General features: G+C 37.9%; 2 protein-coding genes and 2 pseudogenes across 5 annotated transcripts; 1 reads left to right on the top strand and 3 right to left on the bottom strand.

The window, feature by feature from the left end:
- Positions 1-59,807: 59,807 nt before the first annotated feature.
- On the bottom strand, positions 59,808-80,950 carry SNAPC1 (small nuclear RNA activating complex polypeptide 1). The gene is made up of 10 exons (XM_069465042.1): positions 80,787-80,950; positions 79,517-79,676; positions 78,796-78,936; positions 78,015-78,119; positions 76,829-76,987; positions 73,898-73,960; positions 73,038-73,100; positions 69,904-70,054; positions 61,081-61,179; positions 59,808-59,919 (listed from the first exon to the last, which is right to left on the bottom strand). Exons 1-10 carry the CDS (start codon positions 80,912-80,914, stop codon positions 59,885-59,887), a joined length of 1,104 nt encoding a protein of 367 aa, XP_069321143.1. The 5' UTR covers positions 80,915-80,950; the 3' UTR covers positions 59,808-59,884.
- Positions 65,193-65,830, top strand: LOC138380667 (high mobility group protein B1-like; annotated as a pseudogene).
- On the bottom strand, positions 75,345-76,384 carry LOC138380666 (stomatin-like protein 2, mitochondrial; annotated as a pseudogene).
- An 11,950-nt stretch (positions 80,951-92,900) lies between the features above and the next one.
- Positions 92,901-136,517, bottom strand: HIF1A (hypoxia inducible factor 1 subunit alpha). 4 transcript variants are annotated; one of them, XM_069465039.1, is made up of 15 exons: positions 136,161-136,517; positions 113,425-113,615; positions 112,802-112,947; positions 112,633-112,717; positions 108,432-108,544; positions 107,579-107,781; positions 103,962-104,068; positions 102,674-102,821; positions 100,029-100,249; positions 99,087-99,373; positions 98,239-98,361; positions 97,679-98,112; positions 95,384-95,492; positions 94,710-94,836; positions 92,901-94,220 (listed from the first exon to the last, which is right to left on the bottom strand). In XM_069465039.1, the coding sequence occupies exons 1-15, from the start codon at positions 136,193-136,195 to the stop codon at positions 94,069-94,071; spliced, it is 2,481 nt and encodes an 826-aa protein (XP_069321140.1). In that variant the 5' UTR covers positions 136,196-136,517; the 3' UTR covers positions 92,901-94,068. The 4 variants fall into 4 exon arrangements, with proteins under 4 accessions (XP_069321140.1, XP_069321138.1, XP_069321142.1 ...); XM_069465037.1 differs by lacking the exon at positions 136,161-136,517 and adding an exon at positions 134,073-134,304 and having other exon boundaries at positions 113,425-113,618; XM_069465038.1 differs by having other exon boundaries at positions 93,530-94,220; positions 113,425-113,618.
- Positions 136,518-144,179: the final 7,662 nt, after the last annotated feature.

Genomic DNA, 144,179 nt, shown 5'->3' with positions numbered 1-144,179 from the left:
GCCACAGCCACCCCAACCTTCAGCAGCCACCACCCTGATAAGTCAGCAGCCATCCCCATCTAGGCAAGATCCTCCACCAGCAAAAAGATTATGACTTGTTAAAAGCTCAGATAACCATTAGCATTTTTTATCAACAAAGAATTTTTTAATTAAGGTATATATATCATCTTTTGAGGCATAATGCTATTGCACGCTTAACAGACTACAGTACAGTGTAAACGTAACTTTGATATGCACTGGGAAACCAAGAAATTTGTGTGACATGTTTTATTGAAATATCCACTTTATTGGATGGTCTGAAACCAAATCCACAATATCTCCAAAGTATGACTGTAGGTACAAATAAGATCAATTAAGACACCTTAAAACATGATTCCATATTTTTTTCTAAATGTGTGCTTGCTTTGTAAGCCCCAGTGACTATATATTAAGCATTAATCTGGCTACATGTGCAAGGATCCTTCCATCCATAAATAATGCTAGGCAGGATCTACCTTCAGTGTTCCCAGAGGACCAAAGGAGAACTTTCAGCCAATACCTTATAACAACAATCATAAGAATAATAATAATAATACTAGTAATAGTCATCACTATCTCCTGTGTGCTTTACATAAATAAATTTAATCCTCATGAAAACACTCTGTGGGAAGAAGTTATCCCCCTTATCTTATAAATAAATAAACTGAGGTAAAGGGAAGGTCAGTTACCCACCCAAGATCATACAGCCAACTGAGTCAAGTTTAGAATGAGGTGTCTGCTTCAAGAGCCCATGATCTTATTCTCTTCTCCACTATCTCCTTGTGCCCATTTAAAATGAGGTATCTGGTTACACAATATTAGACAGAGAATGAATTTCTAATGATACTTTTAGAAGCAAAAGCACCTAAGAAGGAAAGAAAGCTGGGTGTGACCCAGTCAAATATCTCAGCAGAAATTATTTTGCTCAAAGCTTTCATGGGAGAAATCATTCCATTATGTTTATGGCCCTATGTCAAAGAAGACAATTTGGCTTTATTTCCTAAAGTCCTCTGGTTTTTAGTGGGTCCCAAGAGAAAGAAATCTGCTGGAGACTTTTCAATGTTGTATGAAGCCACCGATCACATTTATTGACTTCCTGCCTTGCAAACAGTGGGAAGAGTGACTTCATCCCCCAATCAGCTTTAACAGCTCTTGACACTGCATGAGAAAAGGCTTTTTGCACTGCAGAAAAGCAATTATTTTCTGTGGAAAAAAGAAAAAAAGATCTAGTCAACTTCTTAGGCATAATGAACCTACCTATTAATCTTGTCCTGCTACTCCTGCTAATTCTGGAAACAGGAAAGTAGTCACACCTTGTTCCACTCAGATGTAAAAACAGTGCACATCATCAAAAACAAAGAACGTTGGAACCTTGTCCTTCAACTGGTCAGGCTTTCATGCAAGCAACTATTTAGGCACCAATCAATGGAAAAGAGAAGCTGTTTACCACGTTAAACCTAGGTTATTATTTTTCATTGCAGAGCATCTAAATATCATTGACTGAAGCACAGAGCCCTTCAGTAACTACAGAATGCACTTCCTTAACTAGCTGAAAATCTATGTTTAAGAAAGGAAGGTGATAATAAATTGACTTTGGATCACTTCTAACAACCTTAACATTAATAGAGGAAGCCTAAAGAATTCTCTTTTTAATGTTTTTATAAGATTTATTGTTAATGAAACAGTTGCCAGGTAGCTCATCAGCCCAGATAACTAGCTATGGTTATACATTTCCTTGTAATAATTAGAGAAAATCTCCCTACTATTATTGAAAAAGAAGCTTCAGATTTCAACTTAAAGAAAAGATATGTACAGAAAGAGAAAGATACCTGGTGGATCTGTAGCTTGTAGAAGATACAATAGTTGTAGTGAAATCCAAAGAATACTCTGAAGATTTGGAAAAATAATGATATTAAAATTAAGTACAAATTACTTATCTCGGGTTTTTTTTTGTTTGTTTGTTTTTTGAGACAGGGCCTCCCTCTGTCACCCAGGCTGGAGTGCAGTGGCCTCATCACAGCTCACTGCAACCTTGAACTTCTGACTCAAGTGATCCTCCTTCCTCAGCCTCCCAAGTACCTGCGACTACAGGCATGTGCCACTGCACCTGGCTAATTTTTCTATTTTTAGTAGAGATGGGGTCTCACTCTTGCTCAGGTTGGTCTCAAACTCCTGGCCTCAAGTGACCTCTCACCTCAGCCTATCAAAGTACTAGGATTACAGGCATGAGCCACCATGCCCAGCCTTGTTTTTAATAATGCAATCCTACATTATTTTGCTTACCCTGTGTTAATCCTATTTTTATAATTCTGGGATAGCATATGGCACAATGTCTGCTATATAAAGATGATTTAATTAGATTTGTGCTATTAGAAGGACCACTTTGGCTACCATGTACAGAACCAATTGGAAGGAAGCAATACCAGAGTTCAGAACAGTTCAGAACAAAAACAGGGCAGAAGCTGTTGCAGTAATTCAACATGACGGCATACCAGAAGGATGAAAACAGAGATAAAGGGAAGAGATGAATTTCGAAAGGTGCTTAGGAAGGAACATGGTCAGGCATTTAGTCATGGATTGGATATGGGGCTGAGGAAGAGTAAGGAGTTAAGGTTTCTGGTTTAATGGATGGTACTGGTATATACTGAAAAAGGGTGTAAAGGGTTTGTGGAATAATATAATAAACAAATTTTGAAACTGTTGATCTTAAAGTACCTGTAAAATATCCAAGTACACATGGGACAAAAGTGACTGGATATGCATCGGCATCCCCAAGACCCAAGCAACAAATATTTGTTGATCTACCATCTATTGGATACTGGATTAGATGCTGGTGAATGGAACAATGAAAAATTTAGACATTCCCCAGCTGTTGCGGAACTTAGAGTTTAGGTGGAGAGAACGGCATTAAACAAGCAATCATCCAATTAAAAAATGGAAGCCCTAAAAATGAAGTGTTTCAAATGGGCAAGGGCCAATTATATCAAATGATGCTAAGAGATGGAGAGGATACTAATGGAGCTGTCTATTGGATTTGGTAGCATGGAAGTCACTATAATCTTGACAAGACCTGTCTCAATGGAATAGCAAAGACAGAAGCCAGATTAAAGTGAATTAAAAGAGAACCATACAGTGAGGAAGTGGAGACAGTGACCGTAGGACATCTACTCAAAAATTTTTGCGGAGAAGCAGAGCAGCAAAATGGAGGAGTGGCTAGAAAGGCACACAGGTCAAGGGAGAGTTATTTAAGATGGATGGTTGTAAAGCATGTTTGTATGTTATGGGGGATATTCCAGGAGAAAGAGATTATGCTAGAGACGGGGCACTTTGCATGAGCCAGGTCATAAGACCAGAAAAACAGATTAAAAGCATAAGTGTTATTCTTTGGGAAGGCAGTAATGGAAGGGAGCTCAAGTAGGGGGAGGGCCTCTAGGGTTTAAATAATGTTCTGTTACCTGATCTAGGTGTTGGTTAAATAAGTGTTTTCATTTTGTGAAGAGGTATCGAGAAATAAACTTATGTGTGCTGTTTCTGTGTATATACTATATGTTAATACAGAGTTTTTTAAAAGAATTAGAAAGGAAGAAATAAAAACCATTATTTTTTGCAAGTGATACAACTGCCTACTAAGAAAACCCTGAAAATTTTATAAACTATTATAAATAAAAGAAAATTTTGCAGCGTGGCTGGCTGCATATAAGAACAATATACAAGTCAATTGTACCACAACAAAAAATTAGAGGACAAAATTTTTAAAATACACCATTTACAATCAAAGCCAAAATCATAAAATATCTAGTATAAGAAATTTTAAAAATATATGTTCAACTTGTAAGCAGAAAATTGTGAAGTTTTACTGAAACATATTGAGGAAAAACTTAATAGAGCAATGCGTGTTAATGAATAGGGAGATTTTATTTTGTAATGATGTCATTTCTTCCCAAACGGATCTAGAGACTCAATAAAACTCCAATCAAAACCCCAACAGGGTTTTGTGGGACTTTACAAACTGATTCTAAAGTGCACGTGAAATAGTAAGGGCCCAAGAAAAGCCAATACATACCTAAAGGAGAGAAAAGAGTACTCTCCCACTATGCGTCAGGACTTACCATAAAGCTGGAAAGCTGTCTGTAAAGTATGGACACAGAGATGATCTGACCAGCAAGTCCAGAAACAGACCACCTTACATATGGAACTTTGTCACATCACTAAGGAGCCCCTATAATTCATCATACAAACGGGGGCACCACGGGGGAATTTTTTTTTTTTATTTTATCTTATTGTTATGGGGGATACAGAATTGCAGGTTACATACGTTGCCCATGTACCGCCTTTCCCCCCAAGTCAGAGCTCCAGGCGTGTCTGTTCCCCAGATAGTGCGTGTTGCACCCATCATGTAGGTATATATCCCTCCCTTCCCCACCCCCCCTTCCCGAGTCAGCACCTTCAAGCGTTACCATTCCCCAGACCAACAAACGGAAACCATCACTGAATGGGGCAAATGAGGATGCATACTCAGTGTATCTGAGACAGAGTTGGAAGAGTACAAGCAGAGGCAGCCTTCAGTGAGAACAAAGACACTTCATCCACAGACACAGGTGGGAAACAGAGGACAAATAAAGATATATAGTGAGGTGCTAGATTTCATGATGAGTATTCGGCCTGCCTTACTACTTCTATTTGCTCAATAAATTTTGAGGCAGTATCATCAGCCTCCGAATGAATCTGAAAGGAGCCTAGGGAGCCCGGGTCAGAGGAGACAGCGTAATTGCTCTAGCAAATAGGAAAATAAATATACTAAGGGACAGCAGGATGGCCAGGCAGTATCAAGGGGTAATTTTAGATTTATATCATGAATTTAGAGATCAATGAGCACAGTTATGCATGTATCTCCTGTAACAGTGAGCTGCTTAAATGATTATAATGTGAAATCTAAGCTAGTAAAAAGGAAAATAAGGACAGAAAGGTGATGGTGGACAATGAAAATGTGCTAGCCCGATAGATGAGGGGTCTGTAGAGCGAGAGAGGCTCAGCCAGGAGCATGGGATGGGAGTCAGAGAGCAGGCTCTGAAAACAAAGGTGTTAGAGATGCTGCCATTTATTGGTGATAAAAGGTCAAGGGATCATGGAACTTGGGGTTGAGAATATTATTTTTGGGGTCCTAGTCCATAGCAGTAAAGGGAAAGCTTAAAGTTGGTGTTGGATTCCTTGCTGATACGAAGGAAGGCAGGTGGAGGCTGAGAAAAGGATCAGGAATTCAAACTTCAAACACCCAGGTTTTGGCATGAACCTGGTTGAAATTTCTTGTTTTTCTTCTTGCTCAAGTCAAAGTCCTCAGGATTTGACAAGCCAGTGTGAAAGATCTGTGAGTTTGTTTCAAGCGTGACCATGTAGCCAGCAAGATTGATTTCACGGCCAGGTACAACTGCAAATCGGACTCATTATGCTTCAGTCACGTCCCTGCATTTGAGAGTCATGCAAATTAAAGCTGCCCACAGTGTCTCCTTTCACGCACGTGATGACAAGGCTACTTCTCAGCTCTCTTTAAATTGAGATTTCCGGATCAACGCTGGTATTTCCACAAATGCACGTTTACATAACTGAGCAAAAAAGAGCCAAGAAATAACCACCCTTGGCTGTGGCAGTTATTGAGATGAACATCTCTTCTTATCATTATACTGAGAATGTTCTGAAGACTTTATAATCACCTTCATTTCCGATTGAATTTAATCGCTGACTTCATGGAGATAAAAAGAAGAGGTAAATAGAAGCTACATCTCATTCCCTTTTCAAGTTTTTTTCCCCCTACACAAAATAATACTCTTATTTAAGCTATTTGATTTTCCTCGAACCCCTGAAGAATGATAAATAGATCGAGTGGTGTTCATACCCTCCTCCCCTGCGGTCTTGCCCACGCCTGGTATATTTGCAATGTGTGCTTATGTGCCTGGCGTGTTTTGCTGCCTGGTCACAAACACCCAGAGTAAGGCTCTTCTCACCAGTTTCCCACTGTCTAGTTACCTCCTCAGTAATTTCACTATGTTACTGCCGAACTACGTGCCTCAGTTCTCCTTCTGAGTGCTCGTGGTAGAGTAAACGCTCCCACCCAAACTGAAGATCAAGGAACCCACCCTTGTGGGAACCATGTGACCATGAGGCACCGAGCTTCCCAGGGAGAAAGGCGCGGGGCCAGCACTCCACTCTGGGCAGAAATGAGGATGCCCGGGAACTTCATGCCCAGGCGTTTCTGTCCCCAGCCTGGATCTGGGAGCCCAATACTCTTTAGCAGGGGCTGAGCAAGGAGAAAATGGGACTGACTTTTAAGTTCAAATTACCTAGGAAACTTTTAAACCCTCAGGGGCCCAGGTTACACCTCCATCCTAATGAATCAGAATTTCTGAGTATAAATCTCTGGCATGTATTTTTTGAAAGCTGTCAAAGAGATTCATATACACAGGTAAGGTCACAAACCATTGTCCTATTTTATAAGGTACCAGGAAGTGAGGCCCTCATACTTCACAAAAGGTCAGTGTTTCTGTCTGTCTCCCTCACTCCAGACCTGTGGGACCATGGGAGCATGCGTGTGACAACCTTCCCTCCCTAAGGTGCAGATGGGAATGCCAGCCTGATGTCAACCATCCCGCGCCATTCAGACAAAAGGCCGAGTGCTGTGCTCCTCTCGCCCCAGGTTTCCCCAGCTTCCTGGTAGGGAAAAAGACTCAAGAAAATCTACTGTCTCCCACCCTCCCTCCACAGTTAATACAGACATTTAATTGGCCCAGTTTTGAGGTGATGCATCAGGAGCAACAGAGAATCTGCTGAGTGGAAGAAAGGTAGGTCTGATGAAGAAAACCACCCCTGCCTGCCGGGAGCCAAGGAGAAAAGAGGGCTCACCTCAGCTCTGTTTGGATAACCAGTGGGTGAACTCTGAAAGTAAATGACCTGGTTTCTCCAGCTGTAGCAGAGGCACAAGATATTTCTGTTCCTAAGCAACAGACAGATGCCTTGATTTCCCATCCCGGCTCAGACTGGAATAATTCAATTCCCTGTTTCCTTTACAGCTCAACCCCTGCACTTCCGACCTACCTGCAGAACAGAAGCTTGCGATGTTGTGCCACCCCCTTCCCTGATGCTATCTCACACACACAGACAGTGATTTTTCTCAAAGACTCGGTCCTGTTCTTTTTGGGTACAAGGAAAGGAACATAATCTAGAACACCATCTGTCATCCTGAAATAGCCAATAGTGGCACTATTTTTACCCAGCAATTATCAAACAAATGGAGTCATTTGAAAGAGTCACAGCTGTTCCTCGGTGTTATCTCAGTACAATATGACACAGCGCATGCTGATTTTGTTTTCTGCTTTGTGTCGCATGTACACCAAGGCATTTCTCAACCTCCCATCAGAACACAAGTCAAAGTGTGTACTCCATAACTGAGTCACTCGGGCAAATTAAAAATCTCCCTCATTATCTTGATTACATGGTCAGGGTTTGGTTAAATGTGGTTCTCATTTAGAAATGGAATGCAATGAACTGCATATTTCAGAGTGGGTGCTAGGAAGCTTTTTAATCTCACAGAAGACAAGTTTTTCTCCTGGTTAAATGTGACCTGAAAGAAGTATCATGATTTATACGTATGTTAGCATTTTTAACGCAAAAGCAAAATTATGCAAAATGAATCCTACTTTCCCATTATCAAACTTCATCATAAAATCAGAAAAGTGCCTATTGAAATAAATGTCCCTAGTAAACTAAACACACACACACACACACACACATGCATGTGTATACACGTGCACACACACAGGCAACTCTATCAAACATGCCATTCTTTTTATCCACCTGCATGTGAAGCCCAGGTTAGACTTAGGTTTAGAGAATTTCCCAATCTAACGAAGCAGCGCTCACCTCTCACAGTGACCATGAAAATGCCAAAGACTTGTTTTTCCAGCTTCACTTGTGGCTGGGACAGAGAGACATGATCGACCACAGTTAGACGTGCCCACTCAAGAGTACAGACATCACCCAGCACTCCCTCTGGGAAGAGATGCTGCACAGAATTCAGAGTTCCTGCAGCAGTGGGGCTGGTGCAGACATGTACTGTCCAGTACCAATGTCGCCAGAGGTGCAAGAGGCTTTTAGTGCTCTGCGGTAACAGGAGACCCAGAACACCAGCTCCGCAGGCTGACCTGGGCTCTGTCCTGGCTTCACAGCTACAATGTGGCTCTCCAGTCCTCCCAGAGACCCTGGGGACCAGGCAGCATCCTTATAAACAACTCATTTGCTGTTTAAATCAAACAGCACTGGTTTTTATTGTTATAACCAAGAACCCTACATCAGAAAATATTTTTTAATGCTTTAATCACATGAATACCAATAATATACTTGGAGTTTTTGTTACCTTTCAAAATTTTCCAGCTCTTTTCCAATTCCTAAGTCACCAGTCTTTATTTCATGCACACTCAATCCACAAAAATGTCTCTAATTCTGAAAATTCCCCGATTCCTCACTTTCAATTAGAAATGTAACCAAAAGTAGGAAGATAAAAGTCATGGAAGGAAGATACAGGTTGACATGGCCACTTTCTCATAAGACTCTTCCCCAGGGAATCAAGAAGCATTATATCTACACACTAAAGCCACCACACTGACAGCAGGGGAGGCATAGGCAGACCTCATCATTTCTAAGCAATGCTTCCCAAACTTTAATCCTCTTATGCGTCTCACAAGGATTGTGTTAAAACGCAGACTGACTTAGTAGGTCTGAGATGCCACGGCTCTAACAAGCTCCCAAGTGATGCCCTGGCTACCATTCTGCAACTGCGCTTTGCATAGTAAGGTTTTCAGTACCCAGGTACTATTCCTAAGTCCCCTAAATAAAATTATCCCTGAACTGGAAAAACCCAGTGTGTCCTCTCTCCGTTCTCTGGAGCACATCTCCGCTACTTTCCCTTTAAATTTTATATTTAGAATAACCAGACTCTAAAGTGGCAATACATTCCATCTTTTGGCACATGTCTCACACCACATGGAAAATTTCTTCTGTGCAAAGTGTTAGAACATATAAAACAAATTAGATCTTGCTTCAGCGGTTCTGAAAATGTTAAATTTGATAAATCTAGCCTATTTAATACAAGGGCTGTTTAGACTTTCAGTTTGGATACTGTAAAGTAAATGGGTTTAGGGACCTCTACTATTTTACGGTGCCAAAGATTCTCATTTGGGTGGACTTTAATTTTTTTTTTCCAAATGTAAATTGAAAGTATAAAGACTTATCTTGAAAGCACTGTTATACAAAGAGGAAGTATTCTCTGTACCTCCCCTGATGTAAAAATGCATTTTGTATGTACAGTGGTCCCTCTGTATAAACGGGGATTGGTTCCAGGACACACCCCACCCCGCGTATACTAAAATCCAGGCATACTCGAGTCAGCGCTTTGGAACCTGCACATATCGAAAGTCAGCCCTCCATATATGCAGGTTTTGCATCCCAAGAATACTGTTTAGTTGAAAAAAATCCATGTGTAAGTGGACCCACGAAGTTCAAGCCCGTGTTATTTAAGGGTCAACTGTATTTCCTGCACTTACTGGAGTTTTCCACAGCAATGTCTTTGAAAGGACCTGTTTCTTGTAAATATGCACAAAATTGTCTTGCAAAATGCTGTGTAATTTTTAGAGTTCATATCCACCATCCTCCATAGAGCTGGTATACCACTTCAGCAGCTTTTACCCCAAATTTACCCCCCAGAATTGGCCATCATATTTTTCTGAGCATTAATCAATGCAGTTTCTGAAGGCATAATGTATCCTGCTTTACTCATAGCACTGACAATTCCTCACTAACCATGTCCAAAATTTCACAAAACATAAGAAAATTAAGAGAGGCCCAACAGTCCTTTTTTAATACTTCTATAAACAACTGCAGTCTATGGTTTCCAAGAAGGCCACAGGATAGGGAAAGGTATCAGCTTGCTTTCAGCTATCCTAACATGTAATTCTATTTTTTATTATATGCCAATGGATAGCTTGGATTAATGGTCAAAAATAGCAAATAGTTCATTAATTAGGGATATTGTAGCACTTCTCTTTGTGAATATTAATTCTTGCAGTGTTAGAAAAAGATTCTCTGCCCACTTGGCCCACCTTGTACTGTCCCCTACTCAGGTGAGAAAAAGATTTTTAGGAAAAAAAAATATATCAAAGTTAGGCAGTGAGTACACATTATTCACAAAAGAGATTGGCTTTCCAGTGTGTGTTGCGAAATATGTCAAGCTCCATGGCCGATGGGCTGGGGCAGAAAGTACAAAGGCAGGGAGGCCACGGCAGCCAGGGCCCTGGGGGAGAGAGGGTAGGAGAGAGGAGGAGAAGGAAGGAGAGAGGGTTGCTAAGAAGAAGCCAGGTAAACCCAGCATGACAGAAAGAGGCTTGAGATCAACCAGGAAAAATGCTTATCCACCCTCTGGACCCCACTTCATTCCTGACTGTGAACATGGTGGTTTCTCTTCAGATAATGGGATAAAACTATTAATATGAGCCTTTTCCTCGGTTTGGGGAAACAGTTACACTTTTTCAACCAAGGACTCTGCAAATTTGCAATAGCAAACATTAGGGCCCATCTGACATCACATACTTAAATTGCACGGGCTTTTGCAACTCACATGTTCTCTTTTCCCAGGAACGATCTATCTACAGCTAATATTTTAGTTGGCCCATTCTCAGTAAAACATTGATCTTTCCTTAATAAACAATTGCTTTCCATGAGAAAACCAAACAGATAAGGCTAATTAATTTGCTTATGGACACACTCTACCTATGAATATAATGTTTTAGTATGATTCTCTTCTATATTCTATTAAAAATCAGATCCTGTAAACTTAATTGCTTAACAGAAAAGATTAATGATGTATTTTCACCAAAATGTAAGCAATTTGTACAAAACTAAATTCAGTCTTTAGAGCTTGAACTATACATCCCAACAGACAAGAGCTAACCCCCTGCCCTGTAAGAGAAGAAAATAAGAGAAACTATGAGTGGCAATGGGGGCAGTTGAATCAAAATCTGTAATTTCCAAAGCTCAGAAGAGAGTAGAGAGAATTCCAAGAGCAATATGCTCTGGGTCTCAGAAACCCACCTCCTTGCTTCTCGGTTCCTCTTCTCAGTTACCACAGAAAATACTGAGCAGGAATTTTTTGCTCTTGAGAAGAAATAGGAAGGGACAGGGAAGACACAGGGAGGAGCTGAAGCTGCTGAGATCCAGTTAATTTCAGGTGAACTAGTGCAGGGAGATTTCTTACACAGGTTTCAAATAAGACTGATCTTCAAATTGACTATATTGAAATTCTTTTAATTTATATAAGACAGCTATAGGTACAAAGATGTATTATGTTAATAGGGAAAATTGTAAATAACCCAGATATCCAAAAATAAGGGAAGAGTTTATGATTATTTGTTGGGTTATTCATTATACATCAATGAATGCTATAAAACAATGCATCAAATGTTTATAATTTTCTTAATAATCAGGACATGGAAGTGCATACATAGTGTGATTACAACTACTAATAACAACTCTATTCACTGAACACTTTTCATATTTCAAATCCCTGCCACAGTATTTTTTGCAAGGGAGATACAATCATCCATACATTTTACAGATAAGAAAATGAGTCTTATTAGGCATCCACCCAAAAGAGCAAAACACATACTATAATAAAGACGTCTGCACCCGAATGTTTATGGCAGCACAATTCACTATTGCAAGGATGTAGAAACAACCCAAGTGTCCATCAATTCTTGAGTGGATTACTAAAATTTGGTATATGTATACAATGGAATATTACTCAATTATAAGAATCGACAGTGATCTAGCACCTCTTATATTTTACTAGATTGAGCTTGAGCCCGTTATCCGCAGTGAGGTATCACAAGATTGGAGGAATAGCATCCACATGTACTCGCTGTCAAATTGACACTAACTGATCAACACTATGGTGCTCACACGGTAGTAATATTCTCCAGGGATTAGGGGGTGGGGGGGGTAAACTCACAACTAATAGTCACAGACACAGTGAGCATTGCAGAGGGGAAGGGCATGCCTCTAAACCTTGCTTGGGTGAGGCAAAGACATAAAATGTAACCAGAATATGTGTTTATTGCAGCATTAATCACAATGGCTAAAATGTAGAATCAGCTTAAGTGTTTATCAAGGGACAAATGGATGGAGAAGACGTGGTATATATATACACAATGGAATATTATTTAGCCATGAAAAAGAAGGAAATTTTTTCATTTGCAGAAACATGGATGGATCCGGAGGACATTAAGTGAAATAAACCAGGCACAGAGAGACAAATATTGCATTTTCGTACTCACATATGGGACCTAAAAAAAACTGATCTCATGGAGATAGTGAATAGAATGTGGCTACTAGACATTGGTAAGGGTGGTGGGAAGGGGTAATGAAGAGGTGTTGGTGAAGGGGTAATTCTGTTAAATAGAAGGAAAAAGTTCTAGTGTTCAATAGTGCAATAGGGCAACTATAGTTAACAATAATTTATTATATTTCAGAATAGCTAGAAGTTTTCAAATGTTCCCAACATAAAGCAATGATAAATGTTTCAGGTGAATCATGTCCCAGTTACCCTGATTTGATCATTATATGTTATATGTTTGTATCAAATATAACATGTACTCCATGAATATGTACAATTATTATATATCAATAAAAAATTTAAAAAAAAAAGAAAATAAGTCTTAAAGAGGGCAATTTTACCAAGATTAAAAAAAATAAGGGTAAAAAATGGAACAATAAAATTAAATTGTAGGATCAAACAACTCCAGAGTCTCATTACACTAACAATGTTGCCTAAAAATTTCATACTGAAAAAAAAACTGAAAGAAAATGTGCCAAGATAGTAACACTTTATATAATGGCATTATACTACTTTTCTCTTATATATGTCAATAATGTGGTATTATGGTTTCTATAATTATTGTAAATTTATGTGGAAAAAGTTAAGGAATCCAGTTCTGACCATAACATAGTAATAGGGAGTAAATTTATCGTTCTGCCTTAAGAAACTATAACACTGGTAAAAATATATTAAAATGGTTTCAAGATACAGGAAAACAGTACAAAACAGTGATGTCTGAGAAAAATGAAAACAATGAAGAGACCTCTGCGAGTGCTCAGCTCACCGCCCACAGACAGGGCAGGGAAAGGAAGCCCAAACAGACGGAGCACAGACTTGCTGAGCTGAGTAGAAAGAGTGTGGAGTCTGGGGAAGCGACAGTGACTAGAATTTGAGGGGCAAAGTACTGAAGGGGAAAGGAATTCACAGACATTGCTCTGGACATCTGCAGAGGGTCTCATTTGAGTCTTTGAGTACTGTTCTGCACATTTATTTGAAGAAACTACCAAGACCAGGGAAAGCAACATCAGAAAGGTACAGTCAAAAGCAGCCTCAGAGCTCACAAAAAGCTGGGAATAATTTGTGTCCCCACTAGCCAGTGTGTAAGAAATGTTAATATACAGACCATAAAGTAGAGGTAGATTGCTTCAGTAGTGGGGCCAAATTAGCAGTACATGAAAGGTTGATATGTACCCACCTAACGAAGTTTGAAAGCAAGTCTCAACAAGATTAGACTATTATAAGATGACTTAACTGCCTTCCATTGCAAATTATTTGTTAAATCGTTTCCTACCTATTTCACCTTTTTATGCTGGTATAAGTAGTATTGTGTTTTAATTGTAAACAGTATTGTGTTTTAAGTTAATTGCCAGTACAAAAAAACAATTTTCTTGTATATTTTACCTTGCATTCTGTGAAATTATTAGATCCACTCATGAGCACTAGTAACTTTTATGTAGATTCCATTTCACAGTTCAGGGCATATGGGGCTTCTAGGTGTTGGGTACAGGGGCAACTCATGGAAGATGAACTAGCCAAATTCGCACAAACCACATGAGGAAATCAATCACTATGAGGGTGAATCTGCAAATAGAGAGCTTTACTTCTTCCTTTTTAATCTGTATGCGTTTTATTTCTTTTTCTCACCATACTGCATTGTACAATACATGAAGAAAATCCAGGGAGAATTTATACATAGAAATTGACAAGCTGATTCGAAAATTTATATGGAAATACAAGTGACCTAGATTACCAAAAACAGTGTTTAAAAAAAAAAGAACAAAGTGGGAGGACTTACACTGACTTTAACACTTATTATATATAAACTAAATGATCAAGGCAGTGTGGCATATATGATAAACATATAGATTAATGAAAGAGAAAAAAGACTCCAGAAATAATGCCACATATACACAGTCAATTTCCAACAAAAGAACCAAGGCAACTCAAGGGGAAAAGGATAATATTTTTCAACAAGTGTTGCTAAAACAATGAAATGTCCATGTGCAAAAATATGAACCTTGACCCTTAGTTCTCAAAATAAACAAAAATATAAAATACATCACAGCCCGAAATGTAAAAACCAAAACTACAAAATTCCTAGAAGATAACATAGGACAAAATCTAGACGACTTGGGCTTGGTGATGGCTTTTTAGATGCACCAAAAGCACAAGCCTTGGACATCATTAATATTTTCCGCTCTGTGAAAGACACTATCAAGAGAATGAGAAGACAAGCCATGGACTGGAAGGAAATATTTGCAAAACATATATGTGACAAAGAACTATTATGTAAAATATATGAAGAACTCTTAAAACTCAACAATAAAAAAGTACACAAACAATCCAATTGAAAAATGAGCTGAAGACTCTAACAAACTCCTCACCAAAGAAGATATACAAATGGGCCGGGCGCGGTGACTCACGCCTGTAATCCTAGCACTCTGGGAGGCCGAGGTGGGCGGATCGTTTGAGCTCAGGAGTTCGAGACCAGCCTGAGCAAGAGCGAGACCCCACCTCTACTAAAAATAGAAAGAAATTATATGGACAGCTAAAAATATATATAGAAAAATTAGCCGGGCATGGTGGTGCATGCCTGTAGTCCCAGCTACTCGGGAGGCTGAGACAGGAGGATCGCTTGAGCTCAGGAGTTTGAGGTTGCTGTGAGCTAGGCTGACGCCACGGCACTCCCTCTAGCCTGGGCAACAGAGTGAGACTCTGTCTCAAAAAAAAAAAAAAAAAAAAAAAAGAAGATATACAAATGGCAAATAATCATGTGAAAAGATGCTCCACATCATATGTCATCAGAGAAAGGTAAATTAAAAAAAGAAAAGAAAAAAAAACAAAAACGAGATATCACTACACACATACTAGAACGGCTAAAATCCACAACCCTGACAACACCAAATGCTGACAAGATTGTGGAGCATTAGGAATGCTCATTCATTTGCTGGTGGGAATGCAAAGTGGGATAGCCACTTTGGAGGACAGTTTGGTGGTTTCTTACAAAACTAAACATACCCTTACCGTGTGACCCAGCAACCATTCTTCTTAGTATTTACCCAAGGGAGTTGAAAAGTTATGTCCACACAAAAACCTGCACATGAATGTTCACAGCAGCTTTATTCATAATTGCCAAAATTTGGAAGGAATCAAGATTTCCTTCAATAGGCAAGTGGATAAATAAACGGTACAGATATCTATATCTATACAAATATCTATACAGATAAGTGAATATTTATTGTTCAGCATTAAAAAGAAATGAGCTATCAAGCCATGAATATACATGGAGGAAAGTTAAATGCATATTACTAAGTGAAAGAAGACAATCTAAAAAGGCTAGATGCTGTATGATTCCAACTAGATGACATTCTGGAAAAGACAATACTAGAGAGACAGTAAAAAAAAGCAGTGGTTTCCAGGGCTTGGTGAGGAGGGAGGGATGAATAAGCAGAGTACAGAGGATTTTTAGAGCAGTGAAACTACTCTGTATTATACTATAATGGAAGTACATGTCATTATACATTTGTCCAAACCCAGAGAACATACAACACCAAGAGTGAACCCTAATGTAAACTATGGACTTTGGATAATAAGGATGTGCCAATGTAGGTTCATCAGTTGTAACAAATGTACCACTCTGGGAGGGCATGTTGATAATGAGGAAGGCTGTGCATGTTTAGAGGCAGAGAAATCTCTGTACCTTCTGCTCAATTTTGCCGTGAACCTAAAACTGCTCTAAAATATAGTCTATTTTTTAAAAAGGACTAAACCATTGATGCACACAGAACAATGATGGACCTCTAAAGCATTATGTTAAGTGAAAGAAGTCACACACAAAAGACAACATATGATATGATTCCATCTATATGAAATTTTAGAAAAGGCAAGACTATAGTGATGAAAAGCAGATCACTAGTTTCCAGAGTCCAGGGGTTGGGGGAGGAAATTGACTGCACAGGGTCACAAGGAAACTTTTAGAGGTGAGAGAAATGATCTATACTATGAATGTGGTGGTGGCTATTGAACTGTATACATTTGTCAAAAATTATAGGATGTTGAACTTAAAATTGGTGAATTTCATCACATGTAAATTATACTTTAATAAAGCTATAAGAATATAACAATAAAGTACAGAAATACCTCATTTTATTACACTTCATTTGATTGTACTTTACAGATACTGTGGGGGTTTTTTCTTATTATGGGTACATAATATTAATAGTTGAATATATTTACAGTGTATATGTGATGTTTTAATACAAGGATACAATGTAAATTAATCAAATCAGGGTAATTGGAGTATATTTCTAATTGTTAGGAACATTCTAATTCCACTCTTTTAATTAAAGTATACCCTAACTTAGTGTTGATTATAGTCACTTTGTTGTGCTATCAAATATTGTTCATTCTATCCAACTATATTTCTGTACCCACTAACCATCCCCACTTTATCCCCAGGCCTCTGGTAACCATCATTCTACTCTGTCTCCATGAGATCAATTGTTTTTAATATTTAGCTCCCACATATGAGTGAAAACATGCAAGATTTGTCTTTCTGTGCTTGGCCTATTTCACCGAACATTATGTTCTCCAGTTCCATGCATGTTGTTACAAACAGCAGGATTTCCTTTTTTTGTGGATATATAATATTCCATTGTATATATGTCCACAATTTCTTTATCCATTCGTCCGTTCATGGACACTTAGGTTGCTTCCAAATCTTGGCTATTCTGAATAGTACTGCAATAAACATTGGGAGAGCAGATATCTTTTTGATATACTGAATTCCCTTCTTTTGGATATATATCAAGAAGTGGGATTGCTGGGTCAGGTGGTAGTTCTACTTTAAGTTTTTTGAGGAACCTCCATACTGTTCTCCATAGCAGTTACACTAATTTACATGTCCACCAACAGTGTACAAGGGTGCCCTTTCTCTACATCCTTGCCAGCATTCGTTATTGCCTGTCTTTTTGATAAAAGCCATTTTAACTGAGGTGAGATGATGTTTCATTGTAGTTTTGATTTGCATTTCTCTTATAACTAATGCTACACACTGCAATTACAGCAATACAGTACTCTGTATTTGTGTCCTTACTGTTACCAGTGAGTTTTATACCTTCAGATGATTTTTTTGTTATTCATTAATGTCCTTTTCTTTTATATTGAAGACCTCCTTCTAGCATTTCTTATACAACAGGTCTGGTGTCGATGAAATCCTTCAGCTTTTGTTTGTCTAGGAAAGTCTTTATTTCTCCTTCAGGTTTGAAGGATATTTTGGCAGGATATAATATTATAGGGTTAAGTTTTTTTCCTTCAGCACTTGACACATGCCATGCCACTCTCTTCTGCCCTGCAAGGTTTCCACTGAGAAGTCTGCAACCCCGCTTAGCAGAGCTCCTTCATATGGTATTTGTCTTTTTTCTTGCTTCCTTTAGGACCTTTTTTTATCCATGACTTTTGGAAGCTTGATTATTAAATGCCTTGAGGTAGTCTTGTTTGGGTTAAGTCTTCCTGGTGTTCTGTGACCTTCTTGTACCTGAATATTGATATCTTTCTGTAGACTTGGAAAGTTCTTTGTTATTACTTCTTTGAATAAACTTTCTACCCCAGTCTCTCTCTCTCCCTCCCTCCTCCTCAAGGTCAATAACTCTTAGATTTCCCTTCTGAGGCTACTTTCTAGATCTTGTAGGCATGCTTCATTCTTATTTTTTCTTTTCTCTTTTTTCTCTTCTGACTATGTATTTTCAAATAGCCTATCTTCAAGCTCACTAATTCTTTCCTCTGCTTGGTCAATTCTGCTGTTGAGACACTCTGATGCATTTCTCAGTTTGTCAACTGAATTCTTAATCACTAGAACTTCTGCTTTTTTTTATTATCTCAATCTTTTTGTTAAATTTCTGATAGGCTTCTGAATTTCTTCGCTGTGTTTTCCTGACATTCATTGAGCTTCCCCACAACAGCTATTTTGAACTCTTTGTCTGAAAGGTCACCCATCTCCGTCACTCCAGGGTTGGTCGCTGATACCTTACTTAGTTCATTTGGTGAGGTCACATTTTCCTGGGTGCTGTTGATGCTTGTGGATGTTTGTCAATGTCGGGGCATTGAAGATTTAGGTATTTATTTTCATTTCACAGCCTGGGCTTATTTGAACCTGTCCTTCTTGAAAAGGCTTTCCAGATATTCAAGGGAAATTGAGTGTTGTCGTCTAAGTCTTTGGTCACCACAGGCATATCAGCACTGGGGTGTCCCAAGGCCAATGATACTGTGACTCTTGCAGACTCCTGGTGGTATTGCCTTGGTAGACTTTGGTGAGATATGGCAGAATTCCCCAGATTACCAGGCAAAGTCTCTCACTCTCTTCCCTTATTGTCTGTACTGGGCTGTTAGAGTCGGAGGAGGAGTGAAGTGAGCACTCCCTTGTAGCCACCACAGCTAGGACTGTGTCAGGTCACACCCGAAGCCAGCCCAGTCTCACCCACCCAAAGCCTGTGGTGACAACTGCCTGGGGACCTTTGATGTTTATTCAAAGCCCAAGGGCTCTTTAGTCAGCAGGTGGTGAATCCTGCCAGGACTGCGTCCTTCCCTTCAGGGCAGCACGTCTCCTTCTGGCCCAGGGTGGGTCCAGAAATGCCCTCCAGGAACTAAGGTCTGGATTCAGGGACTTCCGGAGTCTGCTTGGTGTTTTATTTTACCGTGGCTGAGCTTGTACCCAAGTTTCAAAACGAAGTCATCTGAATTCTTCCCTTTCCTTTCCTTTCCTTTCCCCAAGTGGTAGAAGACTCTCCCTGAACTGTACTGCCTGGAGTTGGAGGAGGAATGACACAGTCATCGCCTTGGCCGTAGCTGCTGCTGTGTCACTGGTTCAGTCACATGCACCCCAATTCCACTGGCTCCAAGCCAGCACAGGCACAGAAATTGCCCAAGGACGGAAGCCTTTGTGGCCTGACTGCCTTACAAATTTATTCCAGGCCTCAGGCTACTTTTTGTCAGCTAGTAGTAGCCTAGTGAGAACTCAGGTTTCTACCACTGGGACGGAGGATTTCCCTCCGGCCAGGCTGGTCGAAATGCTCCCTATGGGGTGCCGGCAGGATTCTGCCCTGCACTGTGCTCCCCTGTGCCAGGCTGGCCCTGAGTTCTAATGCAAAGTCCCACAATCACTTCACTCTCCTTCCCCCAAGAACACAGATTGTCTCTCCGCTTGGCGTGCCGGTGCAGCTCAGCCAGGGGCATGGGGGAGGGGTGGCGTAAGCAGTGTAAGATTGTCTCTTCTACCCTCTTCAGCGTCTCTTGCCTTGTTAAACCAGGTATTGTGAACACTCATCTGATTTTTGGTTCTTCTGAAGGTGCCTCCTTGCGTGGATAGTTGTTGAATTTGGTATTTGTATAGAGGAATGGAGGGATAATAGCTGGAGGTTTCTATTTGACCGTCTTGCTCTGCTCCCTCCAGAAAAGCAATACTGTGATTTTTACAAATTGAAGGTTTGTGGCAACCCTGCATCAAGCAAGCCTGTCATTGTTACTTTTCCACCAGTATGTGCTCACTTCATGTCTGGGTCAGCATTTTTAGCAATAAACTATATTTTAATTAAGTTATGTACATTGTTTTTTAGATATTATACACTTAGACTACAGTACAGTAAAAACATTGTTTATACTATCATACACTTAATAGACTATAGTATCAACATTGTTTATACTGTCATATACTTAATACACTACAGTATAGTATAAACATAACTTCTATATGCACTGGGAAACTAAAAAATATGTGTGACTCACTTTATTGTGACATTTGCTTTGTTGCAATAGTCTGGAACTGAACCCCCAATATCTCCAAGGTATGGCAAGGAGAGTGGACTCGGCACCACCCCAAATTTATGGCACTGCGTTAGCCTGGGCTTCTTGTATTACCCCATGGAGTGGGAAAAGGAGCCTCAGTAACGATTGAGATTGGATTTTCCCTCTAATCAGGCAGTCAGTTCAATTTAATTTAGAAAAATAAAGGAATGTGACCCAAAAGAATTGTGATCTAAAATTAATACCTACTACATAATGCTCACTAAAATCCCCAAGAAAATGACGGGATCTCTCAGAGAATCTTTGAAAGAGCTTTGGGACATAACATTGACGTGTTCTTACTTTGCATACCCATTATCTAATATGCCAAGATGGTATTACATGGGCAATGAAATTTCTTGCACACATATTTTGTTTAAAGCTATTGGAAAGTCTTCCTTTGGCACATGCTGCAACATATCTCTTCAAATTACATTAATTCCAAAAAAAAAAAAAAAAAAGCCAAAGGCAGAAACAGTCCAAGGTGACCAATTCCAGCTTTGCTGGATACTGGGACGTAGCGAGGAAGCCGACATCTGGGGAAGTGCAGTTCTAAAGCATGGCCACAAGGTGGCAGGGCGACTCTGCACACCAGACACATCCTCACTGTGTCACTGTTCTGAAAGCTACTGTTCGTTAGGAGAATCCAGGAGACAGTTAATACAGAACAGTTGGAAAACCTGTTTCTAGAGGACTTTCCTGCTGAGTGACTGATTCCCATGTTAGGAGTGTACGGTTTGCTAGAGGTAGGTCTTCCATCAGTCTTAGTGAGGCCTGAGCAGCTTTCAGATACTGAGTTCCTGACTTGAAGATCAGCCTCCCATGCTCGGTGGAGGATCCCGTGGAATTCCATTAGGATCAACACCTGTGACGAGGCCTGGCCCCGTTCACCAGCACAAAGTTACCACCGTACAGGGGTCTAATTTGAAACCCCCTCATCTCCAGGTCTGATAGACTCTTTAAACAGGAAAAAAGGAAAGACAAGCTCAGTGTCAAACATTTCATCAAATGCAGGCTCAACTGCTTCAGTCAAATCACGTCCCTTGTTCCTGTCCGTAAGGGTTAGCGTACCTTCTGCAGGGGAGGTAGGGGAGATGGGAAAATCCACAGACAGAAACCAGAAAATTACCATGAATTCATGAGAGAAAATAAAAACCTAATTGGATATTAACTTGAGAACACACACACACACAAAAAATGTATTCAAAGAAGTTTAGAAAATCCTAACGAAAGAAATTAAAACAGACATAAATAAATGTATACATATGTTACCTGTGACTGAGTTCATGCTAACAAACTTGTTTCCCTGGCCTTCTCATCATTCTGTAAGTTGCCTTAACTCTATTGTTAAGTCTCTTTTTTCAAAAAGTGGTTGTGTGGGTTCTAGTGTCAGCAGTAAAAACTCTGGTTATTGTAAGAGATGACAAGGAAACAAATAGAATTGCTAAATCGCTCTAGGAAAAAAAATCAATAGGAGATGCAGCAGAGAGAAAAGTGAGGAGGGGACGGGGAAGGAACGTAGGGGAATGGCTAAAGGATTTGAGAAGGGACATATCTCATGTTGAATTTTAAGCTGTTTATGTTACTAAGATATAAATGTCTTCCATTCCTCTGAACCATCAACTGGTTTTCTACATATTAAAATGCCTTTCAAGAGAAAGGGTTGTGTTTATGCTAATTAAGAAAAACGGATTCCTTTCCTCATCTGGGCCATTGCAATGCAGACACAAGAGGAGCATCAGCACTGAAGTGGAAAAATCAAGAGACACTTAGATGCAGGAACAAACAAGTGAAAGAAACTATGAGAAATCAACCCCCAGGAATTCAATTTCTATGATTTGTAGGAAGGATGTGGGAGTAAAGGACTTGAGCTGATTTCTGCTTTACACAAGGATAAGCTGCTTCTAGCCCGGTGGTTCTCAAACCTGGAGGGCTCATCAAAGCACAGATTGCTGGGCTCCACCCACAGTTTCTCAGTCGGTGGGTCTGATACAAGCCTGGTCATTTACGTTGCTAGCAAGGTCCAGGTGATGCTAACGCTGCTGGGCTGGTAACCGCACTTTGTAAACCACTGTTCTAGACCAACAAAAGTAGGTCTTACTCACCTGGGACATGTGGTAAGTTGAGAAAGACAGGACAAATGTCTCTGAGCCAGGTAGAGGAATGTTTTGTTAGATTACCTATGGTTTGAAATTTATTTTTATAGAAAAGTTTTATGTTAGGTTTTGTTATCAATGCACCAAAATACAAATTGGTGTAATCCTTCTGAAGGGAAATTTGACTACATCAAAATAACAAATGAGTATATCCTTGACTCAGCAGTTCCACAGCTAGAAGTAAACAATAAGACAGTGTAAAAAGATAAATTCAAGAATATTCATAGCAGTATTCTTTGATCTTTTAAACCTAAATGACCATCAAAGGTGACTGATGAAATGAGTCAAAAAATTAATCACCTTTCATGAGACAACAGTCACAATGTACCATTTAGAGAAAAGGCAGGTAGGTCATTATAGTACATATTACTCTACTAGTTAGTACTACTCAGAGTGCCAGGCTATTAACTGTTTCTCTGCCATCTTTGCAGATCAGCACCCCTGCTTCCTTGGAAATGTCTTGCCATGGTAAGTAATGTAAGAATCTCTCTTAATTTAATATCTTCATATGCAAAATGGGGATAAAATCAGGATTGGCCAGGCATGGTGGCTCATGCCTTTAATAGCAGCACTTTGGGAGGCTGAGGCAGGGGATCGCTTGAGGCCAGGAGTTCAAGACCAGCCTGGGCAACATAGCAAGACTCCATTTCCACACAAAAAAATTTAAAAATTAGCCGGGCATGGTGGCTCATGCCTGCAGTCCCAGCTACTCAGGAGGCTGAGGCAGGAGGATGGCTTGAGCCCAGGAGTTGGAGGCTGCAGTGAACTATGATCTGGCCACTGCATTCTAACCTGAATGACAGAGCAAGAGCCTGTCTCAAAAAAAAAAAAAAAAGATCAGGATCAGGATTTATAAAAGGTAAATTTCTTTAAGGCTTTAATGAAACTAAAGCAAATGCTTTAAAAATAGAAAGATATTTCCAAACACATTCCCAGTTTTATGGGGATGCTAGGCTATCTGCCATCATATATTAATACTGCAAACACCATACAGCTTTTTCAAACAATAGGCAACTGGAATACAAATAATTTGAAGAGACAAAAAGAACAAAGCACCAAGTAATATTTATATGCCAATACAAGTGGATAGATGGGTGGGTGATTTACATCGAGTATGAATTCAGGACTTATGATCATGTGATATACAGAACAGATATGGATATACCCTTCCCACTAAAAATACACGGAAATTCTGGATAAAATATAACCAATAAACTAAATTTAATTCCAAAGGACAAATATCTCCCAGATTACAAAATTTAAAAAAAAAATCAAAACCAGAGCAATCTAGACTTAGGGGCTATGGGCCTATACAAGGAAGAACAGGATCTGAAGCTCCATCTCCAACTCCCTGCAAAAATAAAGCCCAGAACTTTAAAGAACCGTCTTATAAGTAAAAATGATATACAAAGTCAACTCACTAGCCCTGCTAAGTGCCCTGGACCTTGAGTTTAAAAAAAAAATAAATAAAAAATCACCCATGAGAAGCAGAAATCTTGAGCTTGCACAGGGTGAAGGGTCTAAATTTTTTTCTCCATGCAGTTTTTAAGACCCCCCAAGATGAATAGTTAATATAAAAAGTGATCCAGGGTCACTAAAATTCCTAGGGATCAGTAAACACAACATGAAAATCTCTGTCCTTAGGGACTCTTTCACAGCTCAGGGCTTATGAGAAACTCTCACAGAAAATGAACTAGCAAAATTAAATACCACGGAACATATGAGTAAACAAATCACCATGAGGGTGAGTCAACAGACCCCAAAACTCACCCCTCAAGAAGTGGAAACAACATAGTTGTGCTTTCCAATAATCTAGAAACCATAATGAAGGAATATGACACTATGGAAAAGGGACAGACTTCTTTTGAATAACCAAATAGAAATTTTATAAATGAAAACTATCACAGGAATGAAAAAGTATTGCTAGGTTAAATAGCAGAATAGATGTAACTTAAAAGAAACTACTGAAGTGAAAGACAAATCCAAAAAAAATTTATCAGAGAAAAGGTGGGAAGAAGGGAGGGAGGGGAGAGAGAGAACATGAATATGAGTCACAGAGCACCTAACAGACACGAAACACAGAGAGAAGCTTCAACATATGTCAGTCCAAAGAGGTCTAAGATGGAAAAAAGAAAGGGAACTCAGGAGAGCTAAATTGAAGATAAAAGAAAAAGAGAAATTCTTTTTAATTTCAAAATATTAAGGAGATACAAATGTTTTTGTTACATGGATACCCTGTATAATGCCTAAGTCAAGGCTTTTGGTGTGTCCATCACCAGAATAGTGTTCATTGTACTCAACAGGTAAGATTCCTCCCACACCTCACTTTCCCACCCTCCCCACTTCTTGATGTCCTTTGTCCTTTATATTTCTTTGTGCCTATGTGTGCCCGTTGTGTAGCTCCCACTTATTAGTGAGAATATATGGTGTTTGGTTTTCCATCTCTGAGATACTTCACTTAAGATAATGGTCTCTAGTCCCAACCAGTTGGCTGCAAATGACATTATTTCTTTCCTTTTTATGGCTGAGTGGTACTCCACAGTGTATATATACACCATTTTCTTTATTCACCCATGAATTGATGGGCACTTAGATTGGTTCCACATCTTTGCAATTGTGAATTGTGCTGCAATAAACATTCAGGTCTTTTGGATAAAATTATTTCTTTTCCTTTGGGTAGATACCCAGTAGTGGGATTGCTGGATCAAATGGTAGGTCTGCATTTATTTCTGAGGAATCTCCATACTGCTTTCCATAGAGGTTGTACTAATTTGCAGTCTCATCAACAGTGTATAAGAATTTCTATCTCTCTGCATCCATGCCATCATCTGTTGTTTTTTGACTTTATAATAATGGCCATTCTATGGGGTAAGGTGCTATCTCATTGTGGTTTTAATTGCATTTCCCTGATGATTAGTGATGTTGAGTCTTTTCTAGTGTCTTTGTAGGCAATTTCTCTATCTCCTTTTGAAAAGCTTCTGATCATGTCTTTTGCCCACTTTTTGATAGGATTGTTTATTTTTTTTCTTACTGATTTGTTTGACTTCTTTGTAGATTCTGGATATCAAAGATATTTTACAAAGAATATTATGAATATTTTCTCCCATTCCATAGGTTGTCTATTCACTTTGTTGATTATTTCCTTTGCTGTGCAGAAGATTTTTTTTATTTATTTATTTTATATTTCAGCATATTATGGGGGTACAAAAGTTTAAGTTACATTTATTTATTTTTGTTGTTGCTGTATTTGCCTTTGGGGTCTTAGTTATAAATTCTTTGCCCAGGCCAACATCTAGAAGAGTTTTTCTGACATTTTCTTCTAAAAATTTTTATGGTTTCATGCCTTACATTTAAGTATGTTATCCACCTTGAATTAATTTTTGTATATGGTGAGAGATAGCGGTCCTGTCATTCTTCTGCATGTGGCTCTCCAATTTTCCCAGCACCATTTATTGAATAGGTCTTCCTCTCCCCAGTGTATATTGTTGGCTGCTTTGTTGAAGATCAGTTGATTGTAGGTAGATGGTTTTATATCTGGGCTCTCTATTCTGTTCCCTTGGTCTATGTCTGTACTTTTACACCAATGCCATGCTGCTTTGGTTACTATAACCTTTTAGTATAATTTGAAGTCAGGTAATGTGATGCCTCTAGATTTGTTCTTTTTGCTTAGGATTGCTTTGGCTATTCGGGGTCTGTTTTGGTTCCAAATGAATCTTAGGATTATTTTTTCTAGGTCTGTGAAATGAGACATTAGTATTTTGATGGGGATTTTGTTGAATCTATAAATCACTTTGTGCAGTATGGACATTTTAGTGATGTTAATTCTGTCAATCCATGAGCAAGGGATGTTTTTCCATTTGTTTGTGTCATCTGCTATTTCTTTCATCAGTGTTTTAGAGTTCTCCTTGTATAAGTCTTTCACTTCCTTTGTTAAGTATATAACTAGGTATTTTATTTTCTTTGTAGCCATTGTGAATGGTGTTGAGTCCTGGATTTGACTCTCAGCTTGACTGATATTAGTATATAGAAATAATATTGATTTGTGTACAATGATTTTGTAGCCTGAGACTTTGCTGAATTTATTTGTCAATTCCAGGAGTCTTTCAGTGGAGTCCTTAGGGTTTTCTAGATATAAGATTAAATCATCAGCAAACAGGGATAGTTTTATCTCCTGCTTCCAGATTTGGATACCTTTTATTTCTTTCTCTTGTTTGATTGCTCTGGCTAGGACTTCCAATGCTATGTTGAATAGAACTGGTGACAGTGGGCACCCTTGTCTTGTTCCAGTTCTTAGGGAGAATGCTTTCAACTTTTCCCTATTCAGTGTGATGTTGACTGTCAGTTTGTCATATATGGTTTTTACAATTTTAAGGTATATTCCTTCTATGCCTAGTTTGTTAAGGGCTTTTATCATAAAAGGGTGCTGGATTTTATTGAATGCTTTTTCTGCATCTATTGAGATGATCGTGTGGTGTTTGTTTTTGTTTCTGTTTATGTGGTGAATCACATTTATTGATTTGCATATGTTGAACCATCTTCGTATCCCTGAGATGAAACCCATTTGATCATGATGAATTATCCTTTTGATATGCTGTTGAATTCTTTTCGCTAGTATTTTGTTGAGGATATTGGTCTGTGGGTTTCTTTCTTTTCTTTTCTTCTTTTTTTTTTGTTGTTGTTGTTGTTGTTGCTGTTGTTGTTGTGCCCTTTCCTGGTTTTGATATCAAGGTGATACTGGCTTCATAAAATGAGTTGGGGAGGATTCCCTCCTTCTTGATGTTATGGAATAGTTTCTGTAGGATAGGTACCAGCTTTTCTGGTGTTCAGCTGTGAATCCAACTGGTACAGAGATTTTTTTCCTACTCCTTCAATCTCACTGCTCATTATTGGTCTCTTCAGGATTTCTATTCCTGATGGAGTCTTGGGAGGTTGCGTGTTTCCAGGAATTTATCCATTTCCCATAGGTTTTCTACTGTGTTTGCATAGAAGTTTTTGTAGTATCCACAGATGATATTTTGTATTGTCATGGTGTCAGTTGCAATGTCTGCTTTTTCACTTCTGACTGAGCTTATTTGAATCCTTTCTCTTCTATTTCTGGTTTATCTGGCTAGCAGTCTATTGATTTTGTTTATCTTTTCAAAGAACCAAGTTTTTGTTTCATTGACCCTTTGTATTGGTTTTTTGGTTTCCATTTCATTTATTTGTGCTCTGAGCTTTGTTATTTCTTTACTTCTGCTGGTTTTGGGTTTGTTTTGTTTTCTTTTTCTAGTTCTTTGAGATGTGACAATAGATAGTTAATTTGTGATCTTTCTATCTTTTTGATGAAGGCATTTAAGGCTATGAGTTTTCCCCTCAGTATTACTTTTACTGTATCCCATGGATTCTGAAAGCTTGTGTCCTTTTTGCCCTTCAGTTCAAAGAATCTTTTGATTTCCATCTTAATTTCATCACTGACACAAAGATCGTTCAGTAGCAGGTTTTTAATTTCCATGACTGTGTAGAATTAAGTGTTTCTGTTGGAATTGATTTCTAGTTTTATTCCACTGTGATCTGAGAAGATACATGGTATGATTTCTACCTTTTTGAATTTGCTAAGACTTGTTTTGTGGCCTAAGATATGATCAATCTTGGAGAATGTCCCATGTACTGATGAGAAGAATGTATATTCAGTTGTTTTTTGATAGAATGTTTGTAAATGCCTGTAAGGTCCATTGGTTCTAGAGTCTTGTTTAAGTCCATTGTTTGATTATTCATTTTCTACTTTAATGATCTGTCCAGTTCTGTCAATGGGGTGTTGAACTCCCCAGCTATTAAGATGCTACTTTTTATTTCTTTGCTTAGATCTTCCGGAATTTGCTTTATTAATGTGGGAGCTCCTGTGTTAGATGCATACATATTTAGGACTGCTATGCCTTCTTGTTGAATTGCTCCCTTTACCACTATATAATGACCATATTTGTCTTTTTTTTTATCATTGTTGATTTAAAGTCTATTTTATCTGATATGAAAATGGCTACACCTGCTTCCTTTTGGTTTCCATTTGCATGGAATATTTTTTTCCATTCCTTTAACTTGAGTCTGTGTGTGTCCTTGTGGGTTAGATGTGTTTTCCTGGAGATAACAAATACTTTAGGTTATGTTTTTTCATCCATTCAGCCAGTCTATGTCTTTTAGTGAGTCATTCAGACTGTTCATGTTGAGTGTTAGTATTGATATGTGGAATGCTACCGTGTTCATCATATTGGGTGATACCTTATTATTTTGTTTTCCCTCTTGTGCTATTGTTTTATAAGAGCTATGAGCTTTAACTTTTGGGTGTTTTTACACTGGTTGGTATCTATTGTGCTGTTCCATGTATAATGCACTGAAAAAGAGAAATTCTTAAAATCAACCAGAGAGGAAGACAATTTACCTAAAAATAAATTACAAGTTATATTTCCAATCAATGATAGATGGCAAAAGACTAAAAAAAATAATACATTAACACGTCAACAGGACTTCCATGTCTGGACAAGATGGAATAGGTGCAGGAAAAAAAAAAGCTTTGAGAAAAGTCCACTCTCTCTAGCTTAGGGTGTCTCAACCTTGGCACTATTGACATTTGGGGCTGGATAATTCTTTGTTGTAGGGGTCTGTTCTCTGTATTATAGGATATTTAACAGCATCCCTGGCCTCTAGCCTCTGCTAAATGCCAGTAACAACCCTCCAGTTGTGACAACCAAAAATGTCTTAGACATTGCCAAATGTCATCTGGGGAAACAAAATTATCCCCAATTGAAAAACATTCTTTTCAGCCAAAGGACTTGGAAGAGGATAGCCCTGAAAGACAGAACCCTTTTGAATATACCCACCCTACTCTAAGCAAACACCATGAAAGAGCCACATCCCTTCGCATCCCTATCAGGCACCATGGAGACCAAGGTAAAGAGCCCTGATGACCAACCTTGCCCTGTACTACCAGAGCAGAGGCATCATGGCTTCCCCTCCTTGATGGTGCTGCAGAGACAGTGGGCTGCAGGCCTGTTAGCTATCCTTGTCCTGAACTAAGACAGTATCAGGACAGAGGCAGTGCCCCTCCCTGTCTTCAGTGGCACAGTGATCACAAAGGCCACATGGACTGTAGGGAGAAGCACTGTACTGTACTAAGTGAAGAACAGCAGAGCAACACTACCCTACCTCCTCTCAACTAGAGAGAGGGGACAGATCATGGAGAAGAGGGAACTGGATAAAGGAATCTTATAAACCTATGTATAAAGTCCTATGCACAACCTTAAATGGTCCATGCATGAAATCAACCTGAATCAACACAGGAAAGTTTTGAGGATGGAACTATGGCAAAAAATACTATACAGGTTTCAAATTAACCCACGGGTAACACACAATCAGGGAAGATCAAAATAGCACAGCAAAGGCTATGAAAACTAAACTGACATTCAAGCCATAGCCCATAAAAGAAGATGAGGACTTGAGTTTTGAATAAGCAGGTTGACTGCAAATGAGAAGCAGAGTCTCATTATATAATACTCAAAATTTCTAGAATACAATCCAAAATTATCCATCATACCAAGAACATGGAAAATTTTAAAGACAAGACAGTCTACAGACACCAACACCAAGTGACACAAATGCTGGAATTATATGACAAAGATTTTAAAGCAGTTATGTAAAAGTTCTCCAGCAAAAAATTATAAACACTCTTGAGGCAAATGGAAAAACCAGAGGTCTCAGAAAAATATTGAAGATATAAAGAACAAAATGGAAATCTTAGAACTGAAAAATATAGTAACTCAGACTTCTTTAAAACTCACTGGCTTGGCTAAATGGCAATATGGAAATGACAGAGGAAAGACTGGTTATCTTGAAAATATTATCAATAGAAATTGTCTAATCTGAACAGTAGAGAGAAAAAAGTAGGGGGAAGGTACGAACAGACGCTCAGGGAGCCGTGGGAAAATAACAACAAAAAAAAAATCCAACATTTGTGTCATCAGAATTCCAGAAGGAGAGGAGAAAGAATTCAGGACTGAAAGATAATTTGAAGAAATAATGGATGAAAATATACCAAATTTGGAGAAAGACATAAATCTAGAGACTCAAGAAGCTGAGTAAACTTCATACAGGAAGAACCCACAGAAATCCTTACCCAGACATACCATAATTAAATTCCTGAAAACTATAGACAATAAAAAAATCTTGAAAGCAGCCAGACAGAAATGATACATTATCTATAGTATGATAACAATTCAAATGACAGCGGCTTTCTCATCTAAAATCATGGCAGCCAGAGGAAGTGGCACATTTTTCAAGTGCTAAAATAAAGGAACTGTCAAGTCAGAATTCTACATCAGTGAAAGTGTCCTCCAGAAACAAAAGGGGAATCAAGACATTTTTAGATGAAGGAACACTAAGAAACTTGTCGCCAGCATTCCTACTCTCAAAGAATTGCTAGAGGAAGTTCTTCAGACAGAATGGAAATGATATGGGGAGAAATTTGTATCATCAGGAATGAAAGAAGAGTAACAAAGATGATAAATATCTGGGCAAACATAACAGAGTATTCTTCTTTTGAGTTCTTTAAAATATGTTTGACTTTTGAAAGCAAAAAAGTATTAGGCCAGGCACGGTGGCTCACGCATGTAATCCTAACACTCTGGGAGGCTGAGGCAGGAGAACCACTTGAGCTCAGGAGTTTGAGACCAGCCTGATCGAGAACAAGACCTCATCTCTACTTAAAAAGTAGAAAAATTAGCCAGGTGTGGTGGCACATGCCTGTAGTCACAGCTACTCCAGAGGCTGAGGCAGGAGGATCACTTGAGCCCAGGAGTTTGAGGTTGCAGTGAGTTATGATGACACCACTTCACTCTAGCCAGAGCAACAGAGCAAGACTCTGTCTCAAAAAAAAAAAAATTAAAAAAAAGTATGTGTATTAGCTTGCTAGGGCTACCATAACAAAGTATCATGAACTGGGTGGTTTAAACAACAGAAATTTATTTTTTCACAACTCTGGAGGCCATAAGTCCAAGCATGAAGGTGCCAGCAGGGTTGGGTTTCTCTGAAGCCTCCCTACTTGGCCTGCAGATGGCCAACTTCTCCCTGTGTCTTCACATGGTCCTCTCTGTGTCTCTCTGTGTCCAAATTTCCTCTTCTTATAATGAAAACTAGTCCATAACTACTGGATTAGGGCCCATCTCAATGACTTCATTTTAACTGAATTGTAATTGAATTGCCTCTTGAAAAACTGTATCTCTGAATTCAGTCACATTCTGAGGTACCGGGGATTAGTACTTCAACATATGAATTTTGGGGCATACAATTCAGCCCATAACAGAATGTGAATATAATATATAAGATAACTTAAAAATACAGGGTATGCCAGGCACAGCAGCTAACACCTGTAATCCTAACACTTTGGGAGGCCAGGGCAGGAGGATTGCTTGAGGTCAGGAGTTCGAGACCAGCCTAAGTAAGACCAAGATCCTTTCTCTACAAAAAATAGAAAAATTAGCCAGGCACAGTGGCATGTACCTGTAGTCCTAGCTATTCAGGAGGCCGAGGCAGGCGGATCACTCAAGCCCAGGAGTTTGGGGTTCCAGTGAGCTATGATGACACAACTGCACTCTAGCCTGGGTAACAGAGTGAGACCCTATCTCAAATAAATAAATAAATAAATACAGGGTGGAGGATAAAGGGACTCATATGGTGGTAAGAATTCTATATTCCATTGACATGGTAAAATATTGATTCTAAGTAGACTGTAAAAAGCATGTATAGTGTAATTCTTACTGCAAACATTTAAAAATACAAGATATAATAAATAAAACAGAATACCAAAAAAGTGTGAATAACCCAAAATGAAGTAGAGACAGGGAAATAGAATAACAAAAAAAAAAAAAAATCATGACCAATAGGTCTTGTCCCAGCAATGCACATTTTGTTGACGTTAGAATTTCTTTCTTTTTTTTTTTTTTTTTTGAGACAGAGTCTCACTCTGTTGCCCAGGCTAGAGTGAGTGCCGTGGCATCAGCCTAGCTCACAGCAACCTCAAACTCCTGAGCTCGAGCGATCCTCCTGTCGCAGCCTCCCGAGTAGCTGGGACTACAGGCATGCACCACCATGCCCGGCTAATTTTTTCTATATATATTTTTAGCTGTCCATATAATTTCTTTCTACTTTTAGTAGAGATGGGGTCTCGCTCTTGCTCAGGCTGGTCTCGAACTCCTGAGCTCAAACGATCCGCCCACCTCGGCCTCCCAGAGTGCTAGGATTACAGGCGTGAGCCACCGCGCCCGGCCGACGTTAGAATTTCTATCAACAACTCATTTCCAGTATAAAATGGCAGATTGAAGACACATTCACATCTCCATTCCTGCACCTCAGATTTCTTAAACAGATTTTTTTAAAGGTATAAGCCAATGTAGACAAAAAGAGCAAGGGAGAAACAAAGCAGATGAGAAAAATCAATACATTTTTGGAAGACAGGAAGGATACAGCTAAAACCTAAGTCACTTGTCTTTCCTCACTCAGCAAGGTACCCACTCAGGAGAGAGACCACCGCAAGCAGGCGGGGGCATGCTGCAGGATCCCAGGATGGCTCTGCAACTGTAGTCACCTGTTACCTCAGAAGGCGGAGAACAGGATAGGACTGAAAACACAAGAACTAGCCAAAAGGACGTATAGAGAGCTTAAGCCTCCACAAGACATAATTGCCACTAATGAAGCCAGAGAACTATTCCCTTCCTAAATGTTAGGGACCTAATTGTATTCTCCAAAATTCGTATGTTGAAGCCCTAACGCCCATTACCTCAGAATGCCCCTGAATTTGGAGATGGAGATTAAAGAGGTAACAAGATTAAATGAGGTCATTAGGGTGGGACCCTAATCCAACAGGACCGTTGGCCTTACATGAAGAGTAACACCAGAGCTTTCTCTCTCTCCACCCTGTGAGGACACAGAGAGAAGATGCCATCTACAAGCCAGGAAGAGAGACCTCACCAGACACCAGCCGTGCTAGCTCCTCGATCTTGGACTTCCAGCTTCCAGACTGTGAGCCTAATACATGGATTTCTGTTGTTGAAACCACCCAGACAGTGGTATTTTGCTATGGCACTACCAGCTGACTAATACATGAAATCTGTGGGGAGACTGTTAGATCTGTTTAATCTCTGGAGAAACTAAAGTTTGGGAACCAGGCATCCCCCATGGCAAGGATGAGGTTCTATATTGAAAACAGAATATTCAGGAAGATCCCATATAATGAAGAGGAAGACTGCCAGGCCTCTTCACCTCCTGGACCCACAAAATTATGACAACTAGGCTCATGCACATGAGCACATTCACGGAGAGAAACAGACAGGAAATTGGAATATTTATCTGTAAAGAAAGTTACCAGCCCAGAAAAAATACAGCAGGTCCTCAAATATAGTTTTGTTATAACGTTGATGAGAAAAAAAAAGAAACTCGATTCCCAACCGGGGCCACTGTCTATGTGGAGTTTGCAGGTTCTGCCCATGTCTGCGTGGGTTTTCCCTGGGTCCTCCGGTTTCCTCTCACATCCCAAAGATATGCACACTAGGTGAACTGGTGTGTCTACATTGTGTCAGTCTGTACATCAGAGAGGGGTGTGTGTGTGTGTGTGTGTGTTTGTGTGTGTGCACGCGCACGCGTGTGTGTATGGGGTCCTGTCCAGGGCTGGCTCCCACCTTGTGCCCCGAGCTGCTGGGACAGGCTCCCACCACCTGATCCTGAACTGGAACGAGTTGGAAAATGAATGAATAAATGAATGCAAATTACTGTAAAATAAAAACTCATAAAGTACACATTACTACAAATACATTAACAATAAACAATGCAGTATGAAAGCACTCAGCAAGCACTTGTTTTTTGAACTTTGTGGTGGTAGAGGATGCTCCTTACAATTTTCGCTTTGCAAACACTTATTCCTTGATTCAACCCACCCACCACTATGACCAACCACTGTCACTGATTCATCAGAAATTGGGTAATTATCTTACTTGATTTTATTAATCCTTCTTAAATGTGTACGTGGCTCACATTTGCTTCAATGTTTAATATTAGAAGTGTTTGGGGTCTTTATTTAGAAGTTGGATGATGTTTCGTGACTGAAAATATGCCTTAGGAACTTAACTCTTGTTTATATCAATTACCCCACGGTAACATTGTTTCACTTAAAGTTGCAGTTTCCAAAAACCTATCTGGGAAGTTAGGGGAGGACTTGCTGTATCTACAAATGCCAAGACCTGGGAGACCCCAGGGAAATGGATCCCTAAATAATCACCCTGCAGCAACACAAGTCAGGCGGTCCACAGCCCTGACTTCACACGCGCCCTCGGAACAGCTGTTGCAGTGCCCCTGCTCAAACGTGAGAGGACGACCAAGGATCACACCTTGTTTTTCAAGAAGCTAATGGAGAATTTGTTCCAATATATCCTATGATAAAGTATAATAACAGCAGTTCTCAAGCTTTTTAGTCTTAGCCCTTTTATACTTTGAAATTTTAAGGACCCCAAAGCATTTTAGTTTTTGTGAGTCTCATTTATCAACATTTACCATATTCAAAATTAAAACTGAGAAATTTTTAAGACAGAAGAATACACAAGCACACATTCTATTAGCCAGAGGGTAATGATGTCATAGCTCCTCATGTACCCTCTGCAATTTTGGTGTGAGCATGAGAAAACGGGAACGAGAAGACAAATACAATCTTATGATTTATGAGAGTAGCTTTGACCCTGCAGACCCTCTGGAAGTCTTAGGGTCCACCACCTGCTCAGGTTCAAAGGTCCACACCTTGAGACCTGCTGGAGGAAAGGATGGGATCCAGGAAAAAGAGAAGCCCCACAGTAGATAAATAGACTGAACTGGGCAAACATCTGAGTGGCTACTACATGTCAGCCTCCATGCTTGTTCAACAGAACAACAAATTGAAGAAATACCCATAAAAGTAGATCTTTCCCTCAAGGAGCATATAGGCTACAGTGGGGCCAAAATAGAAAAAAAAATTAAGAGGTATGGATAAAATCAGTGATGGATTCTGAATGGGAGAGTTGATAAAGATTTCAGAGAGAAAACAGAACAGCATGTGATTTGGGCCACAGTGGCCCCTTTCTATTCATTTTATATTGACCAATTTTATCAGATAAAAGTAGAAATGTTTGTCTCCAGGATCCAACTGAGTTTACAAAGACTAGGATAGTCTTATATTGATTACAAGTAGCTAATGACTCTAGTTACATCTTTTTAGTATAAAATAGCCTTCGGGTGGTAAGAACCAACCAAAAATCAAGGTGTTCAGAGTTTCAAGAAAGGGGCATGCACTCAAAATCAGTATTTTTCATTAAGCAAACTCTTGAGAATCGTTTCATATTCTAAACTCTAAGTCAATCATTTTAAAGCAAGAATTCAACCAGCAGTTTGTCATTGCACGGAACAATATCATGAGCAGTCGGGCACCATCCAGTTTCCAGATACTATCTGTCACCTTTGTTTGTTTGATTTTGAGACAGGGTCTTGCTTTGTTGCCTGGGCTACAGTGCAGTGCCATCATCATAGCTCACTGCAACCTCAAACCCCTGGGCTCAAAGGATCCTCCTGCCTCAGCCTTCCAAGTAGCTGGGACTACAAGCACACACCACTATGCCAGGCTAATTTTTTTCTTCTTATTTTTTGTAGATATGGGGTCTTGTTATGTTGCCCAGGATAGTCTCAAACTCCTGGCCTCAAGCAATCCTCCCACCTCTGCCTCTCAAAGTGCTGGGATTACAGGTGTGAGCCACTACACCCAGGCTTTCACCTTTTTAGTAAGTCAAGAACCATAGTTTGAAATGAATAAAATCATTAAGAGTATACAACATAAGCATATAGAGCCTTAAAACTTTAACTAATATCCCATCTCCATTTAATTCCTCACATGTTGACAAGGTGCCCTAGTAAAATCCATTTGCCACCGTGAGAAAACCGTTTCTCTTTGATATTGTTCTTACCCCCGCCACCATTTTTCTAATTTCAGAGTTCCATTCTGACTTCCTATGGTTTTTTAACTTTTCCAAAAATGAGACTTTTGGAGTGTTTTAATTTTTATAAATGTATAAAAAGTGTTCATAAATTTAATTCAAAAAGCATGTTCTCTTCTGCATCAAAGCTCCCCACTGCAGCATCTCATTCCGACAGCCTTTCCCAGTAGCAGCTCAGACACCAAAAATTACCCCTGCACCACCATCATTCCTACAGTGCAGTAGATCTCGGGAGGAAGGAAGAGAGCAATTTCTTTTCTGACCAAGGCAATTATTTCAGGCTTCACCAGCTGTGATGCTTAATATTAGGTGTCAGCTCGACTGGACTGCGGGATGCCTGGCTGGCTGGTGAAGCACGGTTTCTGGGTGTTTCCAGAGGAGACTGACCTGACCTGTGAGTCGCTAACTGGCAGAGGAAGCCCTGCCCTCCATGTGGGTGGAACCATCCAACTGGCTGGGGGCCCTGCTAGGATGAAGTGGGCCGAGGAAGGGGGATATTTATCTCGCTTTTGCTTCCTTTCTCTCTCCCCCTAGAGGAGCAGATGCCTTTTTCTCCTTTGGCCATTGGACATCAGACTCCAGGGTCTTTGGCTTTTGTACTCTGGGACTTCTACCAAAGGACTTCCAGGGTCCCTCAGGCCTTTGGCCTCAGACTGGAGGTTGCACTGGCAGCTTCCCCTGTCCTGAGGCTTTCAGAATTGGACTGAGCCATGCCACTGGCTTCTCCGGTTCTCCAGCTTGCAGACGGCATATCCTGGGACTTCATCTTTGTGATCATGTGAGCCAATTCCCCCTTTCATACATATATATAAAATCTCCTATTGGTTCCCTCTGGAGAAGCCTGATTAATACACCATCTCAATGTTATCTAAAGTCTTAAAGAGGAATGTGATACGGTGATACTCCAAATAAAAATCTAATTGAAGAAGTAGATACTAAATGATTTGTGGGGAGTATGGCAGACTTTCAGATGGTCTACGATTATCCCCATTTCCTAGCACTCACACCCTTGTTTAATCTCTTCCTTTTGAGTTTAAGCAGAAGCTATGACTTGCTTCTAACCAGCAGAATACAGCAAAGGTAATCAGATATGACTTCCATGATTCTATTACGTAATATTTCAACATCCATCTTACTAGAAGGTTCTCTCCCTTCCTGGCTTTCATGAAGCAAGTGCCCTTATTAGGAAGGTTCACAAAGAAAGGAAATGAGGGAGGCCTCTAGCCAATAGCCAGTAAGAAATTGAGGCCCTCAGTCCATCAGCACAAGACGGTCTGAATCCTGCCAACAGCTGATGAGCTTGGAAGTGGATCCTTCTGCAGTCAAGCCTTCAGATGAGAGCCCAGCCCTAGCTGACACCTGGATTGCAATCTTGCAGATTCTGACCCCTAGAAGCCCTGGCCAGACCCCTGGCCTACAGAGCTGTGAGATGACAAATGTGTGTTGTTTTAAGCCACTAGGTTTGTGGGAATTTGTTATGCAGCAATGGATAACAAATACAGGGGAAGCACAAAGAAAAATAACACTATAGAAAAATATGACTACAATTATGACTGTAATTATCACCACTAAAATCTAACAACTGATTTTTTGTTAATGGACCAGTTAGGAAAGATAATGCAACACAATTCTTGAAAGTCTGAGGAAAAGAATGGTAGGGACAAAGGAGTTGTCCTCTACCTCCTCCCTGGCCCAAAGCAGGGGAGGGCTGGTGGACGGCAGCCTCGCTGCTGGCACTCTACAGAGGTTGACAGAGCCAGTGTGTCTCAGCCAAAACTCCAAGGAATAGTGAACCCAAAGGAAAAAGCAGATTGGCACATACAGAGAGTCACAGCACGGGCTGGGAAGCAAGAGAGACGGGGAATGTCACGATGGGAGGTGGGCAGCCTCCCCAGGGCACAAGTCTGAGACAGAGAAGGCTACTCTCAGGAGCACAGCCTGCATGGCCAAGGTCAGGACCAGTGGAGACATCAGGCAGACAAGGGCACATACGTATGGGCATCACTAGAAGATTAAGCCTTTTTAAAGCTCAATAATGGACAACCCGTAATTCCTCAGGCTTATCAGTATCATTGGAGCGGCTTCTATGACTTCAAAACCAGGAGGGTATCAAACTCCGAGGAGGCGCCCTGAAGCAACGTCCATCCAGTGCTACAGCCACCCATCAGTCACACCCAAGAGAGGGCAAGGCCACAAAGCCCAAAGAACTCCCCAACTGCACATCAGCAGAGAAGTCCCCAAATCCTCTCGGGGCTTCAGTAAAAGCAGCAGCTGTTGTGGGCCCTTTCAGAGCCGATGGCTCTGACCCTTTCTAAGGTTACTAAAAGTTGTATGCGTGCACATGCTCACAGTACATGCTATAAGCACATTTGCACAAAACAATAAGCCCTGGGGAAGAAAGCATCATGATTAATACTTCTATTTAAAATCTGAGTTCTGCACCTTTGGGTGATTTATCCTAGATTCTCTTCCCTAGAGTCTTACATTTCTAAACAGATTGTTTGGTCTTAATTTTATAATCCTCACAAAGAAAATATGAAATCAATGACTGGGCACCCCATTTCTGAATGTCACATTGTACTTATAACATGAGGTACGTGCTATGAGAAGGATCTGTACGGGGTAAAATGACAGACATTTATTCAATGCCAGGAACTTTGTACCAACTCATTTACTTCTTGCAACTCCTCAGAGTGGAATAAGCCAAAGCCTTTGGGAAGTTCAACAATTTGCCCATCACCCAGCCACGGAGAGGCAGCACCAGAGTTCACAGCTCAGGCACCTCTGACACCACGTCTGCGCCTTCTTCCACCAAACCACGCTACGTTCCTCAATCTTCGAATTTCTATTGAGCTAAGCCAATTGAAAACCTACTTGTGACTGGTAATAGATTATGTTTATATTACTCTCTTAAGTATCTACGCCAGGGGACTTTTCATGCACGGTGGGTAAGATCATTTTATGTCTCTTAACCTTTGCTCCAGTGTGAGTCAAACTATAAAAATGTGACTTATTGCATTCCTAAAATTAGAAGCCAGAAGAATATTACACTCTGGCAATAAGAAAATCTTATTCTAAAGGGATGGTATCCATCCATAAATTTAAACTGCCTAGAATCAGATATGTATACTCCTTAATGGAAGGATGATAGCTGTGCATGAGAATTTTATTCATAATATGTGCTTCAGATATCTCTCTAATCTACTACAAAGAGCTGTCAATGAGTTTTATCATCATTTTAATGTATGGATAAGCATTGTTAAATGACATAATGGGCATCCTTTTATCAATCTATAATGGTAAATCATAGTAGTTAATGACTCAATGATATTCCAGTGACCTAAAAGAACAAATGCCATCCAAATCTACCATTCTCAGGGGGAGGTTTATTCCTCTCCTCCCAAGAGATCTGGTCCATTTCTATTATAAAACATATAGACCAAGTTTTACATACATCTAGAAAGTCAGGCCAGTCAAGAAAAATTTCACTGGGCTTACCAATTCAAAGATGCCATGCTGAAATTAAAACATATGGAACTCTACTCAAATAGCATGAAATTATTTATTCTGACTTACTTTCAGAATGTTTCATCAGGATAAGAAGGACTGGATAAATCAGCCCAGAACACTGTCTCCATACCCATCTTTATGTTTTCTTCTAGAATTTAATTCTTGGTTTAAAAACAAGAGGAGGAGTTTGGAAAACAAAACAAGAACAAGCAGTTTCTCAGACCTTTTCTTCTACACCGTTTATAATTACCCAGGCTTAGTCAGTTTTTCAAACGTAAAGCAAGTGCACAACCCATATATGTCAAATCAACGCATTTCTCAGAACTCTTGTTGCTATTCTATAATACTAATAATATCTAAATGCTATCATCTCTTATTGCAGAATTGCTACTTACGTGTGATGATAGCATGGGGGTTATGTATGGGTGGGGGAAGTGTGTACAAAGGCACACTGAAGTGTCAATTGTTAATATAACACAATGTCTTGGATTTGGATTCAAAACATCCCTGCCACACACACAATTAAGGGAGGGATGGAAATGGATGCAATAAGATTAGTAAAATGCTAACACGTATTAAAGCTGAGTGACCCGAGTACATGGGGGTTCACAATACTATTCTCTCTCTTTGTGTGTGTGTATGAAATTGTCCCTAATAAAAAGTTTTGTTAACATTATCATTTCAAATCAGAATTAGAAGTCCACAATTGGGAGTCTTTAAACATTATTTCTTTCAAAAAGGAAACTTCATAGTATCAGACCATAATGCCTAGAATACAGATTGACATCTCCATGTTGTCATTTATAAGCTTTTTCATCCCCTCCAAATTTATAGAAGAGCTGCAAGAACAGTACAAGGAACTCCTAGATTTACCAAATGTCAACATTTGACCACATTTGCTCTTTCTCATATTACATATACATATAAATGCACATATATACACATTTTTCCTAAAGCATTTCAGATTTCGTTGTAAACAACATGTCCCCTTACCCCTAACTACTTCAGTTTTCCCTAAGAAGCTATTCCCTTTCAAATGACAATAAAAATAATCAAATTTAAGAAATTTAACATTGATACAATGCTATTATCCAATATATAATCCATACACAAATCTCACCAATTACCACAATACCATCCTTTATAGCATTTTCCCCTTGATCTAATATTTGATCTAGAGCCAACCATTGCATTTACTTGTCTATTTAATCTCCTTCAATCTGAACAGTGCATCAGCCATCTTTCATGACATTGACTTCATAGAACGTCTCTCATTTTGGGTTTGTCTGATATTTCCTCACGATTAGAACCAGGTTAAACATTTTTGGCCCAGTAAGTGGCATTGTGTCCTTCTTGGTGCTTCCTATCAGGAAGCACAGAATATCAGCTTGTCCCATTATTGGTGATATTAACTTTAATTACTTGATTATGGTGGTATATGCTAGGTTTTTCCACTGTAAAATTACCATTTTCTATTTTAATAAATAACCTGGGCTGGGCATGGTGGCTCACACCTGTAATACTAGCACTTTGGGAGGCCAAGGCGGGAAGACTGCTTAAGGCCAGGTGTTCAAGACCAGGCTAGGCAACATAGTGAGACCTCGTCTCCACAAAAAATTTAAAAAATAGCCAGACATGGTGGTGCACACTTGTAGTCAAAGCTACTAAGGAGACTGAGTCAGGAGGATCACCTGAGCCCAGGAGTGAGTTTACAGTGAGCTATGATCACACCACTGTACTCTAGTCCTGACAACAGAGCAAGACTCTGTCTCAAAAATAAATGAATAACCTGTAGGGAAATTTTTTAACAATGTAAATACTCTGTTCCTCTTCACATTTTTACATAATAGTTCAATATCCATGTATGATTCTTGCTTGAATCAATTGTTACTATGCTGGTTGCAAAGTAAAATTTTCTTATTCTCTTCTTCTGTCAATATTTTTCATTTAGCATCGTTTGCAAGCTTTTTGATAAGTACTAGGATTAGAAATAATTATACTTAAGAATTTCAATGTATTTTCACTCAAAGTCAAGCAATTTTCTTTTAAATTCTAAACATCCTACATCCTGAACATCTCAAATAAGTCATTGGCAGTGGTTCCTAACCTCAACCTGCTAAAGGCCCACATTTGATTTTTCCCTGCAGAGGTGAGGAAAATGATGGGGAGCACAGTTGCTTCTGTATCACTAGAACTTGTTAGAAATGTAAATTCTCAGGTGTACCCCAGACTTATTGAATCAGAAACTCTGGGGGTAGAGTCTAGAAATCTGTTTTAACAAGCCCTCCAGGTAATTCTGAGGCACATTAAAGTCTAAGACTAAATTTTTAAAAATACTATGCTAGAGTATTTTTTAAAGCTCCTGGGGGTAATATTAATATGCAGCCAGGGCTGGGAATGAGCGCTAACTAAAGAACCCTTTGTCTCAGAGGAGCCCTGAGCTCTGCAGTTGTAGAATCACCTCTATGTTAATTGTAAGAGAGCTGTGGGACTTTAAGCTGTAGACATGGCCAGGGTTTGCAGAGAATCTTTTAAGACACTGGCTAAGAATATTTACTTTCTCTTCATTTCCATAGTAGGGACACATAGTAAGTCTCTCACATTACATCTAAATAAGAACAAAGATGGGGGCCGGGCACGGTGGCTCACGCCTGTAATCCTAGCACTCTGGGAGGCCGAGGTGGGTGGATTGTTTGAGCTCAGGAGTTCGAGACCAGCCTGAGCAAGAGCGAGACCCCGTCTCTAATAAAAATAGAAAGAAATTATCTGGCCAACTAAAATATATATATAGAAAAAATTAGCCAGGCATGGTGGCCCATGCCTGTAGTCCCAGCTACTTGGGAGGTTGAGGCAGGAGGATTGCTTGAGCCCAGGAGTCTGAGGTTGCTGTGAGCTAGGCTGATGCCATGGCACTCTAGCCTGGGCAACAGAGTGAGACTCTGTCTCAAAAAAAAAAAAAAAAAAATGAAAAAAAAAAGAACAAAGATGAACTAATTATCCTCCACACTTTAGAAAACTTTCATATTTATAACTCCATCCCAGCTGAGAAACAACATAAGATTGCACCTAAAAATCAGCTCAAAACTAAGACGTGAAGTACTACTTAGCCATAAAAAGGAATGAATTAATGTCTTTTGCAGCAACTTGGATGAAACTGGAGACAATTATACTACGTGAAGTATCTCAGGAATGGAAAAAAAAAATACCACATGTTCTCACTTACGAGTGGGAGCTAAAAGGAGGGTATATAAGATCACAAAATGGCATGATGGATATTGAAAACTAAGAAGGGGGACAGAGGAAGAGGGGGTGAGAGATAAAAAATTACCTGTCATGTACAATGTACACTATTCTGGTGGACTGGACACAAGCCCTGATTTCAACATTATACAATTCATCCATGTAATGAGAAACACATATGCACCCTAAATCTATTAAAACAAAACTAAATAATTAATTTAAAAAAGATTATGGAAATGGAAACAAAGCTAGAACGGTCAAATATCACCATGATTTTTTCCGCAAACAAAATCAATGAGATAAAGTTTGATTATTCAGTAGGGTTGAATATACCATATAAGGAAGTAGAAGGGACATTAATCTAAATAAATTAGCACAGAAGTATGGCCAATGTTTTTCTAGGATATCAAATGTATCATCTGTACCCAAACCATAAGAAAATAAATAATAGAACTGCATCTGTGCAATGTACTAATTACCTATAGACACTTTTAGCCCCTTTGCCTTTACTTTTCTTGAAAATACAAGAATAAGGCCAAATCTCATTATTTCCCTCTTTATTGAGTCTTACTTTGTTAATAAAAACCTAAATCCATAATTTTTCATCTAGACGCACACACAGAACCAGATTACACTTCATATAAATGAGCAGAGCTGAGAAAATGAGAGGCCTGGCCCAATGTAACTAATTTTATTGTAAACACCTGATTCTACATTTTGTAGTTTAAACAGTGGGCGAGCATGTTGGTATCTCCACACATATAAAATAATGGCAAACCAGGAGAGGGAGGGTAACCACCATTTACTAAGGGCCAACTGTGTGTCCTTCACTTTGCAAGAGATATGACAGCCTTGTCTTAAGTTAAATGTAGAGAAACTGAGGACAGTGCCATGGTCCCAACTGCCAGTGAAATGCAGACATAAAATACAGGTCTGTTTGACCACAAAAACACATGTTCTCTGCACTATACCAAAGCTGTGTTTTGGGCTGGGATAATAGTTTGTTTAAAAGAAAAAAACCAATAAATTATTGCAGAAATGTTGACATCTCATCTTCCCATCTTTGTCACTCCTTGCCTCTCAAAAATGTGTTCCAAGGGGCTCCTGTAACCTGCACACCATTCATAAATTTAATGAAGTCCTTAACATGCGCCAGGCCTGTGCTAGAGACTTGGGGTGCTAGTTATGGAGCAGGTGTGACTTGCTGGGCTTACTCTGAGCTCCCTTTGAGTCTCCACTAATACGTATCTCGCTCCTGATACATCTAACTTAACCAGTTTTCACAGATGTGATTCCGACTTCCAAAAGCACCGAGCCAAAAAAGCAGCGATCCAAGATGCCCAAAGCAGGCCAACCCTGCGCCTTCCAACATTTCTATTCAGGAGTTTCAGCCTGACATCTCCACGCGCTAATCTCATTCCCTGTCCATGGTAACCAGATGCGGTCTCTGGCCGGCCCTCTGCCGCCCACTGGGAACGTAGCCCCGGTGGGCCACCTCGATCCCCAGAAGGCAGGCGCGCAAACCCGACCCAGAACTCGAGGCGAACCTTGAACTCACAGCGCCCAAAACTCGCGGCGCCTCCGTGGCCGGGCTCCGTAAAGGCTGGCTCTGGGCCTGGGGACAGTGCCCCCGAAGGGCTGCGATGGCAGGCCCCGCTGCCCCACAGCATCGAGGGTCCCCTCCGCCTCGGCGCCCAGCGCACGCCCTTCTGCCACCTCCCTCCCGGAGCGGGCGGCCAGGACCACCTGCCCTCCCAAGTCCTGCCTGGCAGCAAAGGGTGATGAGCAGCAGGCGGACCCGGCCGCTGCTCCCGCGAGCCTGGCACAAAGACAGGCGCCCGAAAGAGCAGAACTTCCCGCCCCGGGCGCCGCGGCCTCCCACCCGGGCCTCGGCGGCCAGAGCGCACTTACTGTCTGTCGCCATGGTCGGACGAGGGGCTGCCGGGCGGCCGCCCGCGGCTGGGGTACCCGGCGCCGAGCCCGGCCGGGCGCGCGCTCCTCGGCAGGCCCGGCGCGCTCGGGGGCCGCGCCGCGCACAGCCCCTCCTGCCGCGCGCCCCCGCCGCGCCGCCCTGCGCCCCGCAGCCGCGGCCCGCCCCGCCGTCCCCGCCGGCGCCCCCGGAGCCCAGCCCCGCGGGCAGAGCCGGCCGAGCCTCGGCGCCCGCAGGCTGGACCTACCCTCCCCGCCTCGCGGCGTCTGTCCCCCTCCTCTCGCCTCCCCTCCCCCAAAACAATGGATGCAGCAACTGCAAACACGCTGGGCCGCGCCAGGGTCGCTTGGCCAGGGTCACCCCTCCAGGCTACCTTTCCTACTGTATTCCGGCTACATTCTTGTTTTCTTGTCACGTTTCCCATTCTCCACCTCATCCCAGCCTCGAGCTTCTTAACGGTGGCGAGGTTGGGACCCAAGTGTCAATGCTCAGCCCCAGCTGGAAGGAGCACGCAGGAGGAGCGGTGGGTGGGAAGCAGCCATCAACCAGGTGTGGGGCATCAATCCTCCCAGGCGAGCACTCCCAGGAATCCTCGCCAGGTGGGCTGCCCGGCGGCTGTGCCCATCCTTTGTCTCCCATGTGAACATAGTGCCCACACATAGTAGGCTGTCAGATTTCTGTTGAGTGGGTGAACGGATGACTTTATAGCTGGATGCCTGCATGAATGAGTAAATGAATGGTCAACTAACTGATTGGATGTCCAGCGGATGGGCAACTGATTGATAGATGACCATGGGCCAACGCACATTCCTGCCGGGTGACTAGGGTGGGCTCCTGAGTAAGTGAACCAGGCTGAACGAGTGAGCTAGGCCACGTTGTGCCTCGAAGGCCATCATGGATCAGGAGGGCTTTGAACCCAGGCTGTCTGTGGAAGTTGTCTAGATCTTCTTGAGCTCCAGAAACCAATTTCTGATGGATTCTCGGTATGTTAGGAGAGGGTGGCACATGAGAAACTCACATCACCATGGCCAGTTTTCTTATGTAAAGTATCAAATGGCTTAAACACATGTCCTAAATTACATGGCAGGCTATATACTTCTTAAAGCTACAACCTATTGAATGCATTTGGGGATGCACATTCACCATTCCAGCCCTGGGCTAGACACCGAGAAGACCTGGGAGCAAGGGAAAGTCAGAAACAGCCCCCGGGTTAGCTAGGCAGACAGGACACTACCAGAGAACAACACGGGGTCCTCCCTGATCAGTCCACAGAACACAGATGGGGAAAACAATATTCTGATTGGGCTCCATGTCCAGATTCAGTTCACCTGAATCTTTTTCTTGAGGTTTTTCTTCAGGCTGCATCCTAGTTTGAAGGAAAAAGTTGGGCAGCATCAGGGATGTTGAGGGTGTCAGGCACTGTCTGTCTTCATGGGATGTCCCTCTTCTGTCTGGACCTTGGTGCTCATCAGACCTGCTCAGCCCTGATGGTCTCCTGTTCCCAGGCTGTGAGTGTGGCTGCCACCGCTCTGTCCTCCCATCCACACCCGAAGCCTCTCTAGGTCTGACTTTTTCTTCTTGACTTTCCCGTTGTTCTTGAGAGGAAAATTTTGGCTATTCGCCCATCCCATTCTGAAGAACCAGGGAAATCTGTGGAGGAGTCTCGGGCCTTTTCTATTCAAGAGGACACACAACCATTTTTCTTATCATTCCCTTACCATGTAGTCAGCAGGAACGCTGCACAATGGGCCAACAAGTACATTTACTGTGATAAGAGAAAAAGATCCCCTTAAGTCTCAATCTCTCCAGCCTATCCGGAAGTTCTATCATCTTCCCTAGTTCCAGGCAAGGGGTCTTTTTCTAAGGGGTAAAGGATGTTTTCAGCTACATGTTACTGCATAAGGATGGCTTAAACAATAACATCACCTTATTATCTCATGTAACAAGGGACCCAAAGGTGAGCAGCCCCATATTGGTTTAGCATCTCAACAGTGTCATCTTCTGATTCTACTGTCCTCAGTTTGCCAGTAAGGCTGCCACAGCATGAAACCTCATATCTTTGCATGACCACATTCCAAAAGCAAATGGGGGAGGATATTCCTCCTCATATCTCTCTTTTTATCAGAAAAGAAAATCTTTATAAAAGCTCTCCAAGGCCTTCTCCACCACTCTGGCTACAGTGGAGGCTGGAAAAGCAAGCATCTGTTATTTTCAGCTTTGGTGGCACGAGGTAGGTTCTGCCAGGAAGGAAGAGGAGGGTAGGGAATGGCTGTTGGGCACCCCCAGCGACGTCTGCATTGTCTAATCACACCCCACAAAGTCTCACTTCACTGCTCTCCTTCATGACCCTTCCTCTCCCCACCGCTAAGGAAATCTAGCTTCTAACAAGAAAGAAAACTGACTCTTAAAACATCCTACCTTCTTGCACATCTGTGTGTTTTGTACCTGAATCTTAGCTTTTGAAATTCTAAATCCAAGATTTTGGCTCCTTTGGTTCTCTACACACCTAAGGCCGTGGATGGCAAAGTCTAGTCAGAGGCAGGGAGGCCCACGTGATGAATGAAATTATATATCAGGAATGAAAATGACCTAAGTCAATATCAAGCTAGGATTCCAGCATACTGACCAAGGGAGAAGAAAGAGCCATTGGAGAGGAAAGATCCAACATATAAAGAAAGGCAGGAAGAGGTGTTGTATAAAGAGTGTCAGAGCTTCACCTTGAAGAAACAGAGACAGTTTCAGTCTCAGAAACATAAGTTGAGGAAAAGAGGGTTATGATGCAAAAGGATTTTTCTGGTTGGAAGAGGGAGCTTGAGGGAGCTCAGTATGCAGTGTGGTCTCAATGTTCTCTCTAACGTGGGATGTAAGCTCACTTGCCAAGAAGGAAGGGAGCAGAGGTGGGGTTGAGGACTTAGAAGAGTGGGAAAGGTTTTAAGCTGCCTCTGTTAGGAATGTGAGTGGGAATGAAAGGGATGAACAGAAGGAAAGGAGTTCCAGCCAGCAGGGAGGGCCCTCGGGGAATTAGACCCGAGGAGCACAGGAGGCAACACAGCCGTTTGGAAGCAGGTAATGGAAGCAGATGGGACTGGAATTCGAGGTCACTGTGTCCCTGAAATAGCCACAAGGCTCAGGGGGATTGGAGGGATGAGTGAAGCCACAGGAGGAGAGAGGAGGGAGAATCCTGAGGTGCCAGGGCCTGGGGACCCCAGGGATGCCAAGTAAGAGGACAAGCTCAGGTGGGCGGGAGAATGTTAGCCCTTAAGACTGTAGATAGTAATACATAATGGAGGTCAGGAGAGAGGAAGGGCAGGGCCAAGCAATTGTATTTAAAATGTTTCAGCTAAGGGAATTTATGATTATTGCAGGGCCCTTCTGACTTCTTATTTGCCATAATTGTGATTCAGATGTCACCATCCACATTGCTCGAGTTCATTTCCAGAATAAGGCAGGACAAATACCTCATATCCAGGCTGCATGGAAGTTGCTGTATAGGCTCTCTGACCCTTGGCCTGTGACCACATCCTGTTGACTTTATCAACACTCTGGCAATAAACAAGAAATGAGAGCAAGGCAGGGTGAAGGGCTGCAGCCACATGCTGAGTGGGTCTGCGTCACCGTGGAGACTATTTTTGGTTGAAATAGCTATTGCCTTGTCTCTTTGTTGCAGTAGGTGAAAATAGAAAAAATTATTTTAACTATGATTTGTGCGTGTCGCCTGCAAGCTACTGAGCATTTTATCTGACACCGGAAGAAAGGAGTTTTTAGTTGTTTTTATAGAACTTACCTTTGATTTTCATTAGGCGCCTGTATCTCTTTATAATGGTTTCTCTGTATATGTCCTTAGCCTCAGAATTCAAATACTTCAGAACATTCAAATATGACATAGGTTATGGCAATAAAAAATAAAGGCTGTTAAAAATAGCCATTTGGTAATAAATAGCATTATGTTCTGATTTAACCCTTGCAAGTCATATGCAGACGGGACAGAAGACAGGGCTAATCAGGTGGAAGGCAGCGCCTGGGTTGGTGGTTAAAGTTCCAGCAGTCACTGGGGAGATTCAATGGCCTAAGCACAGAAAACTATGAGTTTATGGTTGCCTGTCTCCCACTGCAGGTTGCCCCTAAGCTGTCCGTACCTGTATAGGCAGGTAAGTGTTTAAAGACTCTATAAGGTAAGAATTTAAAAGAGTTAAGGGGAGAATAAACCAGTCTAAAGGAACAGAGTCAGGAGACCAGGCAAATAGGTCAAAATAATGGCCCTGTTGTTCAAAACTCTGTATGATATTGTATTGTTCCTTCATAGTGGCAAGTACAGTCTATTTTTTTTTTTGAGTTTTCTTTCTCTATATTTTTTATTTGTATATATTCATGGAGTACAAGTGCAATTTTGCTACACTGATGTTAACATATTGCATGATGGTGAAGTCTGGGCCTTCAGCACGCCCATCACTGGAGCAATGCACACTGTGTCCCAGCCTATTTTTTAAGTGCTTTTTGGTAGTGAAAAAATAGTGCAAAAATGTACGATCACCTCATTTCAAAAACACACAGTTATAGAAATAATACTAAAAATCTCAAGCAAGACACACTCACCCTGGAGTCAAGTTCACTTGGAGCGGGGAGAATGCAGAGGCCAAGGAATGCATCATCATAGTTCTCTGTTTCCGCCAAAGGCAGGCCTAGCTAGCCCAGCTTTCGCCAAGTAGTGGACCTCAGACCACCTGGTCCAGAATCCCCTGGAGAACTTGTTAAAAATGCAGATTCTTAAACCTCAACCAATACTTACTGGTTTGGAAGCTAGCAATGGGACTCTATAATCTGCATATTAAATGAGCCCCCCAGGTGTTTCTAATACATCCTAAAGTTGGAGAACGTCTGGCTCAGGTAACAGCAGCTGGTTACGGAGTAATAAAACTGCCTACAGACCTGGAATTTCAGATCTGGTTTCTGCTTCAGTCTTCTCTATTTATAATGGAGAGCTACTAAATGCTGAGAACTCAGCCATTAGGAAATAAATTCAGTGTTAACCACCTTTTAAAACAAATGGCTCTTATACCTAATTAAAAACATGTATTTAATTTTTTTTTCTTTTTTTTTTTTTTTGAGACAGGGTCTCACTCTGTCGCCTGGGCTAGAGTGCCGTGGTGTCATCATAGCTCACTGCAACCTCAAACGCCTGGGCTCAAGTGATCCTCCTGCCTCAGCCTCCCCAGTAGCTTGGACTACAGGCATGTGCCACACACCCAGTAAATTTTTTTAATTTTTGTAGAAATGAGGTCTTGCTGTGTTCCTCAGAATGATCTCAAACTCCTGGCCTCCCCAAGTGCTAGGATTATAGGCATGAGCCACCATGCACAACCTAAGACATCCATTTAAAAAGTAAAGTCCATTCCTTCTTTTTATCCTCCATGAAGATAGAGAACTAGTCACATTTCTCTGTAATTAAATCCCCATATAGTAATTGTCTTAGTCTGAGCAGCTATAACAAAATACCCTAAATTAGGTGCTTATAAACAACAGAAATTTATTTCTCACAGTTCTGGAGGCTGGAAGTCCAAGATCAAGGAGCTGGTAGATTCTGTGTCCACTGAGGGCCCATTCCTCCCTCAAATGGTGGAAAGAGTGAGGGAATCTCTCTTGGACCTCTTTTATGAGAGCTCTACATGAATGTGTTCTTTGAAATACTTACACAATATCCCCTGAGATTCAGACTTGTATGTATATAGTGGTTAAAAGTGTAGCCCTGGAGCCAGACCACATGTGTTCCCATACTGGCCTTACCAGTCACCAGCTCTGAGATCTTGAGCACATTACAAACCATCTTTGTGCCTTTGTTTCCTCTTCTGATACATTAATACCTACTAGGACTTCTACTTCAGGCAGTATGATAGATCAGATACTTGTCAAGGGCCTTCTCACTACTCCTGAGTAAATAACTACAAAAATAATTTCAATGCATTCTATGCTCACTGGAAAGTAGCAGAATCTCTGAGGTGGGGGGGAAAAAAAAAAAAACCAATGAGCGGAAACCCAAGCAAGAGGTAGTAAGTCGTTAAGCAAGTGGAGTAGAGAACAGTGAAGTAGAGTTGACGAGATAATTCCTGCCAATCAAGAAATCAAACTTGGAGTTTAACCTGAGACTCCAGAAACTCAAAGGACTTTAGAGGTGCCAGAACAATAGTATTCCTGGCTCACAGCAGAAGCAAACAAAAATCCTCTCTAAAGGAAAGCATCTAAAAATAGGTCCACAGGATTCAGTTCAAGAAAATTTGAGCTCCAAATAAAAATCACTAAATACAATAAGGATACAAATCACCATGTGTGAGCATTAGCAAACAACAGATAATAGAAATTGAAAATATCAGATGCAGAATATAAAATAATTATGCTTGAAATATTTAATGAAATAAAAGATGAAATTGAAAAACTGATCAAAGAAAAAGAGAATATAAAATGTATCTAGAAAGATAACAAATAAAACTCCCTTGTTTCATTTCCTGTAGTCACCCACACTCTACAGATTGCCAGAGATAGTTTCCTTATTTTATTAAAAGTTGATATCAGAGTAAGTACATAAATCTACCAAATAACAAAGGGATGCTGACTTCACAGCACAGAGCACTCATTGTACATTTTCCAATTGCTTTGCTGAAGCAATTAAGTTCCACTTACAGGATTTAATCCAGAAACATTATAAATAGATTTAGTCCTAATTCTATTAACTATGGAGTGTAGTTTTGTGAACGAATTATATTTGTAAATACAAGGGATTTTTCACAAATAAGGATAACAGAGTTATTTACTAGTATAATATGTACATGGGTAATTTTGTTGGCAATTCAGTATTTTGTTAGGTGTCTATGGTTTGTTCTAAAGAAGACAAACTATATCTTGTGATTGGTTGTTTCAATCTATAATTACAAACAGGATGATATTCCAGACATATGGGATCTAAATAAAGGACAGGGTATCTCATTTTTAAATGCAACACAAAAAGTTTCTGCTGAGAAGATTTTATGGGCTACTAGTTGAAGTTTACAGAGAGAATACATTCAGTTAACCAAGTGTAATAAAATGGTGTGTAAAGTTAGCAAGAGAAGCAATATACCAATCATGCTGCAAGAAATTAAGAGATAAATCAACCATTTAAAATATTTAACAAAAGCATAAGAGTTAACACTTTGTGAGATTTTAGCAAAATTAATTTCATTAAAATCATATGCAATGTAAGTTCAGGTTCAGCTAATATTGTGGGCATTGCCTTCTGTTAAAAGTAGCCAACTGAAGCTAACATAGCCCACTAATTAAGTACTATGGTGATAAGGTATTTAAAATCAGCCTGCAGGTAATGTAATTATATCAAGGTTTTCTTTTTTGTTGTTGTTATTTATCTGAAATAAAATAAGACTTTTTAAAACCTCATATTAAAGTGTTTGAAAGCAAAGAAGACTGATGCATACAAAAATGTTTTCCTCATAGCATAATCTGTAATTAGCATGATGATCAGGCTTTGTAGCTTGCAACTGAAAGCAAATTAATGACATAATTGATTCTACAGTGCTTCGCATTTGGGGAAGATTAGCCTCCTTGAAGAATCAGGGATTTTTAGCATTTTCAGAAGTGTACCAACTTCTTTCAAACCATTAGGTTAATAAGACACTAAATTATAACCAAATAGCACGTGGGTGACCTAAATGAGTTAATATGCTCCCAAACTAAGTGGAATCTTGGTAACCTAAGAGACATTCAGGGCACAAATCCAGTGAAGACGGTTCAGTAACTTCTGGGTAAATAGGAGGCTATCACCTAATTCTCTCTGTGATAGAAACTGCAGGGACTCAACCCTAGAAAGGAAAGATCCATGTTTATCCAACCTTACCCAAGTGCCTTCCCCTGTTCATGCCACTGGGCAGGTAGGACTCAGGCAGAATGCCATAGTCTGTCTTACCTGCGGAGTCAGAGAATGGAGTCTGAGCTGTCAGAGTGGTTAAAAATCAAGATAAGAAGTCACTGAAAGGAGCAATCACTCCTAAATCTGAGTACAAAATCCCCTCAGATCTTTGACTGCAAGCAGGGCAAGAACTCCAGGGATTCCAGGGCAAATAGATAGCTGGATATCTGAAAGTACTGAGCAGACATTTCAGCAGCTGACCACTCAGGGTCTCCTGAGTTCAAATTTCAAGTCCTGCAAACACTTCATGCTTTCCATTAAATTTCAAAAGGGCCATGCCTTAGAAATAAGGGCCACTTCCAGGACTAAGGGATTTATCCTAAAACTAAGGACAAAACCAAAGTACATCTACTCCAACAAAGCCTACAATCAAGCCCCTACAAGTACTCATACAAGATGCTCTGTCAGTCATTTAACTACCTCCTAGAAGAAAACTCAACACTCTTCAGAGGGACGTAATAGAATCCAGAGTCTCTAACATGTTATCATACAATTTAAAAAAATTACTAGACAGGGAAAGAAATAGGAAAATGTAAATAAATCAGTCAATAGAAACAGATATACTGGTGCCCCCAATGTTGAAATTAGCAAAGACTTGAAGATAGCTAAATATGTTAAATCTATAGTAGCTATAATATAAATCTATAGTAACTATAGAAAAAGTGGTTATGATAGGTGAAGAAATGGGGCATTTCAGTGGAGATATGAAAACCAGGAAAAAGAATGAAGGGGAAACCTTGGAACTGAAATTAAAAAGTTATTGAATGAGATTAACACCAGACTGAATATAAAAGGAGTCATAAACTTTGAGATAAATCAAAAGGAATCATCCAATTTGAAGCACAGAGAGAAAAACTGTTGGGAGAAAGAAGCCACAATAACTTGTGGGACAGTATTAAGTGGTTAACATATGTAATTGGACTCCTAGAAAGAGAAGTGCAGAAAAACACATATGATATACTAGAAAAATAAACCATACTACGCACATCATACAAACTGCTGAAAACCTAAAATAAAGAAAAAAACTTAAAAGCAAACAGGGAAAAAGGGTACATTATATAAAAAAAAAATCCATAAGAATGAAAACTAATTTCTCATCAGAAACAAGTAAGGTTGAAGACATGGAACAATATTTAAAGTGCTGAAAGGAAAAAAGTTGTCCACCTAGAATTCTAAATCCAGCAAAAAATATCATTCAAAAATGAAGGTGAAATAAAGGCATTTTCAGACAAACAAAAATCTGATAAAATTGGTCCCCAACAGAGCTGAGCTTCAAGAAATCACTATTAAAAGAAGTTTTTCAGACTAAAGGAAAATTATTCCAGATAAAAGCATAGATTTGCATGAAGGAATGAAGAGCAATGAATAAGGTTTACATGTGGGTAAATGTAAGACTATTTTTTTCTCTTATTTTTTCTTTGTTTAAAGCAAGAATAAAAATATATGTAATGGGGCCGGTAACATAGAAGTAAAATATATGACAACAATATCACAAAGGATGGGAGGAGGTAAAATGGAATTATACCAAGTTAAGGATATCCATCCCTAATGTATTACAGGTAGATTTTATTAAATCATAGAGGCACATTGTAAACCCAGAGCAAACCCAAGCAGTCTGGCCCCAGAGCTGATCTGAAGCTCTTTACAACTGCACAATGCTGCTGTTTGTCAAGTGAACATTTTTGCCACTACTTGATTATATCCTGAAGTTGCAATATTGACAATAATGAATAGCATCATTATCATTTCAATCAAATCCATGATCAGACTGAGAAATCTGTGAGATTCTAAAGGTCTGTCCTGCTCACAACCTCTTCTAAGGAAAGCTGCCAGAGATGGGTCCTTCCCCATAATTTGTTGTGGTGTGTGACCCTCTACACAGCCCACAATTGATTGTACCAGGGATCTCTGCCTAGGTTAAGGGAAGCCATCCTTTTGCTTGGAAGTAAGCGAGGGAGGCTGTAGCCAGAATGACCCAGTTGAATAATTTCTGCCCAATCAGGGGGCTCTATTTTGGATTTAACTTATAGAATCAATCCTCCTTCAGGCACAGCAGAAGACAGCAGAACTAGCAGAGGGAGAAGTGGGCAGAGAGAAGCTGGGGAGCACACGAATAAGAGGATGCATATTGTGACTACACAGCAATGAACACCCACTTTGAAAAGGACACAACTCAGTCATCTGAGCAGCTGATGCTCCCTACATGAAAAAACCATTTTTCCCGTTCTCCAAGAAGCTTTGCCTCTGATGAGGCTGTTGTCTTTTCTCTGTATTTTTACAATAAGCCTCCAGCATTTAAGACAATGTGAGCGTGTCTTGTTCCTTGAAACCTAAAGGAGGCTGTCCAAATTTATCACAAAAAAAAAAAAAAAAACAGGCCTCCAATTTACAGCAGATTAAAACAAATAATTCAGGCATAAAAATATATCACATGAAAAGGAATTTATACAATCTGCAATCTAGGCTTTGACATTTACTTTAATATGGGAAATAAGATGTGCAATGAAAATTACTACTACCTAGTTGTTCAGAAGATAAATGAAAATGTGAATAGTTAAGCACCCAGAGTTCTCTCAATGTCATTTAAAAAGCAAGCATTTCAAACTGTAATTTAATTCAAGAATCAAGGGTAAGTTAGGAAGGCATTAGTAATTACACTTAATTTCCTAGGCTCCTTACATCAAAATGAAAGTAATTTTCCGTTCATAAAAGTCATTCTTAAAGATATTTCAATTAAAGATATTTTATCTCTACGTGTGAATCTTTTTGTCATAACCAAAATAGTTTGTGGAGAAGAGAACATGTATGGTAGCCAATCCAACTTGAAAAAAAGGAAACCAGGGTCTCCTTGTCAGTTGAGCTATGAGAACTTGGTCTCTACCATTCTGAGGATGTGTGTAAACATGTGAGCTTTCAATTATTATAACTTAAGAAAATCGCCTCAAAAGTCACCTCATGATTATTTAGGTTTCCTTGGCATCCAAGTACTTTTCAAAAGCTTACTTTCCAGGTGTAATTATTTTGAAGTTTAGCATTCATATCTTTATATTTCCAAAGCACTATGCAGTTAATATTTTTGGACAAATCAATAAAATAGTTCTGTACCATTTAGATAAATTTTTTTAATGTAGTTCTATATCACTGTCCTGAAAAATCCCTTTATAAGACAAAGTCTTTGCCCAAAAGTTGGTTCATTATCTCTCCTTTGGCTGGCAAATGGCACAACAGTTGTCTGTCTCAGGGAACAAGCAGTTTAACTGGGCGTTAAAAAGACTGGGCATGTTCCCCTCATTGAATATATCCACTCACAGTTAGAAAAACTTTGAGGCATTAAGAAAAAGGGGTTATAAATCCAGATGGGATCTTAGGCGTGCTTACAACAACATAAACCTGTAATAGTACAAAAGAAAACAAAGGCAACACACTATGATTTCTCATAGAGAACTGCACATTCCCAGAGTAGTTTTCTTCTGAAGAAATTAAATAGGGATACTTTACTTTCAAAGTAAAAAATATTCCCCTAATTAAGCCTCCATACAAGCTGCATTTTCTTTATGATCTCACTTCTTTTATTCATTTTTTTTTTTTTTTTTTTTTTTTTGAGACAGAGCCTCCCTCTGTTGTCCAGGCTAGAGTGCAGTAGCATCATCATGGCTCACTGCAACCTCAAACTCCTGGGCTCAAGAAATCCTCCTGCCTCAGCCTTCCAAGTAAGTAGGACTACAGGCACACACCACCATGCCTGGCTAATTTTTTCTATTTTTTGTAGAGACAGGGTCTCACTCTTGCTCAGGTTGGTCTCGAACTCCTGGCTTTAAGCAATCCTCCCTCCTCGGCCTCCTAAAGTGCTAACATTACAGGCATGAGCCACTGCACCCAGCCTTTTCATGGTTTTTTTTAGATACCCCAAGTAAACCTGGCATATAACATTAAAACTACTGTACTTCCAATTCTCTACTTTAAACAATACTTTCAGACACTGACATTTCTGAAAGTGGTATTGTTTTAAAATGCTGCTTATTTTATACACACTGCCACACCCACAAAATGTTAATTTGGTAAATATTTAATATTGAAATCATGTATTTATGACTTGGTACATTTATTTTGTTATAATCAAGTTGGCAAAACAAATAGCTTAATTTAATTGGTGACTAGTATTTGGACATCACGTTTCAATTCTGAAAACCCACTGTTAAACACATTTTCTATTTGAAATCTGTTCCATAAGCTTCAATTTCACATTTAAAGCAAATTTATCAAGTGATTCACACCCTATCTTCAAAATATACTCATGAAAAACTCACTATAGCTTTAACCACTGCACTCTTGTCAGAGGTACCAAAGAACAACTCATACCTGCTTAACACAATTTTATTTTTACCTATATTTCTGCTAAGATTCACTCTGTATTCAATTGGCCACAATTACAAAGACTGACAATGGGGATCTGGAGTCACTTGCAAATACTGTTAGTGGGAATGTAAACTGGCAGTCTTTCTACAGCCCAATTTGGCAATAATTAACAAAATGTTATATATATACAGTTTGACCAAGCAAATTCATGTGTGGATTCATCCAACCAAAATCTAGACCCAAACGTCAATGCAATATTGTTGGGAATAATGACAAATAAAATGAACCTGTGCAGAAAAAAGGTAACATAACAGGCCTAAGATTGCTATTCTTAGAAAGGATTGCTTACAGGGTTGGCCGTTCGCTTAACATTTAGAAACTTGGCTGATAAACAGTTCCCTACAATGATATAAAGCTTTCCCTAAAAACCCAAACCCAGGTATATGAAGCCGTCATGGAACTGATGTCCTCTACAAGCTGGAGCCACCTTGCACTGGGACTCATTTGGTTTTAAAATACACTTTCCTTCTTGTTTAAGCCATTTGAAGTGGGGTTTTACTGCTTACACTCAAAGTTTCCCTCTGGATTTCCATTTCTGTTGGCTTATAATAAAGAGACACTAAAATTATAGGCCTCAGCCTTGTGTTTATATCCCAGAAGTATCACCTACTAACTTTGTGAAATGATACCATGTATTTTTTAAGTACAGTTGTGGAAAAATAGAGGGCAACTCATGGCGTTAGCTGCACAATGTTTGTAAACTTCAGTGATCAGACAAGTTCTAGCAAATAGTCTGGTATACAAGTGGCCAATAACGGATCTACACCTCAGCATGCCCCAACCCTAAAATGTTTAAATCCTAGAAACTGCCCAATGTCCACATTATGTAAACTGCCTCATCTATTACCAGAAATATCTGATTTCAGTTAAAGAAAACAATTGCTTTTAGTAGACAATGTGATAGCATGAATTCTAGTAAGTGAAAATTTTATTTGGGTCAGCATTAGTATTTTGATTTTAAAAGATCATATAGGGCCGGGCACGGTGGCTCACGCCTATAATCCTAGCACTCTGGGAGGCAGAGGCGGGTGGATTGTTTGAGCTCAGGAGTTCGAGACCAGCCTGAGCAAGAGCGAGACCCCGTCTCTACTAAAAACAGAAAGAAATTATCTGGCCAACTAAAATATATATATGGAAAAAATTAGCCAGGCATGGTGGCACATGCCTGTAGTCCCAGTTACTTGGGAGACTGAGGCAGTAGGATCGTTTAAGCCCAGGAGTTTGAGGTTGCTGTGAGCTAGGCTGACGCCATGGCACTCACTCTAGCCCAGGCAACAGAGTGAGACTCTGTCTCAAAAAAATAAATAAATAAATAAAAAATAAATCATATACAGAGATAATCACACATTTTCACTTGCAAGATATTTGCAGATTTGAATTTAATCTTCAACCCAGATTTTAAATCCCTGAAAAATACAATGCTGGAAAACAACATGAATTACAATCAGCCGTAAGACAGGATGAACCAACCACATGATTTGGAGATGGTCTGCCATGGGCAGTAATTCAAACAACATATCTCAAGCAATATCCGTTTAAATATATGGAAAGAAAAATTAACAGAGAGGCATATTCACGAAGCTCTAGAATTTTTTTCTGTGAATATAAACTAATATACAGAATATAATACATTTTCTGTACCAGAGACACATTCTAAAATTTACATTACTACTCTTAAAGGTTATATTAGAAAGAACTAGGATTCAAGTATTACACTTAAACAATGTATTGACTAATCATAATACATATAAATAAGGACACATACATACATATACCTACATATATACAAACATACATGTATATTAGACCAAAGGAAGCTTTAAAACAAACACTAAAGAATATTTAATTAATTGCAGAGGTAGAAAATGAGTTGTGAACTTCCTAAGTTATCACGTAAGTTATGACCATTTAAATTTCATATATTAAAAAATAAAAAACATAGGGCAAGAACTTTATTGCACTTAACCATATACAACATACAAAATAGTAAATATATATCATAAACAAATCCATTACCACACTGTAGCTATAGTCATTTGCCTATAATAAATATTAATATTTTAAGAAAAAAAGATTTTAAAGTTATAGGAAATAGTAATCTGCAATTAACAGAATTATTTCTAATACATACTAAATACAAATTTTATCTCCATTTATGCATATTTCATAAAAGAAAATGTTAAAATTAAAATTCAGAGTAAATACTCTACTTTTTTATACTTTTATTGTAGAGCAGTGTTAAGGTATTGACATTTCAAAGAAATAACCTACATTTTCCCAGAAGAATTATTTTTAATACTGGCAGTCTTCATGTTCCATACACAAAACATAAATCTTCTGTCAGAAAGCTCAAAGTTAAAAACTCTACACCAGGCTCTTTGTTTAGTGTTTTCTTTTCCTCTTGGGTACAGTGAACTCTAAAGACATAAAGTTAAGAAGTCAGTCAGGTCTAAAAAAAAAACTCACACTTAAATGATAATACTTAATTGATAATGTACATTTAAACTAGATGTTTACTTAGTATAACACAATAAGAATGATCTCACAGCAAAGACTCAACAAGAAATCTTAAACCTCACATACACATGAATTTTTTCTTCAAAATGATATAGCAGTTTAAAACTTACTGGAGATAATAAGATCTCAATCTTACTAAGATATCCATCTATTAAGACAGTGGATCTCAGTCATCCTAAATCCTACTTAATAAGTAATGTTACTTTGAAGTCATTTCGCGTGAGTATGCCTTCCCTATAATTAGCATAGATCCAGTGCGCCAGATCTGAAAGGTATCTAGGCCCGTACTAAGAAAGATAAAATGACTAAGATTTCCGTTTCATTTCAATCATATCTGCAAATGTAACCCAAAACACAAGTACCATACATCTTTCTCTGGCTACCACAGCAGATGCCATAACCAACACTCAAATAATTGTCCATATAGAAACAGCTGTGAACCTAAAAGTTACCAATCATTACAAGCAAAGAAATTAATATAGAAAATACAAAAACATGAAAATTATGACGATATGACAAAACATACACTCTACCAATGAAAAACAAAAAGGGAATGGCAGAAAAAGGAAAAGAGAAAAGACAAGGGAAAAAATTAAGACAAAGAATATGGATTCCTAGAAGAGAGCAGCAGCCAGGATAAAGAGTACAGCAGGCCAAACAACACTGTCCAGATGAAACAGGTCACAGGTCTGGGAGAGACAGCTATAAAAAGATGAAAGTGGCAGAATTCCTAATATCCATGTCCATTCATTTATTGTATTGTCACTGACTTTTTTTTTTTTTTTTTTTTTTGAGACAGAGGTCTATGTTGCCCAGGCTGATCTTGAACTCCTGGCTCAAGCGAGTCAGGCTGGGACTACAGGCACACGTCACCATGCCTGGAGTCACTGATTTTTAAGTCAACAATTAACAATATGATTAATACTGAAATTCTCCAATAAGCCATAGATAAAAGGATCACAAGAACACACAGCCAACTGTCATGCTCTTGAATGGTTCTAAACCTTGATGCTCTATGAGCATAAGTTTCCTTCACTAGTTTGAGAAAATTTCATTTGTACCTGTTTCACTAAAACTTTCATTCTCTTCTTCCTCTTCTGTAATTATAGGCATACTCAGACTTAAAGATTTATCTTCCTTCCGTATATTCTGTACGTTACCTGGAAATATTTAGAAAATGATTTTATGTGAAAATAAAGAATATTAATCTTTGATAAAACTTTTTATAGAAATAATGTCACTATTATAGCAACATAAAAATTAGATGTTTAAACTAAAAACTGAAATTGTAATGAACAGAAATATGTATTCTAGAATATATATGTTTATCAAGTATTAACATAGTTGTATCCATGCTTTGAAAATAGTCTCTAATTCTTCCACTAAAATAAAGAAAACAGAGAAAATGGGAAAAAACAACATTAGCCAGATACTTTATTCAATCTTTATCACACACAACAGGAGTTACATCAGAGAATAATCAAGTGTGCTATTAATACTTCAACTTTATCAAATTAATCACAAATGTAATTTTTAAGTTAATAACCTTGTGTTTGAACACAGACACACTTCCCTCACTACATATGCTCACAACAAGACATATTTCTCTAGTCATAATTTACCACTGACTTTCCTTTTTCAAAAACACTGGAGGTTTTCTACATCAACTCCTGTTACTTGAAGAAATATTCAAATCAAATTTACCAGATACCAGTGTCACATCAGGTGCCATTTAGCACACAACTTCCGTGTCCCAAAAGCAACCCCCATAGTTACTCTTTATCCCTCATGCTGCATTTTCTTCTCTACAACACTTTTATCACTTGATATACTGTATATTAATTTGTTTCTTTATAGTCTGTCTTCCTACTTAGAGTATAAGCCCTACAAGTGTAGATTTTGGTTTGTTTACATAATGTATCCCTAGCACCATCGCATATAAAAGTGCCTGGCATATAGTGGGGCCTCAATAAATATTTATTAAATGGTTAAATATGGATTCAACTGTTTTACAGCACAATATTTCATAGAGCAGATATGTTAAGTACCTATCAACACAGAAAACAAGAAATAAGATGAAAATGAATTTAAGCTTTCTGCTCTGAACGCGTGTATGCTGGGATCATAATAGAGTACAGATTTTATGGAATGAACAGAGTGCTAAAATGGAGTTGAGTGAACTGTAGCAATACACATTCATTTTAAACACAATTCAACCGTAATAAAATAATACCAATTTCCAATTAAGCCACTGAAATGATTTTACCTTTACTTACAACTCCTAAGTAAAATGATTTCTTACATGATCTTTAAGATGACAGATAATCTTTTAGGAAACCTCTTTCCATAGCTAATCACATATCTTTTTTTAGACTTTGAACCTATAAATTTTTTTCAGTTGTTTACAAAATTATAATCAGTAACATCTACCCAAAATTACTAATATTGTTCTTCACAATTGTTTAATCATGTCCATCTACTACCAATACTAATGATTTTTAAAAATCCACATTTACAACCTAACAGAATCTATCCAGGAATGTTAAGGTAAGGTAAGGACTTCTGAGTTAACAACTGATAGTTGAAAAACAAAGCTTCATCTAGTCACATGACAATTACTATTTTTTTCTTTTTTTTTAAAGACACAGGGTCTCACTCTGTCACCCAGGCTGTAGTGCTACGGCACAATCATAGCTGGCTGTAGCCTTGAACTCCTCCTGCTTGGGGGATTATAGGCATTAGCCACTACAGCCTGCCTTAACTAAATTTTATAGATCTAGTTCTACATTAAATGAATCAATGTTTTCTAAAAGATCTTAAAAACAAATACAATGTTTCACCTACCTAGAATGCAGCCAGGAACCACGAAGTAAACACACAAAACTTGAGGACATTTATCTCAATGTCCACATATTAAATAAGGCTCATGAACTTTAGTCACAGGTATGTTCCTCTGGCCTTTATTCAGAGCCTAATTACATTTGTTATACATAAGACTGAAATAAATGGTCAACCATTTCCTGGACCATTACAGTTTAGAAGTAGCAAAAGGGTAAAAAAAAAACTTGCTACAAACCTCCACACTGAGAACAGAGACATCTACCTCACTAAGTATGACAGAAACACTGTTTAAAAAAAATAAGATATAACCAATAAAGTACTGCAGCATGATGTACTGCAGCATTTAGTATAAAGATAAACTGCCACACACTCAAGCTATTTTTTGATAGGATCATTATATTATAAAACCCAGTAAAATAATATACTCATGATGACAACATGAGTCATCAGGAGAAAATTAAATTATGTTCAGGATATAGTGTTCCAGAAAATGAGAGAGCATAAAATATATTTTATCTCAATATTTTTCTAATTATAAAAATGATAAATGGCAGGTGCAGTAGCTCATGCCTGTAATACCAGCACCTGGAAGGCTGAGGTGGATCACTTGAAGACAGGAGTTCAAGACCAGCCTGGGCAATATAGCGAGATCCCATATCTACAAAAAAGTAAAAAATTAGCCATGTGTGGTGGCTCATGCCTATAATCCCAGCTCTTTGGGGAGACTAAGGCAGGAATATGGCTAGAGCCCAGGAGTTCGAGGTTGCAATGAGTTATGATCGTGCCACAGCACTCTAGCCTGAGTATTAGAGCGAGACCCCATCTCTTAAAAAAGATAAATGCACACTGTTAAAAAGAAACATGAAGAAAAATGCAATATATTTTATGAAGATATCAACCAGAATAATTAAATTTTTAAAAGTAAATTTTGACATTTTAATCATTAACCCACAAAACTAATTCCCCATAAGGTCTTGGGTAGATAGTTTTACTATGCTCCAAGCTAATTGTGTGGGATGCAATTATCAGTAATAGACCATTATCAAAACAAATGATTACTAGACATGCAGCTAGAATACAACTAAGAATAAACTTGCTGAAGTATATGTTTAATTAGAGCTCCAGATCCACATTTCTAACATCATTTCTAATGACAGTATAGTAGACTCAGGCTCAGATTTAGACATACTCTCATTCAAGTTTCAGCTCTGCTAATTATTAGCTAGGTAACCTTGGACATATGAGCAAAAGTATGGCAGGTGTTACACAAATAGTAGCTGCCTTCATCTTGACCATCACATCATTACTATTACTGATGCCCTTCTGATAATGTGCATGTTACATTCAAGGAATGATGAACACATAACTGAAGTTTAAATAATACAAACTTAAGTAAATTCAATCCATATGCTGAGGACCTATGTACGAGCCAGAAACTTATTATAGAAATTGAGTCTGGAAAGGCAGACTGAAGCAAATTCTCCCCCAACTGAAATCCTTATCATGTCATCATATTTCTCCAACATTAAGGACACCAATATCCTCCCAGCTCCTTAGACATTAAGCATTCTTGTCTCACCCCTCTCCATCAGCCTCCATATTTGGGCTCTTACATCTGTTGGCCTGCTTCTCTAATTCCTACAACCACCTGGCCAGATACTCATTACTCCTAAACCTCAACTACTGCAACAGCCTTTTACTTCATGTTCCTATTTTCAATTTGTGCCCATCTACCTACCATACTACTCCCAGATTGATTTTCTTCAAGGAAAACTTTGGTCATACCACCTTCTTGCTCAAAAGTTTCAGATAATTCATTCCCCTCTGACTACCAACTTAAGTCTAAACTTCTTGCTTCCACATTTAGGCCTGGTCCTGATACAATCCTCAACAAAGTTTTCCAGCATTAACAGTTAACTCCTCAACATATCCTTTACACTCCAGCCTCTAACTGTCTTAAGTCTATGGAATTATTACGTTTTTCTTATTTTTTAAAAAAGGTCTTTGGATCTCTTCTGATTACTAAAGTGATACATGGTTATCATATAAAGTCCAAATATTACAGAAATTTATGGACTTGACAGTAACTCATTATTCCATCCCTGAGAATTAACCACTGATAACACTTAATATATGTGTAGACGTCTTCAATGTGCTTGTGTGTGTATATATATATTTATTAATAAAAAGTGGGATCATATTCTTATTTAAAAAGCCCTTTTCAGCTCTCACAGCCATTGCAGTACATTGAGCTCCACAGAAACAGCACAGGGGCAAGTGAGAGCTGGATGGGCCCTGGGCGACTCTGTGCCTTGCTGAGGAATAATAACTAAACGTGGGCAAAGGAGATCCTAAGAAGCCGAGAGGCAAAATGTCATCATACGCATTCTTTGTGCAAACTTGCCGGGAGGAGCACAAGAAGAAGCACCCAGATGCTTCTGTCAACTTCTCAGAGTTTTCTAAGAAGTGCTCAGACAGGTGGAAGACCATGTCTGCTAAAGAGAAAGGAAAGTTTGAAGATATGACAAAGGCGGACAAGGCCTGTTATGAAAGAGAAATGAAAACCTATATCCCTCCTAAAGGGGAAACAAAAAAGAAGTTCAAGGATCCCAATGCGCCCAAGAGGCCTCCTTCGGCCTTTTTCTTGTTCTGTTCTGAGTATCCCTCTAAAATCAAAGGAGAACATGCTGGCCTATCCATTGGTGATGATGCAAAGAAACTGGGAGAGACGTGGAATAACACTGTTGCAGATGACAAGCAGCCTTATGAAAAGAAGGCCGCAAAGCTGAAGGAAAAGGATATTGCTGCATCCAAACTAGAGGAAAGCCTGATGCAGCAAAAAGGGGAGTCATCAAGGCTGGAAAAAGCAAGAAAAAGAAGGAAGAGGAGGAGGATGATGAAGATGAAAAGGATGAAGAGGAGGAGGAAGATGAAGACGAAGAAGATGATGATGATGATGATGATGAATAAGTTGGTTCTAGCGCAGTTTTTTTTTCTTGTCTATAAAGCATTTAACCCCCCAGTACACAACTCACTCCATTTAAAGAAAAAAATTGAAGTGTAAGGCTGTGTGAGATTTGTCTTTAAACTGTACAGTGTCTTTTTTTGTAACGTTAACACACCACCGAATGTGTCTTTAGCTAGCCCTGCCCTGGTGGTACTTTCAATGGCCACTAACCTTGCCTGGTACAGTTTGGGGGTTGTAAATTGGCATGGAAATTTAAAGCAAGTTCTTGTTGGTGCACAGCACAAATTAGTTATATATGGGGATGGTAGTTTTTTCATCTTCAGTTGTCTCTGATGCAGCTTATATGAAATAATTGTTGTTCTGTTAACTGAATATCACTCCGTAATTGCAAAAAAAAGTTGCAGCTATTTTGTTGACATTTTGAATGCTTCTAAGTAAATACAATTTTTTATTAGTAAAAAATTAATAACTAAAAAGCCTTTTTCACTAAGCAGTGTATTGATATATTTTAGATATATATTTTCATGTTAAAATAGAGAGAGCTTTCTCCAGCTTTTTAATAACTACTAAGTATTCCTTTGCATGTAATGACAATTTTATTTACCCAATTTTTTAATGTTATACACTTATTTATGGTCTTTGCTATTTCAAATAATCCTACAATGAATATTCTTCTGTATTTGTCATTTGTACAGGATAAATTCCTAGAAATTGAATTAAGTTAAAAATACGCACATTTAAAATTTTGACAGATGATTCCAAGTTGCTCTCTGAAAAGGATGTGTCAATTTACTCTCCCACTTAAATTCAGAGATTTTATCTCTTCACACTTTCACTGTCAATGGGTATTCAGGTTTCTTTCATCTTTGCTGATTAATAAATGATATCAAAATAATGTTTTATATTTCTTTTTTTTTTTAATTTGTAAAGAAAAAATTATTTCTCACAGTTCTGGAGGCTGGGAAGTCCAATGTCAAGATGCTGGCATCTGGTGAGGGCCTTCCTGCTGTGTCATCCCATGGTAGAAAGTGAGAGTTGATTTATATTTCTTTAATTATTAATGAAATTAAATCTCTCTTCATATATGCACTGACTGTTTGCATTTTGTGATTGCCTATTCGTGTGCTAAGCCCATTTTTATAGTGGGTAATGGCCTTCTTCTTTTAAGATCTCTTCCAAATTTAGAAATTTTAACATTATCATTTGTGCTACAAATGATTTTGCAAGATCTTTTGTCTTTTATGGAACATAAGGCTCCTCTTTTTGAAAAAAACTATGAAATCAAAAATACCTTTTCCACTGTAAGGAAATGAATGTTTGATTAAAGAGAACCTATAATATGAAGTAAGCACTTGGGTCTTCAATATTTAGGTAATTACTTCTGCTTCAGAGTATTTACAATACCTTATGAGCTACAAGCCGGCTAGCTGGAATAGTTAAGCTATGAAGGATGATCTGAATTCAGATCATATTTTCTTATACTTTATTCTTTCTCATGGGCTAAATCTTCCCTGATACCCAGGTAAATTCAATAACAAATCTAAAGTGTGCCATGGAGGCTGTCTATAAATTAATCTCAGAGCTCACAAAACAATTCTTTCAGTAACAACATTAAGTAGTAAGATACAGCTAATGAAAGAAGTGACATTTCATAAAATATACCTGTCACACATTCAAGATTTTTAAAAAATTTCATTTAATTTCTTTCTTCTCCTATCTTGCACTTATTCCTCCTTTGTTCCTCAACCACATAAAAAAACCTGTTTTTCTAGTGTTTAAGAAAGCAGCTTGACCAGCTAACCTCCTTGCCACACCTATATGAAGGTTGATTATTAATAAAAAGTTCTTGTATGGGTTTCTAAATCTAAGTATCCTTAATATTTCAGAAAAAATTTTAATCCACCAGAAGTTAGTTTTTTAAATATAATCAAACTAAACAATCTTTTCTTCATGTCCTCTGGTTTTGCTCTGGCCTGGCTATCAGTGAGATTTATTGAAGTATTATTAACATACAATGAAATTCACTATTTTTTAACTTTTTTTAAAGAGATGGGGTCTTGCTCTGTCACTCAGGCTGGAGTGCAGTGACACCATCATAGCTCACTGCAGCCTTTAACTCCTGGGCTCAAGCGATCCTCCTGCCTCAGCCTCCCAAATAGCTGGGACTACAGGTGTGCACCACCAACTCCCGGCTGTTTTTTTTTTCCTATTTTTATTTTTTAGAGACAAGGTCTCACTATGTTGCCCAGGTCTAGCCTCAAGCCATCCTCTCACTTCAGCCTCATGAGTAGCTGGGATTATAGGTACAAGACACCACGTTGGGCAAATTCACCATTTTTAATGTACAGATCTAGTAGCTTTGACAAATGCATAGTTACGCAATCAAAATACAGAATATTTCCATAGCTCCCAAAATTTCCCTTGTGCACCTATGCAGTCAATACCTTCCCCAGCAATTACTGGTCTGTTTTCTGTCCCTATAGATTTGCTTTTTCCAGAATGTCATACAAACAGAATCATATACTGTGTAGGGTTTTGTGTCTGTCTTCTTTCACACAGCATAATGAATGTGAGATTCATCCATTTTGTTACACGTATCAGTAATTTGTTTATTGCTGAGCAGTATTTCATTGTATGGATATACCACAGGTTAGTCAATCACCAGTAGAAGAATAGACTGCAGTTTTTGCAATTATGAATATTTTTTGCATACAAATTTTTATGTGAAAATAAGTGTTCATTTCTCTTGGGTAAATACCAGGGGATAATATTTCTCTGGGTTAGATGGTAAGTATATGTTTAACTTTTAAAAACTGCCAGTTTCCCAAAGCAACTATACCATTCTGGATTCCCACCAGAAATGTATAAAGGTTCCATTTGTTCCAAATCCTCACTAGCTTTTGTTGTCATAATTTTTTTTGTTTTGTGAGGGCTTTTTTGTTTTTGAAGCTATTCAGGGTATAGTGGAATGTCACTATGGTTTTATTTTGAATTTCTCTAATGACTAAAGATGCTCAGCATCTCTCTTCATATGCATACTTGCCATCCACATATTTTCTTTGGTGAAATGTTTTATCTTTTTCACTGGGTGAGTTGTTTATTAAGTTTTAAAAGTTCTTTATATGTTCTGGATATAAGACCTTTATCAGGGTTGTACTTTACAAAAATTTTCTCTCAGTCTGTGGCTTGTCTTTTCATTTTCTTAACAGTGTCTTACAAAGACAAGAATTTAAATTTTGAGGAAGTCCAATTTATCGATTTTTTCTTTCATGGCTTATGTTTCTTGTGTCATACATAAAAAAACCTTTGTCCAACCCCAGAACACAAACATTTTTCTCCTGTTTTTTCTTCACAAGTCTTATAATTCTAGGTTTTATATTTTGAATTATTCTTTATATCTGAGGTATAAGTTAAGGATCTTTTTTTTTTTTTTTTTTGAGACAGTCTTAATCTGTTGACCCCCTGCATAGAGTGCAGTGTCATCATCATAGCTTACTGCAACCTCAAACTCCTGGGCTCAAGTGATCCTCCAGCCTCAGTCTCCTGAGTAGCTGGGACTACAGGCACATGCCATGAATGGTTAGCTAATTTTTCTATTTTTAGTAGATACTAGGGTCTCACTATGTTGCTCAGGCTGGTCTCTTAATTCCTGAGCTCAAGCAATCTTTCCACCTCAGCCTCCCAGAGTGCTAGGATTACAGCCATGAGCCACCATACCCGACCTGAGGATCTGTTTTGGGATGTAAAACTGTATCAGTGCTATTTATTGAAGACTATCTTTTCTCCACAAAATTGCCTTTGCACATTTGTCAAAAGCTAAAGGCAAGTATGGTTTATAGAATGCATTACTTAGCATATCTTACTCTATACAAAAGTTTGATTCACACATAAAAATTATTAATGATATACTTTCAGCATTAAGATTCCAAGAATATAAGAGAATATATTTTTAATAATAAATCTCATAATACTTTCACTCAATTATCTAAATCCTTCTTAATAAAGAAATAAAAGTGAGGGGACCTTTAAGACCCATTCTCCCTTGTTGAATCTTAGGAAGACTTTAAAAAGTTACCTTTGTTTCTGGAAGACATCTTCTTTCCTGCTGATTTCACTGTTTCTTTGTTCCTTTTTTTCCTAGGTGTTCTGGTTTGTCCTTGACCAGATGCAGAATCAGAGTCAGAAGAGTCAAGTTTGACTTGACGATGCCTTCTTGATTTGGATGCCTTAAGAGTTAGAAATCCAGTTAACCACAATAAATTACAAAATGAACTGATAACTTAGAGAAAATAGACAAAAATGAGGAAAAATCTGAAGTATTTGTCTTTAGGTATTATTATACTAGCTGGCTTACTATAATTACTTATATCCTGTAAATAGCCCTTTATCTTTTTAACATGAAAAGTTCCCTGCAGCTATCATCACCATCTATGCATATTGGGTTAAAATAAAGTTGTTCTGTTACCTAGCATGGTTGGGAAATGGAGGTATAGAGACAAATACTGTCTTAATCCTATTCCTCCTTTCTAATAATATAACTACTTCCTTTAGGCACCACCCTGTGTTTTGAGTGCGACTACTTCATGCCTGGCTCCAGTATGGCCATGTGGCCCAGATCTGGCCAAAATGAGTTTCATATTCCCACGGCTACCACGATTTGTTCATAGTGGGTATGTGATCTGTATCATAGCTAATGGAATGCTATTTTACAACTATTTAACTATCAGGAAGGAAAATCTTCTCACCTTGTTTCTTGCCATTGAACCTAAAGCTGGGAACAAGGCTGGAGCCATCATGAACAGCACATGAAGACAGTAAAAGCAACACAGAAGGTAAGAAATGGAAGCCTAGTCCTAATGACATCTGGGCTTTCGGGCAGCTAGCTAAGGACTTTTTTGTTACATCAGGCAATGAATTCCCTTATTTGCTTAAGCAAAGAGTTTTAAGTTAATGTGATATATGCAGTATAGGTATTAACAATTCTTAAAAAGCAACCATGTGTAGTCATCTCTCAGTATCTAAGGGGGGATGGTTCCAGTACCTCCCACAGATACCAAAGTCCACAGATGCTGAAGTCCCTGATATAAGATGATGTTTTATTTGCCTATAACCTACGCACTTCCTCACATATACTTTATATCATCTCTAGATTACTTATAATACCTCACACAACGTAGAAACTATGTAAATAGTTGTTATCTCATATTGTTTAGGGAATAGTGACAAGAAAAATATGTCTATACATGGTCAGTACAGATGCAATTTTTTTCCAAATATATTCAATACATAGGTGGTTGAATATATGGCCTCAGAAACTACAAACACAGAGGGCCAACTTTACTGTATGTCAATTGTAACTCAATAAAGGGTAAAAACCACAACTATGCAATGACATACGTATAACAATTTATAGAGAATATAATCAATTGTTTAATGACTTAAGAAATGAATAACATCCTAAGAAATACATTAAACATCAATTAGTATCATATTATATAAATATAAAAAGAGTTCTGTTTAAAAAAATTTGATATAATTATTTTCCTCAGTGTTTTCATTCAATAATTATTTTAGAGTCAATTTATTATGGGGTAGCAAATATATAACACCTAACTAATCAAGAGTCATTTTTCATTTTTTATCTTTTATTTCTATAACTAGAATATGATAATACATTCCACAAAATAAACTCATTCTTAGCTTGATAAAAAAATCCATCAAAAACATGGGACTTAAGCACATGAATTTATCAGTACTCTCTCCTGAAATCCCACTAAAATGACAGTAAAAGAATAAAAATACACCAACCCACAAAAACAGAGATAACAGGAAATAACACAACTCTGAGCAAAACAACAAAATTCTGGAAGATGGAAAGTGGAAAGTGAGCAAAAGCTGACTTAACAGAATGAAGAAGGCTGAAACCTCATTGCCTGCACTGAGGAAGTCAGTATAAAGCCAATTGATCCAAGTGGACCAGAAACTGGAGTCATCAGAAATGGGATTAAAAAAATGGGGAGATGTTTTGAAAATCTACATAGGGAATAGTGTCCCATTCCCCAACCTCAAAGCTAGGCAACTGAACATCCTGTAGAAAACAGGTGGTCTGCTCTCTGGAGGGCTACAGCCTACAGAGAGGCTGTAGGCTTAAAGAAACTGGCTTAGCTGAGGCGGAGGATGAGGCCTCTTACTGAAAATAGGGAGGGTGAGTGAAGCCTGTATAAGGAATGGTGAGCCTCTGGGCTAATTCTCTCTGTAGGCTCCCAAAACACTGACAGCTGGGCTTATTTCCCACCCTCCTCCCCCAGGCAAGGGAATGGAAGATTGCTCTCTGGTAAAAATGACCAGATCCGAGAAAAAAATAGGGGTTAAAAAAGCTGCAACTCATCCTGACCACTCTTGATAAATATGAACAGACATCTGAGGATCTTCAGTCATTTGAAAACAAGCCAACAAAATGAAAGACAGAGATTAAAAAACACAAAACAGAAAAAAGGAACTCAGAGGAAATGGGAAGAACTGTCAAAAAACTGTAGTTAACAGACTTAAAGAGAAAAAGATACTGCATCCTGCAAAAAAAGAAAAATACATTTTTTAAAGACATAAAACATTCAGAAAAAACAACAAAAATTCTTAGTAATGATAAAATATGTCAGCAGAAATTTTTAAAAATCAATGGTTCAGAAGATAAAGCTTAAGAAATCTCCTTGAAAATAGGAAAAAAGAGATTCAAAATAGAAGAGAAAAATAATAAAAGTTCAAGAAAAGAAAAAATGCAGCAAATACTACTATCAAAGAAACAATATAAAAAATTCCTCAGAACCACAGGATATCACATTGAAAGGATAGCTGCCATGAGCATCAAGGACAATGAATGAAAAAAACTTACACCAAGTTATATTAGCATGAAATTTCAGAACTCCATGGATAAAGCAAAAGCCCTAAAACATTCCAAGTTCAGGAATACTAGAAGTTGGAAGACAACAACAAAAAAAATGGCATCAAAATTCCAGATAAAAACCAGAAGAAACAGCTAAGAGAAAACTTTGAAGATGTGGCCTCTCAAGGTTCAGAATACAAGGGTGGGAAGTGGTGTCGCAGGGGACTGTCAGGCTATATAACTCTGTACTAATATTGGACTGTTTAAACTATGTGTATTACTAATTACAATGTAATTTCCAAATTACTTTAATTAAAGAAATAACTTACCTGAACGACAACGGAAAAGGCCTTTGATTTTATTTTTGCTAATGATTCTGCCCTTTCACATCTCTGGAAATAAATTAAACAGAAAGAAAAAAAAGTTAAAACACAAAAACATTAGGTGAAATTTTGAATAGCCAAGTATTTGTTATCAGAAATAAGATCTGAGACAGAAGGTAGGGTAAAAGAAACCAACATTTATTGGATACCTATTGAGTGCACACACATAAACATACACCACATTCTCATTTCTTTTCTTTTTTTTTTTTCCTTTTTTTTTTTTTTTTTTGCTGCCATCACCACATTCTCTAGCAGACACAACAGATGCCATGACACCATGCCCATAGTGATCATTTGCATTCAGGATTCCATGAGGACAATATGAATGAAAGCTTGGTGTGATCAGGCAAAGCCCTTTACTGCCATTCCCTCCTCATCTGCCTATGCTCAAAGATGGCTTCTTGTCTCAGCCACTAAGATGGATGAAACCTCTGAAGGCAGGAAACAGTAAATAGTAGCTTGGGCTCCACAGTGGCTGAAAGGCTGACAAGTGAGAAAAGCTGTGTTACAAAAGCCTTACCCTGCCCCTCTAAGAACTGAAGGTGCCTTCCACCATCATCCTTTCCTTTCCCTGCTGAAAACTATTAACATCCTCACACACAACCTACACCTGATGTGGCCTTTCACAAGGTTTCCAGTCAAGAACATACTAGCTTTTCACAGAACCAGGATTCAGAATTTTCTGTGGTAATATTATAATACTGACCAAGGGTCACAATGCTTAGTATATAGAATCACAGTCCCACATAAAATGAAGCCAACCAAATGACTGCCCCATAAGCAATCATACAGCAAAGTTTTCTAACCTCTGATTCTTGTGAATTTCCTTCTCTCTTTTCTTCTCCGTCGTTAATTTTTAAGGATGGATTCTGAAAGAGCGAAATAGTTATTTATACATATATATATATATATATACACACACAAATTTACAATTCAATTAAGTGCAAATCAATGTCAGAACAGTGAGAATCCGCTTCTTTTAATTACTGAAAAACTAGAAGATCATTTTATTTTGCATTATTGCAGCGTGGCTTACCACCTGACGTTAAGATCACAGTTGGGTTTCAGAATAGTTCTAAAATTCATCAACAAAATGTCTAAATCCTCCTAACTAATGGAGATTTTTACATTAAATGTGTAGGTCATTTGTGTAACCTATTTGTAGCACTTCAAGTATTCCAACATTCAAAAACTTGACATCTCTCATTAAAATAAATACGAGTAGAGAAACAAAATTATTTTCTTCCTCCCAAGACTGTCATTCTCCTTATCACTTTCCTTGTTTATATTTTTTAAAATTAAGTTTTCGGCCAGGCGCAGTGGCTCACGCCTGTAGTCCCAGCTACTTGGGAGGCTGAGGCAAGAAGATCGTTGGAGCCCAGGAGTTTGAGGTTGCAGTGAACTATGATGATACCACTGCACTTTAGCCAGGCTGACAAAGCAAGACTCTGTCTCAAAATAAATTAATTAGTTAATTAAATAAAATAAAATAAAATTAAGTTTTCAGCCAGCTTCCTTTATATAATGAAAAGTGAAAAAGTGGCAATAAATCTTTCTGTAAGACAATAATATGTAGATAATAGTACCTATGTAGCATTTGTGAAAACACAAACACTAACACATTATCAGACACATAGTAAGTAATCAGAAATTCCTTATTTTTAACTTTTATATTTTCCCCAAAGTGTTTACTAAAATAAGATGGAATAGTAATTTCAAAGGTAAACTTAGCAAGGCTGGCCTTTAGGTTTCCAGAGGAAAAAAGTTTCTCTAGCTGAAAAGGCTAATGTGGAATATGGGAAGCTCTAGCATCAATACTTTTGCTTAAGAAAACTAAATTGAAGATTTGTGTTGCTGAGACTTGCAAATGGATAAACTACACCAGGCAGGGAATGTGTAAACAGAGACGCAACTGCCCTATCACAGTGGAGAAGCCACCACTCAGGCCCAGCTGTCTGCTGCTATGGAGGAAAGCGGGATAAGTGTTATCAGACCTTCTGACTTCTTTTTTTTTTTCTTTTTTCTTTTTTTTTTTTTTGGTTTGCCATGGAGGAAAGCAGGATAAGTGTTACCAGACCTTCTGACTTCTTTTTTTTTTTTTTCTCTTTTTTTTTTGGTTTGCCATGGGTGAGTTTATTACATGATTAAAATTCAAATAAAAAATAAAAACCAAACTCTTGGCAGGGAGGCTAGAGCCAGAATCTAGGAGTACTGCCTTCCTGTCCCCAGACTCGCTGGCCAAGCCCAGCTCCACTAACTCAGCTTGACTCCATCAAGTTCCTCATCAAGGCTTGCATCTGTGCCCCGGACAGCTCTGCTGCTCCTGCTGTACACCAGGAGTCCTAGGCCCCTGGCACAGGGGCTCTAGTAAGGGCCCAATATACACCCATGACCTGAGCAACCATACTGGTGACACCACTGGGAATGGAGGGCAGCAGGATAGTGATGGAGTTCTTGACCAGTTTGGAGAACACACTGACCCGCTGCTTGGCCACAGTCAGTGAAGCTGCTGCATCTCCATTACGTTGTGTCACAGCTGCAGCCAAGATGTACATAGCTTTGGCCTTGGCCAGAACTGCACTGGCCTCTCCTGCTGTCTGATTTATTTGTTCAGCCTTTTCTGCTTTGGATACCAGGATCTGGGCCTGTTTCTTCCCCTCTGACACTTGATGGCCAACTGTCAGGTCCCCTCAGACTCTAGAACTGTGGCCTGTTTCTGCCACTCTGCCTCCACCTGCATATGTATGAACTCATTCATCCAGGGTGGCATACGAAGGTAGTGGATGCCCCAGCAGTCAGCAGCCTGGGTGAAGGCATCCACAACGCTGGCATTCAAGGACTCCCACTCCTGGAAGACTTTGTCCAGACAGAGTTTGTCAAGCTCTGATCTCATGGTCATCTGAGCCAGCTGGGTGACAGACAGCACACTCAGGGTCTTCCACACCATAGCTTGCCTTGTAAGAGTCCACGATGTGCAAGTAAAGGACCCCATCAACATGCAAAGTTTCATTGTCAAGGTTCACAGCCAATTGTTCAGGCACATTGGTGACAATTTCCTTGAGACTCTGCACATATCAGATCCTGCACAGGGATGAGGATGTTCAAGCCAGCCTCCAGGATCTAGTGGAACAGCCCATTCACTCCACCACTCAGGCCTCCTGCTGCAGTACAAACAGTACCACAGTGTTTCGGGGGAAATCCAGAGAAAGTGTGGTATGGGTTAGGGGGGTAGAAGCCTGCACAGAGCCCCTCAGCAAAAGGGCCCCCGTGCTCCTTGCCACACATGTCAGCATTGCCCACAACCTACTGATTTTTAAGAGAAATTGAATATCTTGAATTTTAGGTAAAGTCCACAAATATTTAAATGTTATTTAATTCAAATTTTAAAAACAATGTTAGGATTAAAACAGTGCGAAACAAAACACATCTGTGTGCAGGATTTGGTACAAAGACTGATAGTGTGCAGCCCCTGGAAAATGTCAATTTATAAAGATTATAATTAATCTGTGCTATAACAAGACTATAAACTACTCTACAAAAATACATATATACTCCATTTGTAAAGTTAAATAACACCATATAGCTAATAGGTGGCAAAAGTGGAACTGAAGAAGCCCTCTAAATCTTAGTTTCTCAGGAATGTAGCCACTAAACTAGGCTGCCTCTCAACATTATCATGCACGTCTAAATGTTTGTGTATAATACAAAGGTAAGGTGCCAAAAAAGCGATTGCATACCTTTTTGTCTTTGTGCCACTGCTGATGCTCCAAAACTATGTTCTTAATATTGTCAAAAAAATCATCCTTTATCAAGCTGAGGGCTTTGTCTGGTTTGGATTTATCAGCTGAAATTACATGTTTCATGTTCTGATAATGATCGTGAACATTCAGCATTTCCTAAAAGTAAAAAGATGAGTCTTTTATTTCAATTTTTGAGGAGAAACTTAAAGGCAAACCAATACAAAATATAAAATCACCTTCCAAAGTGACTATGAATTGATATGGAACATGCTGTAGTATACCGAAAATAATACAACCATGCAAGCAAAATAGCACAGGTTTATTAATGAAGAGGATGCTTTCATTGATTTAACTCAACAAACATTAATTAAGGTACATTGTTATGGGGAGACTCTAGGGAAAGACTAATAATCTAGGACATAACAAAAATTATTTCTAGTACAACGTATCATTAAATATCACTACTGAGCCAGGGTACAGTGGCTCACTTCTGTAATTCCAGCACTTTGGCAGGCTGAGGTGGGAGGATTGCTTGAGCCCAGGAATTTCAGACCCACCTGAGCAACACAGCAAGACCCCTGTCTCTACAAAAAATACAAATGGTGATTTTAGTAATTGAATCCACATATCCTGAGTCTAAGTCCAGTCCTTTACATCTTTCTGTTTCTCGTTAAGCTTCAAGATTTATAAATCTTGTGGGTGGGCATGGTGGCTCACACCTATAATCCTAGCACTTTGGGAGGCTGAGGTGGGCGGATCACTTGAGGCCAGGAGTTCGAGACCAGCCTGAGCAAGAGCAAAAACCCCGTCTCTACAAAAAATAGAAAAATTAGCCAGGTGTGGTGGTGCATGCCTGTAGTCCCAGCTGCTCGGGAGGCTAAGGCAAGAATATTGCTTAAGCCCAGGAGTCTGAGGTTGCAGGGAGCTATGATGAAGCCACTGCACTCTAGCCAGGGTAACAGAGTGAGACCCTGTCTCAAAAAAAAAAAAAAAAACACAAGATTTACAAATCTTGATATAATTAGGGATCCCCCCTCTCCATACTTACGGGGAATAGTAGTCTATGACTGGTTAAAATCATTAGAAAAATTGTCAGTATACAGTAGATGAAAGTGTAACCTCAATATATAGTTGGCAATAAAACAATTTAAAAAAAATTTCAAAAGCACAAAAGCAAATTTACCTCTAATACATCAGAAGTGATAAGTTTCATTACACGATCATCAGGGTCCTTAAATTCTTCTGTAACTTCAGCTCGTTGAATTTTTTTCTTCATTCTATATGACAACTGTATGATAAAGAATGTCTTTTACAATGAATGTCTTTCAAAGGATATTTTTAAAGTAATGAAATATAAGTCAGCAGTAAAAACTGTCTATCAGTAAACATGATGAAACAAAAGCAGCTGAAAATGTATATTTGTTAAATATCCATTTTCCAAAGAATTGTATGTCTGAACTATCCTTTAAGATGCCATGCCACATGTTCAGAAGTTCAGGTAAGATTCTGAGAAATTGCATTATTTGTTAGCTAATGGCAGAACCAGATCCAGTGCTCTTCCAACCTAGTGTCTCAATTGTCACATGATTGAAGGAATAACAAAATCTATTAACAGTTTCAACTTTTCACCAAGTGATTTATTAAAATTCCTTGCTCCTCTCTTTCAGTAACCTTTCTAATGTTTGACTAAACAGAAGCACGAGGAAATGTAGACGCCAAATCTAATTTCCTCTCATAACAATTTGCTTAATATGTGGCATCCAGAAACATTTAAAAGCAGAGGTTAAATTTTTGTTTATAGGAAAAAAAAGTAATCAGAAAATTATTTTCTTCCCCTATTTTAAGAAGGCTACAAGTCTTGAACACTATTAATATTCATTCCATTTTCTGGAGATTGTGGTGTTTTATGGACAATGAAGTATAATTGCTCATTTTGAAAAACCAAATTATTTTAGGCAACATACCAATTTGGGCATTGCTGTAAAGTGAAATGCTCTGTCTAGTCGTAGCTTCCTAAAAATATAAGCTGCATCAAAATGTTGTGCATTTATCAAATCTTGCTGAAATTTTAAAACTTCATCCCAATCCTTCAGGGCAACTCTAATCTGCAACCAGAAAGAACAAAAAAGTTGTACTAATAAATATAAGTCTTTTTTCACAAATGTATTATAATTTTAAAATACTGGCATTTCTAGAGGATGGTCCATAAAATGACTAAATCAAGCTATATGGACCATCCAACATTTATTTTAGGATGGAGTAACTTGCACTCCAGTCCTGAAGGCCGCCTCACTCTCCATTGCACCCATAGATTTATCAGGATAGATTTAACTTCCTGGTTGAGGAAAATGCCAATTTCAAAGTGGCCCCAGAAGCCCAGCATACTCTCTCCCTCCAGTCCCGATATCCTGCATGGAGCTGCCTGTCTGGTTTAATCTGAGCAGCTGACACCTCGCCCATTCCCTACTGACAGGCCTGCACTGTTCACCATTCTAGTTTTTGCATCTGTCATTATCTTTTGTATGCAAGTTTTAATGTGCAATAAATGTAAATGGGCAATGTAAAACAAACAAAAAGAATACTGGCATTTCTGTTTAAATAATGTTTAATCGCGTAATACATATTATAAAAATACAGTACCTGTTTTACATTTCTGCGAAGGAAAACCAACTCACCAACTATTACCTTTTGTTTTGGTTGACACAGTTGGGTGTTATATAATCCATACAGCAGATACAAAGCACCAACTCTGATCTGGAAGGTGTATGGAGGTAAAAAATACCGCCAAGCCAAAGCTAAAGCTTCTTTTGTAAACATGTTCTTTTCTAAATTTCTCATTTTGCCACTAGAAAACAAAGAGAAAATATACTATGACTCATTAAGGAATAAGTAATGAAAAAATCCAGAAGAGATATACACTTGTTTAAAAAGCAGTTGGTGATAACGGGATCGGGATTCCTTACCTGACTCTTTCATGATTCAACCATAAAAAGCTAATTTTCTACTGTGCTTCTTACACTGAGGTACAGGCAACTACTAGGTAAACATGATGCAGCTTCCAAAAGCATCAACTTTACTTGCCAAATTGGAGAGCAAGAAGGAAGGGGTTTCGAATTATTACTGGTTAAGTATTTACATCTATATTAAAATAACCACAGTTATACTACAGAATCAAAAAATTTTGTGCGTTTTAACACATAAGGAACATTTTCTGCAATACTTTGTCTTTCAAGGCTAAAGAAGACTTCCTCCGAGGAATTGTCTGTCATTTGAGCTTAAATATGAGTGAAGAATAAGATGGACACGCAAATGGAGTTGGGGGAAAGCTACAGCCTTAGGAAACGCCTGTAAAGGGCCAAAAGCAGCTGCAGCTGCAAGAAAGTGAGTGCTTGGAGGGAACTGGTAGATGAGAGATGGCCAGAGAATAAGATGAAGGGTCTTTCCAGTCACGTTAGAGAATTTGAGCTTTATTCCAAAGGCAATGGGAACCACTAAAGGGTGGTAAGCAGGCGGGTGACGGATCAAACTCGCAGTTTACAAAGACATCTTTGGTTGTTGCATGAAAAATTAATTCACTCGTGCAGAGTTTTGTCTTTGTGTGTGTGTTCTGTTTTAAACATGGGGTTCTAGAAGAACAAGACTGGAGAAGGGCAAATAAATGACAGTAGCCTGGGAGGCAAGTGAAGATGGAGAGAGTTGTTTAGAAGGCAGGCCTGGCAGAGGAAGCACATTCTGGAGGAGGCCTAAACAGGATGCAATCGAGGCCCAATGAAATCGCCCAAGGAAAGCGCGTACCCTGAGCACAAGCGAAGGTCCCAGAGAGATGGAGGCAGCGTTTGGAGACTGCCGCCCTTCTGAGCCCTTCCCACATGGGCTATACGGTCGGGAAGGAAGCAACTTTGTACACAGCCTGTGGGCAGCAGGGAAAGGCAGGCAGTAGACGAGAAACACCCACCAGAAAATGGTCCCGAACTTCATGTTCCTCCAGAGCTCCGTGAAGTCCTCGAACCGTACGCTGTCCGTCTCCTGGAAGCGGCTGAGCAGCGCCTCGCAATCTGTCTGCAAGCCGGAAGGAGTCCCCATGCTGCCGGAGCCGGCACTCCACGCGCGGAACAGCCAGCGGTGGTCTCCGAGGAAACCAAGCCTGGACCCCGCCTCCTACGACCTGACGCACACGCGCTCCGTGGCGCATTATCCGGCACGTTTAGCTCCGCCTTATCCGGGCCTCTTACTAGCGAGTGTGAGCCCTCTGCGCATGCGTGAAATTGTCTCGTTGTTTTATCAGCTGAGCTCTCTTTTATGCGGAAGGCTGAGATTGGCCCTTTTAATTTCGGAAGTTCCATTGAACACAAGGGTTTTAGGTCTTTATTTTCTCCTAGTTAACGTAAATTGGCTTTACCCTTACTATCACTCTCCTTTGGTTTTTTAAAATAAGTCCATTTCATATGAAATTTAAATACAGTTTATTACATTTATTTAATGTTTACGTATAAATATAAACAAAGATGTTAATATATAATAATACTTATATTTTAACTATGGACAATAAGAATGCGAATATTTATAATGAACTTTACAATGTTGAAAGTGTTTACAAGAAAGACAAATTAGCTGAATTGAGAGATGTACAAGGTACTTGGTTGAGGAAGAAAAATAATAACAAAAAGGTTATTCTGTAGAAATCAATCTATGAATTACATTGAATGCAATTGGGATGATATTTTTGTTATTTCAGTTATTCTAAATTCATATGAACAAAATTGAAGCCATTAAAATTATGAAAATACAGAACAAAGTTGAAGATGTAGGACAACTGAAAGCTGGGATGGGGCGAATGGTACCTTGATCAATGGGTATTACACTGAGCCATACTTTAAAAATGTGTTATTGGCATAGGAATCAGTGTGAGAAACTCAATATCTCAAAACAGAAAGACCAAGGGCAGTCCCATGCATATACAATATATAACAAAGATGGCATTAAAATAGTCAAGAAAAGAATGAGATACTCAAAAGTTTTTAAAATTTTTATATTAAATACATTAAAAACAAAATTATATCCCTAATTCACAACATAGACAAAAAGCAAATTAGTTATAGTAATGAATTCAACTTAAAAACCTTAAAATATGAGAAAAAAATATGAGATATTTAATGACCTCAAGATAAGAGATGAAGTAAAAAAGTAAAATATTATAAGCAATATAAAGTTGCTTATAATTTTAAAAAACTGCAAATAAAAACAAAAGTAATCATATACAAAATGTTAAAAAAAAAAGATTGGGTGAAATTTTCCAAAAAAAAAAAAATAGATAAAAATTAGCATCTAGAAATTAAGAACATATAAATAGTAAAGTAAAAATTGACAAATATTGCCAAAAAGGCATAGCACATAATAGACATTGTATAGAATCAACATTTAAAAATATAGGTAAAATAAAAAATAGTGACAACATCAAAGGCTGACAAAGGTGTGGAGAAACTGGATCACTCATATATTGCTGGTGGGACTTTAAAATTATATAGCCATTCTAAAAAACATTCTGGCAGTTTATTAACAAACTATGCAACTACCATGTGATACAGACATTGCACTCCTGGTCCTTTATCTCAAAGAAATGAAAACTTACGTTCACACAAAAACATGTACACAAATGTTTACAGAAACTTTATTCATACTAGTCCAAAGCTGGAAACATATCAGATGTTCTTTTTTGTTTTTGTTTTGTTTTATTAAGATTTTTTATTTCAAAATTTTAAGGGTGTACAAATGTTTTTGGTTATGTGGATCACTTTTGTAATGCTTATCACTCTCCTTTAGAGGGATGCTAGGGTGACACAAGTCAACTTTTGAGCTAGGGAAGAACAGTGCCAACCTCAACCCACCCCCATGTGGAAGTAGAATCTAAGGAGGGCTTACTAGGAAATGGACTTCACTCACTCTCCGTCTGCATTTGTGTTGGTATGACTTTATGTTTCATTTTTCTGATAATTTATTTCTATTGTAGTTTACAAAATTATCAGTCCACGACAGATTGAGGAGAAATGGTCTTATTAACAGTTTGAGAAGCATTGGTGTACACCATTTCAGTACACATTTCGTTGGAACTCAGTCACATGGACCAGGTGCAAGGGGACTAGGAAAGGGGAAACGTAGTCCCTAACTGGGTGACCTCCCCCCAGCAATAGATCTAATGTGTGGAAGCGGCGCACAAACTTTTTTAAATTTTTTATTCTTAATTATGGGTACATAATAGTTGTATAAAAGTGCACAAATCCTGTCTTAGTTCATTCCTGCTGTTATAACAAAATATCATAGACTGGATAAATTATAAACAATGGAAATTTATTTCTCACAGTCTGGAGGCTGGTAAGTCCCAGATCAAGGTACCAGCAGATTTGGTGTCTAGAAAGGGCAACTCTTTGCTTCCAGGATGGCACGTCATTTCTCTGTCCTCACATGCTGGAATAGTGAAAGGACAAAAGAGGCCTAAGCGGGTTCCCTCCAACCCTTTAAAAAGTCCTGCTAATCCCATTTATGAGAGCAGAGCTCTCATGATCTAATCACCTCCTAAGGCCCCACCTCTTAATACTGTCACATTGGCAACTAAGTTTCAGCACATGAGTTTTGGGGAATATGCAGATCACAGCAGACTGCCAACATCTCTGCTACAATTTTATTCTAAAAGTCTTAAAGTATTGCCTTTCAATCTACTGTAATCCATCTAAAAATTATTTCTTTGTATAGTATGAATTAAGGATCCAATTTTACTTTTTTTCATATGTATAACCATATGTATGTATATGTATTTCCATAGGTATAATTTTTCAGCACCTGTTATTGGTCAGTCCATCCTTTCCCAATTATCTGAAGTCACTTCTGTCATATATCAAGTGTGCAAGGTTAATTGCAACCAGTACACAATTGTATACACAACAGGCTCTGTACCTGTTGTTTAAATACTACAGTATTTCCATTACTTTTAGTGTATAATTACCACCCTGAGCCTACTGACTGCCCTCAATCCTACCACTTGGGTTACCCAGGCCCCTCCCTGGAAACCCCCAGGCTCCCCGCAATTGAAAACTGAAATGATTAAGCCTGCCACAGGAAGAAGACTTCAGTGCTGCCTCCAGCTTCAGTCTGTCTCTGAGATTATTATCTACTTCCAAGGCTCCATTTAGATTTCACTACATTAATACCATACTCTAATTATTAATAGTATAGCTTTTTTAAAGAATCATATCTAGGAAGGAAAATTTCTTTTATTCTTCTTCAAGGAGTGTCTTGACTATTCTTGGACTTTTGCTTTTTCATATACATTTTTTAATTTGACTTGTCAAATTTCTCTAATAGTGCCTTTGGAATTTTGATTAAATTACATTAAACCTACAAGTCAATCAGGAAGGTATAACACCTTTATCATATTGAGTCTTTCTATCCATAAACATTTCTTTAAGCCACCTTGATCATCTTCAATAAAGTTTTATAATTTTTTTTCGTGAACTTTTTACTTGTCTTTGTTGGATCTTTCTTTCTCTCTTCCTTCCTATTTTCTTTTTTTTGACAGTGTCTTGCTCTGTCACCTGGGCTACAGTGCAGTGGCATGATCATAGCTCACTGAAACCTCAAACTCCTGGGCTCAAGCAATCCTCATGCCTCAGCCTTCCGAGTAGCTGGGACTACAAGTGTGCACAACGACACCATACTTGGCTAATTTTTCTATTTTTTGTAGAGATGGGGTCTTGTTAAGTTGCCCAGGCTGGTCTCAAACTCCTGGGCTCAAGTGATCCTCCTGCCTCAGCCTCCCAAAGTGCTCAGATTACAGGCATGAGCCACCGTGCCCAGCCTTGTCTTGGATTTTTCTTATGTACCTTATGTTTTTGTATGTCTGTTGTATTTGGTACCTTTTACTTCCTTACATTTTCTAACTGCTTGATTCCAATTTATAAAAATGCAATTAAGTTTTATATATTGATCTAACATCCAGTCCCTTTGTTAAACTGTTTTTAATTACAATAATTTTTCTATAGATTCTTTTAGGTTTTCTAGGTAAGTGATATCAGCAGCTGTGAATAATGGTAGTAATGATAGATAGTATGTACTTTCACTTGTATCCTTTTTTTTCCTGAGTATGGATCAAATTTTCCTGTTTCTTTTCGTAGCTCAAACTTTTTGTTAAAGATTGCATACTTTAGATAACTTACTGTGGCAATTGGATACTGATTGCTCCTCCTTCCCCCTGGAACTTGTTGTTTTTGTTTATTAGTTTAGTCACTTGGCTGGATAATTTCAGTGAAGCCAATTTTCCCCCCAGTGTGAAGCCTCTGACGTTGCTCCCCAGATACAGCAGCCTTGGCCTTGTTTATAGTCAACTTTGGTCCATGGGGGTTCTGCCGGGTCCTCTTTGTCTCTTTTCCTGATCACTCTGGTAAACTGTCTGCCTTTGGTATCCACCCAGCTGTTAGGCTCCACTAATTGCTGGCTGATTGCTTTATTGTTTTTGACAACACCCTGGGGCATACATTGCTCCACAGGCTAAGCCAATTAAATTTCACCTCTCCTTTGCTGAGGTATTGATAGTTTTTGAGTTCAGTCTGGAGGTTTGTCCCTTCCTTGGCACTGTCTGGTGAACTGGCTGGCCTGCTGTTTAGCTTGTTGCTTTTAGGAAGCAACCAGCTTCCTCTTAATTGCTACAACCAAAATATCCATCGTTTTCAAGACCACCTTTAGGTTCAAATTTTCCTGTAGTCTGTTCCAAATGAAGTCATTTCCTCTGAGAAGAGCTTCAGAGTTCTCTGTTCTTACGGAGGCCTCTCCCCCTGGGCAGAATCTCTGAGCCACCGGGTCCAGAGCTGGGGATGGGGATAGCGGCCTTCTTCCCTCAGGGACTCTCTCCTACTTTAGGAGCAGGGCTCTGGGAGGAGGCAGTAGCTTCTGTTCTTCTCAGGGGAACTCCCACCCTATGTGTGAGCTGGGATAAGGGCAATCGGGGTTCCAGTGTTCTCCACCTGCTGCCCCGGGGATAGAGCCACTGCCCTGTGAGTGCCGTCTGAATGGAGGAACGGCATCTCCAGTCTCTCCAATCTCAGGCCACACTCGTCTGAAATTCAGCCCTTGCCACATAGTGTGAGGGAGGATGAGACATGCTGGGAGCCTGCCCCTCCAGGGAGATACCATAGTCCTTTACTGGGATCTGGGGGAAGGGGGAGCCCCATCTTCTTGGCCACACCAACCTGAGTGGCACTTGGCTTATCCTGAGCAGGGTGGTGGAGGCAGCAGGTCATGGCTCAAGTACCACTGACTGACTACTGCTGTTCTCACCAAGATTTAGTAGATTTTCTTGAATAAACATTTCTTCATTTGCTATATTCCCTTCAGGTGATTTCAAGAAACTTCTAAGGGTTGTTTTTAAAATTTTTCACCAATTATAGTTATTTCATTGGGTAGCGAGTCCACGAGTTCCTTATGCTGCAATTTTGCTGGTGGTGCATTTAAAGGCACAACCCCATCCTCAAGTTGCTCACTATCTAGTGTAGAACAAGTCACCTCAGGTAGGTAAGTACAATGCTAGTGTGACAGATAGTAAGAAAGAGTTAAGCACAGTGCTACAAGGGAACACCGAGGGGAATCTCCACATCCAGTCCCTGAGAGGATAAGCTTTGTGCAGTAGAACTCTGTTGTGGAAAATGAGGGTAATTATTAAGGAAATGAAGATCAGTTAGGAAGGGTGCAGCAGACACAGAAAAAGCAAGCACAGAGGCACAAAGAGGTTAGCGAGCATGTTAACAGGCTATATCACTGGACTCCAGGCTGCAAGGGAGAAGTTGGTAGAATTTGAAAAAATAAGCAGGAGATCCCAAGGCCTGGCATGACTTGTGCTGGGAGATTTTCTCCCTGGATTTCTCAGTGTTCTTGCACCATCTGGGCCTTCTGAGTAAAGGATGAGTGGATATCAATCCTAAAGATAGAGAATTCTGAAGAGATTAAGAGATTTCCTTGGAACCATTTGTTTATATTCCAGGGTGGTAAAGGAGAGTTAAAGACCTTCCCTTTCTCTCCGTTTCCCTCCCTTTCCAGAGAAAATTTGTTTGCATTCCATAGCAATGTTCTGTAGAAGAGGCTGGACAGGTGTCCCAGCTGTTATACATAAGCTCCAAGTCTCATAATTTTGGGACTCCTCTCCTGTGGTGCAAACCCTACTGCACATACAGGTAAATATCTGGCCCTCATTGTGTAGCCCATGGGGAATTGAGGCATGGTGTGAGTAATAAATGTTCTGTTCTCTGGTGTTTCTGTCTTACATGTACTGACAAAAACACCAGAGAACTGAATATATATGTATACCCATACACATACATATATATGTATACATATATAAATATGTATATAAATCTCAGACTTCTCACAGTTTTGGCCTTAACACCAAATATTTAAGTATTTGAACTCTCATCTGAAGACAATCACTAGCTACTAAATTTTAAAAATCATTACTTTTTAGCTAGGCATGGTGGCAAGAACCTATAGTCCCAGCTACTCAGGAGGCTGAGGCAGGAGGATCACTTGAGCCCAGGAGTTTGAGGTTGCAGTGAGCTATGATGACACCACTGCACTCTAGCCTAGGTGACAGAGCAAGACACTGTCTCAAAAAAAAAAAAAAAAAAAAAATTCTATTTAGGCTTCAACTGTGTTTGCACAATTACACTTGAATGTGTGAGTACTTCATAGAATGGGAATTAATCCATGTTCTAGAATATATCACCCTGAGGTCTTAGAATAATAGCTTGCACTCACCCTTCCCTAATTATTCATGGATTGAACAAATTTCCCTGAAAAAGCTAGAAAATGGTCCTATTTTCCCCACTCTGTTTCTCTGATCATAATTCTTCTATGGTCCCTGTGTCACACAGGAAATCTTCTCCCACCTTTAATCATGGGTGAGTTGTCTTTGTGCAAATAGAGCGGAAGGCTTTAGGAACAAAGATGAGTCAGATGGGAACCATACCCTGAAGAAACTAAGGGTGTAGTAGGAGGGAAAAGACATGCATAAATTATCATAGAAAGTAAAAAAAGAGAGAGACAGAAGTAAAAAGTTAAAGATGCGTAAGGAAGTTCACAGGGGTGACAAATACTTGAAGTTGGTTGGGAAGACTCTAAGAAGCGGCATATACAAAGTACCTACCCAGAGTACACTGACTCCTCTCTCATTTTCCGTGTTTGTAGCTCACCTTCGGTAGGTTTTTGCTTTAAATATTCTGCCAGCAGACTAGGGAGTCAGGCAGCAGTTTACGATGGTTTGTCATACACCTTGTGCAGTACTCCTGTGAAAGCTTGTGTCATAGCAGTTGTATGTAGAACCATTTAAAAAAAAACATTTCAAAGAACAAATGATATTATCCAGCAGTCTTTCAAAAGGATCTCTACATAAAACAGGGTTTCTTAATGTTGACATTTCAAAGATCTTTAAAAATTAGATATGAGTCAAAGAATCCTAGTTTACTTGTCAAGCTATATATGGCGTTTTTAAACTTTTTAAAAGGCATGACCCTCTGTGATAAATATTACAGCCCACCACCCAGCCTGCTCTCCTCTATGGAGAATGGCTAATCTGTGAAGATTAAGCATCTGTAGGAACAAAAAACTTATAGCACTCCCTTTAGTGGTACCTCCCTAATGAAATACAAACACACATATACATGACTGATGCTATAGACCAGTTTCTATTAATAAAAAAGTTTAAAACACCTTGACTACATTTAAAAAATGTATCCTTAATTTCTATGCAGTTCTATTAGAAAAACCACAATGAATTTTCCTGAAGGAAACACATTCAAATAAAATGTAATAGGTAGTGAGCTCTGGATATGCAGAGGCGAGGTTATTTACTCTAAACAATACCTAGCTTTGCACTTTACAATAAACTGTGCAATCTGAACCTGTTAATTGCAGAGATTAAATTTAAGGCCCCAAGATTTTTCCGTATTCTGTAAACTCACCTTCCTTCTGTCCAACAAGATTATCTTCCCATAAAAGATTCTCCATAGCTAGCACACAACAAATTTAGAAAAACAAGCAAACAAGAAAAAAAAACCAAAAAACCACCACCTGGGGCAGCTGAAGTTTCCACATAATTAGTCATTTCTCAAAATGCTTTATTTAAAATAAGGCAAGTCTCTGAGTGCCTTAGGGTAATGTATTTAAAACAACTCTATTTTTGACTAGACTCGTAGATGAGGACTAATTTTTATTTTTTATGGTATCAGATTCATTCTCATGAGGAGTAATTTTCTTTTAAAAAAATTATATATCTAATCAAGGTGCAATCTGTTAGGAGACCTCAGATATTTTTCTATTCTACAAAGGACTCCTTTACACCCAAAGCATTTTCTTGGAAATTCGTGGGAGACAGCTCTACAGCAACACCCTGAGCCCCATTCCCCCACGCTCCCCATCTAAAAAGCCAAGTCTGGGGAAGCGCTAGGCGTCCGGACTTTGACGGGTCACTGAAGACAAAGGCCAGGGCCGCCCCTCGCGCCCCACCCGCCCGCGCCGGCCCGCAGCGCGGCGCTCCCGCATGCGCTCCCACACGTAGGCGGGAGGCCGCGGCAGCCGGCCCACGGAGCACACGCAGCTGCCTCGCGCGGGCCGGAGCCCCGGGGCCCAAAGGCCGGGCGGCGGGCGGGGGCCGGGGCTGCTGTGCTGCGCCCTAGCACGTACTGGGGCGTGGCCTGCAGCCCGGCGGGCGGGGTCTGGGGAAGTTTCTCGGGTGGCATGGGTTTCGCTCCCTTATCATGTAACACCCGCCGCCCCAGGAACAGGAGGGGTGCCGGGTCCCTTCCGCATGCTTGGTATTTCGAGGGTCTGATCGCTGCCGCTCTCAGGCACCTGTCTTTCCGTCCCAGAATGGAGCCAAGACAAGGCAATTAAGGAAATTCAATAGTACACGGAGATCGGGTGTCTGGGCAGCGTCTTGGATTAAACCGTCCGCTACAGGTAAGAATAAAAATTATGTCCAAACCTCTGAAAGGTGTGAACACAACAAAGCCCCAGAAGGCGTTCATGGGAAAGTTTGTGGTAAAGTCTAGCTTTTATCTCATAGGGGGACTATTTCGTATCAAATTATACAGATTGCACTAAATCTTTGTAAAATGATCTGGGACAACAGGTTCAGCATTATTTAAAGGGACGAAATATGAGCAAAGTGGTTAGTGGCAGACTTAAACACTCGAATGAAAGTTTTTTTCTTTACATTTTTGTTGGTTCCAGCTAGCTACATGTTTGGAAAGGTTTTATTTAACCAAATCTTAATGTTGAAAAAAAGAAAAAAGGAAAGATTCCATCCTCTTTGTAACTTGTTTTTGATATTGCTAGTTAAAATTTTGAACTTTTAGAATAAGTTTTTGCAAAGCCAGTAATTTTAAGGTCATCCTTCCTGTACAGGTTTGTAGAAGGAAATCAGGATCTGGAATGGTAATTGTGAGGTTACAAAAACTTAAAAGAAAATAAACATGTCAAACATTAAGCAGCTCTGGGAGAACCATACCATACATTCATATAGCCTTTTAGAGTTTTAAGTGCTTTCCCATACACTGCCTCCTTAATGTGAGTTAACGGCTCCATAACTAAAGATCTAAATCTGTGGTTCAAATTCAGAACCCACTAAATAGCACTTAACACTTTTATTCTTTTCTATTTATGTCCTGCCACTCCCCTTAGAACATTTCTTCAATGTGCTATGTGATCTCATTACTTTCAAGTGATACCCAACCCTCAGTTTTCCACACCCCTGTTGCTTTCTCCCGTTTGCTATTTAAACAGTTAAGAACGGGTAAAGGAGTATGTTCTGCTGGACTGACTAGCACTGCAGGGTGGTTAGCACCACAGGCTTTGGAATCAGTGATGGCCAGCTCAAAAGCTCTGAACCTTAGAAGGCCAGCTCTCCAACAAGATTTTCTCATCTATAAAATTACATACAAGGAATTATCTCATAGGAGTTTTTTGGAGATTGAGATAACATATGCAAAATACTTAGCACAAAGTCTAGCATATAGTAAGTACTCAACAGATATCGGATTCATTTTAACTCCTAATCTGTGACCACTGTACCTGGCATTGGTAGGCTCTCTGGGTAACTATTTTCAGTTCTAAGCTTAATGGTGAGGCTTAAAGCAAATGAACAAAATATGCTAAATTCCTCTGCTGTACTGTCTTCAGGGTGAAAGTAAATACTATAGTCATTCATTCATAGCAGTATCGGAGAAGGGAGGTGCATAGGAATACATGGGGGGGAAGAGGATTAAGGAGAGAACAGCTATTACAGAATTATAGTTGCTAGGGTAGGGTTATAGTCGTTCGGTAAAAGCATTATAAAGCATTTTGAGATGGTGCATAATACTGGGAAGGGCTGGTTCTACTATTTCGAATAGCTTAAATCATTCCAGGTAGCTTGTTTTCTAAGTGACTGAGCAGTGGGTACTTGTTTTCTTCCAGCTCTACTGTCCGCTAATGTGGCTTTCCCTTTTCAATCATTGCTCCCACAAGTCATTTTCCCCGACTCCTGGACATTACATAATCTGCTTATTAATAATATTTGAAAATTTATACATAACTTCTAGCTTTCAACTGAAGCTAATTTGCTAAATAAGCAAAATTTTTTATTTTGTGACCTGGGAATATTAAGCAACTACCTTATTCTAAAATACCACCGCTAGTACTATTTGTAATTAAATGTTAAAGCACTTTGGATAGTAGTATTTGTGGTGAAGTACACCTGTGACCCCCAAATTTGGATTAAATTTTACTATTGTGTACTTTTGTTCTAAAATTTTCATTTAATTGTAATCATCGTTCTTCATCCTAAGATACAAACAGCCACCTAAGAGATCTGTGGCTTAGTTCAATTTGTCCAGGATATATGCCACAGGCTACAGGACCTAAGGTACTGCCTACATAATTTGTCCATAAAAAAGATATTGTTACCTTTAGGTGCATGGATTCATAGTGACTTTTTTGTATCTTTCTATACTGTCTGATTGTTTTAAAAATGAGACTATCTTTCCTTTTATAATCATAAAAGAAATACAGCTATTTCATAAAAGAAAAATACAGAAGAAAAAGAATAAAACTATTTAGATTTGAGAAGAGTGAGCCTTTAGGTGCCAGGCAAGTAGCTGGAGATAATCAGAACCACCTGAGATTATTCTGAAGCCAGCAGGAGTGAGAGAGGTTGGCCTGGGGATGACAGAGTACCAGTCAACAAGCCAGCACATCCAAAAGGCTGGGCCAGCTCAGGAGCAACTCAGGCAGCCACTAGCACCTGAGGTTCCAAGGGTGGGAACCCGTAACAGCCGCAGGGAGTTAGGGAGACAGTCACTTACCCAAGGGTATGCCCATGAAATGCACGGTCCTAGCCCCCAAGCTCCAGCTCCAACCTATTTCAACTGTTGCCCTCTAAGAACCTCTTGGAGATTCAGTTTCCTGTCTGGGCAGTAAGAGTAATAATAATTCCTCCCTTACAAGGTTGTTTTGATGAATAAGTGCACGTTAACAAAAATAAAATATTTTAAAAAGCCTATCATTAAAACAAAAACAAACTAAGATTTGTTCTAAGTTTGAAGTGAGAGTCAGAAGACCTAGGTTTAAATCTTTGGTCTGCCATCTACTACTTTTAGGGCTGGAGCAAATCATTTCCTCATTTGAGGTCTAAATTTATTTATCTATTAATGGGAATAGATTGGAACTCTTTAGAGGAAACCGTAGCCTTTACAACATTATGTAACTATAATGTTCAGGATTTGCTTCACTCATCCCATTCATGTTAAATATTAAATTTCTGTGTTTCTTGCTTTAACAGGCCAAGAAATTTATAAATGACATTTCTTTTCTAAAAACACTCTTTTCAGTGGAATACTATGGTTGTTATGTAGGGACTCAACATACATTAAAGTAGATAAATGTAGAAATCAGTACCAATGTAATTTTCATAAAGTACTTAAATTGTCGGTAAACAATTTTATGAGTTGGAAGTGTTGAAGAGCAAATATTAAACATAAAAGCGGATCAAAGGGGGCCTGGTCCACAGAAGATGTTTATTTGATGTAACAAAACAATACAGTTAGTGTTAGATCCAACCACAAAGAGAAAAAGGAATGAAAAATTTGTACAATGTACATAGAAAAACAAGATGTTTACTGTGACAACTATATATTCCTAAAATAATGCTTCTAAAATTACTCATTGAAATCTATATGAAAAAAGAAAGATGTTAATAGCGACAAAGTGCATAAAATCAAACATCATATTTTGAGCAAATTAACATAATAGGCAATTTTGCTAACAATGCATGATTTTTTTTTCTTGTTTAGAGTCTGCTCAAAATATCTTTATACCAACAGGGTAGGCAGAACATTTAGGTTTAATATCAATTACACAATATTAGCATAAACTTCCACAACTACATAGGGTATTGTTTTCTTTTGAGCTGCAAAGTGACTATAGAAACATCAGATGATTTCTCTGAATTGAGAATTTTATCCAAATAAATGCCACATACCTTCCAGATATATGTATATCTTTCTATATCATGTAAATGGCTTTACCCATTTAAATAATAAACCATACAGCATTTAAGAATCATTATTATATGATTAACAATGTCATGATTCAGGTTTAACAATTTCATAGGCCAAAAAAAAAAATTTCTTCTTAAAAACTAGTTTTATAAACGCAGAATATATTCCATGTGTAACTGCTGGTATTTTTTAAGAAAATATATTGTGCAATTGTGGCTACCATGTACTGCTGGCAAAGCATTATTGTTTATGTAAAATGTGAAAAAACTGAGTAAAAATTTTTCAACTGCCTATAATCATGATGAAAGGTTACTGCCTTCTTAAAAAAATTATATTGGCATCTTATTAAAAATAATTCGAAAAGGGACAAACTCCATAGCCAAAAATAAATAAATAAAAAGGTGCATTTTAAAAATGATGCTACTGCAATGCAATGGTTTAAATACCAAAGAACTGTGAAAATGAGCTGTCTGTGATCTGGCATTAAAGAACATACTAAAAAAGAGCATTCATGTAAATTAAGTAGAAAGGGGATCAAATTTGAACTAACCAAGTTTGTGCAGTATTGTAGCCAGGCTTCTAAAATTAGATATAGAAAATATAAATAGACTGCTTTAGGTAATGAGCCACCAGTGTCCAAAAAAAGGAATGAAATTATGAAAAAGCTCAGTTAACTTGATCCAAAGCTCTGAGTAATTCTTCACCCTGCAGTAGGTTTCTGCTGCCTTGTATAGGAGCATTAACTTCACAATCATAACTGGTCAGCTGTGGTAATCCACTCTCATCCATTGATTGCCCCAGCAGTCTACATGCTAAATCTGAAAAACAAAGAGATACCTAAGTATTCATTCATCTAGTCATGAGTATTTACTAAACACCCACTATGGGTTAGGTATTGCGGAAAGTAAAGCAAATACACTTCTGGAAGTTTAATCTGGCAAAACCACAGCTATGTAAACAAGTAAGTGAAATCAAGTGTTAACACTGCTATGTCAGAGCGTTTACACAATACAGTGAAGGCACAAAGGACTGATAAATCAATTTAGAAAAAGGAATAAAAATTTACAAGTTTCAGCTTCTATCAATATTGATAGCACACAGACAGAGATTTATAAAGAGAATTACTAAAAAATGAAAGTTCCATCTTGAAATATTTATCCCTGTATTACAGCCATTAGATGAAATGCTACTTTACTTTTTAATCTTGCTACGGAACCAAACTCACTAGGATTAAAGTTCCTAAATAAAAAAGTTTCATATATTTTAATTGTCTTTGTGATGTTCAAGGGCAGAAAGAATCAACTAACCAGAGGGAATTAAAATAATTGTCTTTTGCTCCATTCCATTCTGTTCACTAGATTTGCATCCTTTTACGCGTTTCCAAGAAAGTGATGTAGTAGTTGCACGATCATCTGGCTGCTGTAGTAATGTTCCCTAAAAACAGTAAAGTTATTTCAAGTTAATGTGTTAAATTTTTTTTTATAATCAAAAGCTCTGAAATCCGGTGTTAGTAACAACATATAGCCAGATAATATTAATATAAAGTCATTTGCCATCCATCATGGCTAATTGGTCTATAGATATTTTCCAGTTAATTTGGTCTAAAAATATCAGTGTGTATTACACCAGCATTGACTTAACCCAAAACACAGTAGTTTGGTTAATAAGGGAAAGTAACTTAAAGGGAAGAGAATGAGACTGTGGTGACCAATACGGAGGGTGCAGTAAGGGGAGAACATCACTTCTTACTTCAAAATACATTTGAATTGTCTAGAATTTTTTATACCAAGAATGTATTCATTAAATATTTATATTTTTAGAAAAGTGTGTACAAAATTAAAAAAAAAAAAAAATCAATGTATAACCCCTGAAAATACAACTCTAGTAATTTGGAAAAAAGAAGGAATTACCTATATAAATATAACTTGGAAATAGCACATTAGCTAGAAGAGAAAAGCAAACATACTACTCTCACACTTACAATTCCTACTGCTTGAAAAAGTGAACCATCATGTTCCATTTTTCGCTTTCTCTGAGCATTCTGCAAAGCTAGTATCTTTGGATTTAGTTCTTCCTTAGTAACGGTAGTTCTGAAAAAGAAAAAAAAATTCTAAATAAAAATATGGTGGTTTTATTATTTTTAGAAATATCCACTGATCTCTTTTAAACAAAATACATGATACCTTGGTTTTCCAAGATTAAGGAATGTAACACAAGAGAATTTTCCTGATTGCTAAAGTTTATCACCTTAAAGCCCAAGCTCAATTTTTAAAGCAGAAAATTTTTAAGCTGGGCATGGTGGTACACACCTATAGTCCCAGCTACTTGGGAGGCTGAGGCACCCAGGAGTTCAGGGCTACAGTGAGCAACGTCTGTACCATTGCACCCTAGCCTGGGCAACAGAATGAAATCCTGTCACTAACAAAAGAAAAAAAAAAAAAAAACACCAAAAAATTTTCTAAACTATGCATATCCTTGTTTTATAAAATAGAACCAAATAGAACTAAATTGACGTTGTAGGGTCAAAAAAACAGCTAACTATCAGCCTTTTATTCCACCTAATATAACAATACACTTATATTCTTGGAACTACTGAAATACAAGATCAAATTCACATTTGTATAGTGTTTTCAGTTTATAAAACATTTTATGTTCCTTAGTCCCTTTTACCTCACTCCAGTTCCTAAGATAGGTAAGGTACACCTGAGGCCTATTAGGTAACTTTCTTAAACTCCCACTGCTAATTAGTTGCAGATATGGAACTCTAGGTCCAGATACCCCACCCACCAAAACCTCCCTCCTCTTACCACTACGTGCTACTTTGCCCTCAAACCGTCTGGTTATCACACCTGAACTATCTGTATCTAAAATTAGTATTAAATAGTGAATAACTGTTTTAATGAGTCAAGCATATCAGTTTTGTTATATTTATTTTGCTTTTCAAGAACCCCGCCTCATGATACATAATCATAATGGCTCCTTGCTGTGTTCTAGATGGTTGAGAATGCCAAATGAGTGATATATTACTCTAACTACTCTCCTATATGCAGTTTTGTTTTTAAAAATTCTGTAAAACCTCTATTATATAAATAGGCAGTTTTAAAAATTCCTATATAAAATATATTTATGAAATATAACACTATCATGTAAATATCTTAGTAATACTTTTATAAGTCATTGTCATTTATATTACAATAGTCATACATCTATTAGTCCAACCACCATTTATTGAGGAGGTACTACACATTAGGTCCTGAGCTAAGTAAGAGTATCACTAAAATGCCCAAGACACTTTCATTGCCCTAGTAGTACTTCTGAATTCATCTTAAGTCCCAAGATCTTTTCCTGGCTCAAGGAAAAGGCCTCTCCCAGTGCTCTAGGTCAAAGTGGTAATGCTGGGCAAGGAAAAAAAAAACCATGTGCTCTTAATATGGCAGTGCATCTTTCCTATTGCTATGGATACTGACTCAGTACAGACACAGTAGAGAAGGAATCCTTTCTGTCCTCCAGACTGACTAGCCAAAACTTCTTTCCTCTAGCCATAGCCTCAAATTTAAAATACGTCAAATCTCACTAAAAATTACATACAGAAATTATAACTTAAAAATTGGGTCATGTACATATGTTTGTTCAAACTAGAAGCAATGTCATAAATCATGCTTGGATTCCTGGTGTAGACCTCAAAAACCTATTTAGTCTATAATATAGCTAATGTTCTACAAATATATAATAAAAAATAAAAGCAACTTTAATACAAGTATATATACATAACAAAACTTAAAAAGAAGGCTTGTAAATATTAAACACTGAAGTTAATTAAAGCCCATCAGGCTCAACTGGAATGGGCAATTGCAAATAACCCATAAGTTGGAAGGGCTTTTATTTAAGTAAGCTTAAAAGACCTCTAACAATAGAAGCATTCTAGTAGTGAGGACAGTTAACTAGTCTGATTGAAACAACTGTAATTATGTCTAGGCCAACTCTTACACATTTACAGAACTTACTGGCTGGATTTTATTTTTAAAGGCATTAGGAGACTTTTCTACCTCCTACATTTAGATACGTGATATGATTGTTTTAGAGAAAATAAATATAAAGGCTACTTTAGAAATAGTTTCTTGAGTGCTTATTTTAAGTTCAGAATTTGTGTATCAGTTTTATGTTCCTTAAAGCATATAGATCAGAAGGTTTGCTATATGTTTAGAAATCATTTACCATCACACACATTTTTTCAAAAATAATAAAAGAACTATAATTTTAATTTATATATAAATACCTTTGACTCAAAGCAACAGATAACACATTAGGGCTTCTTGGATGAGATTTTTCTGTCTGTTCTATGACTCCTTTTCCTGCTCTGTTTGGTGAGGCTGTCCGACTTTGAGTATCACTATATGGTGATGTTGCAGCACTAGTAGTTTCTTTATGTACGTGGGTAGGAGATGGAGATGCAATCAATATTTTAATGTCTTCCATACCATCTTTTGCCACTGTTTTTAATTCATCAGTGGTGGCAGTGTTAGTGGTGGCATTAATAGTAGGTTCTTGTATTTGAGTCTGCTGGAATACTGTAATTGTGCTTTGAGGGCTTGCACTTTGAGGGCTTGAAGAACTGCTTTCTAATGGTGACAACTGATCGAAGGAACGTAACTGAAAGTCATCATCCATTGGGATATAGGGGGCTAACATCTCCAAGTCTAAATCAGTGTCCTTTAAAACAACAAACACATGAGTTTTTACAATGGCCACATGTTGTAAATAAAAAACAAGTTAAAGTCACTACAGACTAAAATTTAAGAAAATTTAATATAAAATACAATAAACAAGTTCATATACCTGAGTGGAAAATGGATTCTTTGCTTCTGTGTCTTCAGCAAAAAGTTTTTCTACCAATTCCAACTTGAATTCATTGACCATATCACTGTCCACATAAAAACAATATTCACTGGGACTGTTAGGCTGAAAAAGGAATTAAATGTGTTTATTTTCCCTGATAAAGCCTCCACATTATTAGACACAGGAAGCTGTGAAATTGAATCATTCTAGATCTAGAAAGAGCCTGTTGTGATAGCTCTAGTCTTGGCCGCCTAGCCTTTAAAGACTATTTTTACTGTGTTTATAGGACAGTTGATATCCAGACAGATATAGAATTAAAAAGACCAGTTATTAACTGTTCTGGGTAAGACTTGGTATATTCATGTTACACTTATCCAGAATTTTGAAATAGTGATAGAAATAGGACTAAACTAGGCAAAGAACTTACAGGGTCCTTTCCCATTTAAAAAGCCTGTTGCCACCAGACAATTCTCCAACTCAAAGAGTATGTAATAGTCTGGAGCTATCTTGTGCATACATAGATAGTATTATTCTCTTTGGGTGTCCAAATTCAAGACTTTTTTGTCTTACCGATATAAATATATAGAGAAACACCTTTTAGGTTATATTAAGTCAGTTCCTTCCAATGTTTCTGATTATCTTTGAGCCTATAACATACGCTGAGGTCTGAGTTAGGTTAATAGCTTTTGCAATTTTAAAATGCTAAAATGTATACACACACACACACACACACACACAATTTGACATGTGGTTTAAATTAAAATTTGGATCAAATTTACAAATACTTTCCTGAATGTTAAAATCTCAATCTTAAAGTTGTCCTTTTCTTATTATATCATGACACTAACCTCAGGTGAACTTTGTCTAGTGCTTCCATCAGAAGGACTAGTTGGCTGGTCTTGAATCTGGGGCATGGTAAAAGAAAGTTCCAGTGACTCTGGATTTGGTTCCAATTTCAATGCAACTTCTTGATTGAGCGCAGGGTCAGCCCTACTTCGAAGTGGCTTTGGAGTTTCCGAGGCAGGTAATGGAGACATTGCCAAATTTATATTCTGTAATTTTTCATTAGATGAGGGAAGCATTACATCATTATACAGTGGAATTTCCTCAAGTTGTTGGTCATCCGTTTCTGTGTCTGTGGGGAAAAACATTAGTTAATCTAAAGTATATAAGGATTTTAACATACAGAAATTTGTTCTTTTTTCAAAAGATTTATCTGATTCATCAAACAACAAAAATGTTACCAAATTTTTCTTACTCAGAAAGTTTACAGGTTATTATGGTATAACCAAAAGATTAGGTTATCTTTCCAGTCCATTATTGACAACTCCTATTAATCCATATGGCATAGACGACCTGCAATTCCAACCTTCTTATATGTTAAAATGTAACCCAGTTTGAAATTAGTTTCATTGTAAATGTTTGATGTTATATAATGATTGCTTATGTATCCTTTAATGCAACTATACCTATTGCAATATAACTCAGCTAAATTGTAAAGAAAATCTGAAAGCAGGTTATTGAAATAGCAGAGTAGTGGGAAAAATTTATGTGAGAAGAAGAAATACCTTAAGGACACTATGAAACACAATTTCTGGCAATGTGAAAAAAGCAAGAATGCTAAGAAATTACAGGGGCAAAAATATTTAAGCAAATACTTTTAATCAAAAAAAATGTATAGGACTGTAATGTCCAAATGATTACTAACAAAAAATGTCTAAGTTTAGTTGAAATGGGGCTTGCAGCAACAGCCATGATTTAGGAGATGAACAAAATAACTAAATACCAACCATTACTGCCAAAATCTAAAGATATGATTGTGTCTCCAGCGGCTGGGGCCAGCAAAGTTAAAGCATCAGGTTCCTTTTTAAGTTTATCAAAGAGGCTACTTGTATCTTCTGATTCAACTTTGGTGAACAGCTGAGTCATTTTCATATCTGAAGATTCAACTGGTTTGAGGACACATTCTGTTTGTTGAAGGGAGAAAATCAAGTCGTGCTGAATAATACCACTGTCAAAAGAAGAGAAATTAGTAATCCTTAAATCACTTGACACAATGAGGGGGAGGGGATCTGTGAAATGATCTTATTTCTTTAAAAAATTCTGCTTTATGAAAAGGAACATTTTGGCTGGGCGTGGTGGCTCATGCCCATAATCCTAGCACTTTGGGAGGCCAAGGTGAGAGGATCACTTGATGCCAGAGTTCAAGACCAGCCTAAGCAACATAGTAAGACCCTTTCTGTATAAAAAATTAAAAAAAATATATTAGCTGTGCATGGTGATGCATGCCTATAGTCCCAGCTACTCAGGAGGCTGAGGTAAGAAGATTGCTTGAGCCCAGGAGTTCAAGGCTGCAGTGAGCTATGATGGTGCCACTGCACTCCAGTCTGGGCAACAGAGCAAGACCCTGTCTTTTAAAAAAAAAAAGAACATTTTAAGACTTTAAGATTCCTTGAGATGTATGATCTCTCATGCATACTTTGTCACATTTAGGGTTTTAAAATGCCAATATGAAATAAAGACCTAAGAAGATTCACAGTACAAAATAATTTCAGTAATTTCAATTAAAAACTTCAGATACCGTTTGGGAAGAGTGGTGGTGACAAGGAAATTTGCAATCAAGTACATGAAGGACACAAATAGATCTTCAGAATTTTTGTACTGACCCACATATAATGAAATTGCTAGAAAAGAACTCTTTGGCTCTAACATATGAGGCATGACCTAAGGATGGTCCTGAATATATACAGATAAATAACCAATGTTTTTCTAAGAGAGATGCCATACTTTCTTTGGTGGTAAGAAAATGATATGGTGATACCATCTACAGGATAAGATTGAAGAGAGATGATGAACAATAACTCCATCTTTGTGTTTGGCTTAAATGTAAATTTTATTACTCCTTTAATTAAATGTTCATTATGTAAAATGAACTGAGGAGACAAAGTTCAAAATAACCCCTGCCCTCAAGTTCATAACCCATTATGAAAGTAGATGTGTAAACAATTGAAATACACTATGATAATTGCTAAAATGGAGAAAGCTTGCTTCACCGAGAAGCTAACAAGCTGAAACAATTAAAGAAATGTTTGGGCGCAAGTAACAATTTGTTAGGCAAACTGGGGTTGAGGGGAAAGGAAGGACCTTGCAAATGGGGCATTCTTATGAAATGGTAAAGTCACAAAACAACTCTTTGGCACTAATATTAAAACATGGTGTCAAAAGTGGCAAGAATAAAATCAAATGACCAAAGTCTTCCTAAGAGATGTGACTATAGATTTTAGAGGGAGGGCTAACCCTATGAAATCATGAATATGATGACAAGAAATGATGCTGTGCACATAAGCAAGGATTTATCTTGGCTGTGTGTGCTAAAGGTATCTTTTAAAAAATTCTAAGGAAAATGAGATGATGAGATATCCACACTAGAAAGCTCAGCCTGGTAGTAATGTGGAAGATAGACTAGAATGTGGTGGTAATATGGGCAGGTAGACTAGACAGGGCAGGAGCCTAGTGAAATAGACCAAATGAAAGATTAATTTAAGATATATATAATATGCACAAACCAATGAACTAAGAGAAGAGTTCATGAATATACAGGAGCCATGTGTCACCAATATACAGCCTTTTAAAGTGATCTCACATAGAATTTCATTATAACATTTTAAAGTAAGTATTACTGCATTTACATAGATGAAATTCAAGAAACGAAGAGACTTTCCCAAGGTCATGGAGCTAATGAATAGCAGAGCTATGACTCAAACCTAACTTTCCAAGGCCAATATTCTCCCTACAAAAATAACACAGCTGTCTTGAGATAGGATATGCTGATAGCTGTTTCAGTAGAGCAAACTAATCCATAGATCTGGAATTTTTCCAAGGTCTTTTTAAAAACAGGAGTGAAAGTATGGGGATAGACAACTACTGATAGTTATTTAGTGGCATCACTGTGGAATAGTTGTAATTGAAACCTAGATCAAAGTACTGAAAATCTTAATTTGGTAGAAATGTAAAAAGTAAAATAAAATTCAGTTAATTATTTTTTAAGAGAGAAAGGGTCTTGCTCTGCCACTGCTGCCGGAGCACAGGGATACGATCATAGCTCACTGCAGCCTTCAATTGCTGGGCTCAAGTGATCCTCCCACCTTGGCCTCCCAAGTAGCTGGGACTACAGGTATGTGCCACCACACCCAGTTAATTTAAAAAAAATTTTTGTAGAGATAGGGTCTCACTATGTTGCCCAGGCTGGTCTTGAACTCCTGGGCTCAAGTAATTCCTCCACCTTGGCCTCCCAAAGTGCTTATTATAGGCATGAGCCACCACACCCAGCCAAATTCAGTTAATGTTTTTAATCTTCTCTCTTTCTATAAATGAACAGAGTATACAAAAAGAGTTACTTCTTTGCTCCCCCAAAATGTTTATTTCTCAAGCTTACCTCACAACATAATTTACACATACAATGCATTGTGGTTGAGAGTTCTTGGTGTTATATATGACAGTTGCTTGAGTTTCAACCCAAACATATCCACCTCTTTTGGCAAGCATCCTGTACTGCCCTGTGGTGACTTGTCCTTTAGTAAACACTAGGAGTGAAAAGGAAAAAGAATCATGCAGAGAAAATAATTTAACTTTGAATTTTCAATCAAATGAAAAGATGTTGAATATTGGTCATTGTTTTAGAAAAGGGCAGAAATGTTTATTTTAATGGAATCAGTTGTAACTGTTTAAATTGATGGAGAGCAAGAGAAAGCCCCAGCACAGCTGAAAAATACTTCCTTCTTCTAACCCTCCAAGTAAAACTCCTTTCCTGCCAGTCTTCACTTGGAAGAAAAGTCAGGACTGAGAGAGAGCAGTGACTAAAATTCCTTTAATGACTTATGTTGAAAGTGTCATCAAGAGATCAATGACCTTGGTTCCATAGGGAGCATTCAGGAAAGTGGTACTGCTACCATTTCCTTAAATTCTTGCTATAGTTTCCACAGAACCAAAGAAGCTTCAAAAAGCTGTACTTAGCATATTTGAATTCCATATTGTAGTCTTTTGGCAATGGGCAATCTAATTATTGATTTGGAAGAAAGTACTGAATAAATCATAATGATGATATTGTCATGAGTTTTGGGGCTCTGACTGCAGAGTTGGGCCTACTCTTCAGTTCAAGACTAATCACACTAACTCAGAGGCATTTGGGTATCCCTAATAACACTAGGAAGTCATGTTTAGGTTCATATTAAATAGGCAAGTGAGAAATTCCAAAGTTTAACTTACCTTGGGATCTTAAATAACATTCATTTGAGTAAAATTCAGAATCATACCTATGTCAAGGGTACTTGTTACCACAAGTGCATGATGTTAATCACTTTCACATTCACTGACTGACTGTACAAATATTTTCTTAGTGCCTTCTATGTACCAACCACTGTTCAGGCAGATGCTGAAAATGATGCTATTAAATACTCTGTAACATTTAATTTTTTTAAAGTTTATGTATTTAAAAATGTCAGGGAAATTTTATATATTATTAAATGATTCTACTTTTACTGATATTTGTTGTAACAAGTACAAAACATAGATTTAACAGTCAAGATCCCCTATGAAGAAGTCTGTTAACATATTTAGTCTAGGAAGACTGGTTCATTTTGGCCAGAAAATTAGATAGCCAAATAGTAAAGAGATTGCAAGAATTAAATAATGAGAGTATCTATGAATTCTTCCATTGTACTTACTATCATGATGAGTTTTGGTCAGATGATCAGAGTCCAAAGCATGATAGTATTCATAAATTGAGCGGCCCAAAAGTTCTTCTGGCTCATATCCCATCAATTCAGTGATTCTGTTAGTGAAATGTGTAAGTTTAAAAAAAAAAGGGGGATAGACTGATAATTTTGTTTCTCTACAATAATTGATATGCATTAATCTTACGGACAAGTGAATTTTCAAAAATAGTGTCCTTCTTTGCTTAGAATAAATTAACACCTCGTCTTTAGTAACTCTACAGTTATTAAATGCAGTTTATTCCAAAATAAATAGAAAGCTGACTTGTCAAAAACCAAACCAAATGGTTCTGCAGAAGAATGTATTTAAAAAAAAAAAAAAAACAAAACCAAACCCAACCAAAGCCCTCAATTCTTTACAAAGGGATATTCCTAAACACATCAACACTAGGTGGCAGCATTATAAAGGAAAATACTGTTTTTAAACAAAATCAGTCATATTTCTTTAAATTATACTTTAAAAATACTTTTAATTAGTCTTATATTTTGCACATTTAAATAAAATTCCTATAGAACTAAAAACACTTTCACTATTCAAACCTTTGTGTGCTTGGCATTGTATTAAGCATGAAAATGCAAAGACAAAACTCAACATGTGGCTAATCTTCTGGTACACTTACCATACTACTTATGAAACAATGTGGTAAATGCAGTGATGAGAATCTGTTCCAGGAATCAGAAGAATCATCCCTGTCCATGAGAAGGAATGGTAGAATGAGGGACAGCTTCTTATAGGAGACTTATGAGTTCAGCACAGAAGAGAATCAAAGAAAAGGCATTTCAGGAAGAAGATATAGCATAAGCAAAGATAAAGAAAATGTTTAATATGGTACAGGTAACAAAGACTATTGATGTGGTTAGTGGAGACGAGTAGAGAGAGATGATGGCTGCAGAAGAAGCAGAAGGATCAGATCAGTGAGGGTCTTACTGACTTAGGAAGCTCTGATTTAATCAGGTATCAATCAGTGCTTCTCAATCTGAGATATCCCTATCACTATGGGATGCCAAGAAGGTCAATTTTATGTATATTGGAGGAAGAAACATAAAGTTAATTTAACTTTAGAAAGTGACATAGCTTATATTGTGTATGAAAGCGGGGCGGTGTGGGGGGAGTCCAGAAAATGTGATCACAAAGTGTTTTTAATGGACTAGGACATCTGTGATCTAAAGTTGTATACCATTCATTCATTGTTAAGGGCAGGAACCATTAATCTTCATTCCTACTTTAGTGCCATGAACATAGCAGATGTTTAAATAAATGTGTTGAATGATGATATGTGGACATTACTCAATAAATAATAGTGGTTTGTGGGATATTTTGGATGTTAAAAGCTTGATATGTTAGATTTTCTTAAAATTGAGCAAATTTTTTCCTGTATCTTAGTTCTTAGGAACTATAGATACGAGAAGTTCTTAGCAAGAGCTCTAACCAGAAAATAACAGTCTACTGGTCAGACTCAAAACCTTTCTTGGATGATCTGTAAACTGGCTGTCTTTACTCTTAACTTCTCTGTCATGATCATTTTGCTAATTTTCTGATGTAACCAGAGGAGAATGATACTCCCTTTCTCATTATTGCTCCATGACCTTTCTTTCTCCTCAGCCTCCCCTATACTTTGTTACTTTAAGTTTTCAAAAGATGAAAAATAATTCCTCAAAACAAGATGGGCATCTCTCTTCTGGCAAACATTCACATGAATACTGAGTAAATACCAGAAAATAGTTCTTAGCTTTTCTATCCTCATTTTCTTAACACTGACAACAATGGTGAAGCACTCACTGTGTGTACTATGCATTTAACTCCTTTAATCCTTACGCCAACCTTTTGCAGTATGACCTTTATTTTACAGATGAGGAATGTGAGTTTTACAACAGTTAAGAACCAAGGCCACACTGTAAGTACCAGAGCTGCAAGCCAGGACTAAATCCAAGATTATGTGATTCCAAAACCAAAGTTCTGTCACATTTCCTTGTCAGTAGAGTGGGGGATTTTTGTCTACTTTATATTATGGCTAAGTGCTTAAATTGGTATTTCCATATAATTTTCAAGTTAATCCCATAAAACAGGTGTTATTAAAGATGAAGAAACTGTGTTTAAAGAGAAGAACTAACTTGTCCAAGTCCCTTTGGATACAGGCAGCAGAGCCAGGATTTAGTAGTCTACAGAATCTATGCCTTCAGCCACTGTATTACACAGACTTAGAGTGAAAAATAAGACAAGCAGAACAATAGTAGAATAAATGCTATGACAGAAGTATGTACAAGGAATGGTGTAGTTTCTTCTTGAAGGAACAAGTAAAGTTCCACAAAAAAGTAGATGCTCTTGGAAGTTAAGTATGTGTTAGGAGGTGAAGAAAATTTCATTGCAGATTAGGAAAGTATGTGCAAAGGCACTAAGCAGCATGGGGAGCTCTCTGGTGTAGGGTGCTGGGGGCCACATCAGAATGCGTGGTCCCCCTCCTCCTGATTAATCTGGAGAAGTAGGTAGGGGCCACATGGTAAATATCTTTGTTTGCCATGCTAAGAAGTTTAGATTTTACTGTGTAGGTCTACTTTTCTTTCATTCTTTTAAAATACACATACTCATCATTTGATAAAAATCTCCTTCTCTATTTTTATAGACAAAGCTTTTTTGTGTGTGAAGATGAGGGGAAGCAATTGAGGCATTTTTTAACAGGAGAATGACATGATCTGATGTTCACATTAGGAAGTCTACCATCTGGCAATCTGGATAAAAGATCAAAAGGGCCCAAATCTGTTGGAAGAAAGGCAGTGCAAGAGACTATGGCAACAGTTCAAGTCAAAGGTAATAATGAGCTAAAGAATTCAATGGCAGGCACACAAGGAAAGGAGAGAATGATCAAGAGATATATGTAGATAGTAAACCTGTAAGATTTAGAGACCAATTTGTAGACAATGAAGATAAAAGGATGACTTCCAAAGTTTTCCTGGACTTGTGTCTACGGTGGTGTGTTAACCACAATAAGCAATATAGAAGGAAAAGCAGTTTTCAATACTATTGTTTGGGGGAAATAGTGATACAGTTCAGTTACAGAAATATTTAGTTTACAATGCAAAAGAATTATCTATCCTTATAGAATTATCAAGTTGGCAGTTAAATAGTTGTAGCTACAGAACTGAATTTGGGAAATAGTGATAGAAACCATGAGCAGAGTTGAAGCTGTTCAAGGAAAATATGTAGGATGAAGAGATGTCCAAAGACTTGGCTTTCTAGTCCATAACCACATGTAATCTATCCTTCCTCAAAACATTCACTGTATGTATTTTCTTTCTTTAAATAAACAGAGCCCCTAAAGAAAAAAGAGCTCATCTTAATATTGGGATAGACCTGGTAAATAAGTGTTCATAGTACAACATAGTAAGTGTTCAATATATGTGGCTGAATTAATTTAGAAAGTTAATCTAGTATTATTGAGTTCCGGGAAGTATTATCCTATTCAGCTTAGAGGAAAGCATACAATTTAACAATGAGCCTTTACTATAGTGAACATTAAAAAATGCTGTAGACTAATTAAAAATTTCACATTTACATTTTTGATCTAATTTACCTTTCGTCACAATAAGAAAATTTCATATCCAGGCTGTGTCGACTGAGAAAAGTCTTGCTATCTAAGGGGATTTCAATATTTGATGGATGAGGAATGGGTTCACAAATCAGCACCAAGCACGTCATGGGTGGTTTCTTATACCCACACTGAGACTGGTTATTGTTGGTATCATATACATGAATATGGCCTGTGCAGTGAAGTACCTATGTATGAAGTAAAAAGGTTATTTTAAAAAATTTACAATGCTAGAAAAAAAAATGCAGAGATAAGTAGTTGAGTCTGACATGGCGAGTTTTAAGCTTTCATAAAATTTACTATCATTAGTGGATTAACCATATTTTTAAAAATCAATTAAGTGTCTTCCCCACAACTCCACCCATGACCTACTCTCCAGGTACCATAGATTACTCTTTAAAATATTACCCACGTGTAAATCTGGGCTGCTTTTTCATTCAACTGGTCATCAGAGCTGTTTGATAGTTATTTTTTGCTCTGATGACTGTTTCAACACTGAACAAAGAAATGAAATAATGATGAATACAAAATTAAGTTCTAAGAGGATTCAAATAGTGGGTGGTTGGCAAAGCAAACTGATTAAGTTACCTTGATACCTCAATGCCACAATTCCCATAATTTAGGTTTGTGCCCCAAATTGGCAAATTACTACACTGTTTTGGATTTGGGGGATCGTAGACAAATTAGTTGAAAGTGCAGATGTTAAATGTCCAAACACCAAGGAACAACTGTAAATTTTGCTCATAATTCTAAAGTTATCTTAATACTAGCAATGTCTAGATGTATGAATTTATCTATAAATCAAGTACATCATCATTCACAAATCCTTTTTACTTACCTTCCATGTCGCAGACTTTATGTTCATAGTTCTCCCTCGACTAGTTAAAGTACACTTCATTCTGAGAAAAAAGCTTCGCTGTGTGTTTTGCTCTTTACCCTTTTTCACAGGGCCTAAAGAAAGTATGGAATAAAGTTGTAAAACAGAACTCAATAAACAAATTTGTTACAATAAAAGTAGCAAACTCCTGACCTCAAGTGATCCTCCCGCCTTGGCCTCCCAGAGTGCTAGGAGTATAGGCATGAGCCACCGCACCCAGCCAATTCACACCTCTCTGACCCACTCTCATACAGCCAAGAGATCTGACACATTCCACTCAGTGATTTACTAGACTACAGTGATTCCCTGAGTTGGTGGAAGAGAATCCATATTTGGGATAATACTTAATCATTCATGTCAGTAAACTTGATCAAACTACAAAGAAATATAAAAATGGTATGAGTTTGCTTTATAACTGTGCTATCAGTATATAAGCATGCCCAGAAAGAGAACTTCCGCAAACTTCCCATCCTTTACTAAACGTGCTAGCACAATTTATAACAGGCACTCAATGTATTTATAGAACTTTTAAAATAGCAACTTTCTTTTTAATAGCAAATAACATTTTATACATCTGATTTTTTCCTTGAGTTATCCTGTAAAGCAGGCAGGAAATTATTTCTACTTTGTTACTATTGAAAAAAAAGATTGAGTGACTTATCAAAAGCTACAGAAATAAAGCAAAGTCAGAATTAAATAAATTCAAGTCTATTCACTCCCATTCCAAACCTCATATAACTAAAAAATGATATTAACTCAGGTGACTAAACAAATGGCATCTTGATTTCTTATCTTCATTGGTCAGCCTGGTCCAAAACACATACAAAGATATTCAATATTCAGAACCTGGACTAGATATTGCAGGCGATACAAAGATGAATAAGACACACTCCCTTTCTTGGAGAAGTTACAAATGGAGTTAAGTACAGTAACGTCAACATACTGTACAGTGAATAGTTAAGTCAATACAGTGCAGAGTTAACTATTCAAGACTTACATTCTTGTAAGAACATAAAACACAGAGAGAAAATATGCAATGTCTTCTAGTCAAGGAGAATCAATAAGGCCCACTTAGAAAAAGAGATACTAGAATTTCAATAAATTTCAGTAAGCAGAGGTGGGTTAGAAGGGCTTTCCAGGCAGAAGAGAGTGAAAAGCACAGAAATAAGAAAAATAGCACACATCTGGGGAACCGTAGATAGTACAGTTTGTCTGCAAGTATAAGGTATACGTAGAAGAGTAATAAGACAAAGTTAGAAGGGAAGGTGAGCGCTATTCTATGGAGGACTTCATATGCTCAACTGAGGAATTCAGCCCAAATATACAACATGGGGCTTAAAAAAATTCTGAGTTTGGAAGCACAATCAGGAACTTGAGGAACATTAACTTAGCACTGAATATCTATGGTGTGTCAGAATTAGAATAAGGTGATGGTAATGAGAGGCTGAGCCAGTAGCAATAGGAGTAAGAAAGGTGGCAAAAGATAAATGAAGAGATGGAATCTATAAAAACTTGAAAACTGATGGAAATAAGAAAGGAGAGAAATCAAATCTGGAAATTTTAAGGCTAGTAAACTAAAAGAACACCGTCAAGTGGAAAAGAAATAAGAGAATAAGTTTAAATTTAGGCACAGATAGCTAGAAATGCTGGACTCTTGAGGAAGAAGATGAGTTCTAGTTCATATTTATTTGCTAATGGAACAAGGAAAGATGGGGCAATCCTGGTGCCAATGCAAGTATCTTGGGTTTACTTAGATAAGGACTGAATTTGCCCTTCCTAGAAGCATTCAAGAGAAGATTTTTAAAAGCCACCACAAGAATCATAATGGTCTTGGTGATGGCATAGGTGTATGTGTCAGGGGTAGGTGGTGATGATTGTGGTCATGGCAGTAGAGAGCCACATGTAAACTTCCTGGGGTATTTTCAATCCTTCATAATCTAACCTTGAATTAAACTGACCTTTGGAAGAAACCCAAGGCCTCCGAATGGGGAGATGCAGATAAATTTAAAAACCAAGGTAAGTGAAAAGTACTAGCATTTTCCTAATGGAAAAAAACTTTTTTAAAAACTACATTTTCAGCTCTCTAAAATAAGTCATGTTTTATAATTTATGAATTCTAAAGCATATATTTAGAATTTAAATGAAAGAATTACAAGATTATTTGTGTAAACATACCAGTGGCTCTTAGTGTATCACTAAAATGTGATGCTTTGCGACAGCCTTCACTTCTAAAAGTGAAACTCTATATTTTAGTTTCCCAACAAAACATCAAAAATTCATTAACTCCATTAGGAATGACTTAAAAAAATGTTTGTGTGCTTTAAAAAAGAACATTTGGTTCAAAACATACATTTAAACTATATTAAGACTTTATCTGATTTAGAATAATGTATTAACATCATTACCAAATCCAAACAAGACTTCCTAATATCCATCCATTTATAGTCTAGCCCCAGGGAAGCACTAACTAAGTGATCAATACAGACCTCAAGTCTAAACACTAGATCTCATATATTAAACTCATTAACAACCCACTCGGGTCCTTGCTCAGAGCATATTCACTCCTCCTTTATACAGATGTCTAAAAAGTATGTACTTGTTTTCCAAGTTCACAGTAAAAACACAATATGAAATAAAAACAGGAGGGGGCACCTACTGAAAAAAGACAGAATGTAGCGAGAGCAAGAACATGAAAAGATCTCTAAGGTACTAATGAGCGTGGACTATGGAGCCAGTCTACCCAAGTTCAGGCCAAGTTCTGCCATTTGCTAACCAAGTGATGTTGGGCAAGTTACTCAGTAACTGTGCCTCAGTTTCCTCCGTAAATTAGAAATTGTTAACAGTTAACTTCATAAGGTGGTTGTGAGAAATAAAGGAGTTAAAGCATATAAAGCGAAGAGAACAGTGTCCTGGCACGGAATATTCTCTCAGTAGAAGTTAGCTATTATTATTATACATGAGATAAAAAAGAAAACCTTAAAAATTATTCAAAAAGTACTACTAATTTGAGGTTGTTTAATATAGAAGCAAACAACCTTATATACTTAAATTGAAAAGTAGTAAAGAACTGTAGAGAATAACAAATTTTTCTTATGGCAACGTTTAGACACGGAAGAAAGGTTCAATTATGATCAGTATATACTGTTTAAGGAGGCACAAATGTGGAAAAGACTTCAATTGTTAAGTTTTTGTAATTCAAGAGGTACTTCCCAAAAATCTTGGAACATGTGATTATTTTTTAACAATTCATTCTTAAAGGTTAGAGGTCTTGGTTTCTCTCTCTCTTTTTTTCTTTTTTTTTTGAGACAGTCTCCCTCTGTCACCCAGGCTAGAGTACAGTGGCATCATCATGGCTCACTACAGCCCTTAAACTCCTGGGCTTCACTGTAGCCCTTAAACTCCTGGGCTCAAGCAATCCTCCTGCCTTAGCCTCCCGAGTGGTTGGGACTACAGACCCACACCACTACGCCTGGCTAATTTTTCTATGTTTTGTAGAGATGGGGTGTCATTCTTGCTCAGGCTCCTCTTGACCTCCTGACCTCAAGCAATCCTCACTCCTCGGCCTCCTGGAGTGCCAGGATTACAGGCCTGAGCCACCACGCCCAGCCTGGTGTCTTTTTTTTGTTAATGTGTGAACGTCCATAATGTGATACCTTGTAAGCTAACTACACAGTCTCAAATTATTGAGAACATCCCAAGATGTTTAAATAAGCAGTTATTATACTCTTAAAATTCTGGTGAACTTTTCCTTTTTTTCTTGGGGCCCCTAGAATAAGCTCAGACTCAAATTTGTATCTCAACTTCAATAACTATCTAAAATCCTATTATCTGCCATTTGTATTATGACTTCTCCTTGTCTTAAAGTTGTATTTTAATTTATCACTCCTGTGGTCCTGATCCTTATTTGTTTTTTCATTTTATTTTATCTATTCATATACACACACATACAAACATACATATATGTAATTATTTATAGAATTAGGTATTTTAAGGTATTTCTATGAATTTCCTAAAAAATAGATTAAGAGTTTTAATAATAAACATTTTATTAAACATGAAATGGCATTTTGCCATAGGTTAGTACAATAGCAAAATTTAACTTAATAACAGTATCTGATTAAAACCACATGTCACATTAAATCAACTAATAGGCTTTTCTTACCATTTCTGTGTGTAAGCATTTCTCTCATCTCCTCATGGTCACATGGATGAGTAAAATCAAACACACTGTGTCCAGTTAGTTCAAACTGTAAACACATTTTTAAAAATTAGATCTACATCATAAAAATCAAAAAACATATAGAAGAGCTCTTAATACGAGGCTATTTTACCTGAGTTAATCCCATGTATTTGTTCACGTTATCAGAAATGTAAATCATATCACCATCATCAGTGAGAACCATAACAAAACCATCCAGGGCTTTCAAATAAAAGCAATTCATCTGTGCCTTCATTTCATCTTCAATATCCAAATCACCTAAAAAGGGCATAAGAAGAGGAAAATCTTGTAACAAAAAAGATTAAAGTAATGCAGCAAGGGAAACCACTGAAAATGAAGAACGGTCACGCTTTTAAAGGAAGAAAGGTACATAAGTAGAGGAGAAAAAGCAAAAAAAAAGCTATTATCTTAAAAATTTCTGAATAAAGCTTTAATAGCAAATAATAACATGAATATCATATTAGAGAAGAATTTAGAGAGTATGTTTAACAGAATAAAGCAAAACAATTTACAATGCAAACAGCAGGATTATTTCAAAGAGTAACTAAACTTATTACAAAAAAACTTGGTGAAAATAGTAAGGATTACTGAAAAGTTATAAAAAGTATACATACCACAACATAATGGGGTATACAAAATAAAAACATTGTGACCTCCTCCTAAAAATAATTTCTAATTATTAATAGTTCTGATTTCTAATTTTCAGGCCTCTTATGCCCTTATAAAACAACTCACCAGCATCCAGAAGTTTCCTCACACGCAAATAGCTGATGGTAAGCCTCATAACAGAAGCCTTATCAAGATGCGAGCTCACATTGTGGGGAAGTGGCAACTGATGAGCAAGCTCATAAAAAACTTCAGATTCTTTACTTCGCCGAGATCTGGCTGCATCTCTAGACTTTTCTTTTCGACGTTCAGAACTTATCCTACTTAACCAAAAAAAGGGGGAAAGAGACAGACAATGTATATAAGTTAATTTGCCTTAGCTTGAATAAAACCAATTTTACATTTCTGCCTATATCACAGAAGGATTAGAAGATGCCATGTAATTAAATTATATGGAGATTTGTCTACTATTATTAGATGAATGTTTATAAAAGACAGCTATAAAAATTTTGGATTACTGATGACATAAGGAACTCTCACAAGTCTGAAGTCAAGCTTTAAACCTGTCCAAAGCAGGTATTTTCTCCCTGGTGTGTCAAGTTGGAGAGGATGTTTTTGTTTTAGCCAAAACCTTAAAGTAACCTGTATATGTAAGGCTGTACCTCACAGTCATTCAAGAGTAGTCTTAACACAGAGAAACCAATATAATTAAATCTAGAGAAACTATGTAAAGTTGTACATAATAACTTGAAAGCAAGAGTTGTTAAGCAGGTAAAACAGTAATAGCTACAAACTGGTTTTTGACTCCAATACTTTCTCACCTTCTACCCTACCGCATGAACAATATTGACTATAAGCTATAGGAATTGATATTAGCAGTTATAATAAGCCACTGTTTTCAGTTGCCTATGCCATTAGCAGCCCCTTATCTATTACAGGGATAATAGGTAGTAAATAAGTGCAGAGATATGGGAGAAGAAAAGATGTGCCACGATACCAAGAATTTAAAGGGACAGGTTAGCAAAGATAAAGGTGTCAATACAATGCTATATCTTTAGGGAACTCATCCAAGAAAATGTCAGAAAGATTTTCATAAGTCATACCAAACAAAGCTATCTTCCTTTGCTTAACTGCCTAGTGGCATCTATCCCTCCTGACCCAGATGAACGCAAGGCTAAGCCTGGTTCTCCTTAATAGCTATTGTTTATCAAAGCCTATTATGTTCCCCACACTAGGTACCAGGTACCTAGTTCTCTCAAAACAACCTGTAAATAGGCTAAATATTGTCCCTATTTTATAAATAGGAAACTGGGATTCAGTAAGTTAAAAACAGCCATTATATAGCAACCAGGATTTGAACCCAGGTGTTTTTTTTTTTCTCCAAAATCTTTGCTCTTCCACAATGTTTATCTTCTTAGTGGAGAATGTTGCTTCTATTTCAAATACTTAAGCTGATCTCCTAGGCCCCTCAACTCAATCCTGTTAAATCGGTTATTTATTAAAACAGCTATGATGATTTATTGAGCATTTAGCTAAGGACTTTGCTAGCATTATTTCACTTACTCTTCCTTACATCCTGTGAATGAGGTAGTAATTGTCTCCAACCTCAACCCTCTCTTTCCTCCAAATAATCTGCAAAGCTGAAAGATACAATCATACAACCCAGTTCTCCTGTTATGTTGTATTGTGATCATCATGATACTATAGTTTTAGCACTTACTCAAGTTTGTGTGCTTAAATGACCTTTATACTTTGTAAGGAATGTAAACATTTGTTATTGCAGTAACTGAACTTTGACACAAGAATTTCAATTCAAGCATCTTGATCAATTTAACTTGAGTACCTTGAGATTTAATTTGAACTATTAAAAACTGTTATCACTTATAACTACTTATTATATGAACCAGGATTTTCTCAATGGTGTACAATTTATTTTAAAACAACAGAAATTAATCACTGAGTCTACTTGAAAATGTAACAACATCAACAGTCTGGCAATTTTATTTTTCACACAGAGTTGCCTCATTATTCTCACTGATTGTAAATGTTTTCAGTTTGAACTTAAAATGTATAAAAGTTTGTTGTCGTTTTGAGGCAGGGTCTCTTTCTGTCACTCAGGCTAGAATGCAGTGGTGTGGTAGCTCACCTCAGCCTCCTGCGTAGCTAGAACTACAGGTACACACCACCATGCCCAGCCAACTCTATTTTTGTAGAGATGGGGCCTCTCAATGTTGCCCAGGCTGGTCTTAAACTCCTGGGCTCAAGAGATCTTCCCACCTCAGCTTCCAAAGTGCTGGGATTACAGACCTGAGCCACCGTGCCTGGCTAAAACAGTTTTAAAAATCGATTATATATATATATATATATATACACACACACACACACACTGGAGTTCTACACAATATTCCTGGAAAGGGATGGGGGAACCAAGTTGGCTTCTATTGACCCTAACAGATGCTGTTTCCCTCACATTTTTCCCCTCTTAAAGAGGTAGGTGAGAGGCAGTGATGGCTGTGGGAAACAGATTCCTATCTGGTTCAAATAAAAGCACCCAAAGAAAGAGTGAAGATCAATGACCTCATGATAAACCTGAATATTAGTTCAAATGCCACAATTAGTCCAGGTGCTCAGAATCTTATAAGCAACTTTAATCAGACTTACTATCCTATCCTTTTTTTTCTGAACTACTCAATTGATGTAAGCTACTGACAAGTTACTACCCAAATGAAACACATGGTGAAAAAACTGAAATCCTTATAATACCTGTGATATGGTTTTCTTAAAGGCTATCTGATCAAGCTAACCATGGTGATGAAATGTCTCCATACCTTTAGAAATACCTGTATCGTCCAGAACTTTGGAGATAGCAAAGTGTGGCAATAAGCTTCTAAAACAAATCCATTAGAAACAAGAGGTTGGATAAAACATTTCAAGGACAATATATTTAAGCTAGCGCAGACTGTGAGAAGAAGAATTTGAGCGTGAGCCTGAATTTTGGATGAAAACTGAGCTTTAAGAAAATAAGTAATATGACACCTCAAGAGTTGACAAACCTATATTAGGTATGAAGAAGGTGATGAAAATCGTTACGTCCTTTATTATATAATCAGTCCAGACAGAAGGCAATCAGGGGACCTATAATAAAGGTTTAATGGAGAAATTTGTAGGATGCTCTTCACATGTGACTGTGGGAGCTCTTAAAACATTTCTAAACTTAAAGCTAGTTTCCAAAGCTCTTATGAGTTTGAGAATCTGAATTGTCCAGCTTCTTGTCTACTCACAGGAAGGCCCTTTTTATCAGTCATATACCACAGAATCAGAATACTGACCAAGAATTATTTCTGTTAGACCATGGGGCTTAGGTCCCACAGAGATGACTCTTGTACTATCTGTTTTACTACCTACACTGCACAGTGAAAAATGTGTAGACCAGAAGGAAATAAGTAGATTTGCAGCATGCAAATAAAGTCACTGTATTTCTCTATCAATTGTCATCCTTTTTTTTTTTTTTTTTTTTTTTTTTTGAGACAGGGTCTTGCTCTGTCGCTCAGGCTAGAGTGTAGTGGATTGATCACAGCTTATTGCAGCCTTGAACTCCTAGGCTCAAGTGATCTTCCTGCCTCAGCCTCCCAAGTAGCTGGGACTAGAGGTGCCCCACCATGTGTGGCTAATTTTAAAAAATGTTTTGTATAGAAGGAGTATCACTATGTTGCCCAGGCTGGTTTTGAACTCCTGGCCTCAAGCAAACCTCCTGCCTTAGCATACCAAAGTGCAAGGGTTTCAGGCATGAGCCACAGTGCTGGGCCCTATGTTATTTTTATACATATCAATAGTACCTGCATAAGGTGCTATTTCAGTTAAGAGTACAGTCAAAATTCTGTCTTTTGAATAGTTTACTCATTTCCATTACTGTTCTAGAATAAGTGTTTGAGTAAACTTGCAAAATAGCTCAATCTCTGTGGTGCTATGGTTTTTGCATACTTATTATTTTATTACTATCTAACATACAGTACTGGACATGAAACTAACAATCGTATCTTGAAGTTATTTCGTATATGAAATATATTTAGAAAAATAATTTTGAGCCAGTGTCTTATTAAAGCTTGTGTACAAAGTTCATGAATAATCAATAGTTGTTTTATACAAAATGTTTTATTCCTTAGATTAGGAACATAAAATAATTGCAGACATCTTAAGTCATCTGTGTTGTCTACTAATTACACACAAAAAGCCTGTTAGAATTCCTAATAATAAAGATATTGACTTTTAAGAAATTGACTTGATCAGACTTATTTCTATTAAAGTTAATGTATAAATTTTAAGAAATATTGCCCAACTATACTATTTAGTGAAAAAACTTTCTGGTCTTTCTGATACAAGTAGTTTTTTGTTGTTGTTTTTCATTTGTGTCAGTATTTTGACAGGATAGACATTCTGAAGTGAAATTTCATGACATAAAAGAGGTGCTATTTAAATTTTTTATAGATAATACTTTTCCAAAAGGGTCTGTACCCAATTTTGTCTCTGCCAATACACGTGTATATCAGTTCCTCCATGCACTCTTCAGTATTACGTATTATGGATCTTTTTTATCTTATTAATTTTTGCCAAACTGATAGGTGTGAACTATATCTCATTGTTTTAGCTGCCTAGCACTTCTTAAAGTCTTCGGTCCAAGGAAAATGCTAGGAAATTTTCATGTTCACTCTTTAGTTGGCATTTTTGCCTCCAGCTTTAAATCTAAACACTTCATGTATGGTGCTTACTATGTACACGGTGGTATTCTAAACATTTTCACCTATTAACTTATTTAATCTTTATTATCATCATGTTACAGATAAGGACCCTGGCTAAATAGCTTACCCAAGGTTACTCAGTTAATAAATGGTAGAACCTGTATTCCAACTCAAGCAGTCTGGCTCTGAAGTCCCTTACAAGGGCGGGAAACCTGTGGCCTTAAGGCCACTTGTGACCTTCTAAGTCCTTAAGTGCAGCCTTTTGACTGAACCCAAATTTTACAGAACAGATTCTTTTATTAAGAGCGATGCAGCAGAGAAAGATGAAACTTTTCTCGCCCCCTTTTGTACTTAAAAAAAAAACCACCTTGAAATCAGAAGGCTGCCTCTCAAAAACTCATTCTAATTGCCAAGATAAGTATTCATAAGTCTAGACCATTATTATAAAGTTCAAAATTTGTCAACTTCACATATCCAAAGACATAAAGGGGAAGGGACTGGCTTTGGAATTTAGGACTTGACCCTAAGTTACTCAGAAGGACTCAGGACCAGGCTCGCCCTTGGAGTCTGTCTGTAAATCCAAAATCCTAACTGAAAGGCACCTACAATAGATAGATGCTCTCTGCTCCACTGTCCACCAGCTTTTCAAAGCAAGGAAACCTTTAAGTGGGTAATGCCAACCACTGTAGGGAGAGAATCAGATGATAGTAATTCAATCTACCCCATACACTCCCAGTAGACTTTATCTGTACACAGCAGCTATTTGAACATCTTAGATCACCATTGTTGGTGTTTTATTTGATCAACATCTGTCTGGCAATCACAGCCACTTCATTGTTTTCTTTGTACTCATTGTGACAAAGTTCTTCTGACTTGTATTAGGCCAAATTAATGAAAAAAGGCTGAAGGTTTTTTAAAAATATTAAAACCATTTTAGATCTACACCTAAAGCTAATGTACATAATATAGTGATGTATTCTCCTCAGGTGAGGTGATTTCTGAGACTAACTGATTTTTAAGTGGGAAAGGGATCTGTCTGTCCTCCAGATTTTGATAGGGCAGTGGGATAAACACTGAAAGGTAACCCTCAAGGTCTAACTTTCAAGGTTTTTAATTCCATCATTTTCACAGGAAAACAAAAGGAAGATTCACCAAGTTCTTGATTTGTATTTTGCAGCAATTTGAAGGGATTTTAGAAACCAAAATGCCACCAAACAAATCAACGAAAATTATAAAAGTCACTACTTGGTATAACAACATTGCACATTTCCATAAGAGAATCCAGTTACTATTCTTTTCCCCTGATGACTTTGAGCATTGTATTGCTGTTTGCATAGGACTGTCTACTAACCTGACTGACCGCTCTTACATGCTTAGGAAGCTAGACTTTGCACATTCCAGTAAACATTCAGTTTGGTGCCAGCTTGACATTAAGATATACTGCATAACTTCTTACAGTTTTACTCTACATTTCACAATCTGCTCAATTAATTTACATTGATTCTACTTTTATAAATCTAAATAATCTCTTTGTGTTATAAATATAAACCATGTCATATTAGATGTCAGTTTTTTTCCAGAATCCGTTCCCTCTTGTATTTGTCTTATGGGAGCAAAAAATACTTATAAAGCCAAATTAATCTTTTCCTTTGAGATTTCTAGTGTTTTATTCCTTATTAGCATTCTTCCAAAGAATTAATAAATATCTTAATCTGCTTCCACCTATTATAATTTATTAGATATAAACCACCTGGAGTTTATTTTGGTGGTAAGTAAGGTGGGAATCTAAATTCTTTTTTCCCTATATATGCCTTTATTGTTTTAAGACAGGGCCTTGCTCTATCACCCAGGCTGGTGTGCAGTGGCACATTCATAGCTCACTGTAACCTGCAACTCCTGGGCTCAAGCAATCCTCCGGCCTTAGCCTCCCAAGTAGCTGGGACTATAGGTGTGCGCCACCATGCCTAATTTTTTTTTTTATTTTTAAAGATGGGATCTTGCTATGTTGTCCAAGAGGGTCTCCAACTCCTGGCCTCAAGTGATCCCCCTACTTTGGCCTCCCAAACTGCTGGGATTATAAGCATGAACCACTGTGTCCAGTCTCCCATTGCTTTTTCATTTCTGACTTTAACATGTTAAATTCTCACCTATTTTGGATATTTCTTAGAGAATTTTAAGTATTTTTCAAACTATTTTTGTTACATATTTTGTACAGTTAAAAAAATTTAAAAATGTGGTAAGGTGCATCATTACTTGATACTCTTATTGGATATTCGTTATAAGGCAAGAATCCCAAAATTAAAGCCAATCTGGATACTCACTTCAGGAGATCTGGCTAGGCATAAGCTAATTACCAGATACCTAAAGTGAGAAATACTATGAGAGAAAAGATGAAGAAAATTTTCTCTAACATTTACTGAGCACTTAGTATGTGTCAGGCACTGTGTTAAGTGTTTACCGCATATCAGCTCATTTAGAGAACCAAAAAAGTAATGAGGAGTGGCCTCCTTGAACCTCAGAATAACATGCACCGTTCCTTCATTCAAAGAATATTTACTGAGCATCCATCAAGTACCATGCACTATGCTAGGTACTAGGAAGGAATATAGTGATTAAGTAGAACAGCCCTCAAGGAGCTTCAACAGCCTCCCACTTAGTCTACTAAAATAGTCACCTAATGCTTGCTGTATTCCCAAATGCTAGTCTAGCTGCATCACAACCTTGGGGACATCTACCATTTCAAATTCCTCAGCCCCACCTTTGTAAATTCTGACTCAGTAGATCTGAGGCAGAGCCCCAAAATTTAGGTCTTTAAAAACTTCCTAGAAGCACATGATATACATAGTAAGGTTTGGGAACCACTGATCATTGTCACTTACTACAGTTACTTTGCTTTAATTTCCCTCTCGAATTACCACCACAAGGTAAAAATCCTGGTATTAGTCCTTCTTAAAATCCCATCAAATGCACACAGGACAAAGTCTAATTATTTTAAAAGGAAGCCCTCCCTTACCTAGTTTCCTGCCCATCTCTTTATCCTAATCATTTCTCACGTTCTTCAGCCACATTGTAGTTACTCAAAAGCACTATATTATTCCTTTCTGGCTTGCCCACTCTAACTCTCTCTACCTGGGGTACCCTTCCCAATACACAGCTTGGTAAATTTATGTGAGTAACTTTAAAGATTCAACTCAAGCATTATTTTGTTTCAGTTTTTTCTGTCTTCTAAAACTGCTATCTGGTAGAAATGACCATTCTAGTTATTTGGCTATATTTATCTTCCTCTACAACCCTTAAAGCTTCTTGGAAGCAGGAAACTGCCCCAAATTCATCTTTGTGTTCTCAGTAGGATGTGCATAAGTTTTACTTTGAATTTAGTATTTGGCCCAAATCTGCTATTTGACTTTAATTTCAGGCAAAGGAAAGCTGACTGCCTGCTCCTTCAACATTCTGTTCGGAAATCCTGGTGTTTGTGCTTTATCAGTGCCTTCTGTAATCATACAGATTATAATCATAATTAACCAGCATAACACTGTCAGTACTATGAACTAGGCATACTATTTAGATTTATTGTGATTATCTGGATATGCATTTTCAAATATAAGTAAGCATACTAGATATAAGTTAGAGTGAAAATCTTATTCTTTTGTCCGTCTGCTTATTTGTCCCTTGTAGTCTTTCCCTATAACAGCCACTAGAATAATCCTTTTAACAAGAAAACCAAGTCACATCACTCCTCTGCTTAAATTGGCTTTTTGCCTCATTCAGAGTAAAAGCCAAAGTCCTTAAAACAGCCCAAATGGGCCTCCATGATCTGGCCTCATTACCTCTTAGATCTGATATCCTACCACCTTCCCTCCTTTGCTTTCTCTGCTCTAACCACACCGGTCTCCTTGCTGTTCTTCAAACACACGCTCTCCTTTGCACTAGTTGTTCCTTCTCCCTGGGCTACAGCTCCCTCAGTCAGATACCTACAAGGCTTACTTCTTACAAAGACCCTTTCTTGTCTTTGTCCCACTCTCACCTTCTCATCGAGGTGAGATTCCCTGACCGCTGCTTCCATCCTGGTCCTCTTGCCCGGTTCTATTTTTCCAAAAGCACTTAATCATCTGTAAGTGTATATCTTACTTGTTTATTAAATGTATTATCTATCTACCCCACAACTCACACCTGCACTAGAATGTAAGTTCCACAAAGGCAGGGACTTTTGTCTATTTTGTTCAGTGATAACGTCCCAACCACTTAGAACGGTTCCTGACACGTAAGAAGTATTCAATAAGTGCTGGCCGAATTATGAACTAGTAAGTTGAAATTCCATCACTCAACTGAAATATGTTTATTTATTATTGCAAGAATAAATGCTACAATAACTGATTGATAGTTAATTTTGTGTACAAAACAACCATCCATTCACCTAGCCAAGTTCCTGACACATAAAAGTAGCTCAATAAATGTTAAATAAATGAATCGTGGAATAAATGTGAACACAGACAAATACAAGCATTAGCCAGGTCAACATCAGAGCCAGCAGTGTCATCCTCCTTAAGTGAAAAAAAAATAGCTATTGATTGAAACAAATCACCTAGCAACGTAACAGTGAATAAGTAGCACCACATCATCACCAAAGAGAGTAAGTGATCTTGCCAGGGAAGAGATTTAGAAATGTAAGGAGAGAGCTGAGAAACAAGAATACCAATTTGCTAAGAACAGGTTCAATGTTTCAGATTAGTTCCCCTTCCACTTCAATCTACATTCTTGTCTTTTTACTGTTTTGTCCTAAGCTAATGGGGTCAGGAAAATGCATGGTTATAGTAAATGTTCTTAACCCATTAAATTAACACCTTTATCATCTTTATAAATATGTCTTCAAACCAAGGCAGAACCATGAGTTTACTAATTTTGTTTTCTACAGTCTTTTTCAAGAAAATGATGTCTTTTTAAGAGGGGTTACTTTGAGACAAGTATTTTATATTTATTATTGTGAGTATTAACATTATTAATAGGATCTGTTATATTTTCTATCTCGTAACTGTTGCAAAACCAGAATATTTCAAACAAGTAACATTTAATTAAAAAACCTATCCCTACTTAATGGAAAAAACAGCAAAAATTTAACATTTCAAATTAAATATAAATTATATTTTCAGGACAGCTACATATCTATAATTTATCATTATTTTCTCTGGGAAAATATCTTCTGAATTCTAATCAATAAACTTAAAAATGAACCTTTAGGATACTGTTATGTTAGAGAATATTATTTATTCATCAAATATTTCTTGATCATCTTTCCTAGCACGGGACACAGTGCAATAAGCAAAACAGACCAAGACCCTACCCTCATGGAGTTTGTTATAGGATAAATATATCTTTATGTTGCTTGTTTTTGTTCAATAACAGTTACCAAGGTCAGTCCCTAACTGATAAAACATTAGGCATAGAAATTATCTTTCCATAATGCAAATAACATAAAATTTCAGGACAAAAGCAAAGTCTACAGAAACTAATCTTACTTATACAATATGCTACACTACAGTATTACGTGAAAAGAGCAGGTTATACAAAAAGAATTTGAGTATGAATCCACTTGTGTGTGTATAATGCATGTGTGTGTATATATAAACATATGTATCTATACACATACATATTATTACTCACAGATGCACAGATAAAACCAGAACAATAAGTTCTTACAAATAAGAACTATACTAGATTGAAGATGGCAGGATCACAGATTTGTAATTTAAGAAAAATTCACTAAGAACTGAACTACCAATACAGCTGCATTTGCCAAAAAAAATCTGAAAGAGGTAGTAATCTAACTTTTTGACTTGTTTTCCAGAAAGATTAAAAACAAGTTAAAATTTTTCTTCATTTTGGAAATAAAGCAGGGATGATCATATTTCTTTCCAATAAAAGGCAAATATATTCTAGTATGTATTCTGGATGTTTTTTAAAAAGATAAGTAGAGACTAAATAAGCAATATAATTCAATATTTTCAGTTTCTCATGCTAGTCTAATTTTCAAATTTTGAAAAGTCTGCATTTCATTATTAATTTAAAATTCAAAAATCAGAATACATATACTTTTTTATTTTTGAAAGCAACTTAAATTTCTTGGCTTAGGTAATTACTATCTTAAAAGCATGGCAAGATCTCTCTTAAACATCCACAATTAAAGATAGATGGATTGTTCACCTTCTAATAACCTCACAAAAATGCTTAAATATTTGATTTTCTAATGCTGCAGTAAAATAAACGGGGGGTTGGGGAGAACCACTATTTAAAATTAGAGGGATACATTCTGAAAATGCAATCTATATCACATCTGAAGTAGAATTTATTTACACATTCATCACATTTATTAAGTAGCTAATAGATTTCTATGTGTTTGCATTAATGTGCCTTGAAGTTCTATTTGTGAAAAGAATGTGCTTTTTGTTTTTAGATTATTCCTAATTAGCAATATAAATAAAATCTTTCCTGGTCCAAGATTGGTATTGAGCCTCTCAACAAATCTTTTATCCTTGACTACATATAAGGTATTATACTGGATAAATAAAACAAAAAAGTGTGTATGTAAATGTTTTATGCTAAGATAGAGGCTCTGAAACATAAACTTGAATCACAATCCCCTGGAGGAATTCTTAAAACACAGATTGCTGGGCCTTCACTCCAGAATTTTTGATTCAGGAAGTCAAGTCTGGATGAAACCTGAGAATATGGCTTTCTAACAAGCATTACCAATGATGATGGTCTGGGGACCGCTCTAAGAAAATACTTCTTTATGTGTCTTTCAAAAACACCCAAAGGAGTCAAAGATTATTCATCAACACTCAAAAGTGGTTTATTATACATTTTCTCTTTAAAAATATACACAAATGCTTTGCAAATACAGGAGACGTACCCAACTCCTTAAGACATTAATACTATCACATACTTAGAACTTAGTAACTATAAAATACACTAAGGACTTAGACTAGTCAATGGTTGACCTGTGGTATATATCACAATCACGAATAGAATTTTTTTGCCGTAGATATACAAGTCCAGATCCCAACCCTGCAGATTCAAATATAGGCTTGGCATATCTGTTTAAAAAACAATCTCACAGATAATCCTGATGTTCACTCTGAGAAATTTAAAGCCTGTGTTTCATCTATGAGTGCTTGTACAATTTACAGATTCGTAAGTCCCATTCCAAAATTACCAAATCAGAATCTCAAATGCTCAGGTGATTAAGACACAGAAGTCTGAGAACCATTAGCAGATCTTATAGCAGAAGTTTAACAGGTAGGCCAGCACATTTTGAAAAATGAGAAAAATTTATTTTTAGCTACAACTAAATACACATTCTATAATATATACTGTTTGTCAGGCAGAACACTAAATTCAGTGGGTTGGGCAATACTATGTAAAGGGAAGTACAATTGCTGGGAAGAAGCAGCTAACAATAAAACTTAATGACAAGCCAATAAGAATACGTGTGTATTTAATAAAACACAGTAACTTTGCCTCAACATATTAGGCACATGAGTAGGGTTCAAAGACGAGCAGATGAAGAATGCGATAAATGTGGGATTTTTTTCAATTATTTGGAAAAATTTTTTAAAAATCACCTTTTAATACCTTCATGAACACCACAAATATCAGAGAGTCAAGAATCACGGTCTGTGGCTAAGAGCAGTGTATTACAAACCACATCACCTACTCTATCACTCTTCTCCTTTTGTATTACTTCCTCCTCAGCTGGAAAATCCTTCTCTTTCTGTTTCCCTTATTATGTGCTTTCAGACAGTAATAAACCTGAGACTGGAACTTAGGAAGATCAGCAACACTAAATTTTGTGCATGTATGTGTGTTCAAAAGAATATATCCTTGAAACAATTATTTCCTTAAATATAATGGAAGATGAATAAGTTATAATAAAGTACTTATATAATAGAAAAAAACCACAAGTGTCAAAATCAAGGTATACCATAAAAATCATACCCTGAAGATTTTTTCTATTTAGTTCTAAGCCCTGACCATGATGAAGATTCTGGAAATGATGACAAAGGAGAAGCCCTCCTGAAGCAAGAGTCTCTGTTCTCTACCTACGTTAATCCATCCTATGCAATGTTACCAAATAAATTTTCCCAAGTAACCCTCTGATCCTGCGTCCTTGTCTATTAAAAGAGTATTAGGTAACACTATTAGTGATAGGCAGATCTCAGATTCCACCTGAGAATCTCTACTCCTCCCCTATTTTAATATGAAGCCCCCATTTTTATTGTAGCCTATGCCTTGCCACAAATCATATGCTCAATATATAATTTTTAAATTAAAACATTTAAGAAATCTGGGACAATTTTACCTTAAGAATAGAAAGAAGAGATATGATAGCTACCCTCAGATATTTGAAAAGGATGTCATAGAGAAGGCAGATTTATGCAACCCCAGAGAGTAATAAATGGGAATTACAACATGGCAGGGCTTTTTGTTCAACAGAGTTTAAGCAAGGTTGAAGGTACATTCTATGAGAATTTTAAAATTTGTTTTCATTTCAGTGGCAATGTAAAAGAAGAAAAGGCATATTATAGATCATCTAAATGATGTCTACATAGTTCTGTATATTTGCTACAAGCCTTCTGTGTTTGAGGTTGCATTTGTTTATGATCAAATTGGTACCAAATGATCACTAAAAGGAACAGTGTTACATTTTTTAATGCAGTATACTCAGAATGAGGTCACCGGGCACATCTCAAAGGTTCATAAGGATTATTTGGCCCCAAAAGAGATCTAAACATTAGTCAAGTTGAGAAACAAAGAACTTTCTAACATTTATAGCTACTGAAAAAGAATAAACTGTCTTGTGAGAATGTTTTGTGCATGTCTAAGAAAATTCTAAAAGCAGACTGGCCAAATTAGTAAACTGACAATAGACAATGCTCTTGTGACATTATAGTAACAAAACTTAAAACCAAAAGTCAGTATTTTGCAAAAACCTCAAACTTGAAATCATATATTCAACAGTGCCATGAGCCATTGACAATTCAATGCTGTGCTCAATAAATTAGTTGCATAAATATCTGTGAATCTGTTGCAAAAATAAATGAATGCACAATAATCTGTTATAGGCCATAGTGGTTAGGTACTAGAGTTGTGGTTAAGGGTTGAAGGAATTTTTTGAACCACTGAAATAAATCAATTTATTCACAGTATCCAAGAAAACATCCCTTCCTCCATTCACAGTGAAGGCTTTGACTATTGGTTTGACACCATAACTATTTCAATATTTTAACTATATTATCTACAAAGGCAAGCACTTTCGAACTTTCCTCTGCTAACAAGTGAAAAGACATTTAATGAGATTCTTGACACCAAATAACATGGAAAAGTAGGCTTTCTTAATTTCCCATCCTGTAGCCCAAATAAATGCCTTTGAAGGGAGTATTTTCCTTCCATGTTATTATCACTATAGAAAATAATTATTTTAGAATAACATGTCTATGCAAAAAAAACCTAGTATCTTCATTTAATCTGCAAAGTCCAGATATTCATGGAAAAAATCAAAGTAAAGGAAAAGCATCAGTAATTCTTCCACCATTATTATAGGTCACCGTTGGCTTGGCCCAAAAGATATTAGCCTTTGTCAGATTATCACAAAGAAGGCTTAAGTGATTCTAAACAATATAATGATACTTCAAGGGAATGAAATTCTTCTGAAAACTTATTAAATATTATAATAACATGAATATAAGGATAGTTTCTATTTAATGAAGCCCTTACTTTGTGCCAAGAACTGTTTGGAGTGTTTTACATGGGTTGATATCTCATTTTATCCTCATAACAACCCTGTAAGGCAATTATTCTTATCATCCCAATTTACAGATGAGGAAAGTAAGACTTACAGAGATAAAGCAACTTATGCAAGATCACACAGCTAGTACAGTCTAAACTCCTAGCCATTACTATCTTTTTATTAAGGAGATGAGACAAAAACCCTAATCCATACAAGAGACTCTAAACTTCCCTAAAATTATGGTGAGAATAATTGCAATGGATCAAAACATACGACTGATTTTTAAAAGAAAATTCTTAAAGGCTGTGTACACATCAGAATAATCCTGATGATATGTTGGCCTCTATTAAGAAGTTCTTATGAGAATTTATCAAATTTTTCATATACCAAAGTCTTGGGATCCAATGGTAAATTATTCATAATAAAATGTCCTCTAAAATTAAATGGAACTACTATTAAGAAATCATCTAAAATCAAATTATTTAGTTATCAAGAACACCTTAATATTAAGTCATTAAATGTAAAATGTCTGATTTCAAATCAAAAGTATAGTTCACCATATCTCAAACAAGAAGCTGTACAATTAATTGAAGTATGTGCCTAAACTATCAACACAGTTTTGCAATCTTAACGGTGGCATGTTTATGCCAGGGGTGAAGAAACCTGGAGAGTGAGTGGCCATGAAATCATTAAAGGCATTTTCCACAGCTTGTAGAGAATTGAATATTTTTCCTTGCAAGAGGTGGTCCAAAGCCTGGAAGAAGTGGTAGTCAAGGTGGTGCAAGGCCTGGTGAATACAGTGGATGACAGAGAACTTCCGAGTCCAGCTTCTGTTTGAGCAGCATTGTTTGTGCAACATGTGGTCCAGCATTATCTTCCAAGAAGATTTGCCTGTCTCTAGTGACCCATCTCGGCTGCTTTATCACAAGCATCCTCATCATTTAGTCCAACTGGTTGTAGTAGACATCCACTGTAATTGATTGACCAGGTTTCATGAAGCTGTAGTAGATAATACCAATACTGGACCACCAAACAGACACCATTAGCTTTTTTGGTGAATATTCGGTTTTGTACTATGTTTCGGCACTTCGTCTTTGTCCAACTATTGTGCCGAGTGCATGTGATTGTCAAAAGGAATCCATTTTTCATCACATTTAACAATACACTGTAGAAATGTTTCACCTTTATGTCCTGACAGCAAAGAAAGGCAAGCTTTGAGAGGATTTCTCTTCTGATGCTTGTTTAATTCTTGCAGAACCCATATTATCCAGCTTCTTTTACCTTGCTCATTTGTTTCAAATGGTCCAATATTGTTGGAACAGTAACAGCAAACCTTACTACTAGTTCACACGTAGGTTGAGATGGATTCTCTTTCACTACAGCTTTCAACTCATGATTATCCGCCTTGGTCTCAGGTCGCCCATGTGGCTTATTTTCAAGATTAAAATCACCAGAACGGAACCTCTCAAACCATTGAGGTATTGTGCGTTCATTAGCCACATCCTTCCCAAACACTTCATTGATATTTCAAGCTATCTGTGCTGCATTGGTTCCACGATGGAAATCATATTCAAAAATAACATGAATTTTTGACTTATCCATGGTTTCACAAAAATTGCTCTAAAAATATTTGAAATATAATCATAAGCCAAAAAACATGCGTTTTAAAGACAGAGGATGTACCTTCACAATAAACATAAAACAAGAAGTGTCAAAGTGAAATGTCAGAAATAACCAACTGTCAAACTTAGTACGTAAGGAAATTGGACATTTCACACTTAATTACCTAATATTTAAAATCTTTGCATTCCTGATTATGAACTAAGAAGATCTCTACATTGGTTTATAGTAACAAATATTTAGAAACATAATTGTCTAACACAAGGCAACTATTAATAATATCAAAGTTAACAATAGCAAACACTATTATACATGTATTTGCTAGGCATTTTTCTAAGCACTTTATGTATATTAATTATGAGGCAGTTATAGACAAGAAAACTGAGGCACAGAGAAGTTACATAACACAGAGAAGTTAGGTCACACTAACTAGGTAGTAACAGAATTTAGATTCAAACCCAGGCACTCTTCTAAATCCAGTGCTTTTAACCACTAAGAAATATTGCCTCTATACTGCTTCTAAGCTATATAAGGGAATAGTATGTAATTAAAATACTATTTTAAAACATTTAAATGTTGGAAATGTTCATAGTAAGTGAAAAAAAGGATATTAAAATATGCCAAACAGTGTAATTTTGGCAATAAAAACACATACATGTCCACATATAAAAAAAGATATGGAAGAAAATACATTAAAATGTTAACAGTGGTTATCTCTAAGTGGTAGAATTACCAGCACATTTCTTCTGTATACTTTTTGTATTTTCCTAATTAATATGTATTGCTATGATTTTAAAGAAATATTTAAGGTTATATATTTATATATTCAGGGATATTCATCATGTCTTTTTCATAATAGCAATAGATTAGAAACATCCTAAATGTCTATTAGTTGGGAATGATTAAATAAATTATGGTACATCCATGCTAAGGAATATTATAATTAAAGAGAGTGAAGTAACTCTTGTACCAGCAATCAAAAATAACCAAGATATTGGCCGGGCACGGTGGCTCACACCTGTAATCCTAGCACTCTGGGAGGCTGAGGCGGGAGGATCACGCGAGGTCAGGAGTTCCAGACCAGCCTGAGCAAGAGCGAGACCCCGTCTCTACTAAAAAATGGAAAAATGATTTGGACAGCTAAAAATATATATACAAAAAATTAGCTGGGCACGGTGGCACGTGCCTGTAGTCCCAGCTACTCGGGAGGCTGAGGCAGAAGGATCGCTTGAGCCCAGGAGTTTGAGGTTGCTGTGAGCTGAGCTGATGCCACGGCACTCTAGCCCAGGCAACAGAGCGAGACTCTGTCTCAAAAAAAAAAAAAAAACCAAACCAAAAAAAATAACCAAGATAAAATATTACAGGAAAAAGGCTTAAATGAGATAATGTATATAAAACATGCAGAACCAGGCAGAATATGTATATAAATTATGTAAACGTGGAGAGAAGAGTCTATAAGACACACTAAACTAGTAAAAGTGATTCTTTGAGGAAGATGGTGGTGGTGATTGTGATAGTAGTGGTGAAGGGAGCTTTTGAGTTTTTACTCCGTATTCATCCATAGTTAAATTTTTAAATCCCACTGCTGGGTATATATCCAAAGGAGGGGAATTCAGTATATCGAAAAGATATCTGTACTCCCATGTTTACTGCAGTACTATTCACAATAGCCAAGATTTGGAATCAACCTAAGTGTCCATCAATGGATGAATGGATAAATTATGGTACTTATATATAATGGAATAGTATATAGCCACAAAAAAGAAACAAATCCTGCCATTTGCAACAACATGGATGAAACTGGAGAACATTATGTTAAGTGAAATAAGCCAAGCACAGAAAGACAAATCTTGCATGTTCTCGCTCACATGTGGGAGCTAAATATTAAAAACAATTCATCTCATGGAGAGAGAGAGTAGAATGGTGGTTACCAAAGGCTGGGAGGGGTAGTAGGGTGGGGAGGATAGGGAGGGATGGTTAATGGGTACAAAAATTATAGTCGGATAGATAGAATGAACTATATAATAGCACAACAAAGTGACTATAATCAACACTAAGGGTATACTTGAAAATAACTAAAAGCGTGGAATTAGAATGTTCCTAACATAAAACAAAAGGTTTGTTGAACCTTGAAGACATTATGCTATGTGAAATAAGCCAGTCACAAAAAAACCAAAAACTATATGACTCTACTTGTATGAGGTATCTAGAGTAGTCAAATTTGCAGAAACAGTAGAATGGTGGTTGCCAAGGGCTGGGGGGAAGGGGAAATTGGGAATTATTTAATGGGTATGGTTTCAGTTTTATAAGATTAAAAACTTTTGGAGATTAGTCACACAACAATGTGCACATACTTAACACTATTAAATTGTACACTTAGAAATGGTTAAGATAGGAAATTTTTTTTTAACAAAAAAACCACAATCACTTCTAAAACTAGGGGGAAAAAATAGTCATGAGGTAATCACTTAACTTTTGTTTTTATAAATTCAGATTTCATATATTAGACTTTTCTAAAAGGATCATGTCTGGCAAATAGATATGGGTTTATTAATTTTTACTGCAGAACACATGAACACACATGAACATTAACATAAAACTCAATGCACATACAAAACAGTGAATCCTTGATGTGCGAAGTGACTGAGGGATACAATTATTTTTAAAATTCCAAAACTTATAAATTTAAACATTCTCACCAAACTTTTACCAAAAATACTAAGCAACAAGGTTAGCGTATCTTAGCTACAAATTCTCTTTCCAATACTCTAGAGTTAAGTTGAAAACATAAACAACACATACAGTACAAGTAGCAAAAGGCTGGGTAACTAACTAGATAACTAGTCCTGAAGTTGAAAAAAAAACACACAAAAGAATTTTCTTCTTGTGAATTAAAATCAATTTCTTGATAGGAAATTAATCCAACATGTTTAAATTTAGATTATTTTCTCCTGATTGAGAAACAGTCCTATGTTAACAATCTTAGATAAAAAAGGGATATAATATTTCAAGTATCTATCTAAATTTTAAAAAAGTATACATTCAGAAGGCAACTATGAACAGTAATTTCACCCAAATCTTTAACATCCATGCATAACAATTTTTTATTTCATCACCAAACATCATAAACTATTTTGACTACTTCAGAAAAAATCAGTCAAGAGACTAATCCCACTCAGCCTCCTAAACACCATTCTTGACATACAACAATAGAATGTAACCACAAAATCTAAACCTGAGCCGATACCATTAGACCCACAAAGACAATGGATGTTAACAGGTAGAAAGGTTGGGCATTTTCCAAACTGCACTAGGTGCTTTTCAGGGTACTACAGGAATGAACTGCAACACTCTTCTCAGTCTAAATCAACCTGAGAGTTCAGTAAACACATATATGTGATTTCAGTAATATGGATTTCATACAAATTGAGTGACAAAAATCAGACCAAAAATACCAGCCTGAAGCCCTGCCTTGAGTTGGAAGCCAATGGTCTAAACTCTGGAGAAATTCATAAACAAGGGTTAGTTTTTCTACCATGTAGGTGCTTTCCTGAGAGGATTTTATCAACTCATCATCTTTAATTTTTAAAATTGTCTACTTTAAACTTTGGCATCAAGACAAAAAAAATGTTTTAAGTTACTGCCAATCCTAAGACTGAAGTGCCTTGCACATATTTTGCAGAAATGAACATATGAATAGAATACTGGATGTATTTATGACTCTACAATCCAGAATACATTCAAAGTAGTAGTTTGGGGAGAAGTCATGAGGGTGAGGAATTATGAAGAAGGGGGCCTAGAGTAGAGAGTAGATCAGTCGCTCAAGAAAAATAACTGATGCTAAATGCCAATATTACCCAGGGATATACTGTTATAACAGGAATGAACCCCTTTTCAAACTCTAAATCCAATGCTAGTCATTTCATTTTTAGGCGATAGAAAAGATGCATGAAGACAGAGAGAAGAGAAACAGAAATAGTTGGAAGGACTTGGAAAAAGAGCTTTAAGTGTTGTGGAGCTTAAACTAGAATTCTGATAAACAGGTGACACCAAATTTCAAGTACACAAAGTGTTAACCAAGATTACTATCCTAGGGACTATGCTAAGTGCTTTACATGCATTATCTCATTTAATCTTCATAATAACTGCTCAGATGGTTGCCATTATTATCATCATTTCAAAAGGACGGAATAGGCTCAGAAACATTCAGTAATTTGCCCAAGCTCACAAGTGGAAGGATCAGCTTCCAGATTTTATTCTTTTACCCACCTGACATGCTACTTCCTTAAGAAAAGGAAAATCAAAGTAAAATTGTAACAAGAGAAAAGTTCACTAATAAGAGAGCTTCTTGACATTTAATGGCACAAGTTAAAAAAGGAAATTAAGGAATGTCTATTTTCAGAAATTTTACTTTAATGATCCAATAACTCTATTTGTTTTGGAAAACTATGAAGGAGTCTGGCCTGAAGCCTGAAACAGAACAATGAACCTCTTGACATTCCTTTGAGATCTAAAAATCTATATGCATGTCCCAGTAAATAAGTCCAGCCCCTGTAACTAAAGGACCAACATGAAATGCCCAATGTTAAAATCTATTATAGATCTATATATAAAATCTAAATCTATTATAACCATACCCATTCTCTGTTCTAATTTCTTCCAATTCCTCAGGTTTTGAGTTTCCTAGACCTTCTTTAAATAAGACAAATTTGTTTCCCTTACCACAACTCTGGGAGCTCATTTAAAATGAAAATATGACAAGAAGAAAATTCCTGACCCTCAATCTGTGCTATCTTTCAAAAAACTTTAATTAGAAAAGGTCATCATTAATAAACAGCACCTAAAAGTTGCTGAGTAACCACCACTTATGAAGTGTTTAACTTAATTTTCCAGTTATATTAAGAACCTCTATATTAAGAAATATGATCCCATCTGATCCAAGGTTGCTAAATTTTCAAATGAGAAAATTTTGAAAATAACATATGGGACTGAGGAAAATCTAAGAACTCACTTAGAACTGGGGCTGATGCACAGTAGCTAATTCATTTATTTTAAAGCTGCTTCTGATATTCTTAACTGATGAATGGTAAAGCAATGAGTAAAATATTGCATATGAAAAGGAAGTGATTGGTGCATAACATAAGGCATTATATTAAGTATGATTCAGTATATAACAAGTACAGAAAATTGGCACTACACAGAGGTAATCTGCCTTAGGTTTACAATATAACAGCCTCATCATTTCATCAAAAGCACTGTAATCACTTCTGCAAAATTAACTGCAATTAATTCCTAGTAAGTCTTCGAATTAAGTCTAGACCTGTCTGCTCACTTTTTGAATTTTATAAAGTGTTTTCTCTGGTGTACAGAAACTGAGAATTTAACATTCTATTGAATAAGAACCAAGATAAGGGATCTGTAAAACAGCAAGACTATAAACAAGTTTATCTTCTGCTGATACTGATTAGGGAAGTTAATCTCTCCGAGAAGGGTGAAAAGACTTCAACAGTAAAGCCAGTCTACTAACCACAACTCTTACTATAAATCTTCAATTCCTTAAAATGATTTCCTCAAAGGTTAAAATACCAAAGGGGACAAAACTGGAGGCGGGGGTCCACTCTTAATACCACTGGTCCAATTCACAATTCTTGATCCTTCTAATAATGTACCCCTTAGATTCAAACTTCAAGGTGACTTATAAATTTGCATTAAGTTCTAACAGAATGAGTATTTACTTCGGACATTATGTTGAAGGTTTTCCTTTGATGTACTTCAACTTCAAGAAAATGAGACAGAGTTCTAAAAAATTTGCAACATTTTAGCGCTGCATTTCATTTGCTCTGATTCTATACTTTTTTCCAATCTCATTAAACCTCTTGTCTAAATTTAACCAGCCGCTACATTTTCATTAAGCTATTTCAAGAATGAATGAGGCATATATTGATTTATAACGTCTGCGCTCTCTTGACAGGTGATATGAACACAAGTATCCAATTCTGAAGTTCTCTTTAAAATGTTGCTATTTCCCTAAATTTCCGTTACTCTGACTCTCAGTCTAGGCAAGTTTTTCAAGGCGATTAAAACAAAACGAAACAAAACCTGCACGTGCAAACTAAAAAGTTAGCATCTTAAGGCCATCGCGGCAAATCCCTAATGCACAAAGGCAAAGACACCCGCGGCGGATGGACAACCGCAGGACGAGATCGCATGCGACCACGCCAGCCGGTGGGGAACTCCGGCCCCGCGCCCACAGGAAAGCCAGGACCAGCGCGCAGGGTCCGCCCAGGGCCGAGTTTTCAATGGAACCGGAGAGAATGGGGGCGGGAAGGAGCGGAAGCTCGGTGCAGACCGCGGCGACCGAGCCGCAGCTCATTTCTCTTCCCGGAGCTTTAGGGCTGGGTGAAGTCCCCTCCGGAAGGGGCCACAGTGCAGGCTGGGTTTTTTGAGGCGCGCAGGGTGGGCGGCGCAAGGCCCCGGCGCCCGGGGGGAGGGCGAGCAGGCTCAGACCCCGGCCCCCGAAAGCACTTTCGAGGCGTCTCCCACCCCCCACGACAAGATGGCGACGTGGACAGCGGGGGAGCCCGGCCAGCGAGGTTGGGGGAAAGCGAGGGGAGGGGAGAAGAGGCAGAAACAAAAAGCCTGGCCCCCCGGAACCCCCAGGCCGGCCCGCGAGCCCGGAGCGGGCAGGCGGGCGGGGAGGCGGCCGGCCGAGGCAATGGGCTTACTTTTTCTTGTCGTTCGCGCCGCCGGCGCCCTCCATGGCGAATCGGTCCCCGCGGTGCCTTTACGGCCCGCGGCCCCCAGGCTCGCTCCGGCCTAAGCGCTGGCTCCCTCCACACGCGGAGAGAGGAGGAGAGCAAGTCCAGAGGTGGGGGATGCGAGGCGGGAAACCCCTCGTGAGACCAGAGGCAGGAGGAGCAGGCGGCAATCGCAGGGGTCTGGGTCCGGCTCAAAACCTCTCCTCCGACTGCTTGTCAGGGCCCAGCCCGACGCACTGGCCGAAGCACCCGCGAGGGCGATCCTCGCGTACCCTCAGACGAGGCAGCTCTGTGCACTGAGGAGCTGAGGCAGCGGCAGGGGGCGGGCAAGGGCGGGGGCGCGCGAGGAGGGGAGGAGTGGGGCGGGAGCGCGCCCGCCCGCCGAGGCTGGCGCGCGCTCCCGCGGTCCCGCCTCACCTGAGGGGGAGGCGGGTTCCCCGAGAGCCAATGGAGAGCGACGCAAGCGGCCAGTCCCCACCCCGGCCCACGTCGCTCTCAGCCAATCAGGAGGCGGTCAGCTGAGGCACAGCTGGGCCGCGCTGCAGCGCTCACGTGTTCGTCTATGTGTAGCTGCTGAGGAAAGAGAAAGGAGCTGGGGGCGCGGCTGAGCCGGGGTCTGGGGACTCTGCTGCTTCTCCTAGGGAAGGCGGTGGCTGGCTTTGGGAGGCGCTGCTGAGAGGGATTTCGGCTGCCCTGTCCCAAGTCTGCATCATATTTTCCTGCTCTTGGTGCGGTAACCCAAGGCTCCCGCTCGATTTCTCCTCTGCCGCGGGGCTGGGCAGGGTTGCCGCCCAGCTCTGCTGAGTTCCCAGTTCAAAAAAGCAGACTTCGCGTCGTGGCAGCAAGCCCTTTGGTCTCGTTGCTCAGATGTGTTACGACGGGGTCTTTCCTTGCCAGGTTACCCAACCACGGGTCAGCGTCACCCACCGCACTCTTTGTAACACGAGGGAACTCTCCCTGCCCGCTAAGTTATCTGTGGCGAAGTTTGATTACTGAGAAAATGCAATTAAAAATGTAAAACAAACTCTTCTTGCTGTGAACCTCTCAAGGGAAGTAGTTAAAGTTGCAGGGACATCTTAAAATCTGAAATTATCTTAAGCATTTATAAATATATATATACATACACACACACACACACACACACACACGGCTTTGGTAATTGAGAGCTTAACTCGGAATTTCAGGGAAAGAGTAAGAAAAGTGGCTTTAGGCAGACTTATTTGGCTTTCTTGATGCTTTTAAAAGAGCCAAAGATAATCTTAGATTCAGAAAAGGGGGAAGATGACTCTCAGTTTGAGACTTATGTCCTTGAGTTGAGTTCACTGTGTAGACACAGGAGAGGGAGAAGGATTCTTCAAATCCTCAGCCAGACTGGGGCAGGACACAGCCAAACCGCAGTTAACTCGATGCCATGTAGGCGTGTATTGCTTGTTTGCTAACTTGGCTTTGCAAGGTACTGAATAAAACTTAATCGCTTTTTGTCTTTGAAGTCATCAATTTCAAGCCTGTCAGTCTTTTAAAAGAAAAAAAGTATATATTTTGAGCTCAACAAAGATGCATCCCACATATATCATTACTTGACGTTAGATTATTTTACTTCTCACCTTTGCCTTATGAGTATATTGTTACAATCTAGCTTTGGGTTGTATATTAATTAATGTGGATATCTGGAGTGGATTTCAATTATATTGGCATGTAAAAACAATGACCTATATAAAATCAAACTCTGATAAGACAACAACCAATTCATATATCACCTCTTTTTAACTGATCGATAGACTCATAAAGATATAATTAAACACTGATCTTAGTTGCGGAGGGTGGTATGTGCCTGTAGTCCCAGGGACTATGGAGGCTGAGCTCAGGAGGGCCTGAGCAACACAGTGAGACCCCAAAGAAGAAATTAAATCCCTTTTAAAAAAATTTTTAAACATTGATCTTAATGCTACTTTCATTTTTCAGGTCTACAACACTGTTTGCTTTCTTAGTTGTGGAAGGAGTAACTATAAATTATAAACCTTTTAGTTTAACATTCTGAAAATGCAGTGTTAAGATCACTGGTTCCAGAATCAAGAGTGAGCTTGTATACAGGCTCTGACACTTACTAGCAAGTCATTTAACCTCTCTGTGCCTCAGTTTACTCATTTGTAAAATGGGAATTATAATGTCTATGCCACACAATTATGGATGATTAAATGAGATAATACATGTAAAGCACTTAGAACAATACCTGGCACATAGTAAGCAATCAGTAAATTCTCTTCCATGAAAGAAAAGGAAAGGGCAGGGTACACAGGAGGTGAGTGGTGGGCAAGCCAGGGAAGCTTCATCTATATTTACAGCCGCTCCCCATCACTTGCATCACCACCTGAGGTCCGCCTCTCCTCCCCTCCGCCCCCAACGTCTGTGGAAAAGTTGTCTTCCATGAAACTAGTTTCTGGTGCCAAAAAGGTTGGGGACCGCTGCGATTTCTTGGCTTATTATTCCCCTTAGTTGTTTTTTTCTTCTCTCTTCCTTCTTTAAGCTACTCGTAACAAGAACAAAACAAAACAAAGTGTACCATTTGGAAGGAAAGTCTTGGAATACAGTAGGCATTAACATTTTTTTCCTTTCAAGAATCAAAACAGAAAATAAATATGTATTTTTGAGTTTATAGGAATATGAATGGACTAAAAATTTGACATTAGCACTTTTCAATTATGATAAACATTTTTAGCATGAATTTACAAATGAATGCCAAGGGGCTTCCAGTTTCCCGTTCAACATGTAAAGAGCTTGGAAGTTGTCGTTTCCATCCTCATAACAAGAAAAAAGCTAAACTGAAAATAAACAACTCTTCATAGATCCATCAGAGAATTGAGATGACAGGGAAAACTGCTGTTCTGAAAACTAGAGAGACAGACAGATGGATACAGAGAATCACAGCTTATCAAAGGATCACAGGTTATCACGAGAAAGAGTCCAGGTGCAGAAGCCAGCAGCTAGAGTCAATATCAGAAGGAACACAATAAACTGTAATTGAAGAATTGCTGTAGGTTCAGTGCAAGCTAGCTTGAAGGTTAAAAACTCCAAGGGGGCTCAGCCTAAGAGGGGCCCTAACATTTTCCTGAGTTTTACCTCTAGGAATCCTACCAGATTCTCACTGTGAAGATCTGAGAAAAATCTCTTCTTCCTTTTGGCAAGGAGAAAGGAAAAGTGGCCGGGCGCGGTGGCTCACGCCTGTAATCCTAGCACTCTGGGAGGCCGAGGTGGGCGGATCGTTTGAGCTCAGGAGTTCGAGACCAGCCTGAGCAAGAGCGAGACCCCACCTCTACTAAAAATAGAAAGAAATTATATGGACAGCTAAAAATATATATAGAAAAAATTAGCCGGGCATGGTGGCGCATGCCTGTAGTCCCAGCTACTCGGGAGGCTGAGACAGGAGGATCGCTTGAGCTCAGGAGTTTGAGGTTGCTGTGAGCTAGGCTGACGCCACGGCACTCACTCTAGCCTGGGCAACAGAGTGAGACTCTGTCTCAAAAAAAAAAAAAAAAAAAAAGAAAGGAAAAGTAACCGTTCTGAAATACGCTCAGAGCTCTCTGTTTTTCTTAACAAGACCTGTCCTCAAGGAAAACTGTTTTATCAGAGCCTAATGAACTGGGGTCTACCAAAACCTAACCAATCTGGGAAAAGGAAAATTACCAACTCCAGTCAACTCTAGCCTTCTACGTGGGAGAAGGGAAATACTCAACTCAGGCTCACAAAAGACTGGGACCTAATCATAGGACTGTTGCATACTCCCTCCCTGCCCCTTACCTTACCACCACATCAGAAGATGTTCTGTGTAATAGCAAGGCATTATAGCTAACAGAACTCAACCCTCAGACTCTATTTTAAGAGTCTCTAGGGACATCCAAAGACAACATGGGAAACAAAAACAAAGACACTGCAGGAAATTTTAGCCTTTGACACAACAACTATACCAAACAATAACACAGCCTAACTCCTAGCCAGATAAACATGGAACCTCACACTAAAGGCCCATCTGCTTAAGTTCCTTTTTCCTTATACAGCGTGCCTGGCTTTCAACAAAAACATTACAAGACATGCTAAAAGGCAATAAATAGAGTCTGAAGAGACAAACTGAACATCAGAACCAGACTCAGATATGGCAGAGATTTGGGAATTTTCACACCAGAAATTTAAAATAACTATGATTAATATACCAAGGACTCTAATGGAAAAAGTGGATAATAAGAACAGATAGGTAATATAACCAGAGATAGGGAAGCTCTAAGAAAGAATTAAAAGGACATGCTAGAAATAAAAAATAGTGTAACAGAAATAAAGAATGCCTTTAATGGGCTTATCAGTAGACTGGACACAGCCCAGGAAAGAATAAGGAAGCTTGAAGATAAGTCAACAGAAACTTCTAAAACTGAAATGAGAAGAAAAAAATAATGAAAAAGATGGAACAGAATTCCCAAGAACTGTGGGTGTGGGGCAATTACAAAAGGCAAAACCTAACTAAACCTAACTATAATAAGAATACCAAAAGAGAAGAGAGAGAGAGGAAAGAAGAAATATTTGAAGAAATAATGACTAAGAATTTTCCAAAATTAATGACAAATACTAAACCACAGATCCAGGAATCTTAGAGAACACCAACCAGGATAAATGCAAAAAAAAAAAAAAAAAAAAAAAAAAATCTGCACATAGGCATAGCATATTCAAACTGTAGCTAAACAATAACAAAGAAAAAATCTTGAAAGAAAGGGCTGAGGACAGGGGATTATGGGGATAGGAAGGAAACACCTTTCTTATAGAGGAGAAATAATAAGAATTACATCAAACTTCTTTTCAGAAACCATGCAAGCAAGAAGCGAGTAGAATGAAATATTTAAAGTGTTGAAAGAAAAAAACCCACCAATCTAAAATTCTGTACTCAGCAAAATTAATCTTCAGAAGTAAAGGGGTAAACTCTTCTTTTTTCAAAAGTAAGTCTGAAAGACCATCTCAGACAAATAAAATTGAGGAAATTTGTTGCCAGTAGACCTACCTTTCAAGAAATGCTGAAAGAAGTTCTTCGGAGAGAAGGAAAATAATATAGATCATAAAATTGAATCTACATAAAGAAAGGAAGAACACTATAAAAGGAATGAATGAAGGTAAAACAAAATACTTTTCTTAATTGATCTAACACATAACAGTGTGTTCAGAAAAATAATAGTAAAAATGTATTCTAGATTATAGCTTATGGAAAAGTGAAATGAATGGTAAAAGGGATGGGGGGTTCATTCCTGGGTCACTTGAAGAAGCAGAAAGAAATAAAAGGGGATGGGAGAGAGAAATTTAGAATACCATTATAAGGAACTTGCACTACCAGTGAAGCAGTATAATATGATTTGAAAGTGGACTCACAATAGTCCATTTTTCCTTGTCATTCCTCACTGTTGTAGTTATTGCTTATGACTTTTTTCACCTGGTAATCTGTTATTGTAAATACACTGCCAAAGCTTTGCAATGGTATACATAAGTTTAAACCTTCCATCTAGGACATTGCCCCAGTTCAGCAGGAAGTAGGTCAATGACTACGTTGCCCCTCCTCCCATAGGTATGGAAGGGTAGTATTGATGGGGGAGAGTGGGGGGGGTTGGATATGTAATAGAGGAAATGAGTAGTCACCCTCCTCCAATAGATATGGAAATATTGACAGTGGGGAATATGTTATAGAGGGAATGGCCTAAAAAATGGCAAAAATAGCTTCTGTCTCTTTGAAACATCTCCCACTCTTTTGGAGAATGAGGACCTGCATCACTGCCTCAGGCCAGTGATCAGGAGGGACAGGGGAATGTCTTTTTTTCTTTGTGCCACAGGAGATGGCTCAAGGGAATTGTCTGGGTGGAGGTCATGAGATTGTCTCAGCCAAAGATGGGACTAATCAGAACCTTTAAAAGCTCTGTACTTCTGCTCAGAAGCAGGATGCTGGGACTTTGAGACAGGAGTCTGCCAACCTCCTCATTTGCTGGCAAATTAATAAGCTTCTCTTTCTTTCTCCTCAAAAAAAAAAAAAAAAAAGAAAGAAAGAAAAGAAAAGAAAAGAAAAAAGAAAAAAAGAAACAAAGAAAGAAATAAAGAAAAGAAAGTGGACTTGGATTGGTTTTAAATATGTACTGCAAACTCTAGCGCAATCACTAAAAAAATTTTAAGTATAATTGATATGCTACAAGAGGAGAGAAAATGGAATCAGGTAGAATGCTTAATTAAAACCAAAGAAGGCAGAAAAAAGAGTGGACTACAAAAAAGAAACAAAGGACAGGGGCAACAAAGAAAATTCAAAAGAATTGACAATAAATAAATAAATAACCAAAAACTCTTGAAACAAATAAGCCATTATAGTGAGGTTGCAGGATATAAGGTTAACATACAAAAGTCAGTTTCCTTCCTATATACAGCAATGAGCAATTGAAATTTGAATTAAAAACACAACATCATTTACATTAGCACCAAAAATTGAAATACTAAGATATATATCTAACAAAATATGTATGAGACCTATATAAGGAAAACTACAGAACTCTGATGAAAGAAAAGCAAAGGAAATCTAAATAAATAGAGAAATATTTCACATTCATGGAAAGGAAAATTCAATATTATTAAGACATTAGTTCTTTCCCCAATTGATCTATAGATTCAATGCAATCCAAATTAAAACCCCAGCAACTTACTTTGTGGATATGACCAAACTGTTTCTAATGTTTATATTAAAAGGCAAAGACCACAATAGCTAATACAGTATTCAAGAAGAACAAATTCAGAGGACAGATACTACCTAATTTCAAGATTTATTACAAAGCTACAGTAATCAAGACAGTGTGGTACTGGCAAAAGAATAGACAAACAGATCAGTGGAACAGAATAGAGAGCACAGAAACAGAGAGAGTACACAAACTTAGCCACCTAGAGCAAAGACCATTCAATGGAGAAAGAATAGTCTTTTCACCAAATGGTGCTAGAACAACTGGACATCCACATGCAAAAAAATAAATCTAGACTCTGACCTTATTACACCCTCACAAAAATTAAGTCAAAATGGACTCCAGACCTAAATGTAAAACTATAAAGTTTCTGAAAAATAACATAGAAGAAATTCTAGGTGACGTTAGGTTTAGCAGTGAATTTTTAAATACAACACCAAAAGCACAATCAAGAAAAAAATGGCTAAGCTGGCCTTTATTAAATTTAAAGAAATTTTTTCTCTGCAAAAGACTGGCAAGAGAATAAAAAGATAAGCCAAATACTAGAAGAAAATATTTATAAAACACATAAAGGATTTGTATCTAAATATACAAAGAACTCTTAAAACTCAATGATAAGAAAATAATCCAGTTTAAAAGTGGTTATAAGATCTGAACAAGCCTCACTAAAGATGTAGAGATAACAAACAAGATATGTAAAGGTGCTCAACATCATATGTCACCAGGGAAGTGCAAATTTAAACAACGATGAGATACAACTGGAATCCTAAAATGGCTAAAATCCAAAATACTGATAACACCATATGCTGGTAAGGATGTGGAGCAATAGGAACTTATTCATTGCTGGTACAAATGCAAAATGATACAGCCACTTTGGAAGACAGTTTGTCAGTATATTACAAAGTTAAACATAGTCTTACCATACAATCCAACAATTGCACTCCTAGTTATTTACCCAAATGAGTTGAAAACTTATGTCACTTAAACACAAATGGTTATAGCAGCTTTATTCACGATTGCCAAAAAATGGAAGCAACCAGGATTTATTAATACGAATAGGTGAATGGATAAGCAAACTGTGGTACCTCCATACAATATTATGAAGCAGTAAAAAGAAATGAGCTATTAAGCCACCGAAAGACTTAGAGGAAACCTAAATGCACATTGCTAAGTGAAAGAAGCCAATCTGCAAAGTCTACATATTGTATGATTCCCACTATATGACGTTCTGGAAAAAGGCAAAACTATG

This window comes from Eulemur rufifrons, chromosome 2 (assembly GCF_041146395.1).
Source record: "Eulemur rufifrons isolate Redbay chromosome 2, OSU_ERuf_1, whole genome shotgun sequence".
Taxonomy (NCBI): Eukaryota; Metazoa; Chordata; class Mammalia; order Primates; family Lemuridae; genus Eulemur; species Eulemur rufifrons.
The sequence above is the reverse complement of the archived record's forward strand: the minus strand, read 5'-3'. Positions and strand labels throughout refer to the sequence as shown.

Bases quoted from the DNA above. Each gene is read 5' to 3' on its own strand.
- SNAPC1 (XM_069465042.1), bottom strand. From the start codon at position 80,914: ATGGGGACTCCTTCCGGCTTGCAGACAGATTGCGAGGCGCTGCTCAGC. The intron at 79,677-80,786 runs GTGGGTGTTTCT...TTTGTTTTCTAG, and splicing joins AAGTTCGGGACCATTTTCTG to TGGCAAAATGAGAAATTTAG. The intron at 78,937-79,516 runs GTAATAGTTGGT...TTCTGGTTGCAG, and splicing joins TGTGTCAACCAAAACAAAAG to ATTAGAGTTGCCCTGAAGGA.
- HIF1A (XM_069465037.1), bottom strand. From the start codon at position 134,176: ATGAGCTCCCAGAGTTGTGGTAAGGGAAACAAATTTGTCTTATTTAAA. The intron at 99,374-100,028 runs GTTGGTATTTAG...TTTTCCCCACAG, and splicing joins TTTAGATTTTGGCAGTAATG to ACACAGAAACGGATGACCAA. The intron at 98,362-99,086 runs GTTAGTGTCATG...TTCCTTTTTCAG, and splicing joins CTAGACAAAGTTCACCTGAG to CCTAACAGTCCCAGTGAATA.